The 144,179-nt window shown below is 34.6% G+C and overlaps 4 protein-coding genes and 4 non-coding genes across 8 annotated transcripts; 6 read left to right on the top strand and 2 right to left on the bottom strand.

Annotated features, from left to right (window-relative positions):
* Positions 1-25,265: 25,265 nt before the first annotated feature.
* Trnai-uau (transfer RNA isoleucine (anticodon UAU)) lies at positions 25,266-25,357 on the top strand. Its single transcript is given in 2 exon segments — positions 25,266-25,303; positions 25,322-25,357. It is a non-coding gene; the product is annotated as a tRNA-Ile (tRNA).
* Positions 25,358-29,840: 4,483 nt separating this feature from the next.
* On the top strand, positions 29,841-29,932 carry Trnai-uau (transfer RNA isoleucine (anticodon UAU)). The gene is given in 2 exon segments: positions 29,841-29,878; positions 29,897-29,932. It is a non-coding gene; the product is annotated as a tRNA-Ile (tRNA).
* Positions 29,933-30,817: 885 nt separating this feature from the next.
* Positions 30,818-30,909, top strand: Trnai-uau (transfer RNA isoleucine (anticodon UAU)). The gene is given in 2 exon segments: positions 30,818-30,855; positions 30,874-30,909. It is a non-coding gene; the product is annotated as a tRNA-Ile (tRNA).
* Positions 30,910-33,145: 2,236 nt separating this feature from the next.
* On the top strand, positions 33,146-33,237 carry Trnai-uau (transfer RNA isoleucine (anticodon UAU)). The gene is given in 2 exon segments: positions 33,146-33,183; positions 33,202-33,237. It is a non-coding gene; the product is annotated as a tRNA-Ile (tRNA).
* Positions 33,238-34,527: 1,290 nt separating this feature from the next.
* On the top strand, positions 34,528-73,108 carry LOC133321905 (uncharacterized; the record flags this gene model as incomplete). The annotated part of the gene is made up of 8 exons (XM_061530977.1): positions 34,528-34,891; positions 34,955-35,165; positions 36,163-36,995; positions 37,066-37,267; positions 37,336-37,609; positions 37,671-38,462; positions 45,892-46,106; positions 73,095-73,108. Coding segments are annotated over 7 exons (2,856 nt in total), but the record flags the coding sequence as incomplete, so codon positions are not given.
* On the bottom strand, positions 47,396-49,816 carry LOC133321904 (pyridoxine/pyridoxamine 5'-phosphate oxidase). Its single transcript, XM_061530976.1, has 4 exons — positions 49,802-49,816; positions 49,591-49,712; positions 49,133-49,531; positions 47,396-47,522 (listed from the first exon to the last, which is right to left on the bottom strand). Exons 1-4 carry the CDS (start codon positions 49,814-49,816, stop codon positions 47,396-47,398), a joined length of 663 nt encoding a protein of 220 aa, XP_061386960.1.
* LOC133321903 (uncharacterized) lies at positions 51,923-55,106 on the top strand. Its single transcript, XM_061530975.1, has 5 exons — positions 51,923-52,126; positions 53,970-54,316; positions 54,378-54,521; positions 54,583-54,941; positions 55,003-55,106. Exons 1-5 carry the CDS (start codon positions 51,923-51,925, stop codon positions 55,098-55,100), a joined length of 1,152 nt encoding a protein of 383 aa, XP_061386959.1. The 3' UTR covers positions 55,101-55,106.
* A 631-nt stretch (positions 73,109-73,739) lies between the features above and the next one.
* Positions 73,740-118,921, bottom strand: LOC133321902 (acetylcholine receptor subunit alpha-like). Its single transcript, XM_061530974.1, has 10 exons — positions 118,701-118,921; positions 118,135-118,315; positions 110,741-110,856; positions 93,030-93,198; positions 92,468-92,604; positions 76,422-76,568; positions 76,220-76,312; positions 75,589-75,972; positions 74,970-75,486; positions 73,740-73,946 (listed from the first exon to the last, which is right to left on the bottom strand). The coding sequence occupies exons 1-10, from the start codon at positions 118,835-118,837 to the stop codon at positions 73,746-73,748; spliced, it is 2,082 nt and encodes a 693-aa protein (XP_061386958.1). The 5' UTR covers positions 118,838-118,921; the 3' UTR covers positions 73,740-73,745.
* Between the last annotated feature and the right edge of the window lie 25,258 nt (positions 118,922-144,179).

Here is a 144,179-nt window from a genome sequence, read left to right as displayed (position 1 = left end):
CGTTTACGTCGTAGTCGTCTTCTTCTTATTTTCCAGCTTCTATGTACATACGTCATTATCGGCCACATGATCAGATCATTGTCGTTTTTTGTTGTTGTTGCTTTATTAACATTTTCCACAGTAGGCACACCAACCAACAAGTCCACTAAATATACCAGGCATTCGTCGTCGTGCCATGTAGCTGGCGGCATGGGATGAGTTTCGGCTTAATTGAAATTTGAATCTATAAACCAAAAAAAATAAAGCAGCATCAACAACAAAACCCGAAACCGAAAGGAGAAGTGATCGTCATGCACTTTCTTTTTCATTGACGTTGTTGCAGCATTTGGTGACCAGTAACAAAAACAAAAAAAAAATATGTATGAATGAATGGTTGGAGGTTGTTCGGGGTAAACTGCCTCCAATGACATCCAAAGCACCGAACAAAAAAACAAAAACAAGTTTATCTTTGTTGAAAGAAAAGAAATATCAACAATGACCGTAGATATAGAAAATGAAATTTATTTTATTGGCGTTGCCTGTCGACTGTAACACCAAAATGTTGCAAATGTCAAGGTCCCACCAAAAAAAGCAACAACTACAAGAAATCGACAACACTCTTGGCCATGCCATGGAAAAACTTGAAGTCGAATTTTCAGTTCATTGCTTTTTATTTCCATCAACAACGAAAAATTTGAATGCTGTTATTTTTTTTCAACTTTTCTTGGCCAAATAACGGAACCAAGCTTGCATGAAGTTGTGGAAAATAAATGGCAATGATCGCAACGTAGGTGATCTGCCCACAATACATCGATATATGTGAACATTCATACATATGAACATGTGTGCAGATGTTTTGTTTAAACGTTGTTGAGTATGTGGGCTTTTGTGTGTGTGGAAATTTTAAATTTTCATTTCACATATGAAAATTAATTGCAGATGTTCGAATGTTCGGGAGTTGTAAATTAGTAAATATTTTCATATTAACTGAATGTGACAGGCAGAGCACACAAAATATGTTAAAGTTTTTTCCAATAAGAGACGTTATTTTGGTAGAAAAAATATAGATGAAAATATTATATTGATAATGAAATATCGGGCAAATGGCCACGATGATCAGTCTTACACAACTCTATCCTTTTTATGAACATTTACATCGCAAATTGACTGTCCTATGTCAGTCAGTACATATGATTTTTGGATGGTAGCAGCAATATTGTTCTCATTTGTTCTTGATCCACGTACATGGGCATTGTCTCAAAAGTTTAAATTGGTCATAATTTTTCGTATTGCGGGTCGGAAAAAATTAGTTACGACGAACCAAAAATGCTTCAGTGTTGTTTTGGATGTGTATACGAAAAGTAACCAACGGGATATTCAACATTCATCCAATCTTTGGTGATCCTAATATTTTTACCTAGCCAAAAATGCCCACCGTAACAAGTTTGAAGATGGTATCCCTTTTTTAACTAAGCCTACATCGACTCCGAAGGTGGAAAATTTGGCATTTCACACCAGCGAGTCCGAAATAAAATCCTAACACCTATTTGCATGCCCTCTGCCGTATGGCTATATAAATGGGTAAATGGTAAATTGAATTTTAGGGGTCATGATCAAATTATTCGATACAATATACATGTGATAGTATCCTGGCTTCAAAATATTCTTCTGTTTTGGTGATCTATTTACTTACTTAGCTGACTCGAGACAGAACTTTTGTTCCATAAGCCGAGCTTAAAAAAGATTTCCAGTCGCCGTCTTGTGTGCATCCTTCCAATTTGAAATACTATGTTCCCAAATGTTGTCTTCCACTTGATTTTTCTATCTAATTCATGGTCTTCCCCTTCTGGGTGAAATATCAGCTGGCTCGCTTTTATATCCCTTTTGAGTGGAGGAGTCCTCATCCATTCTCACAACATGACCTAGCTACCGATGTCCCTGTATAGATGGTCGTGGTTCATTCGACATCAATATTCACCGTCGACGCATATCGGCCGTACATCGTTCGGAGTTTTTTTCTTCCCTGCTTGCACAAGGTGAGTTTGGTCTGGCAAGAGGTGGTCTTGTTTCTAGATTGTTTACTTTGACCAGCACTATTTTAAAACTGATGTCATTATTTTTAATTTTTGACGCTACCGAGGTATATAAAACCACTCACCACCTCGAAGCTGTAGTTTTCAAGTTCCACAGCTGGTCCGCGTCTACTGGACCTCTTGGGCTTTATTACCATCAGCATGGTCTTCTTGCAATTTACTGCCAGTCCCACTTTGACAGTCTCGTTATCTATTTGTTCAAAAGTTGACAGTAACCGTTCCCCATGTCGATGTCGGCCCATTTTATCGATGTCATGGGCGTAGGCGAGTATTATATTCAGTTTGGTGTACAGAGTTGCATTTCTGTTCACCATTGCATCTCGTATGTCATTTTCCAACTGGATGATAAAAAAAGTCACTCGACAAACTGTCACCTTGTCTGACTCTCGTTGAGTATTGAAGAGCTGCATGAAGTCCTTTCCGATTTTAGCAGGATGTTATAAAGGTCACACGATAAACTGTCACCTTCCTTGTCTGAATTCTCATTCAGCGTTGAAGGGCTCCGATAGGTACTTTCCCAATTTAACTATTGACCTTATGTCAGTTAAAGTTATCCTGTATAGCCGCTTTAATATTGCAGGAATGCAGCCATAGCTTTAAACGCTACTGAATTTGGATTTGGCGCAGTATAAAAATCTGATCTATGACGACTTTGCCAGATCGGAACCGGCATTGATATGATCCAATAATGTCATTGACCATTGACAGCACGGCGGATAGCACTTTATATGCGATGGGAAGGAAACTTATTCGTTTATAGTTGGTACACATCGCCTTGTCACCTTTTTTGAACATGAGACACAGAATGCTGAAGTTCCCATCATTGTACATGCATTCCTCTAGCCAAATTGTGCTAATTAGCTGATGCTTGCTTCTGATCAGCATCTGACCACCGGTCTTAAATAGCTCGGCTAGTAATCCATCGGCACCAGCTGCTTTATTATTCTTCAGCCGATTAATTGCTATCCTGGCCATCTTGGTTAGGTGGTATACAATCTATACCGTCATCTCTTATTGCTTCTGGGTATCTTCTCCACTGCCACTATTTAATACCAGAAGCTTAGCAAAATTCTCCTTCTAGATCTGCAGTACGCTATGTCACCAGTTTTCTACTTCATCTCTACAGGAGAATGTACCGGCAACAAAGCCTTCGGTTTGGTGTTTTACTCATTGGTAAAATATCCTGTCTTCATTCTGACTCCTGTACACCTCGTTTTTCTTACGCTCCCATTTTTCATGTTCTTTTGGGTGATAATGCGACAAAAATTTCTTCATGACGAGAATTCTTGTGAGATCTGCAAACCAAATCGAATTCATGTATTTTGTCGTTGGCTTCGGAGAAGACATGTTTTCTTTTTCCGTCGATTTCGACTGTCAAGGGTCCTAGTAACGCTGTAATGCATTGATGCTCAAAACTTCCCAAAATCATACGCTGGCATAAATGGTTAAAACGTACTCTCAATTGTTCTCTTGTCCGCAGTCATTTTGGTGATGAATTCTCACTTACACTCACCTACACTTACTCTCACTTAGTTATGCTCACCACTGGTCTAATGTCATTAGACAGTTTTAATTAGATTTGGCAGAACTCATTCTATTAGACGATGAGTGTACCCTTTCGAAAACTGTCCCTCATAATATGTGTTCAGAAAACTTTCCAAACATTTCATTGACCCGTTTTTATCTCAGTGTTACCGTTTAATATATGATCCATGATCTGACTTCGGTAAAAAACGCGTTTATATGAATATTTCATACTACAACTTCAAATCATTGTAAATCATATTTAAAAATTTCTCTTCGAAGGGAATACCATTTCTAAATTCTAAAAAAAAAAAATTCTTTGTCGCTCTTGAACAAAGGCTGTCATTTATTAGGGTTCTATTTACATATTTCGTTATCAAATCCGCAAATATTTTCATTCCAGTTTGCAACATAAAATATTACCTTTTGTATGAGGTTAGTAGTGGTGGTGGTGGAGGTGTTACAAAATTCCAAATAAATTAAATTCAAAATATTTTTTAACGCTGGGAGCTCTAGAAAATGCGCGTGGCATTATGAATGCCGTTGATGCCGACGATCTTGATGATAATCATCAACACAATGGGTATATTAGCCGGTTGGTGTGTTGTTTCTAAAAATTCGTTCATTGTTACGATTTCGGTTTCTATTTCTTTGGCGTAGAAAGAAAAGATTGGTGGTGGCAGTCAGTCAGCCACCACAACAAAAGGTTGTTTGCCGAGTGATAATATCTGAATTTTCTGGTAGTTATTGTTGTTGGAGGTTTGTTGGTGGCCAAATGGTATTAATGTCGTGGGGCGTTGAAACTTTTACTTTTTTGAATTTAAGATTTTTTTCTGGTTAACTATTCCATATTTTGTCGGTTTTGTTTTTTTTTAATTCCTATGGGAGGGAGTTATGGTGAATGTTAAATTCCATTTCATTTCGAAAATTAAACCACGGGAAATAAAGAGATAATCAAGTAAAAACCGCATAAGGAACTGTAACGACAGAGGTCTTATATTTTTGGCTTATTAACTACTTTAATTTTTTGTTGTAAACATTTACATTTGTTGCTATGTAACATCAATTTGTTTATTATGTTTATTATTTCATGCACTTTAAACAAAACCTCGCTGTGACGTCAACAAAAAACCAGGAAAAAAATGTTACCTCGCATCAATGAAATTTCAAAGTGTTTCGGTTTTATTGTTGTTGGAAGTGTTGAAATGAAAAACAACAACATCAAGAAAAAAACATTTGCACGAATTTTTGTATTTCAAGCCAAGTTCAACCATTTTGCCATCGTCGTCTGTCGGCTGGGCTATGGTAATCTAATCCATGAAATTGCCAAAGAAGTTTCAAGTGCATGCATGCCTGCCTGCCAGCTTGGTCGATTGTCAGGTTGGTTGCTTGCACTATGCCCGACAATTGTAAAGAAGACAGTGGCTTTTATTGTGGACTTTGTCTTTAATTACACTGTTTGTTTAATTACAAGCTTAAATGATTTGTTTCGGTAGCGATGTTGGCAGTGGTCGTGATCCGTGGGAATAAGTTTATGTATTATCTTATTTGTATGGCTAACGGAGAGGAGGGGTAGTTTATATGTGTCCAACATGTGAGGTCTGTATCAGCTCTCAAACTCTCTCTCTATTTCCGGACTCTTGGAAAGTTTGTAACAAAATTATAATTTACATTAAAGCTAGTGATCCCGTGGGAGTTGACTGGTCCTGTTCTTCATACATTAATGATACAGTCGATGTTCCCGAAAAAATTTTCCCCTTTTTTTACCAATTCCGTCGTTTCCCTGACAGTCGGTACAGGATTTTATGCCGGTCTGTATTTTAAAGAATTATCTATTATAAAGCTACTGATGTGAAAAACGCAGCGTATATGGCAACCCTGCAGACAGTAGCAACACGTAATGCGATGGAGAATTATCGGGAGAAACGGAGAGAGGAGAAACGTATTTTCACAAAAAAAAAAAGAATATAGAACAAGAATAACGAGAGCGTGAGCAAATCGAGATGTACAGGAGTCAGAATGAAGTCCGGAAATTTAACAATGAATAAAACACCAAACCGAAGGCTTTTGTGCAGGCACATCTTCCTGTAGAGATGAAGAAGGAAACCTGGTAACAGGTACAAACAGCGTGTAGAGGATCTGAAAGGATCATTTTGAAAAGCTTCTGGTATCGAATAGTGACGGTGAAGAAGATACCCCAGAACCCATTAAAGATGTTGATATAGAGTGTATACCACCTAGCCAAGATGAGGTCAGAATAGCAATTAATCGGATGAAGACCAATTAAGCAGCAGGAGTCGATGAGTTACCAGCCGAACTATTCAAGACTGGTGGTCAGATGCTGGTCAGGAGCATGCACCAGCTGATTAGTACAATTTGGCTAGAGGAATGCATGCCCAATGTTTGGAATCTCAGCATCCTGTGTTCCGTGCACAAAAAGGACACAAGACGATATGTGCCAACTTTAGAGGAATTAGTCGTCTTCCCATCGCATATAAAGTGCTATCCAGTGTTATCTGTGAACGGCTGGAAACACATCGATTCATTCCACCTATTCGTCGATTATAAAGCCGCATTCGACAGCCCTATCCGTTCAGAGGTATTTAAAGCCACGTCTGTGTTCGGCATTCCTGCAAAATTAATACGGCTATGCAGGATAAGTGGCACAAGGTCAGCAGTTAAAGTCGGAAAGGACATATCGGAGCCCTTCAATACCGAACGAGGATTCAGACAAGGTGACATTTTGTCGTGTAATCTTTTTAACATCCTGTTGAAATGGCACTCTGCATACCAAACAATACATGTTACTCGCCTACGCCCATGTCATCGATATAATGGGTCGAACATTGAAAAGGAGTCTACCAAAGTAGGTATGTCAGTAAACGGAGAAAAGACCAAGCTGATGGTATTAACGCGCAAGACGTCCAGTAGATTCGGACCAACTGTGGAAATTGGGAACTACAGCTTCGAGGTAGTCAAAGATTTTATATACCTTAGCCATAAATAAAACTAATGACATCAGATTTAAAGTTCGGAGAAGGATAGTGTTGGCCAACAGATGCTACTATGGACTAAGTAAGCAGTTGAGAAACAAGGCCTCCTCCAGCCAGAACAAAATCACACATTACAAGACGCTGATACTACTAGTGCTGTTATAGGGATCTGAAGCATGGGTACTTGCGCAATCAATTGAGGCAGCTCTTGGGGTGTTTGAGAGAAAAATTCTCCGACAAATCTACGGGCCGATTTGCGTCGACGGCGTATATCGGTATCAGACAATCTAGACACAAAATAATTCGTTTATTTTTTGAACAGTGTTCAAAAAGTGTTGCATAGAAGTCCTGCTCTCTATTTGCAAAAAAAAAAACTTTGTAGTCGATTTTCACAATCCTTCCTAGATACCCATTTTTTACCATTTAAGAAATTTTGTAATGCAAGAAATATATGATAATCGCCAGTCCGGATGCATTAAAACTTCCCAACCAAGGTCCCAAAGTTTCTGTCCAATCACCGTTGATGTGTGGCATAGTGTTGTCCTGATGAACACGACACCTCTCCTTTTGACAAATTCTGGCCGTTTTTGGTCAGTTGTTATCTTCAAACGGTCCAGTTGTTGACAGTAGAGATCAGAATTTAGCGTTTGGCCATATGGAAGCCACTCATAAAAAAAATTCCCTTCCAGTCCCACCAAACCTTCCTGGCCGTTAGTCCTGGTTTGGCCACCGTTTAAGGTGCTTCACCGCTCTTTGACCACGATCGTTTTCGCGCAGAGTTATCGTATGTGATCCAATTCTCATCTCCAGTCACCATCCGTTTAAGAAATGTGTCTATTTCATTCCGTTTGGCCAAGGCTTCGCAGATGGAAATTCGATCCATACTATTTTTTCAGTTAATTGGGGTGGCACCCAAACATTGAGCTTCTATTTTCGAAAAGGGCATTGAAAATGCTTCTAGGCCAAATTTTTCCCGACGCTCTGTGGTTTTTCTTAGACCCACAGTGGCCAGATTTAAATTCCATATAAGGGAAAAATAGGTTAGGTCCCAGTGTGAGAAAACGGCGGGGCATCGAAAATGCTTCTAGACCAACTTCTTCCCGACGCTCTGTGGCTTTTTTTAGATCCACAGTGGCCAGATTTAAATTTCATATAAGGGGAAAATAGGTGGGTTTAAAAAAAAACAACAGAGCGTCAAGAAAAATTTGGTCTCTCAAATGATAACTCAAAAACCATTAATCCAATCGGTTCCACATTTTAAGACGTTATACTGAGCCTACGTAGCTATCTTTTGAACTATCTCATCGGTTAAGATCTTTCCTATTTTCCAGCTTGGTTTTTGGGCGAAAATAGGCGATCTTCCAAAAAATATTTTTCATATGTCCGTCATTTTGCTAATTTGTTTCCTTTTTATGAAAAGAGTAAATTTTCTTTTAATACCGATGTAACCTCTTATTTACATCCCCTATATAAATTTCACTTTTTATCATTTTGATTTGCCATTGAGTATCGTCAGTCATCACCTTCAATATTATCAATTAATAAATACCAAAAGAATACCTCTTATTGGAAAAGAAATGTATATTTTCCTAGCTTAGAATTACCATTGAAAATTTTCTTTGCCAAGCACCTTCCTCACAGAGAGATATTTCATAATGTTCACAAAACACTTATTCATCCCACCCTCCTACAACAGTTCTACAAAATTTTTTTAATTAACCATAACACCATAAACATAAAATCTTAATATGTTAAATAAAAATTATAAACACGTAGTTACTAAATATCTACATGCATGCATACACACACATACACACGAGTAACATACATACATATTTAAAATTAAGTTTTTGTTTTTGTTTTAACCCAGATTTCATGTGACAATTTATGATTATGAAGATGATGACTTTGTTTTAAGTCTGAAAAAAATTCTTGTTCTCCGGCGAAACATTTTTGTTTGGCAGTTGCTTTTATGTTGTTGTTGTTGCTGTTTGAATTTTTAATTATATTAACGTGTGATTGCTAATTTAATTTACAAGTCATGTCTGGTCGGTCATATTGTTTTTTTTTTCTTTCTGACTTGATGAGGAAATGCCGTTATTCCCAGAACTTTAAAACCGACACAAAAACAAAATTATTAATTAATCTAGGTCTATTTATGTTGACAAAGATGTTTCTTTCACACTGAACTCATCTGAGGTATATAAATGGCGATGATGTTGTCGTAGGAAATTTCTGAATACATTTTTTAACAATAAATAATTAATCAGAGGTAAGCTTAATTATTTATTGTTATGTTGTTTATTATCTCTCTTTATATAGTATATAAATAAATAGAACTAATGGAAAATAAAAAAATATTTAGGAATCTGCAATATATATCGGAGAGAGTTTGAAGACCCCTGCAACTTTAATTTTATTGATAAATAAAACGTAATTTTGGTCCTCGCCTGAGAGATCTCCTATAGAGTAAAAAATCTTAAGTGAGGTATTATACAAAATGAAAGCCTTTTCAAGGTCTAGAAGATCTGTCAATGGTGTAATTAAGCAAGGAATACCATTTGCAAATTCTTCTGAACAAAAAATATACAAATTTTAGAAACTTTATATAGGCGTATGTTTTTTTTAACATGTTTTTGAAGGCTATTATAGGCGTAGTTTTTTTAATATTTTCTTGGTTAGTATTTTTTTTAATATCCCCAGGCGTAGTTTTTATACTCTCCACCATAGTATGGAGGGTATATTAATTTTGTCATTCCGTTTGTAACTCATCGAAATATTCTTTTCGGACTCTATGAAGTATATATATTCTTGATCAGGGTAAAATTCTAGGCATGTCCGTCCGTCCGTCTATTGTAATCACGCTATCTTCTGAAGGAATTGAGATAGGGTGCTGAAATTTTGCATAGGTTTGTCTTTTGTTTTCAGGCAGGTCAAGTTCGATATCGTTCCACGTTTAGGCATAGCTCCCATATGACAGTACCCCAATTTTCGATATTTTGGGGTTCCTGAGTGCGTTTTTCAAACGAATACGCTGAAATTTGGTACATTGAGTTCTTATTGGGTACTAAATGTCTCCACAAAAAATTATAAATATAGGTCCACTTTTTCTGGTAGCCCCCATATAACGGTACCTCCTAATTGTCAGGGTTTTGTTCGTATTTTTATACCGAATTGGCTGTAATTTAGTATTTTGATTTCTTAATAGGAACAAAATTTCTCGACAAAAAATTGTAAATATAGGTCCATTTTTCGGATAGCCCCCATATAAGGGTACCTCTAATTTTCGATATTTTGGTGTTCTTGAGCGCGTTTTTCAGCCGAATTCGCTGCAATTTGGTATTTTGTAGTCATATATGGTAACAAATCTCCCTACCAAAATTGTTTAATATTCGCCCCCTTTTTGGGGTCGTCCCCATATAACCCTCTTTTTATACTGCTCACCACACTATTGTACAGGGTATTATGTCTTTGTGCATATGTTTGTAACAGACAAAAGGAAACGAGACAGATACATGGTTCCTTTTGGGAATATGCATAGAATCACTTTCTGAGTCGATTTACGTATGTCCGTCTGTCCGTCCGTCTGATATAGCTCTTATATATATTTTCGTCGATTTTATGTAAATGGTGCACCAAGGTCCCTATATATCTTTCAATTTGCACGAAATTTGGCATATCGTACTGAATTAAGCCTAGAATGATGTGTGTTACGTTTCGAGAAAATCGGGTCAGATTTAGATACAGCTCACATATATATTTCCGTCCGATTTAAGCTAAATGAGGCACCATAGTCCCCATATATCTTTCGATCTGCACGAAATTTGGCATAGGGTACTGAATTATGTCCAGAATGATGTGTGCTAAGTTTCGTGAAAATCGGTTCAGATTTAGATATAGTTCCCATATATAATTTCGTCCGATTTTATGAATATGGTGCACCAATGTTCCTTTATATGCTTGCATTTGCACGAAATTTGACATAGCGTACTGAATTGGGTCTAGAATGTTGTATGTTACGTTTCGGAAAAATCGGTTCAAATTTCGATATAGCTCCCACATATACATATATATTCGTCCGATTTTACATAAATGATGCACCAAACTCTTAATGTTTGTCCGATTAACACGAAATTTTGCACAACGTATCATATTGAAACTTGAATAACGTTATTGCGTTTTGTTGAAATTGGTGCAGATGCAGGCATAGCCTCAATATGTATTTCGAACGGGTGTCTGAATGAGATTAAATTTATAACAGTGCGACGTACCGTTTTCCATAAATTTGTCCCATGGTACGCAGACGATTCTAAATCTGTCCGAATGGAATTAAATTTAGCAGGGGTTGCAGAAAGGCATGAGTATATTCCATCGAGTGCACATTGATATGCAATTGTACGGATACATATGTACAATGTACCAAAGTGGTGAAGGGTATCATATAGTTGGCCTAGTCCGACTTTACTACTTTCCTTACTGGTTTAAAAATATTTTTTGAGGTCCTACGATGGTTTTTGAGGATAGGCGTAGATTTTTTAAAAATATTTTTTGAGGTCCTACGATGGTTTTTGAGGATAGGCGTAGATTTTTTAAAAATATTTTTTGAGGTCCTACGATGGTTTTTGAGGATAGGCGAGATTTTTAAAAATATTTTTTGAGGACCTAACAAAGGTACCAAAGGCGTAGATTTTTTAAAAATATTTTTTGAGGACCTACGATGGTTTTTGAGGATAGGCGTAGATTTTTTAAAAATATTTTTTGAGGTCCTACGATGGTTTTTGAGGATAGGCGTAGATTTTTTAAAAATATTTTTTGAGGTCCTACGATGGTTTTTGAGGATAGGCGTAGATTTTTTAAAAATATTTTTTGAGGTCCTACGATGGTTTTTGAGGATAGGCGTAGATTTTTTAAAAATATTTTTTGAGGTCCTACGATGGTTTTTGAGGATAGGCGTAGATTTTTTAAAAATATTTTTTGAGGTCCTACGATGGTTTTTGAGGATAGGCGTAGATTTTTTAAAAATATTTTTTGAGGTCCTACGATGGTTTTTGAGGATAGGCGTAGATTTTTTAAAAATATTTTTTGAGGTCCTACGATGGTTTTTGAGGATAGGCGTAGATTTTTTAAAAATATTTTTTGAGGTCCTACGATGGTTTTTGAGGATGGTTTTTTTAAAAATTTTTTTGAGGTCCTAGGATAGGCGTAGATTTTTTAAAAATATTTTTTTCAAGGTTCACCAGTAGGCGTGGCCTTGAACATAGGCGTATATTTTTTAAAAATATTTTTTGAGGTCCTACGATTTTTTTTATATGGCGTAGATTTTTTAAAAATATTTTTTGAGGTAGGTCCTACGTGGTTTTTGAGGATAGGCGTAGATTTTTTAAAAATATTTTTTAGATGCGTGGATTTTTTACAAATATTTTTTTAGAGGCGTAGATTTTTTAAAAATATTTTTTGAGGTCCTATAGGATAGGCGTAGTCCGACTTTACTAGGCGTTTTTTAAAAAATATTTTTTGAGGTCCTACGATGGTTTTTGAGGATAGGCGTAGATTTTTTAAAAATATTTTTTGAGGTCCTACGATGGTTTTTGAGGATAGGCGTAGATTTTTTAAAAATATTTTTTGAGGTCCTACGATGGTTTTTGAGGATAGGCGTAGATTTTTTAAAAATATTTTTTAGAGGTCCTACGAGGTTTTTGAGGATAGGCGTAGATTTTTTAAAAATATTTTTTGTAGAGGTTTCGTAGATTTTTTAAAAATATTTTTTGAGGTCCTACAATGGTTTTTGAGGATAGGCGTAGATTTTTTAAAAATATTTTTTGAGGTCCTACGATGGTTTTTGAGGATAGGCGTAGATTTTTTAAAAATATTTGTAGAGGTTTTTGAGGATAGGCGTAGATTTTTTAAAAATATTTGTAGAGGTTTTTGAGGATAGGCGTAGATTTTTTAAAAATATTTGTAGAGGTTTTTGAGGATAGGCGTAGATTTTTTAAAAATATTTTTTGAAGTCCTACCAAAGGCGTGGATTTCTTAAAAATATTTTTTAAAGTCCTACCATAGGCGTAGTATTTTTTTAAATATTTTTTAACGTCCTACCATAGGCGTAGTTTTTTTAAATATTTTTTAACGTCCTACCATAGGCGTAGTTTTTTTAAATATTTTTTAACGTCCTACCATAGGCGTAGTTTTTTTAAACGTATTTTTTGATGTTATGTTATGTTATCACCTCTAATTAATTAATTAAGCCAATTTATGCACTTCACTAATAAAATGTCTCATTATCTTCATTTCTTGCAGAATAAAAAATCACAAAGTGATGGAAAAACTTCCGGTTCCGACAAATCACCAAAAACCATAAATAATAACAACAACAACAGTAGTACCGCTAATGGTAATATTTGCGGAAAACATTCATCCTCGTCGAGCAGTAAAACTAACTGGAAGGTAAGTTTCACCAAATGACGACACGACAACGCATCAACAGCTTATACATACATATGTATGTTTGAAGATATGTGTGGTAAATGTAGAGTGAAAACATGTTAACACATAATGTATATATATAGGTAGGTGCACACCCCCCCTCCATCAAATAGCGTGTCGGTGGGCGGAATAGTCTTTTTTTGTTAGTTGGTTTTGTTATGCCGCTGCTTGTCAATGTTAACACGCTTTTTTCATCAATCGATTTGTGGCAGCACCGCGTTTAAATGCGTGTGTGAAGCATGCAATATGTGCCACAACGCACTGGTTTTTAATTTTAGGTATTGCAGTTGAAATGGGGTTGCCCACAAAATTAAATTGGTCGGATTTTTCATTACTTTAGTAAATTTCTTCAATTAAATGGATCAATTATTTTTAGTGTGATTTTTTTATTTTGTATAAAAATTATATCTCAACCGCCAGCTCTATTATTTTCTTACACACGCATCCACGATACGGAAAATCCATTAATTTGTGTGAAGTAAATTAAAAATTATCTGTATGTTGCATAAATGATGAATCGAATATCGAGTAGCCAACCAGTCAGTCAGTGCGTCGTTGCAAATAAGGAAACCCAATTTTTTCTGTATTTTATTTAAACTTTATTTCGTTGCGTTTGTTCCATAAAAAATTGAAAAAGCAAAGAAGAAGAAAAAGAAAAGTAATGCGGAACTTTTTAGCAAAATTTATTCATTGCATTAATGCAATAATACGTTCATGTTCCAGTAACATTTGACCCATACCGAACCAAAAAAACAAAAAGTAAAACGGCGCGGAAGAAATGAACTGATAATTTATGAATACACTCATGGAAAACAAGTAAGTAAAAATAGGAACAGACTAGGGGTGTGAAAAGAATAAATAAGAACCCGCCATATGAAATGACTTACTAAAAGGCAACGCAGAGAACGAACTTATTGTTCCCATGCTTGCACAGCATTAGTATAGACTTTAACCATTAAGGAAAGTTGTAAAGTCGGCCGGGGCGACAATATGATACCCTTCACCACTTTGGGTATACCGTACATATGTATCCTTACAATTGCATGTCAATGTTCTCTCCAAGGAACAACATATGATAAATGTAATTTCATTCGGGCAGATTTAAAGTCATCTGCGTACCATGGAACAAATTTATGAAAAAAAAACAGTAAGGAAAGTAGTAAAGTCGGACGGGGCCGACTATATGATACCCTTCACCACTGTGGGTATATTAAACAGGACTATTAACATGAAATTGGATTAAATAAAATATGTGATATTTATATAAATCTGAATCTACCTAGATCTATCCATAAAGTATGTAAATCGACTTCAAACAAATATAAATAGGTCATCCGTTGCGCTATGTCTGTACTTCTAGAAAACGCAACTACGTAATTCTATGCTCAATTTTGTACGTTGTGCAAAAATTGATGTCAATCTGACTAACATGAGGAGTATGATGCCCAATTTACTTGAAATCGGGCGAAACTATATATCGAAGCTCTCTCCAAATATTAAGCGATTTCAAACAAACTTGTCACAGGTTAGGTTATACTAATTTCAGAACGTTTTGTTCCTATTGGCTCCTTGGTGCGTCAATTACTTAAAATCAATCTATAATAAAAGGGAGCTATATCTAAATCTGGACCGATTTTCACGAAACACGGCAGACATCACTCTAGGCTCAATTCAGTACGTTATGCCAAATTTCGTGCAAATCGAAATATATATAGCGACTTTGGTGCACCATTTACATGAAATCGGACGAAACTATATGTGGGAGCTATATAGAAATCTAAACCGATTTTCTCGAAACTCGGCAGACATCATTCCAGGCCCAATTAAGTACGTTATGCCAAATTTCGTGCAAATCGAAGTATATATAGGGACTTTGGTGCATCATTTACATGAAATCGGACGAAACTATATATGGCTATATCTAAATCTGGACCGATTTTCTCGAAACTGGGCAGACATCATTCTAGGCTCAATTCAGTATCTTATGCCAAATTTCGTGCAAATCGAAAGATATATAGGGACTTTGGTGCACCATTTACATGAAATCGGACGAAACTATATATGGGAGCTATATCTAAATCTGGACCAATTTTCTGGAAACTTGGCAGACATCATTCTAGACCTAAATGATTAGGCTGTACCAAATTTCGTGCAAATCGAAAGTTATATAGGGACCGTTTACATTAAATCGGATAAATATATATATGGGAGCTATATCTAAATTCGAATCAAAAATGCGACCTGTACTTTGTTTACAATTTAACATGGACAGACAGACGGACGGTCGGACATGCGTAAATATACTTAAAAAGTGATTCTATTCATATTCTCAAAATGAATCATGTGTCTATCTCGTTTCCTTTTGCCTGTTACAAACATATGCACAAATAAATAATACCCTGTACCACAGTGTGGTGAAGTGTATAAAAAATACTTTCTTCAAAAACTACGTCGTAGATTTTTTATAATATATTTTTCAGAACAACAAATATTTTTAAAACATACCATAGACGAGGATATTTTCAGAGTCGAACAGATTTTTTTTTTTTGAAATTCAAACCTTGGCTTAAATTTTAAAAAAAAATATTTTTTACCTCTTCCTTTGGCTTAGATTTTTTAAAAAATATGTTATTTAAAGCTTAACGTACAATGTCTACCATAAGCGTAGACTTTTGAATTTGTTCCACTTTCCATTTCAACTGACATTTAATTTCGAGTGAATTTGTAAAGATTAATTTCTTTAAATGTACCATGAATATGGGAAAATGTGGAAATGGAAAATCCATGATTTTGTAAGTGAAACAGCCAGTAGTTCAACTTAAAAAACAGTTCAGCTTACATAAATTTCATTTTCTTTGGCGCTATATTGAATCAATAGTTAATTGTGTGAAAAAGTTTGAATTAAAATTTCAAAATCCATGGAAGGGGAAATCGAGGTGATTCCATACATTGCACCTGCTACCAATTTCCAAACATTAATGAAGATCGAACATAGGGGATATCTGACCGTCCTTGTGGTACCTTTCATGAGTTCGGATTATCAACTTTAATCCAAAAATTGAACAGCCTAATATTATGTTCGAGGATGGGTATTATTGGTCCACTTCTTCACCTGATACATGGGTTGAACATTTTGAAATTTTATAATTATCCCATTTGATCTAAATCTTGGCCAAACTAATAATTTTACCAAACATAGATTATGTTTGAATATAAATTTAGCAGTAAACTTCTATTACTTCTCCCAAAAGGATTCAAATTTTAGAAAAATTGTAAATATGTTTTTTTAAGATTGAAATAAATTCCGAACTTTATTTAGTTGCCTAAGCAAAATTTATGATTTTCTTAACCTCCTGCAGCATTATAGCCTACGCAAATAATTCATAAATATTATTTAAGCATTACCGATCATAGAAGTCAATATTTGTGTGTGGTAGGCATTCCATTACCTTGCTAATATGACAAAATTCATTTGCATTTGCAGTTTGTGGGCCCCAATGCAAATTGTGGCTGCACTGCGCAGCACTAAATACTCATGTCAAAAAACTGTCAAATTTTATTTATGTTGTTTTACCTTGCAAACTACAATAACAACATGTGTTTGCATACAAAGGGGAAGAGTATAGAAAAGTTGAGAAGGGTTTTGAAAATCACAGCAATTTTTTAATAGGGAATTTTCTTTTGGCTAAGAAGACGAGATTAATTAACAATTTTCATAATAATTAATTTTTTGGTATTAAATAAAAATCTGTGAATAATGTGTACGAATTTCGTATTATAAAAAAATATTTTCTGATATTTTTTTTTACATTTATATACTGACATAATATCTTTTGCAGTATTGAAAAAATGATTTCCATTTACAAACCACATTCTTAAAATATCGAACATAATATTACAAAACAACTTGTTCGTAACACTTCGAGTTTCTTTTAAAGACTCGCATAAATCTTATCTCTCAGCTTATTACTGTGTGCTATACATAACAGACCTACTTATGATTATAAATACATCTGGACATACATATATACATATGTAAGTAGTTGTTGATGTTTACAAGATAATTTAACATTTCATTAAACAAGCTCCTAATTACAGTGAAATTAAAAGAACAAAATTCCCTCAAATTATTTTTTTATTCTTCTACAGCACAAAAAATATTCTGAAGATGGGAATAGATAGAGAATATTTTAGCGAACTTTTATAGAGAGAAAATATATTTTCTATTGATTTATAGAATATAAAATGGGTGGAAGATCTACTTCCGGTTATATACGGCAAGGCGATATTCTGTACATATATTTAGCAGGTAGAAACGTCATTAATTTCGACCTGTAAATATTAGGTTGGGGAAAAACATGCTTCGGAATGTCCGATTTGGACATTTGAATGCCCGATATGCACGGTTTTCTTGTATGATTTTTTACCATTTTAAAGGTACTTCATAATGCCTTTCTCATAGAAGTCCAACTCTCAATTTGCAAAAAAATCTGATAGTCGATTTTCACAATCCTACCTAGATACCAATTTTTTATCATTAAAAAAATTTTGCAATGCAAAAAAAAATGATAATCGCTTGATGCCAAGTCCGAACTGTATGGCGGATGCATTAAAACTTCCCAACCAAGCTCCCGAAGTTTCTGTTGAGTCACTGTAGGTGTGTGTGGCATAGCGTTGTCCTGATGGAACATGACACCTATCCTGTTGTCCAATTCTGGTCTGCTATCTTTAAAAGGTCCAGTTGTTGACAGTAGCGATCAGAATTTAGCGTTTGGCCATATGGAAGCAACACATCATAAATAATCCCCTTCCAGACCCACCAAATGCATAGCAGAACCTTGATGGCCGTTAGTCCTGGTTTGGACATCGTTTGAGATGCTTCGCCGCTCTTTGACCACGATTGTCTTCGCACAGGGTTATCGTATGTGATCAATTTCTCATTTCCATTCACCATACGTTTATGAAATGGTCTATCTCACTCCGTTTGGCAAAGGCTTCGCAGATGGAAATTCTATCCATCCATCCTATTTTTTCTGTTACCTGCGACCTGTACAGGATGTGTCTAAAGTGATGTTGGGTTTAGATGAGTGGGTTTGGCTGGGCAGTTGACACATGCCGAACAAATATTGTCCACCGTGCCCAGTATGAATTGAGGCGGCCAATCCTAGTTGTGCCAAGACCACTCTGGTTTGTCGTGGTAGCTGCTTTTCTTTTGCGGTTGTTCTCCGAGAATTGTATTCACTCTATGATCTTGAATTGCTTCCTCAACTGCATCCGTGTGAATACAATTCAATGCTGCTTGATAGGCCTGTTGTACCCCTTGACCTCTCTATCCAGATCATTAAGATATTTCCCGACATGCTTAGGAGGTGGGTTTCTATCCATAAGGTGATGGTTTGGACGGTTTCTTCAGTAACACCCAAGCAGATATTGCATCGTCAACATCCTATTATGTTGACGAACATGAAGGATCTTCGTCTACTCATGGAGTCGTGAGGAGACACCCCTTTGCAGTCGTCAGGGCGGCAATTTCACAGGATTGAAATTTTTCATTACTCTGCATCCGCGTGAATACAATTCAATCGGGTTGGTCTAAAGGTTCAATTTTGAAACATTGGATCTTTCTCTCCAGATCATGAAGATCTTTCCTTACATGTCTCGGTGGTGGGTGCCTTTGTATTAGGTGATAGTTTGGGTGGTTGCTTCTGTAACATCCAAACAGCTATTGCATCGACAACATCCTCGATCGACCTGCACCTTCAAAGGTAGCCAGTTATTGGTTGTAATTACGATTATTGGTTGCAATTTGGAATTTCTGGTGTGATTTCCAACAGACGTGACTATAAATTGAAGTTGCAATTTCCTTGTGGGTAAACAAAATTAAAAAGAAACAACATAATATTGGCCCATATTTTGACATAGCCTTCATATAAAGCTCCCAACCCATTCTGAGTCTATCGATGTTCCAAGGTTGAAGTAGCTGTAGTTTGAAATGTCAGGTTATTGCTCTTTACAAAAAATCGTCGCATACAACACTCAATACAGAACCATAAATTGACATTCAAAATACAGTCGAAAATGATTTCGACTGTATTTTGAATGTCGGCCTAATGGTGAAGAGTTTAGAAACTTAAGTCCGATCGAACTGAACGACTTGTTGGTCCATATTTTGACATAGCCCTTATATAAAGGTCCCGCCCCATTTTGAGTATATCGATGCTCCAAGGTCGAAGCGGCTGTAATTTGGAATGTCAATTATTGTTCGGTACGAAAAATCTTCGCATAACATTTTCTATATAGATCCCTATTTTGACATAGGTCTCATACAAAAATTGTGAAAATGATTTCGACTGTATTTTGAATCCCAACCTAATGGTGTAGGGTTTAGAAAGCAAAGTCCGATCGAACTGAACGACATGTTGTCTTGTTCTACCTTTATAAATTTCTTCTGGAAGTTATTAGTTGGCCTGTCTTCATTTTGTATACAATCGAAGTTAAATAATTCGAACCACAACTATGAAAAAACTTCGACTTATGAGGACTTCGAGTGATGATGCCACCACATGTGATTCAACTTAGAATAAATTAACCGAAGGATGTTCAAGCTATGGACTTTATGTTTATTGTCCATATCCATAAAATATGTAAAAAATATTTATTATTTTCTCCATTCCAAGCCACTGTGCATTCCACATATTACAACATCCGTTCATAACTTACACACACACACAAGAGAATGCTTTTTATCTGCAAATCAAAAAATAAAAAGTATTGCAACACTTTTTAACCACAAATTGGTTAATGCTCTTCATTTAATGGCGTTCATTTAATTGGCAGCTTGGTTTGGCCTTTAGCTCCACACTCAGCTACTTTCAAAGATCTACAAACATCTGCCCTTTGGTTTTCATTCATTGTGGTCGGACGCACACATCATCTCGAATACGTAGAGTCATAGTTCTTATTATCTGGGGTTTTTAATCAGAACATTAAGAAGCTGTAATAATTTTATTTGTTGTTGTTGTTGTTTTTTCTTCTGCTTCTTTCAGTAGTTGTTTCTTGTCATAACTGTTTGAGTTTGTCATATATAAGTATGATTTTGCGTAATAATATCCGACATTTGTTGGTACAACACATAAGGCATACGAACATGTATCTATCTATATGTATTGGAATATTACTTATTTTTGCCTAGGATAAAAAATAAGAAAAAAACCAAATCTAGTTCGAGTTCAACTGGTTTAGTCAACCACAGACTTGTGAGCGCAACAAATAACCCGACTGAGTACTACCATGTCAATTTTTTGTTCAGCCAATTACAACAAGAACTCTCATACTTGAATGGATGCCAAGCGCGTTCGAACGAATCTCAAAATGCACGTGTATATCTGTGAGTGGTGTTGTGTTGCGTCTCTTGAGCGCATTCGCCTGCGCGGATCAAATTAAATGGATTGATAAGTTGAACATGATCGTTTGCTGCTGGAGGTAACCTCATACTTCTGAAACAAATTCTTGTGAGTTGCGCGCATGCGCGTTACAGCAGAAGTGCTACTACATATGTACGCCTGTCTCTATGTCTGTCTGTCGCCGGTACGCCTGCCATGCATGGCAAAGTTTATTGATACTTTCTTAAAATCATGGCAAGGTCAAATGTTTTGATGTTGAGTTTGTTTTTTCATAATCGAATGACCTCGTCTCGTTTAGTAAAAAGATCGCCGTTGTATTTATGTGACAATGTTCGAAGTTTTGTTAAGTTCAATGGAACTCAGAATAGCTGAATTTAGTAAACGTTTGGGTGTAAAGAGCAGTAATAAGATCAGGAGTACGTCAAAAAGTTCGCATATCTGCGGAACAATGCAAATAAATCCTTAACCTTGACGAAAGCTTTCATAACGACATATCAGCTATAATGACGGTATCCAAAAAATTGTGTGCCCATTATTTGATATCGCCATTAAAGACTACATCGGATTAAGGGATACGAAGTCGAGCGTCACAACTAAATTCACCAAATAAAAAACAGCAAAATATTTTTTTACGGTGAAATGTCACCCTGCCAACGAGCATTAATCTGAAATTATTTGATCGATAATTTACGAGTAATGTATCAGTACAGCCAAAAGTACAGGAGATCGGTCAATATTTCGAAGGTCAAATCGATCAAAATCTTAAGTGAGTTCACCTCGGGGAAACCAGATTTGGTAGTATGCCAGGGTTAGAAATTGGAGCTGTTGACTTATAATCAGTCAAGAGGATGCAAATATCTCGAAATATTACCCAATCTGCCCATTATTGTGTGCCCATTATTTGATATCGCCATTAAAGACTACATCGGATTAAGGGATACGAAGTCGAGCGCAAAAGTGGACTTTTAGACTTTTCGATTTTTGCCTTTGACTAAAAAGACGACGTTCGATCTTTCGATTTTGTCAAAACTGTTCAAAATCGACTTTCGACTTTTACCGACTGATGCAAAATTGTTGTCAGCACATAACATAATGGCCTGGAATGTGTAATTTTTGGGTTTTGGGATATTAAACCAAGTATTTATAAAGAATTATTATAAAGATCAATAGTTGACTTCGAATTTTGGACTTTTCAATACAAAAAGTCGAAAGTCAATTTAATCATTGCGATGATTGCGACCAATTTCCCGGGTCCCTACCAATTTTTATATTCACCACGGTCCGGCAATATTTTTATAATCACATTTGGTTTCCTTCATATTCGTTTCGTTCGTTTCTGGTTCTAAGAAAATGTTTTCAATATAGGCGTGACATAAACCCAAGTATAGGTACGGACCTATTTTCACTACATTAATGGTCCTAAACGTATAAAAAAGGTTAGTTATTTGGTATTTGTCAAAGGTTCAAAAATTTCTGCTAGACAATCTCATATCGATCGATTTTAGATATTAACCGATGTGGTTGTAATTTGAAATTTGCAGGTTATAATAAGCGAACATACCTTCTTGAAGAAATTTTAAGAAATATATGCCTGATATTTGAAATAAGTTTCATATAGGTCCTTATATGTGGTTTATTCATATCTCGACTAGCTGAGTCGGTCTAGACATGGGTGTCCTACCGTCTGCCCGTTATAAGTTGTAAACATGATGCAGGCCACAGTTATGGGCCAATTTTCACGAACGACTGGTTCTAGCCAATGAAGACCCCTATTGTTTTTGGTAAAGATCGATCGATATTTAGGGGATGAAATGGGCCAAATACTTAATTTTTGTCGGTTTTTCTGGTCGCTCCAGAGGCCGCAATTATGGCCCGAACATAGCGAAGTTTTACATGGAGATCGGTCAATATTTAACGGGTCAAATGGACTCTGACTTTTCTGTGAAAAATTACAAAGGGCATAGACGCGAGATTTTGATAGTATATCCAAGAGGAGTAGTTGAAAGTGATCCCAATTTGGGAGTTATACGTAAATATTTAAAGGTGTCTATGTGTTAAGATATTGTTTAGTACAGTGAACTCTCGATAATATGAACACTCAAACTGACATTAAAATTAGCGGCAAATAAGCTGGTCAAATCGAAAATGTGAACAAATTCGAAAATATGAACTACCCCCACATTAATAGGTTTACATTATCGAGAGTTCACTGTTTTACTATTACCCCTCTAGAGGACGGAAATGTCCCGTTGATCGCATTGAAATTTTACGTGAAGATCCACTAGTGGTGAAGGATGACGCCTATAATTTTCGGTGATGTAGAGATTATATTTAGAGGTTGCAATGAACCGAAAACTTTATTTTAATCAGATTTTCCAGTCGCTCTAGAGGTCATTATTATATGCAAAACAACACATATTAGGTTGGGGAAAATCCTTTTTTTTTGGTGTAAATTGTTTACAACAGTTATGTTCGATTTTTAGCTCCAGGGCGATGTTATCGACATTTTCGACGAGCGGACTACCTATGCGAGGTGCATCTTTAACATCAAAAATTCCGGAACGGAATCTACGAAACCAAAATTGCACATAATTGGCTGTTGCAGTATCGGAACCATAAACACACTTAGCTTGCATTTTCGCCTTTGTCAAAGAAAAAAACTGGAAAATGTACCGAATTTTCTCTTTGTCACTTCGATTTTTGACACACTGTAACTCACAACTAAATTCACCAAATAAAAAACAGCAAAATATTTTTTTACGGCGAAATATCATCCTGCCAACGAGCATTAATCTGAAATTGTTTGATCGATAATTTACGAGTAATCTATCAGTACAGCCAAAAGTACAGGAGATCGATCAATATTCCGAAGGACAAATCAACCAAAACCTTAAGTGAGTTCACCTCGGGGAAACCAGATTTGGAAGTATGCTAGGGTTAGAAATTGGAGCTGTTGACCTATAATCAGTCAAGAGGATGCAAATATCTCGAAATATTACCCAATCTCGGAATATGGTTTCGCAGAAACATAGAGCTCGGAGGATGTTGTGTAGTGTATCATATGGTCGGTCCCGTCTTCGGAAAATAATGTTCAATAAAAGCTCATATTTCTACATACCCCCCTTTATAACTGCCCATGTATTTTGACGGTCGAAGTAAAGTGTCGGTAATTTGGCATTTCGGGAAGCGTCATCGCAGAAAAATTTGCCAACATAGGTCCGCATATTTGGCATAGACCACAAATATAGGCCAAGCCCATTTTCGATATTTTTTCTGGTTCTATGCACCTTTCCTAACCGAAGTAGCTCTAATTTGGTATTTTGGGTCCATAGTAAGTAAGTAATTTCTTTGGGGGGAAATACAACTCCCATATATTGATCTCTCCCTTATTTTAGGTATTGTGATGATTCATGGCGCATTTTCCTAATGAAGTGGCAGTAATTTCATATTCTAAGTCCCTTGTGAACAAAAGATTTAGGCAAAGTATATATCCTTATTTTGTTACGGGCTCCATATAAAAGTCCCGTCCAATTGTTGGTATTTTTATGGTTCTCTGAGATTTTTTCTACCGAAGTGTTTTCATGGTCCTACGCATATTTTCCATCCGAACTGCCTGTAAATAAGCATTTCGCGCTCTTCAAGTCTGAGGTTTTACATACCCCCCCATAAAAGATTAGACCTCAGTTTAGGTATTTTCATGGTCCTCTGCACATTTTTCAACCGATGTAAGTTGGAATTTCGGATTTATAGTTGGCATAAAACTTCTTGGGAAAATATGTATATGTATAGCCCTCAAATAAAGTCCGGTCGCATTCTAACTTTATCCATAGACCTCGGTGCATCTGGTGGAACTCCAGACATATTTCAATAGTTCAGAATTATATCATTAAGGAATCCATATACTTAGTAAAATGTACGACTGTAACCCTGATGTATATATCTAAAATAATTTTTAAATATTTTAAAATCCGCAATTCCAGATCTGACAGATGTATTAAAATATTTTTAATATCTAATTCAAACCTCTAATAGACCCTTAAACTCTAAGAATATTTAAAAATACTACAATTATACGCCCGAGGTATCTGTAAACATATTTAAAAATTCACAATTACAGCTCTGACAAATATCTTAAAATATGTATATTGAACGTAAAGAGCAAAGCTCTGATGGATGATGAGAGGCCTTTCAAAAAATATTCAAATTATATTATTTAAACATGTCTCAATTATAGCTCTGACGCACCTCTAACAATATTTTACATTACAGTCCTAAAAATTGTTTAAATATCCAGTCCTAACCCTTGATATACACTTAAAAATATTCAAATTAATTATGAAAAAGTCAAAGCCTATGGTTCATTACAATTTTGTTTGATTGTAAATTCTTCGATGACATATTTAAATATATCCGAATATCTAATTAATGAACTTTCTTCAATGATTCACATTATTAATTAATTATGAATGTGAATGACTGACTGAGTAAATGAATGAATGTGAATGAAACCAATCTGACCCAATTCCCAAGCTTTCCGATCTCCCCCCATTCATCAACATTAGAATCAACCACTTGTTGTTGCTGATTATTGCTGATGTTGTCGCTTCCTCACTTTTATTGTTTGTTTGTGTGTTGTTGTCATCGACGACGCGTCGTCGTCTTTTTTTGCAAAATCTAAAAATAAAACTTTTATGTGTTGTTGTTGTCGCTGCTACTGCGATTTTGTATTGTAGTTGTTGTTGTTGCTGTAGCATAGCTTTTTCTAAGCTTTTGGCAAAAATCTGTTAAGCGCTCCAGTGGCGCAATTGGTTAGCGCACGGTACTTATAATCAGTAACTTGTGAGCAATGCCGGGGTTGTGAGTTCGAGCCTCACCTGGAGCAGTTGGAGTTTTTTATTTGTGGAAAAAAAATATTCCTCGGATAGTCAAGTGAAAGATTTGATTTCATCTTCATCACACATAATGTACTTTCTTTCTAATGTAGAGCAAATAATTGAAAGATAACAGAATATAAAAGTTTGATAATCATAGATGATGATTAGCAAATATGCGATAGGTGGGGGAAGCCCCAAGTAAAGCGGGGCCGGGGGGACGGCAATTCAATAATGGTAAATAATATTGAGTCATCTAGAAAGTAATGTAAAGATAACAAATCGCATTTGTTGATGGGGGACTGTATACCAGATACGTGCGTACGGTGCCGTTGTTTGTGCATGTTCGATAAGAAATCGCAATGGATGATTTTCTGCAAACACCTGGAAGGTTTGTGTGACGAATTAGTTATAGAACAGCAGCTGTGCAATAAAAAATAGCACAGTACATATGAAAGCAATAACACAAATGCCCTAATCGGTCGCGCTCACCTGATGTCTTGGGGTATATATTTTCAAAAAATCGAAAATCGAACAGAACTGTTTTTCAAGATGATTTGTATACTCTAAGAAAACGCAGGTTGGAATATAACCCGAAAATGGTCTTGTCATTTCCACCTTTGACTACTTTGAAGAAGTTTTGTACTTACAAAGAGCCTGAAATGCAAATTTACAGTTAGTTCGGTTGGAAAATTGATTTAGGGTCATAAAAATGCTTAAAATATGCAAACCCTTTATATGTAGGCTGTGTCGAAACATTGACCCATATTTAAAATGTTATGCGATGAAAATGTTTAACCCATTATAAACCTAGAAAAATAAGTCACAAGGCTTTCTGCTTGAAAATGCGGATACAACCTTGAATGGGAGCATATGAATACGGATATGGAATTATGTGAAATGTGGGTTTCGTGCTTTGGTTTCCGTTCAGGAATTTTTGATGTTAAAGATGCACCACGCACAGGTAGGCCGGTCGTCAAAAATGTCGGCAAAATCGAAGAAATGATCGATGTTGACCGGCATGTTAGCAGTCGTAACATCGCACAGGAGCTAAAAAACGACCATTAAACAGTTTTAAACCATTTACTAAAAAAATATATAATAAAAATGGATTATTTTTCCGCAACCTAATATTATCCTCAATGCCAAATTGCAGTAACTTCGGATGTACTGTCCGTCAAAACAAGGACATATAATGATTTTTTTCTAAGAAGACTTTACTTTATGCCAAATTATAGCCACTTCGGAAAAGGGGAAATGCGAATAGCATAATGAAAAGACCCAAATGATTCGGGACCGTTTTATGAGGGCTATGCCAAAATATACACTGAATATTTAAAAATATTAAACTGTCGAAATATATTACATACTTACAAATATGAAGTACCTCTAAAATGTTTAAAATCCACGATAACAACTCTGATGGTCTTCTAACAACATTAAAAAATGTTTAAAATATTTTAAAATTCACAAGTCTGATGGACCTCCTAAGATGTTTTTAATATCCACCACCAAAATCTGATTGATCCTTAAAAATATTCAAATTAATTGACGATTACACCTCTGACAGACAGCCTGTAAAAATATTTAAAATCCACAATTAAAACTCTGAACGATCTCAAAAATATGTTAAATGTCCCTCTTTCAGATGGACCCTAAAAATTCAAGATTACCCTCTGATAGACCTCTAAAAATTCTAATAAAATCTCCAATCGATCACTAAAATATTTAAAATAAGCTCTAATTCTAATTAATGGATTTCTGATAAAATTCTAAAAATAATAGTTAATGTTTCGACGGAACTCTAAATAATAAAGATAAAAATATAAAATATTTAAAAAATCCACGAATATAGCATTGACGAATCTCTAAAAATGATTAATAATCGCTCCAGCGAAAAATTCTACGATTGTCGCTTTGATTATGATCTAAAAATCAACATCTACCCTCTGAGGTATCTTTAAAAATATTCAATTTTCTATATTTTTTGCTCTAATGGACCTGTAAAATATTTAAAAATTCAAGGGTTTCATCTCCGATGGTCCTTGTAATATACTTTTAAATTTCACGATTATAACTCTAATGCTCCTCCAAAAATATTTAAAAACCATGGATCTCTTAAAATATGTAAGAAACATTTTGTAAAAATATAGACTTAAAAATAATTAAAAATTCGTAAATTATATACAAAATTCACCTCTAATCTCTGATGGACCTCTAACAAATATAAAATCCACCTCTAACCTCTGGTGGGCCCTTTAAAATATTTCAAATAATTATACCTATAAGAGATTTGGAATATAAAATTTTAGATTAGATGCCAGGTCCACATTCATAGCTGCGATGGGGCTTAAGAAATGTTACTTGAAAAATCTACGTATGTATATATTTCAGATGGGCATCCACAAATATTATTTAAAAAAAACACGTCTGTAGCTCCGCTGGGTCTCTACAAATACATTTTCAGATCCCTGTTAATAGCTATGAGTAGTTTATTAAATATTATGGCCCCCAAAAATTTTATTTTAAAATTAAACTTTATAGATCTGATAGGTATTTCAAATGACGGTACAAATATCCACGTTTATAGCTTAGATGGACCTCTAAAAATATATTTTAAAACCCCACACTAAATCCATTATATCTAATTTTTCCCCATCTTTAAAGCTCTTTTAAGGGAACCCCCCCCCCCAATTCTCGATTTTTTATTTTTAAGATTTTAAATGGGCTGGTAAATGAATACCAATGCTTGTTAAGGTTTGTAACTTGGCACATATATATTTGAAGATTTAAAAAGGAAGAAAAATAATTTACAAAAATTTGTTGTTGTTTTTTTGGGTGCAAAGAAAAGTCCACATTTTCGATGGCGGGCATGATAACTCCTCACTGGAACATCGGAATCCGAAAATTCCAACTGTGTTAGAAAGAGGACTAAAATTAACAAAATGGTGGACCTTTGACCTTTATCTTAGTTCATACGAGAGCTATACACTCTCAGAGAAACGCTGCAAAATTTGGAACCGATTGGATTATTGGTTTTTGAGTTATCGTGCCCGCCAGCAACGTACATTTCGGGGGGGGCCCGGTAGTACAAAATCAAAAAATTCGCTGTTGCAAACATAAATTTACTGTGAAAAAAATTCATTTCGGGGGGGGGGGGGGGTTGGGTCCCGGGCCCCCCGGGCCGCCCCCCTGCGTACGTCCCTGGTGCCCGCCATTCACAAAAAAATGTTTAGAGTAAAACGCGTTTAAAGTTTGAGAAGCCCTTTAGCCGTCACTTAATGTTGATATAATAAATCGGATATATCTTCAAGACTTCTTGAGATTTTCACTTGAAATTTTGTAGAGACATTCCTTAATCAGTGTAGATTCGAATTATATCAACAAAAATTTTGACACCGAGAATGGGGGGTCCCCTTAAAGCTAAATATTAGTTTAAATAGGGTGAGCTTTGAGCTCTGACGAGGCTCGAAAAATATGATATAAATTAAAAGTTCTTTATGGATTTTCTAAAATGTTATCTGATGGGCCTCTATAAATACTATATTTCATTGGAAAATTCCAAATTATTGTTCTCAATTATGCCTCAAATTTATTATACAAGATTTATTCCGCATATTTTTTGTCAACCATAAAACTACCTCTTAGAATCTGTTCATAACAATAGTTATTCATTCAATTTGCGTAAGGAGAATGTGCGTAATTTAGAAATAAATCGAATACTTGACTGAGGTCATTGTAACGCTTATTTGGTTGGTAGATGGACGATGGATTTGTTGGCTTAAAGCCAACAATTAGTTCAGAACAAACTTCAAAACGGTTTGGTTTTGTTTGCTTCGGTTTGGGTGTCAATTAAAATTCGTAACAAGTTCTCTCGCAAGTGAGCAAGCAGTGTGATTGTTACTATTATGAATAAATTATTCATCAATATGCAGTGATTGTTAAAGCCATTGTTATACATACATAAATATATTCAGCACAAAATAATAAATAAACAATTTGGTTTGTTTGAACAGTAGAACCTAAAAAATAGGTCGCATGTTTTCTAATGGTTATTTATTTGCTGTAATATTTCCTTAATTTTTCATTATACTCGGATCTTGATTTAATATTCATTTATTTATTTAATTTATATTCGAAATCCTCATATTTTGGCCATTCTGTATTCACTTCCATTCTCCCCACAATACCCAACCCATTAAAACCACAATGGCAACGCCACAGACATAGCTTTATCACAATTTTGTTTCATTTTTCTCTCTTGCCACACAGCCACCCTCTTTCTGTTGTTATTGTTTCTGATAACATGCACGTTCTGTTTGTCATTTCATTCTCAACATGTTCGTCTTGGTTGTCGTTTCATTTCATTTTTGTTTCTCTTGTTTCATTTCCAATAAATACAATTTTGTTTTGATTCGCTGAAATGTTCTAGACGTGTTTGCATGTGTGTCGACACTACATTCATGTGCGATATTTGGCAGCGCCCCTCTTATAGCTCCTGTGGCGCAATTGGTTAGCGCACGGTACTTATAATCAGTAACTTGTGAGCAATGCCGGGGTTGTGAGTTCGAGCCTCACCTGGAGCAGTGGTTGTTTTTTGGTAGTTCGATTAATTTAATAAAAAATAAATAATATTTGTTAAAGTGCAAACTTCTGGATGATAGAATTTTGAGAATATTAAGCAATTCGAGAAGAAAGCTAAGTGTATGGGAGAAATATAATGTCTATACTATAGACTCTATAGCCGTACTGACATTTATATTACTCCTAGGATGTTTTGTATTGCAAATGGGGTATATCGATCCCAAATTATTTTGGTATTTCGAAGGTATTTGCCGAATTCTCTAACAGGAATTTTGACGATGACAAAATTAACAATACAGGTCGGGTGTTTACATAGGCCCCATCTGAAGGTCCTGTTGAATTTTCGATCTTTTGAGCAGGATTGGATCGATAATCCCCATTTTCGAACTTAATTTAAGTTTACAAAAATTATTAACATATGTGAAAGTTTGGAGATATCGTGCCCACCAGCCAGATCACAGATTCTAGTTTCAGCAAACTATATACACCTCATTACGTTTACATTTTAAATATAAATTGTTATAATTGCCACTATGATAATTGTCTAAAAATAATAATTTTCTCGAATATTTTTTTTTTAATTCTGAAGTGATTTCCCAATTATTTATCTACATTCACCCAAAAATAAATACCCTTTCCCCACAAACAGTGGTAACATTCAATATTTCTTTGTCAACTAACAACAGCACAACAAACTATTTTGCTGTTCACCATTATCTTGTTTCGTTTTCTTGCCAAATGGTTTCACTTCCACCGTTTCGCATCCATGTTCTTAATACAGCCCAGTGAGTGTGGCTGTATGTGTGCGTGTGTGTATTTGCACATCGCTATGTTTGCAGTTGGTTGGCTCTGTTTCATGTAGGCTATTTGACAGCAACTGGGCAAGCGCTCCAGTGGCGCAATTGGTTAGCGCACGGTACTTATAATCAGTAACTTGTGAGCAATGCCGGGGTTGTGAGTTCGAGCCTCACCTGGAGCAGTTGACTTTTTGCAAAATAATGTTTATATTATTTTTTATTTTTTTTTATTATTTTATAATAATTATAAAATCAGAAAATGTTAAAAAATAATATAAAAAAATACAATATATACAAAAATACAATAGAAAATGTTGTATAATAAAAAACTGTAAAAAATTAATTAGTTATAAATATAGAAGAAAAATAAACATTAAAAATTAATAAGCTAAACCAGAATGTTTTTGTTATAATTTTTGATTAAAAAATATATATTTTTTTAATGAACACATATATTATATAATTTTGATTAAAGATTTTTTTTAAATGAACGTTTTTTCATCTTTATTTACCTTGTAATTGAAGTCAAATTACAATTTAATGGCCAATTTATATATAATTACAAGAAATCCACCTTAAAATTTTATTTTAAGGTGGATTCCTTAAAATCCAATTTAAAATTTTATTTTAATATATTTTAAAATTTTATTTTAAAATAGTCGGTCGGGACCGAACATATGATACCCTACACAACTTCCACGAAAATCTAACTTTCTGTGTGAACTTGGGCAATATTCCCCGATGTTTGCATCCTCTTGACCGACAAGAGGTCAACAAATATTACTAAAATTCAGTAAAGCCCTTCTAATTACTTGTTCAGATTCCCTTCACCGTGGGTTGTGTTATAATGTTGGGCTTTCAACTGTGGCCTATAGATCGACTCGAAAAAAATACAAAAAATTACGTTTTCTGTCCACTTCATCCCAAAATTATTGTTTGATCATCACCGAAAATTATAGGCATTCTCCTTGACCATACCTGGATCCTCAAGGAAAATTTCAAAGCGATGAGCGCTATATTTCCGCCCCTCTATTGTGGTAATGTGTTACTACATAATATATGAATACGTAGGCACCTGTAAATATTTAAATTTAACTCCCACATCCGAGTACATACGACAATATAATTGGTATCAATTTAAAGGTCAACCACTCCTCTTGGATATACTATCAACTTCTCGGGGGTAACTTCTTCAAATTTTATAATTTTTCACACAAAAGTCAGGATCCATTTGATCCGCTAAATATTGACCGATCTTTATCAAAACAGGCATGCTTATTCTTTGGCCCGATCCCCTTCTCGAAGTAAAAATTTGTGAAGTTTGGGCCATAATTGCGGAGCGACCTCTGGAGCGACTAGAAAATCACACAAAAATAAAGTTTTTGGTAAATTACAACCCCTAATATTAACCGACCTTTTCAAAAAAAATAGGGGTCTTCATTGGGCAGAACCCATCCTACATGCAAAATTTCATGAAGATTGGTCCATAACTGTGGCCTGTATCGTGTTTACAAATTATAAGGGACAGACGGACGGACACACATGTCTAGATCCACTCAGCTATTCGAGATATGACGATTGGTATACTTAAAGGTGGGTCTAGGACCAATATTTCGCGGCGTTACAAACTCTTGTGGTTGCACAATGCTATAATACCCTGACAACATTGTTATGTAGGGTATAAAAATCTAGTCTTATAATGATAAAAATCCACGCCTTTTAATATTCATTTAAAATTATTGCAAATAAAGAACATCCCCTAAAAAACCACTCTAAAAGTTGAGATTGGCCTATACAAATCAATTTCAAAGAGATCAAATGAATCTCTAATAATATAATATTAAATAAAAACATTAATTTTTTTATTCTAAAACTAGCAGAACCGGCAAAAGTTGTTTTGCCCTATCAGAATTGCATCAATTTAGCACCTAATCTCTAATCGGGTAAAACGCAAAGAAACTATATAGCGCGCCATCTGTGGACGAACTTAAAATTAGACAGAAACACTCCTCACGCCCCATAGAGAAAATACATAACATTTTGTCAAAATCGGTGCAGTAGTTCCTGAGTTACGTTGCAAGAAAACAAAAAAAAACTAAATATTGCGCCATCTGTCGGATGAACTTCAAACTACACAGAAACACTCCTCACGCCCCATAGTGCCTGTACATACAATTTGGTCAACATCTGTGCAATTGTTTTTGAGTTTAGCAATCACGAATTTCCTATTCCTATTTTTTATTATTACTCGATTTATTTTTTTTTTATTTTCTTTTGACATTTTTTATTTCATTAATACGAACATAATTTTCATTCACAAAAAATACGAATTTCAAAATCCTTATTGTATTTAATCCTGGATTCAATTGAATTTCAAGGCCGATCACCGCTTAACATTTAGCTGCTGCTAAATCAACAGCTCCTGTGGCGCAATTGGTTAGCGCACGGTACTTATAATCAGTAACTTGTGAGCAATGCCGGGGTTGTGAGTTCGAGCCTCACCTGGAGCAGTGGTTGTTTTTTTGCAAATATTTTTTTATTTATTTTTTAAAAACATGAAATTAAACACCATCAATGATAATAATGCACACAAATTTGCATATAAATTCCAATTAACCCTTTCAAAATAATTACGAAGCTAACATAAAGACACATGGGTGTATTTTCACATGTGCTGCATGAACTTCGTGGAATTTGAGAAGGGTGGAATTTCTGTATATTATACATATATACATAAATATGTATTTATGTATGAAATTGGAATTCCTTCTTTCCATTGTGCGATGTGCTAATTTTCTATTGGGATTCACATGCATTATGCACCTCAGGTGTTCACTTCGCGCAACCACCACCAACCATCTTTCTCAATTGTGTCTTACACCATTTGCAAGATGACGATGATGTGATGGGTGCCAAAAAAGTGAAGTGTATGCAAATTGGTTTTTTTGAACATTTGTTGAATTGTCTGTCTTGAAATTATTAATGCAATTTTCAATGATGAATTAAAAAAAAAGAGAAGTAACAAAAGGCGATAGATAATCTAAAAAATTGTGAGTCTCCTATAACCTATAATTTATCTACAAAATGGCTAGTAAATACGCCCTATAATATTGATTGAAATCCTATTTAAAGCAATTAAAACATATTTAAAAAAATATGCCTTATTGAAAAAAAAATAAATTTAAAGAAATCCATTATTAATAAAAAAATATTTTTCAATAAAAAATATTTTTAAAAAATCCAATATTATTGACAAAAATATTTTTATAAAATCCTTGCCTTTCAGTCTGTTTTTAAAAACAATCCTAATTATTTTGCTTAATTTTTGTAATAAAAAAGCTTTTCAAAGAAAATTTGGGAAACCTATTTGAAATTCAACCTTGCATTGAAAATTATTTCGTTGCACTTGATACAATATCGTTACAATATTACTTGCATTCCGATGTTATGTAAATTAATAGCTACTTAATATTACCAAAAAGCCTACCTTGGCATGCAAACTATCAGGCATTAGAGCATTTCATGTTGTTCCAAAAGTTTTAATGGCCATGACTAAATGTCATGGATCATTAACAATCGATCATTAATTGGTAATTTCCGTTAGAAAATGAATTACATAATTATGAAAAAATTACGATATTAAAAAAATAATAGGCCTAAGAAATTATTAAAATTTTTTTTTATAAAATTTTCAATACTTTCACTTTTTTTGGGATGTGTTAATTTACCAATTTTCTTTTGATTCATTTCAGGGCATGCCTTCATCAAACGTCAGCTCACCACGTGAATCGTCATCGACACAGGGTGGCGGTGGCAGTGCATCACAAGCCTCAACGACAACCGTACCAAAAGTCTTTCACAATACCCGCTGTACCCGCCATCACAAGGCTCACAGTCATTCGCCAAATCGTAACGGTAATGGTATGGCCATCGGAGCAGATATTGCCCATCACACACTGAACGGTCACAGTCACAATGGTCACGGCCACATTCATCATCTACCCAGTGCCGGACATCGAAAGAAAACGGAATCCGTATTATCGACAGATTCGGATATACGTTTCACGCGTCGGAAATTGGGTGATAGTCAGAAATGTGGTTGTGCTGTGATTGCAGGATTTCTAGTCGCTCTCTTGGTGGCTGGGGTATTTGTTTATGTGGGATGTAAGTGAAAATAGGAATTTATTATGGAAACAGATTTTTCAATTTGTTTTTTATTATTTTCAGATACCTATTTCAAACCGGAACCATTGTCTGATCGAATTTTCCGTGGCAAATTCCAAATATTAAATGACAAATGGTCAATGGACTTGGCAAATCAAAATTCCCAGAGATTCCAGCAAAAGTCAAGGGATTATAGGGAGCGTATTAATCTATTGGTGAGGCGTTCGGATCTACGAGAGGCTTACGAGGGTAGTGAAATATTGGCTTTAGATGGGTAAGTACTTCATTTGGTGGGAGTTAATGTTTCTTAGATAAAAAAAATATTATCTATGTTACTGAGATAATCCCGATGCATTATCTCTACTATTCAGACATAAATAGGCATTTTTATCTACGCTTTTTATATGACAGATACACTATATATGTACTATAGATAATGTAAATAATTGTTTATGTTATATACGTACCATAGATAATTTTAGTATAAAGTAAATAAATTATCTATCACTAAGACAGTGTAGATATTATATCTAAAATATTTAGATAATATAGATACAACATTTGGGTTATTTAGATAACTCAGATACATTATTTATGTAATTTAGTTCACGTAGAAACTTTAGTCACTTATTAAGATAACGTAGATTAATGATCTACGTTATTTAGATGACGTATGTATATACATTATATACGTTATTTAGGTACCGTAGATACATTATCTACGTTATTTAGGTAATGTAGATACATTATCTACGTCATTTAGGTAATGTAGAGACATTATCTAAGTTATTTAGATAACGTAGATACATTATCTACATCATTTCGATAATGTAGATACCTTATCTAGGTTATTTAGATAACGTAGATGCATTATCTACGTTATTTAGGTAATGTAGATACATTATCTACGTTATTTAGATAATGTAGATACATTATCTAAGTTATTTAGGTAATGTAGAGACATTATCTAAGTTTTTTAGATTACGTAGATACATTATCTGCATCATTCAGATAACGTAAATACATTATCTACATCATATAGATAACGTAGATACATTATCTAGGTTATTTAGATAACGTAGACACATTATCTACATTATTTAGATGTTGTAGATGCATTATCTACGTTATTTAGATACATTATGTACGTTATATAGATACATAATCTACGTCATTTAGATAACCTAGATACATTATCTCCGATATTAAGATAACGTGAAAAATTAGATACTTTACCTGTGCCCATTTTAATCGTTTCCTGAATTTTTCAGTTTCGAGGATAAAAGTGATATTCTGGTCCATTTCAATATGGTCTTCGATCCCTATGCTGGCCTGGTGAATACCGCCGATCTTCTAGCCCTATTTGGTGAAGAGTTTAACAGTCCAAATCCCCGGTATTTTGCCAATATAACCGTCGATCCCCAGTCATTGATGATAAAAGAAGTTACGGGTCTAATTGAAGAGCCAATTATGTCCTCGTCCCCCTTGGGTGGTGATGATGAGACCACTGAGATTATAACCACCACTCCTCGGCAACCCAGACGTTGTGAACCTCTAAAATTGAACTATTGCCGGTCGATTGGTTACAACATTACCACTTATCCCAATCTGTTAGGACACACCTCCTTCGAAGAAGTCCAGGCCGATGTTATCGCATTTCGTGAATTGGTAGATGCCGAATGTTTCCGTGAGGCATTTGACTTCGTGTGCCGTCTGCTGCAACCGCCCTGTGAGGGACAAATAAATGTGGAACCCTCACCGGGTATTATGTGTCGGGAATATTGTGAACAGTTTATGCGAGGATGTGGCAATCGGTTGCCAAAACGGTTCCAGAAATATTTCGATTGTGAAAAATTCCCAGAATCGACGGGTATACAGTCGTGTCATCATAAGCCCCGCTGTGCCAGTGATATGCAAATGAATGCCCATAGTCCACGTTTGTGTGATGGTGTTGCCGATTGTCCAGATCTGTCAGATGAAAGGACCTGCTCCTTCTGTACGAGTAATTCATTGTATTGTGGTCGTGGTAGAGCCTGTGTGCCACGCAAGGCTCGATGTGATGGCAAGGCTGATTGTCCAGATGGTTCGGATGAAAAGGATTGTCGTAAGTTCGGGAAAAATAAATCTACTTCGAATTTTATAATTAAAAACAAAACTCTACTCTCTCTTTTCAGTGTCCATTGCCCCCTTGGCCTCAGAATTAATAGATCCTGAACCCGTGGTGCCTTATTTGCCAAGATTCCATCCTGAAGGTTATGCTGTGTTTTCGGAAAAGGGTTCCGTCGGCAAACTGTGTGCTGAAGGCTTAGAAGGTGATAGCAAATTGGTGGTTAGACAAACTGTGGCCGAATCTCTGTGTAAATCTTTGGGCTATGAGTAAGTCCGCATTTTGAAAATTATTTCAAATCGGAATTAAAAAAAAAAACAATCCTCTCCTTTTACAGATCTGTAGAAATTTTCGATGTGGTTACGGATACAGAAAACATCAATGATTATGTGAGGGTATTGGATCCGCATGCTCCTGAAATTTCCTTTGTTCGTACCCATTGTCCCCGCCGCCAAGTACTCTATGTAGGCTGTGGCGAGCTGCAGTGTGGCATACAATCGGTATTGACGGGCAAACAACACCTTACCCTACCCAAAATGTCTTCGCCTGGAGATTGGCCTTGGTTGGCGGCTTTGTATCGTGAGGATATTCATGTGTGCGATGGTACTTTGGTAAGGAATTACATTTCAAAAAACCCCGTATTTCTTAAAATCAAAATTTCCCACTCTTCAGATCTCCCCCGATTGGGTTCTCACCACTGAATCGTGTTTCCAAGGCCAGCCAAGAGCAACCTGGATGGCCGTTTTCGGTTCAGTACGTCTAGCATCCAAGGCTCCATGGACTCAACGTCGTCGAATAATTGGCATGATTAAGAGTCCCGTAGAAGGTTCCACCGCAGCTTTGATACGCCTCGAAACTCCTGTGGTGTTCTCGGATCATGTTCGTCCAATTTGCCTACCGGATGAACAACAACGTCGCCAAGAACAACAAATTCAACGACGTGCCTATGTTCCGAAAGCTGAACGCCTAGAGGGTAGAAGTGGTGAAGCCATAAAACTACTCGAACATGAGACCCAACAATATTTCGAATTACCCACAGTTACAACAAGCTCCGAATTGTCAGATTCTCAAGAAGACAATAACGATGAGGATGGTTCCTATGAAGCATCGGCATATAGAATGCCCCAGGCCGAATCATTAGTATCGGAAATTGAAGCAGCTGACTTTGATAGTTACCCTCTGCCAGAAAGTAATCCCCAAGTGCAATATTATGGTGTTAATCAAACGACTACCGCAACAACTCCGGTGGGTGTTGGTATGGGTCCTAAGGTTGTGGCGACATCAGCAGAACAACATCCCGAACAAATGTGGACAATGTGCAATACATTGGGTTGGTCACGGCAGCGTGATCATCTACAGCGAGTCCAGTTGAAAATCGGCGACATGGCGGCATGTGAAAATGTCTCAATCGCCACGGTGAATAGCATGTGCACGGAGGCGACATATCAGAAGCATGATTGCACGGTAAGTGGTGACACACGTGGTATTTGTTATATCCGGTTCGAGTTTGAAGTACTCGATGGAAGGCTTGAGTATTTGGTAGAAGAGGTTTTTCGATAAGAAGGTTTTTTCTTAAGTATTGAAGAGGCACAGCTGGAGAGAGTGGAAGGAACTGTATGGAGTAGGATATGATTAGAACTCCAATCGTTTCACTCCACGTGGTGACATACAAATTGTTGTTCCTCGCAGAAGTCAATTTTGATAATTATAAGAAAAAAGTAGAGTGGATATACGAGGACATAGCTGGAGATTATAAAACTGTTGGTAAGGAAATAGTTTATCCTCTGCGAACCCATAATTCCAGAAACAGTTCGAAAGTGGCAGTCATGTCACTATAACCCCACTGTTCCAGTGTTATGCAAATTAATGTCCATAGTCCACGTTTGTCAATGGTGTTGCCACTTGTCCAGATCTGTCAGATAAAACATACTGCACCAGCAGTAAAAAGTGTCGAAAATGGAGGCTATTCAAAAGGCGGACCTATATATTCTACTTTCATTACCAAACATGATAGTCGACATAGAATTTTACAGATTTTCCTTACATATATATTTGTTTGGATTCCCCGATGATTATTTCACATTTGTAGAGATTTTAGAAAAACAAATTGTACCCATTGTGGGCTCAAAGATCTAAATTATAGTCAAATTCGATTGAAAATTCACCCAAACACCTTAAAAATGTCAAAATTCCACCCTCTAACCAATTTACAAGCAATTCGATTGGAGAAAGAGAACTACAAGTACAGTCGAAATTTCATCTAATGATGTTTATGGGGTTGGCGGAATTGGTCACTATAAACGATATTAAATAAAGAAAATAATATTTTTTCCGGATTTATGGGTGATATGTCCTCCGACTGTATTATGAATTTCTTTCTAACCCTTCGTGCGCTTAAATTAATCCCTTCCAGATATAAAGCGAAGTTTTCATAAGGAAAACAGTTTAAGGTTCGAAAAATATTTTGATTTCTTATTTGACATAATTTCCATAATTTTACAAAATTGGCGCCCAACGTGAGAACCTTATGGTGTCTGTTTTGGGAATACTATGTTTTTATACACCCAGCCTTATGGCTAATTGGACCAAATCCGTTGTAGACAATTTGGAGTCGATATACAAATGTCCGTTCGTATGTCTGTTTGGTCGACTGGTGCGCAATTCTCCAACCGATTTAATCCAAATTTTGCACATCGTAATATTTCTTCCAAACTTAGTTAAAATTCGAAAATGTGGTCCATTGGTTCACTCCCAAAGAAAATTCTATTTTTCGATATTTATTTTTCGACTGTGTTATGAATTTCTTTATTACACTTCGTGCCCTTAAATTAATCCCCTCCAGGTATAATGCGATATAAGGAAAACAGTTTCATGTCCGAAAAATATTTTGATTCTGATTTCTTATTTGACATAATTTTCATTGTAACGTCCGCAATATTACAAAATTGGCGCCCAACGTGAGATCTTTATAGTGTCAGTTTTGGGAACACTATGTTTTCACTCCTTCGGGTACCTTTCCCTCAAAAATTCCTATATTAATAAAACCAATACCAGGCGAATGGAATGTCCGATTTGAACCAAATTTTGAACAACCTATTATCATTGCCAAGCCTAGATCAAGTCCGAAGATGGGACCCATTGGTCCCCTCGTTCAGGTACCACCCCCACAAAGGGTAAAAAGTTTATAAAACCAATATCAGGTGAACGGAATGTCCGATTTGAACAAAACTTTGCACAGCATAGATCAATTCCGAAGTTGGGACCCGTCGGCCCTCTTCTTCTGGTGCTTCCCCCACAATAATAAAGAAACCTGTGTGTAATTCCGAAGACCTTCGCAAACAAAGGCTGAGGATAAATATCTGTCGGCAACACCGACTGACACTTCTGTGTCGTTTTTGCTATGCCCCTCTGTCTGACTGTCTAAACTATGATAGAACCCGCAATATTTGTATATATGTATCTGTCCGAGTTTTGTTACTCCTATTAAAACTGAAACACCCAATATTTGGTTAGAAAATAGTTCTACCAAAATGTATCAATATTGGTCCACTTGTGAAGCTCAGAATTTCTGCGAGTTTGGGCACGTTTTTAACGAAAATGACTGTAATTTTGTATTTGAGATTCTCATTGGTTAGTACCAATCTACCTTTCATAAGGTATTTATATGGTACCAAGTTTCTGACTAACCCCAATATAACGCTACCCCCATTATTTGGTATTCCGTTTTTACACCCAATTGCCTCTAATTTGATATTTAGGGTTCTCATTGGGTGTCAAATCTTTCTACCAACTTTTTTCAATATTGATATAACAGCAGCTCCCAATTTTTGATATTTTGAGGATTTCGGCATGTTCCTGACCATATCCCGATTCTCTAACCTGGGAGTCTGCAGTTTGATATTTCCTTTTCATCTGGCAGTAACTTATTACGGCATACCGCACCCATAAGTCCCGATCTATTTTAGCTATTTTGTGTAGATCATACCAAATTTCGGTCCGGCCAGGTCAGCTTTATGACCCGAATGGGATGAAATTTTGTATCGCAGATACAGTGTACTAGATTGAAACGGAAAAAAACGTGTAGAAATCGGTTAAGATTTAGATATAGCTTCCATATATTATTCGCGAGATTTTATGTAAATGGTCCACTCAAAGACCATATACATATTGGTTCGATTTACACGAAATTTTGCATAGTCCATTGAATAGAGTCTAAAATGGTATATCCTGTTCTTGAACGACCGGAGATATCAATAGAAGACAAGTTTTTCAAGTACGGATTTTAATAACCTCCACCATAACTTTTCCAAAAGTTAGTCTAAATGATTCCTTACATTCAGTTATACTGAGTCTTCTTACTACTTAAGACCTGTAAAGTTATTTAGCCCACCAATTCGAAAAAAATATTTGTAAAGAATAAACTCAGTTGCAGAACCTACAACAATCTATTATATTTTTTTGTAAAAGCTGCAGGTTCGATTTACACAAAAATTTCAATAGTCTATTGAATAGTCCTAAATGACGTATCCTGCTCTTGCATGATCATGTTTTTTTTAAATCTTTCAAATACTTCAGTCGCCAACAAAAATAATGACGATGAAATCATTGTCGTCTTCCAGAAACTCAGATTATTAGAACAGCCAATTTTTTTAATTAGAGGGTTCTATTGAATACCTTACGAATAAAATAATACTTTTTACAGTGACGAGACGAAGATTCGATGATTAACTGAACATTAATGTAAACAACGGGAAGGGAATTCTAGAAGGCCCTTGTGGAAGTCTGAAGAACATGTGCAGACATTTAATACGTTTATAGAGCCTTAATCCTTAAGTCTTGAGATTTCTATCCATTAGCATGTAGGCGTTAATAAAACAGGTAGCCGGAGTATTCCTCATGGTTTAATACACTTGCTTGTTCTCGTAGTTCGCTATTAAATTTCCATTTAATCTCTGACCATGTTAAATCACTAAACAAACAGCCGGCAGGTAAAAAATAACACACACTTTGTTTCGTTTTCGATGTTTTATGAAATGTAAGGATTTCTTACAAAAATATATTTACATGTCTACATTTCACAGATATGATTTTGTTGTTGTTTGTTGTTTTTATCTCTAGGAGTATTGTACAGTTGAGTTTGTTGTTGGTATTTAAGACGAAATGATTAAATCTACAGGAACACTAGTTAATAATAATAATAATAAAAATAAAATACATAGTTGGCGTAGGACACACATTTCAAATCCTTATGGAACGTTTCACCACCCTCGTTGTAGTTGTTGTTGCTGTTTTCATGTGTTGTGATGAATTGTGGAACATTTTATAACGGTTTACAATGTTGCGTACATTATCCTGTTGGTGTGGGTTATCAGCACTTGTTGGATTTGTTTCTGGCCATTGACCAATGAAACAATTCTGTCGGCGCACGGGTGCAGCTTCGTTGTGAACATTTGTGGTTTCCTTTAATTTATTTGTCTTTTTGGATACCTGGAATGCTTGACGCTTTGGTTGATTGACTTCTTGGGGATTTTCTCGGGGTAATGGCAACAACATCGAGGCATCCAATCTAATGAAGAATAGTTTTTGTGGATTTGGGAATAGCAATATGAAGTATTCAAATATTTCCTTATCATATTTGGCACCATGTTCATCGTACAGCTGGATGGCGCTGCGTTGCAGGTGGGTCAAATCGAAGGTTTCCATAACTGAGGGGAGGGAAAAGAATTATTAATATTTTTTGTCAAACTCCATATGAACAGCAAATAACTTACCTTTATTGACCACATCTTCATAGGGTAATCCAGAATCACAAGTAATATTCCTGGTTAAACCTTTGTAGGAGACTTTTAGGGAATTTTTTGCTGTCATGTTGTTGATTGTTTATTTAAATTTATTTCGTTTTATTTATTTCTTTTTTCTGTTCTGTAAAGACAACTTCTGCTCTGCCTTCTGGCTTTGACGTTACTGTTTGATTGCTGTGGCAGAGGCTTCACTTTTATGTGGCTGGGTAAATTTCAAAGAGTACAAGCCGTTAGATGCTCATGCATTAACTCAAATGACTCATTCGAATGTTTATGTGCTATCTCTTTCCTCTTTAAATTCTCTGTTGTGTGTTTGTTTTTGTTCACAACGGAAGTCTGTGGCTCTCTTTCTCCCACTCTCTTTACTAAGGATATTGTTTTGTGTTTGGCGGCCGTTAAATGCAGTTCAACATATGATTCAAATTATCCTCTCTCGCTCTCCTCTTGTGGTAATATCACCCCTCCCTCTCTTGTTTTCTAGTTTTAGGTAATTTAAAATGCTTATCTGTTTTCTCTCTTTGAAACAAAACAAGACAGGATCTGTTTAGTAAAAAACAACCCCTAGTTTTGCGATAAGGAACATCTGCATTGAAAACTGAAATTAAAAACAAAAATAAGACACTGTTGATTCCCATCTAAACAATAGCGAATGCATTATCTGTGAAGGCATTACCGGCCAGACTAGGTAGAGCGGTAACAGCACGTTCTATAATGTCGGATATTTGCACCCTTCTCTTGTTTTATTTATTTCATTATTATTGTTGTTGTTTTGCATTCACAGGCTATCTTTAAGTTGTTTTGACAATAAATCATGCGAATTCATGCACAGGCATGTGTTTCTATTCCCTAAATTCAATTGAGTTGCTCTTTCATGTAAAACCGTTTTTTGTAGTCCAAGTTGTTGTTATTGTCGTGTGACACGTACAACAGTGGTACGTACCAATTTAGTTTTTAAATCATGCCAGGACAAATAATCACTTTCTCCGTTTGAGTTATTATTTCTATTAAGTAGTCAGCTGTAATAAATCATTACCTAGTCGAATGGATTTACTTTTGGCATCCTCTGAGAACAATTACCGCAACGCAGAAGGCGGTAAATTATTACAATTAAAATTGCTTTGACAATTTTAAATGGATCAATATTTTCTTAAGAAAATTACCAAAGGACTTTTTTAAAAACAACTGCTTAAAAATTTGTGAGGTCTGATGACCAGCTGGAAAAATGTGAAATTGCACAACAATTTTACAATTATTTTTCTTGTAAAATGCATTCTATCAATAGCAGACAAGGATACAGATTCAATAATAATGATAAAAAGGCGCAAAAGTCCCGGAGAATTTGCAAATCTGACAGATTATAATCTAATTTTATCAACTTTTATGAGAGAATGGCACACAAAAAGATGTAAAATTATCGTTAGAAATTTTCGCTGGTGTTCCTGTACCTAAATTCCCGTACCCACTTATAAGTGATTGATATAATTTACGATGATTTTGGACTAAGGAGGAAATGGCGCCCAATAGATAAATGACATTTATAATAATATGGCGCGGAAAGACTTTCACAAATTTTTCAATTACGGATTTTAATCCAACAAAACTGTTCCAAAATCAGATAAGCTAAATGATTTCTTAAAAATTCATAAAAACTTAACGTCTAGTACAAATAGTACATACAGTTATACTGTGTTTTCTTACTACATAAGAACTGCAATGTTATTTAGCCTACCGGAAAAATATTACCAAATTATAAGCTATGGATTAATTTAACAAGCAGCTCCCGTACCCGAAACACGGGGAATGTCAACTTATGATTGGCTGTTATGTTGATTTTGAATTCTAAAATAACGGCTGTAATTTGGCGTTTTGGAATCTGATATAAATTTCGAGATTTTGGAGGTTAAGAAACATGTTTGCAGAAAAATTTCGACATAGGTCCATGATTTGACATAGCCACATATAAAGGTAGCGCTTTATTTTCGGTATTTTGAAGGCTTTAACTGCATTCTCACACTGAAGTGGCTGTAAGTTGGCATTCCGGAATGTTGAAGGGTAATAAAAATCTCTGCAGAAATTTTTGGGTATATAAGCACGTTTTGGTATATCCCCAATATAAAGGTCTCGATCCATTTTTGGTATTTTTTTGATCTGGCCGCAATTTTCCACCGAATTTGCTGCAATTCGACATCCCCTGATCTTAGGGGGTGATAAACATCTATGCAGAAAAATGTCTACATACATAGGTCCATGTTTTGACATAGGCCCATATAAAGGTCCAGCTTTATTTTTCGATATTTTGAAGGCATTACCTGTATATTCCCGCCGAAGTGGCTGTAATTTGGCATTCCGGAATTTTTGAGGGTGTAAAAAATTGTCAGAAAAGAATTACGATTTTTGTAATGTTTTTCGATATTTTGGGGGTTTTAGCGACAGTTTGTGTAAAAAAATATAGTTGCAAAACATTGTCGATATACATATGTCCATTTTTGGTATTTTTGGTATTTTGGTCCGACTCATTTTTTCGTATATTAAAATTCCTAAGCCAGTTTTCCAAATAGATTGTCTCTATAAAGGTTCCGACCAATTTAAGTCCGGTCTTCCTCGTTCCTGTGGTGTTCAGGTCTGAAAGGCCTATACAAAAACATGCACCAATATGGATTATATGCGATAATATACATTCTATGAGCAACAAATTGGCGCCCAATGTGGGGTACACATTTGTAAACCCAAAATTGGATATTTATATATATATTTATAAAAATTGTTTATTTATCATATAAAATTTTTTGTATACATTTTAGAGAATTGTACTACTGAGACAAAACAATATCATCTTAATATTTTACATTAAATTTGATTTTTTCTAGATTTTTTAGCCAGCTCAACATGTTAAAAATTTAATAAACATTAGTGCTATTTAATTTTATTGAATGTCTACATATTGGGCACTTGGTGTTTAAAATGAAACCTTTATAACACACTTCATATTCCAATTAAGAAAATATTCATATTTCTGCCTTTGAATCACTGTACTTCAAACATTAAATATTATTTATTAATTTCCCCCCTCTCTCCATTTGGTTTCATTACAGCAAGAAGAATTTGCCGGAGCTCCAGTTCAGTGCCTAATACCGGGCACCAATCAATGGGCCTTAGTCGGTGTGTCATCGTGGAGAATAGCATGTGCTGCATCGGGCATTGAGAGACCGCGAATGTATGACAAAATAGCATCGAATGCTGCTTGGATAAGGGAAACAGTACATGCGTCATAGGTAAAGTGAGGGGGGTGTGTGTGCATGTATGTATGGTGTGCTTGGATGAGTGTGTGTAGCATGTGTGTAAAGAGGGTATGATTGAATGACTGTGTAAGAATAGTAAGCATGATCGTGCATGTTATCTAGGCTAAAAACAAAACAAAAAAGAATATGCCGCTAAACCACAGCAGCATTGTTGGTAGCACTTTGTAAATAGTAGCACTTTTTTCTCTCTCTCTGTCAGTCTCACAAGCTCTTTATTTGTTATTGGTAAACAGCAATTTCAGTTAATGGAACTAACTTGCATTTCATATAGCTACTTTCAACTTTTTGGTAACGTTTTAAACACTTTAAATTTAAAATTTAGATAAGTGTGTATGTATTAGCTTGAGTTTATTTTCGGTCGTATAAAAATGGGATTTAGAGGGTTAATCCAAAAAAATATATATTTTAAAGAAATTATGTTAAAAAAAATATTTTATTTTGTTCGTATTAAGAAGATGTTTATTGAATTACATACAGTCGTCCGGAGCTATGACACCGCCCGCATTAATTCAGATAAGTTTGGTTTTTAGTAGTCGGGATTTCTGAAGAAAATTCACATATCCCATTATGTTCATAGCCTAGAAGTTTTCTTCTACACTAGAATTTTATAATATTTTTATTCGACTTTAATCTATAAAAAATTAATTAATATTAATTATCATTTCAAAGTAGGCGTGAGTAATGATCATTAGTTGATTAGTGCTCAAAAAAATTAATTTATATATTTTTAAAATTAAAAAGGACAAATTTATAAATTATTATAAAAATTAAAAAAATAATGTAATTATATATTCTTAAAAAATATATTTTCTAAATTATTAAAACTAAATTTAAGAGTGGTATGCATGTGTTCTATGATTGAGACTGTGTGAGTGTATAAATCTGCATGTATCTATAATTTTCGGCTTCTATTTAAATTATCTTAATCTAAATTATATTTCAAAAAAATCCTTTTCCCCTAAAAAGTTGTTTTAATAATAAGTAAAATCTCCCTCTTCTTTAAAATTTTAGCGTAAGAAAAAAAAACAGCGAATAATTAATTCTATTTGCATATATAATATTTATTAATTTTTTTTATAAAATTACATTTTATTTGTAAAATGTATATTTTTTTTTATTAGTATGTAAGTTAACATTTTGATTTTTGTGTACACAATTGTTTTTATCCTTGTTTCCTTTGTAAAATGTTTATTTTTTTAAATTTAATAATAAAATGTGTTACGTCATATTAATAATAAAATTTAAATAAAACATAAATAATAAATATTTTATTTCATTCTTTGGTTCTTCTTTTTAATTAGGCATCGACATGATAGGCCTGCCATTCGCCATTATCCAATTGTTTATATTGCACACGATCGGCAATTGTGTCCGGTTCAGACATATAGAAATCCCAATATTTGGGTATTATTTTAAATGCCGTACTGAAAAAAAGAAGAAAATAATAATAATTTACACTGGAATTTTGTCCCAATCGGACAAACATTGGCAGTATGGTGTTCCATTTACATAAAGTCGGATAAACTATATGTGGGAGCTATATCTAAATCTAAACCGATAGCAACAAACCAGTACGCTCTGCAAAATTTTGTCTCAATCTAACTATATATGGGAGCTATATCAAAATCTGAACTGATTTTCTCCAATTTCAATAGGGTTCGTCCTTGGGGCAAATAAGAGACTTGTATCAAATTTCATCCTAATCGGATTATAAATGCGACCTGTTCTTTGTGTAGTGAAGGTTAGCTAAATCCAGAGCTTTTCAAAATAGTCCGATATTTTCATTCTTCTGTGTGTTATATTGAACCTTATTCAAATACGCACATATGTTTATATCTCCATGCCCCTATCATACACAGGCAACTTTTCCGGATCATATTTTCCCGAAGTGAAAATTTACATTTACCATAGTATAACATTTTTTTCATTTATCACATAAAATTCATCGGTTCATTTCATCCACTAAATATGGCCCGATCATCATCATCAAAACAGCCATACTTTCATCATATCCCCTCTCCTGTGTAAAATATCGTATTGTACCGGTCCCAATTGTGGCCTTCAATACCTATAGATGTCGACTTTGCGTTGAACCAAAATTACATATAAAATTTCGAAAGAGATCTTAAAATATCACTTTTTTGTTTGGACATACAAGATTTTTACCTCGAAGTATTTTACCCTCTGCCATTCCCAAATGTCAAATTACAATCTCTTCGAGTTGAAAATATTTTATATAGAACCGATAGCGAAGACAAAACTTAGGCTTAGGAAGGATTTTGTTTATGCTCTGTTACCCGATGTGCCAAATTATAACCACTTCTGACCTTCAAAATGTGTAAATGAGGCGGTACAGTTATTTACTGGAAAATATAGACCTATATGAACTTTTTCTTCATTATCGTTTTTATACTTAATTTCTATCCAAATGAACTCCTTGGAATTCTCACCGGTATGCGACGATTTCCCAACCAGAATAGGGAGTATTACATTAATTGCAAATAGTGGCGCAATTCACATGGCATAAAGCACGTTTACCACATTTCATATAATTTATATGAATATCCCTGGAGGTTATAGACTCTGAAATCTATATTTTAGGGTGATACAAATCATATGTGTCACAGAGTATTATCGACAACTTTCTATTTAAGTGTTGTCCAGTGAATACCCTAGCTTATGCACATAACTAATCGATTCTAGACGCCATCGGATGTACCCATAGGTTTTTATATCTGAAGCCTGTCACTTGGCCGCACTTCTGTATGCGTATCTGACCACCAAAATGCTGGACATTCCCTGGAGCTTCTTGTACCGGGAAAAACTTTCCTCGAAGCGCTGAATGGCGTTACTGATTGCTCACTATTCAGCTGGTTCCCCACTGCGTACGTCTATGTCCCCTAATATCCACATTTGTTAACATCAAGATATCTTAACATCGAGGAAATGTTATTTAGCCTGTATATATATATAACCTTTATAGGGATTATTTTTCAAATCATATAATAACATATTTACAAATTCTTTGACTTACTATGTTTTAGTTTGTTCCGGTTCCCTTTTCTCCTTTTCCATAATCGCCAATTCTTTCTGCAATTTTAAATCCAACTCCTCCACATTCCCAGGTTTACCACATTCACAAATATGGCTACGCAATTTTGCAAGCAGTGGTTCTTGTTGCCATAACACCCGCAAATAATCATCTTCCAATTCCACAGCTTCAGCACCAAACAAACGTATTTGCCATGCTTCCGGTTTCACTTCCTTCTCCTCTACCTTCTGGGCATTCGGATAAAAGTTAAATGTCATGGATATTTTAGGATTTTCTTTAAGATTTTGATATTTGCGAGAATTACGTTCCGTAACAAAACACAACCATGAATTATCGATTAAACCGCGATACATAACCGTGCGATTTAGTACACCAAATTCGCTAGGAGGAGAGAGGGTTTATTTGTTAATAATTATTGGTGTTGAGTGTTTCCTATGTACTTATCAATGGTGGCCAAATTCATGGGAAACATAGTTGGTGCCTTAACCCTTTCAAGTGTGTTCTTAAACATTTGTATGGGATTTGAGGGATAGTCTTTAATGCGAGCCAATCGTGGTAAATTCTATGTGGTGTTAATAATTCAATTAAGATTTCTGTTATATATATGAAAGTGAAATAATAGCAATTTTATAGAAATCTGGAATTACTCACCGTTATTTTGTCCATGTTGTTTAAAAAAGTGCTGTAAATAAATATATAAAAATGACTATTATTATTAAAACAAGTAAAAAATTCGTTAAATTCGGCCGAGTCAAACTTCTTATAACCTCCACCATGAGGATATGGATCGGCCGAAACAAACTTCTAATAATCTCCACCATGTGGATATGGATACCAGAAATTAAACGAAATACCAAACAACATACACTCAGCTTGTCCTAGGACATTGAAATTACCAAAACGGAAATCGACATTGATAATTTTTGGTAGTGAGATTGACACCCAATGAAAATCCAAAATATAAAATTACTGCTTATTTGACTGAAAAACGTACCTAAACTCTCCAAAATTCAGAAATTTGAGGTGTAACGGCATTTGAGGGCTACTTGAAAATTTTGACCAATATAAATTTTAATTAATTGTATACCAAATTAGTACACAAAACTAAATACCCAATTCGGTTAAAAATCGTGTCCAATATTTTTCCGAAATTTGACACCCAAATGCCTAAATACAGCCAATTCGTTTACAAAACGTGCCTAACGTCCCAAAAATTCGGAATATTGGGGTGTACCTTATATGGAAGCTATACCAAAACGTGCACCATTTGCAATACGAAACATACTAGAAGCATCCACAATATATAGAAAATATCGGATCTGTATCTTTAATATTGTTATTTAAACAGACAGGTACACAGACGGACACATTGTGGTGGGGGTATAATTAATATTTTATTTACAATACAATATTAATATTATCGGACAAAGCCGACCATATGATACCCTGGAGAACAATCACCAAATTTTCTGTGGAGTTAAATCCGAAGCCTTTCAAAATTATACGATATTTACTGTTAATGATTATCATGAACCATATTAAAATACGCGCACACTTTTACATCTCCCATATCTGTCCACTTACTTCAATTTAATGGATATTCGATTTATGATCAATTATTCCCACACACGCGCCATGGAAGAACATTTTTTCTTCAGCACAGAGAAGTCTCGGTTCATTTGATCCACTAAATATAGGTCAATCATCCTAGAAGTTGTACTTTCGTCATATCCCCTTCCCTGTGTACAATGTCGTATAGTAGGCGTCCCAATTGTAGCCTCTAGAGCGACAAGAAAATTATACAATAATAAAATGGTCCATTTCAATAGCTATAGGCCTCGCCTTTGGGCTGAACCGAGCTTATATGTAAAATTTCGAAGCAGGTTGGTCTACAGCTGTGGTCAATAATTTGATTTCAAGTTTTAATGGACGGACACACATAGCAAGATCATTTCAGCTATCAGTTTATCACCGCCTTAACACTTTCAGACCTAGTTTAAACAATTGTGAGATCTGACAATATTTAAGAGAAGGTAGAATAAATATGTAATTGGATCAGTTAATTAACAGATTTAGTATTGCTTTGTTATCTTTTTAGGACATAGAACATACAGATGAACTCAGAAAGAACTTATCGGGTGGGATCTGTTTCAATATTTAATACAAATACATCAGAAAAAAATTAATGTCCTCAATCTGAAATTGTAAAAGACCCTGTTTGTAACTATATAATATTTTTTCTTGCGATATATACCTTCTGGGGATATATACCTTAAAAATTCCATTGAGATTATTTATTGTCCCCTAATTTGTAATTATCCTATCGAACAAGTCTATAAATCCTATTTTAGATATGTCTAGAATCAAGTAATTCCTCCTGAAAAAACGCTTTATTAACACCTCTGATTAGTTGAAACTAAATTAGTCGGCGTTACAATATTACACGAAACAAACGACGTCAAGTTCAAACATTTACCGGCTCCGGTCAACCACTCTCTAATGCATTGACAGCTGATAGTTTTTTTAGTTGTTTTTATAAACACAAACAAAACAAATCGTGTGTTCGAACAACCAGCCAGTCAATAACTAAAAACAAATGAAGAAGAAATAGTTTCTAAATTTAATAACCTCCCCCCCCACTCAACAAAAAGGAAGGAACAGCAAAAAGGCTGCAATTTTTCGCAATAAATAAAATGTGTAAGACAACTCACTCTTGGAACCGACTGGAAACTTCACATTAAACAGAAGTGAAAAAAATTACAACAAAACACAATGAGTATTTTGGATATGCGATCCGGCAAACCCTCACTGGGTGAGGAAATTAGCAACTTCTTTTTGCCACTGAAATACCTCATCACGACAGACCGTTTTGATGCCTTTGTCGAGAATATCAATTTCAATTATTTGGCCAATGCAGTTTTCTGGATATTTTTGCTGTTTAGTTTCGGTTTTGTCGGGTTTCACAATTTATTTCAGGTAAGTTCGATTCTGTAAATCCTTGGCAATTATAAATAGATTTTACAGGGCATGTCAGTGCACAAAAAAACAAAAATACCTTTTTGATAGAAAATACCGGACTTATTGCACTTGATAACAGATGTAGAGCGATTCCATGTGTATTTTACGTTGAACGTTCGGCAAATGGTACACTGACAATGTTTTCCTTCGGGATTATATGGAAAAAACAAAACGTATCTATAGAATTGTTGGTGTTGTTGTTCTTTTATTGTTGGTTAAAAAGAAAACAAAGTCATATCTAATTGAATGGAACGCCGTTATGATTTAAATGCAATGGGTAGTTTTCATTGACGGAAATCAATATTAATTAGAGTCTTCAGGGGGAATGTATATTAGTTCTAAACGCAAGTTTAAGAATTTTAATTAATTTTATAAATTTCATTAGCTGTGAGATTGCAACGCCGTTGAAGTGTTGGCCCTCAACTTGGGGTCTGCACTTCTCCGGCAGCCGAGATTATTGTGAATGCTAATTGGTTTATGTCTACGATAGGTAGAATCTTTAGATGTTAAAAATGAATTGCCAACTAAGTCAATTTTTGAATTTATATTTGTACACTAAATTTAGTTTTCAAAATGTTGATAAGAGCCAAAAATAAATTTGACATGGAAAATAGGACAAAAATGTATGTAAAATATGCAAATTACACACTTAACGAAATTCCAACCTAAGGACCAATTATGAAAATATAAGCCTTTGATTCCCACATCGTTACCTTTTTTAATTCTACTCATATTTATCGGACCGGAATTTAAAATGTATAGTAAAAACCGGAAAGTTCCTCATTTCACTTATTTTTTTAAATAACCTAGCAAAGGCCTTCGATCCGTTAACCATGAAAATATTCGCAACAGCCAAATTGGTTTTCACGACTGGAAACTGTCTTATAATGCCAATGAACGTAATTGTCAATGGTAATTATATTCGAAAAGAATTCGAAAAGAATTCGAGACAGAGCCCTCCACACGTTGATCACCCTTATGGGTGACATTTTGTTTTGGGATACTCTTAACTGCCTTTTCCGGTGCATTCTTACTCGGGTTCGGCTTCGAGCTGGGCTTCGCGATTCTACCACTTTTGTGCGAGTAGTAAGATTCGGGAGGGAGATCTTGTCCATCTCGAGTTCACGATGGAGAGCGTGCGAATTGATTCTCTAGAATTTTCATTACGTATCTAATCTTACCTTTGATGAGGTGTACCTCCCTCTCCGAGATCAAATTCGTCCCACGAATTTGAAGACTATTTTTCATCAGACCTGACATGCTCATTTGCCAAAGGAATAGCCGGTTCGTCAACGTTTTTGTTTAGAATTAGTGCACTTGTAACAGGTACAGCTGCAGGTGCCAAGGCATCCACACCTAGAACAGCCGGATCACAATCGCTTGATCTCGACGACACGTGGCTTGTGATCTCACCAACGATTGCCACCGGTACTGGGTTATTAACTCCCTGCACCGTAACTTTATTCTTTTTACTTCTTTTACCCATCGAAGTTGATTTATTTAAGGACAATACCCCGATCCATTTTGGTCCACGGGGGGTCCGAAGATATGGATCTTTCCACGAAGTGCAGAGAAAAGTTGATGAACTGCATTTTTGTCTCCGCAAGTAAAAAGTAAATTTTTGTACACAAAACTGTTTATATTTTATTGAATCAATTTTATTTCAAAAGAATCTCCTTTGGGCATGTAGTATTAGGGTTGTATTAAGCCGGTTTAAGATTCATCTATGCCCTTGCTTCAAATAAGCAGATTAAATATTTATATTTCTATAATCCATTTGTAATCCATTTCCTTTTTCCAGGTCTTTTTAAAAACCTCGAATATAAAATACTATAAACGTAAACAATTTTCACGCTCAATATGGAATATAGCATTCTACGCAGCATGCACCCTGTTCCTATATATGTACAATGAATGGGTGATATTGCCACAGCTGTTAAAGAATCAAGGACGTTACTCTCTCTTCTATTCATCGGAAGATCATATCTTTTATAAATCTCAACAATGTGAAAAGTTTCAATTCTATTCACTGTTCATTATTACATTTTATTTACATGGTGCTATGTTGGATTTTAAGGAATCCGATTATTTGGAGTCGGCATCAAAGGCTCTCTATTTAATGGCATTGGTGGCCATCGATACATATAGGTAAGTAGTATTTATTTAAGTTTTTATTGTTTGTGCAATTTAATAATGTTTTTTATTTTAGATATGAAAACTATTTTGTTGGTGTTAATTTGATTCTGGGAATCTATAATATAATCAGCGAAATACTTAGTCTCTTGGCCTTACAAAATTCCAAGCGAAATATTTTGGTATATCAAATATTTTTGGGATTGCGCATTGCATCATGGTAAGTTAATATGACTTATAATAAGTTTTAAAATATTTAATGATTTATTCTCTTCTTCTAGGTCCCATGTCTTCATTAGTCTGCTACCCTTTAAATATTTAGTACCCACATTATTTGCCAAGAACTTTAAAATAAGTCTAAATGTTGTCATCTGGTTATGGTATGGCTTGAGTATTTGGAATTCCCCAGTTTTACAATATTTCTATCATCAAATTTACCACAATACACCAGCCGATTGTTCGGGTGAGGGATCAGCTGCGAAGTGTATTTTACTAAAAGATTCAAGTGAGCATCGCCATTTCAAGACCTTGAAAAAGGCCTATTTGGAAGTGAAATTGGCTCATGAAAAATTAAATAGCAGTAATATGGCAGCTACGGGAACTGAAAGTTCATCAACAAAAGCTTATCAGGCTATTAAATGTGAGTGGGTAAAATAGTATATGTATTGATTTTTAAATTAATTTCTTCATTATTTTTTTAGGTATTATGATTTTAAAACGTAAATTGAAGCGTATTCGCGAAGGACGTGGCAATGAGGTGGAAGATGACAATGATGATATGATAGTTACAGATTGTTAAGCCTACACTTTACAAGTTCTCAAAACACAACTATGTCTCCCTATACTGATACAGTGAAACACCACCAGCATCATTAGATACAGGACATTCTATGACTTTCTTCCCTGATGTTCCCATTTACATTTGGAAGTGTTCTGTGGTGTGAAGTTTCACTGTATTGCTACCACTATTTTATTACTATTTAATGCAAAGTATTGTATTAGTATATCTTATGAAAAATTTGCTTGTTGGTATATTAAACTCGTTATTCAAATTTTAACTCAATTATAAAGACACACACAATTTCCATGGCTCGATTATCTCTATATATACACACAAACACAAGTGATATGATAAGAAATAAAAAAACGTATTACAAGTTTATTGCGTCCTCCTTGAGATAAAACAAAATATATAGTTTTTCTTCAGTGAAAGAATCAAATGACTAACATAAAGCCACTAACTTAAGAAATCGATGTCTGTATATAGGTCCAGGTAATGACGATGATGGCATAAAATCAAACGCATAATGGCTTTTCTCAATTCTTTATGAACGAAGCCTATACAGGATGGTAACGTTTTGAATTTAGAAAGAAAAAAACCATAATTTTTTTTATTAAATCGCCTGAAGATTATGTGGAGGTCATATTTAGTAAAACTATAAAAATTGGAACAAATACATATGGTATGCCCCCTTAATTTTGACATGTTTGCTTGAGACAAAACATTTATTCAATAATTATGATGGAATTTTGAAAATTTTGGCGGATTTATTGTTTAAATATCCAGCTTAACATCATTTTTCATCGTTATTTATTGGTACACATAAAAACTACATTACTTCCCCTATTCAATAGTGAAAGTTTCATTCAAATACGTCCACTCATTGCCGAGTTATGGCCATTTGAATCTGACCATGTGTCAAAATGTAGCTGCTACACGATTCTGTTTGCCTAGTACCGCAAATTGAAAAACACAAGAAATTGCAATTCCACAAAAACAGAAAAGTGCCGTATGTGTTGCCAACTGGTTTTCTGTATTGTGTAGCGCCTAAAAGTATGCTCACAATCTCGCTAACTAACATGGAGATAAACGTTGCCGATGTGTTGCCAACTTGTTTTCTGCATTTTGTAACGCCTAAAAGTATGCTCATGTTCTTGCAAACTAACATGGAAACACCGAGTAAATAGGTTGGCAACACTCTGACATTTTTCTGTTTTGTATAATTGCAATTCCATCAGTTTTCGAATTTGCGGCACTAGGCAAACAGAATCGTGTAGCAGCTACATTTTGACACATGCTTAATTTCAAATGGCCATAACTCGGCAATGAATAGACGTATTTGAATGAAACTTTCACTATTGAATAGGGGAAGTAATGTAGTTTTTATGTGTATCAATAAATTATGGGAAGAAAATATTTGAAGTGGTATTTTTTTTAAATTTTTATTAAAATGACCACCACAAGTGGATTTCTTAAAGAAAAATTGTATGTGCTGATAGGTTGGATATTTTTTTAGAAATATGTTTTCCATTTTCAATGAAATTTTCACTACTGGGGGAAGTAGATTGGGAGAGTGATGTAGTTTTTATGCGTATTAATTAAGCCACACAACTCCAGAGATTTGTTCTTCCAAATCATACATTTCTTTTTAAGACTTAAGTACTTTATTAATAAATATAATTTTTATACCCTACACAACTATGTTGTCAGGGTATATGAGTTGTCTGGGTATATTAGTCCATTATAATTTGTAAACACGATACAGGCCGCAGTTATGGACCAATCTTCACGAAATTTTGCATGTAGGATGGGTTCTGCCCAATGAAGACCCTTATTGTTTTTGGTAAAGATCAGTTAATAATTAGGGGATGAAATGGAGAAGGGGATTGGGCCAAAGAATAAGCATGCCTGTTTTGATAAAGATCGATCAATATTTAGCGGGTCAAATGGACCCTAACTTTTGTGTGAAAAATGACAAAATTTGTATTCTATAGCGTATATATTTACTCCTGAATGACATAGAGTCGAGAAGTTCATAGTATATCCAAGAGGAGTGGTTGACCTTTAAATTGATACCAATTATATTGCCGTATGTACTCGGATGCGGGAGTTGCATTTAAATATTTACAGGTGCTTATGTACTCAGATATTATTTAGTAACACATTACCACACTCGAGGCGGAAATACAGCGCGGATCGCTTTGAAAATTTTCATGAGGATCCAGGAATGGTCAAGGATAACGCCTATAATTTTCGGTGATGATCAGATAATAATATTGGGATGAGGGGGACCGAAAACTTAATTTTTTGTGTTTTTTTTAGTCCATATATAGTCCACAATTGAAAGTCGAACATCATAACACAACCCACCATGAAGGGAATCTGGACAAGTAATTATAAGGGATTTACTGAATATTAGTAATATTTGTTGACCTCTAGTCGGTCAAGAGGGTGTAAATATAGCGAAATATTTTCCATGCTCAGAAAGTTAGATTTTCGTGGAAGTTGTGTAGGGTATCATATGGTCGGCCCCATCCGACTATACTGCTCCGCTCACTGGTTTAGAATTATTTTTAGAATGAAGCTAGGATAGTATAGAACAATATGCAATAAACAAATAAATTATTTAATAGAAATTCACTGAGATAACTGTAGGGTTCCAGCAGTGAACGGTGGGGTTTTTAAACGAAATTTTTATGTAACGATGGGTTGAAGATTTTGAAGGATTATTTATCCATGTTTCAATAGAGCAAAGATTATGTAAAGAATATATTTTCAACTGCTAATATATTTTTAAAGAATATTTTTTTCAAGTAGCAATCGAGCATGGAAAAATATGTCTTGGGGTACCGATCGTGGAGAAATTTTTAAAGAATACTATTTTGAAGTTCCTATAGCAAAGCGATTATATTTTTTCAATTACTAATCGCGAGGGGAAATATTGGTCCTAGACCCAATTTTTAATATGTCCATCTGTCCATTAAACAGTACAGGCCACAGTTATGGACCAATCATCACGAAATGTACATTCGGTTCGGTTTTTGTTAATGATTTTTTATTTTACTCACCGTCCGAAGAACACAATATGGGAACCCAAACTACTTACCTTAAAAAAATGTGCCTATTAGAAAAAAAAACAAACCCCTCTTCTTTTTTTGTTAGTAATTTTTCATTTTTGTTAAATTTATTAAATTCCTTTAAAGAAATAATAAATGTTTTTTTTGTTGTTTCTCTGTTAAATGTCATCATTTTGTTTTGTTGTTATTTCTTATCATTTGGTTGTTGTTCTTGTTTGTTTTGTTTTGAGTAAAAAATAAGTTTTGTTATGTGTTTTTTGTTTTATTATTTTTTTCTTTCTTTCTTGTTATGTTTCAATTAATTTTCTTTGTTGTTGTTGTTTTTTTATTTACAATTTAAATATAATATTTTTGGTTTTTTTATGTTTCTTCTTCTTCTTTTCTAATATTTCATTAACTTCATATTATTATTATTAATTTAACTTAACATGTTTTGTTTACTCTCATCATAATTCGATCGTTTGTTTTTCGTCGTTTAATATTTTTTTAATAATAATGTTTTTTGTTGTTATTATTATTTTCTATTAATTTCAAACATTCGTAAATTGTTGCGTTCTCCCTTGGTTTGGTTTTTTGGTTTCATTTCTTAGGGGTTGGTTTTATTTCCACTGGTTTCGAATTAAATTAAATTTGTTAATGTTACTAAAATACTAAATGTAAGTTAACTGTTTGTAATGGTTTCTTCTTCCTCCACATTTTTTCTCTTTTTTGACATTAGTTCATGTTTAAATTAATTAAGACATAGGCTAAAAAGTCCCATATCTCAATTTTTTGCAATTTTGACATTTTCAATTAATGTTAAATTAAATTTGAATTCAATTAAACCATAGCCAAATATGTATTTGAGGTCCAGAACTTTTAAATCTATGTCTTAATTTTTTTTTTGAATATTGTTTAGTATTATAAATTTATTATTTTTTTAATAATATCGTTGTTATTTTTATGTTTAGTCCCCAACCATGCTTTATTTTTGTTTTCTTTTTTTTAATTTTCTTTAATGTTTTATAGTTTTAATTTTTTGTGTCTTAACTATTTTTTTGTTTGTTTATAAATCATTTAGTTTTATTATTTTAATAATAATTTTTTTTACTTCATTACTTATTATTAAATATTAAACAGTGTTATTAATTTTCATTTACTTATTATTAAATATTAAATATTTTTTTTTGTTTTAATTTTTGGTATCTAATTATTTTTAATTATTATTAATGTTGTTTCATTTGTGTTTGTTACTTAAATTACGAGTATGTATATGATGTTATTTTTTTTTCTTCTTCTTTATTATTTTATTTCTTATTAATGCAATAGTTTGCTGTCCAAACACTTAGTTTCTAGAGTAACGTTAAAATATTAATTTATTTTTTTAATTCATTTATTTATCCTAAATTTGTATTAAATATTTGTTTTTTTTTTCAATTTTAATTTTTTTGTATTTTCTTTTAATTATTTTTTGTTTTGTTTTTACTTTTAGTTAATGTTAACAATCGTTTAGTCACAATTTGCTTTCACTTCTTCATTTTTTTTATTATTTTTTAATGTTCGTTTTAATGGTTAATGGCAAATTCGCTTAAAAAATTCATAGAACAAAATGTTAATCGTATTTCTTTAACAAGCACCGAATATGGGTGGTTCCATAGTTTTTAATAAATCGTCTGAAGGTTATGAGAAGGTACTATCAAGTAAAGTTCTATAAAAATTGGAACGAATATATATTATGCCCTTAATTTGAACAAGTTGGTTTGAGACAAAACAATTTATTTCATAATTCTGATTGAACTCTGAAATTTTTGACGGATATATTGTTTAAAACATTTATTTACAATTCTGAATTAAAATTGAAAAAATCCAGCTTAACATAATTTTTAATCGTTATTTATTGATACGGTCTGTACTAAAAAGCGGTCGGTACTCAAAAACACATTTTTTCATGCTCTTTTGCTACTTGATAAAAAATATTCTTTAAAAATATACGCTCTATTAGCAGTTGAAAATATATTCTTTAAATAATCCTTGCTCTATTGAAACTTGGATAAATAATCCTTAAAAATCTCCAAACTATCGTTATATAAAAATTTTTCCTTTAAAAAAAACCCACCCGTCACTGATAGAACCCTACCGTTAACTCAGTGAATTTCTATTAAATATTAAATATTTCTTTTGATTGTTGCATATTGTTCTAACCTATCCTAGCTTCATTCTAAAGCCAATTTGTATTCCAAAAAATATATTCATTATTGAAATACTTTAGCCTTTAAATGATATTTATGATTTGGAAGAACAAATCTCTGGCGATATGTGGGTTAATTAATACACCTAAAACCTACATTACTTCCCCTATTCAATTAGTGGAAATTTCATTGAAACTGGGAAAAACATTTCTAAAAAATATCCAAACTATCGGCACATACAATTTTACTTTAAGAAATCCACTTCTGGTGGTAATTTTAGTAACAATTAAAAAAATTTACCACTTCAAATATTTTCTTTCCATAATTTATTGATACACATAAAAACTACATTACTCCCCCAATCCAATAGTGAAAGTTTCATTCAAATACGTCCATTCATTGCCGAGTTATGGCCATTTGAATCTGACCATGTGTCAAAATGTAGCTGCTACACGATTCTGTTTGCCTAGTACCGCAAATTGAAAAACGCAAGAAATTGCAATACCATAAAAAGAGAAAAGTGCCGAATATGTTGCCAACTTGTTTTCTGCATTGTGCAACGCCTAAAAGTATGCTCATGATTTTGCAAACTAACATGGAAACACCAAGTAAACGGGTTGGCAGCACTTCTGATATTTTTCTGTTTTTTGGAATTGCAATTTCTTCGGTTTTCCCATTTGAGGTACTAGGCAAACAGAATCGTGTAGCAGTTACATTTTGACACATGGTCAGATTCAAATGGCCATAACTTGGCAATGAATGGACGTATTTGAACGAAACTTTCACTATTGGATTGGGGGAGTGATGTAGTTTTTATGTGTATCAAATAATTATGAGAAAAAAATATATGAAGTGCTAATTTTTTGAAATTTTTACTAAAATGACCAACATGAGTGGTTTTTTTTTAAAGAAAAATGTTATGTGCCGATGTGGATATTTTTTGGAAATATGTATCCCAGTTTTAATCAAATTTTCACAATTGGATTGGGGGAGTGATGTAGTTTTTATGTGTATTAATTAACCAACATTACGCCAGAGATTTGTTCTTCCATAACATAAATTTCTTTTTAAGACTAATTTATTAATAAATATAATTTTTGGAATAAAAATTAGTTTTAGAATGGCAATAGATTAGTATAGAACAATATGCAACATTCAAATAAAATATTTAATAGAAATTCATTGAGATAAAGGTAGGGTTATATCAGTGACGGGTTGATTTTTTAAAGTAAATTTTTATGTAACGATAGGTTGGAGATTTTTAAGGACTATTTATCCAAGTTTCAATAGAGCAAGGATTATTTAATGAATATATTTTCAACTGCTAATAAAGAGTTTATATTTTAAAGAAAATATTTTTTTTTCAATTACCAATAGAGCTTGAAAAAATATTTTTTTGAGTACCGATCGTGGGGAAATTTTTAAAGAATACTATTTTGAATTTCCTATAGCACAGCGATTATATTTTTTCAATTACTAATCGAGAGGGGAAATATTGGTCCTAGACCCAAATTTTTAATATGTTCGTCTGACCATTGAACAGTACATGCTACAATTATGGACCAATCACCACGAAATGTATATTCGGTTCGTCTCAGTGCAGATCCCTATGGTATTTGGTAATGATCGATTATTACTTACAGGATGAAGTACAAATAAAATCCATATTTTTTCTGTTCGCTCTATAGCATTGATGCTCAAAACTTCCCAAAAGGCTTACATTAGGGTAAATTATTAAAAACGTACTCTCATTTGTTCCCTTTTCCTCAGTCATTTTTCACCACACTCAAGTTCTCAGTTTAGGTCTGTACAATACTATTCTATAGACCGTAATAATGATCCGAACACTACGAAATCTTACACGGTGGAAGGGATCTGACTGAGGAACAAGTATAGATCTTTTCATGATAATTGGCCAATATTTAGCTGGAAATGGTAAAATTTGCATTCTATGACGTATATATTTACTCATCAAGGACATAGACCGGAGAGCTTGGCAGCATACACAAAGATTCTGATATTATTATTACCATTATCATACCATAGAGGGCGTAAATTTCGATTTTTGGATATACCTATTCAATAGATGGCGCTAACGACATATCGTCGGTGTTTTAGATTCTCCATAACTTTTGAATGCGTAACGATACAGAAAGAATTCAAAGATATATTGATGGCTCAGCACATCCTCTATCGTGGTATAATTATATATATTTATACCCTCAGCCTTTAGGCTAATAAGGGTTGCACACTTTGAAACGGTGAAAATGTGTCTCATCGAAATATTGGTTTTAGACCCCATGTTTCATTGGACCAAATCCGTTTCATAAAATTTGGATTCGATTTAGCCATGTCCGTCCGTCCCTCCGTCCGTGCGTTGTCCGTCTGTATGTATGGCTGGTACACGGTAATTCTCGAAGGCAAGAACCGATTTCATTCAAACTTTGCACATTTTAATATTTCGTCCAAACTTAGTTTAATTTCGAAGATGGAATATCGGTCCACATCTTCAGGTACCTCATCCACAAAATGCTCAAAATTGTGCTAAAAATTAATTTTATAATAACATACAAACGGACTATCCGATTTTAACGAAACTTTGTACAGCCTATTATCTTTACTATGCCTAGATCAACTTTGAAGATATGATCCACTGGTCCACTCTTTCTGGTACATCCCCCAAATTTTCAATATTTATAATACCAATATCAAGCTAATGGATTGTCCGTTTTGAACCAAACTTTGCACAACTTATTACATTTACCAAGCCTAGATCAAGTTTGAAGATGGGACCCATTGGTCCACTCTTTCCGGTACCTCCCCCACAAAATGGTCAAAATTGTGCTAAAAATTAATTTTATAATAACATGCCAACGGACTATCCGATTTTAATGAAACGTTGTACAACCTATTATCTTTACCAAGCCTAGATCAAGTAGGAAGTTGGGATCCATTGGTCAACTCCTTCTAGTACTGCCCCACAAATGGTCAAAATTTTTAATATTTGTAAATCCATATCAGGCGAATGGAATGTCCGTTATGAACCAAACTTTGCACAACCCATTATCTTTACCAATAATAGATCAAGTTTGAAGATGGGACACATTAGTCCACTCCTTCTGGAGCCTCCCTCCCAAATGGTCAACATTTTCAATATGATATGAACCAAAATTTGCACAACCCAGTATCTTCACGAAGTCTAGGTTAAGTCCAAAAATGGGACCCAGTAGTCTACTCCTTTCGGTGCCTCCCTCACAAATGGTCCATATTTTATAACATTTTATCAACATTAAATCCGAAACCTCTTCGATAAAAACAGATTTCTTATATAAAGCTAATAATATAATCTGTGTCTAATTCCGAAGACCTCCGCAAACCATAGGCTGGGGGTTTATATCTGTCGGTAACACCGACTGACACTTTTTTTACTTGTTAAAGCACATTTTTAGGATTTCATGTTTTTTAAATTTATTTTTGTTAAAACCTTTATGGAATCACCCAAATTTGCCATTGTTACTGTTATTATTATTTTGTTATGGGTCCACTTTTTTTCCTGACTATTTTTACATGAAAATGGATTTGTTAGGAAAGTAAATATGTTTAGTTTGTTGTAGTTGGGTTTCCTCATTTTTTTTATTTTTGGGAAGGCAGTGAACACAGTACTATGTGTGTGTGTGTTAGTGTCGTGTTTGTATGCATATTTGAGTGTGTGTTGTAAACGCTCCATCTGTCTTTGTCGAACGGAATTTTTATTTTTTTTTTTCAAAATTATTTCTGTGTGTGAGTTTATTAACAATTTTTTTATTTCAATAGAGATTGGGTTTTCTTAGATTTAAATAACTTTTTTTTTTTGAGTTTTTGTTTTTGCAATACAAGACAACATATTTGTTTTTCGTTATTGTATTAAACATTGTTTTTTGTGTGTGTGTTTTCCTGTTTGTTGGTTTCTTTTTATGCTTAGATTTTAATAAGTTTTTTTACTCAAGTTTTTTGTTTAATATTTCTAAAAACTAGTTTTGAGTTTCCTCGTTATTATTTTTTTCCTTAGGGGTTTTGTTTTGATCCGTATCTGTAGGTATTTTAGGTTTTCATGTTTTTTAAGGTTTTAGTAGGTAAGTATTTTTTGCTGTATTTATTAGTTTTAATTTTTTCCTCATACTGCTATTGTTTTTTGTTGTTGTTGTTTCTTAAAAACTATTAACTTTAGAACCAATTGCTTTAGTATTCATTTTTGTGTTCTCAAAATCTTTGCCAAAGGCAAAGATCTGACTATGTACAAAATTTGTTGTTTTTGTTTTTTTTTTCATCTTATAAGTAGGAAATTAAGAATAGTTAATTTGTAATAAGTAAGAAGATTAGTAACAATGGTGAGAGAAAGGGGTAGAGGTGGATTTTTGTGATAATGGTAAGGAGTTTTGGGGGGGTTGGGGAAAACATTTGGGTAAGATAACTAATCCAATTGCTTAATATTAATACTTAAATTACATTGTTTTGTTTTATTTGGATACATTTTGAAATAAATCATAAAATTAAATTAGTGTTACACACATTTGTTTTGTTTTGGCAGTTACATATTACAATTGTATGAATGTGTCTGTCTGTGTTTGAGTGCATGTATGTATATGTATGTATTAATTTATTACATTGACAATGTGATAAGAAAAGAAATCTATTGAAATTTCTAAAATGAAATTTAAACTTTAATTTAAATTCTCTCTCCTAATTACCCTCATGGCGTATACATATTGCCGTAACTCATACACCTCAATATGCCAGATAATAACATGGCCTAATAAGATAGTAAAACAATTAATTTCACAATAGTATTATTAAGAAATTGTAATTACATTTTAATGAATGGCAATGAATGATAGATGTGGGAGAATTTTTTGGGGAAATTATGGACAAGGCAAATTTAGAAGTGATTAGCCTACTAATTATAAAATGGAAGGGGGGAGGGAAGGTGTTGATACAGCACTATTACAGATATATATGGGAGTATATACCAAAAAAGTGATAAGAATATTTTTCAAGGATGTGAGGATATTTGAAAAATATATTTTTTGAAGCCCAAATAGGATCGTGTAATATAAAAAATATCCATAAGGATTATTCGAAGCTTGGGGTTTTAAAAATATTTTTCAAATGCCATGTAGCCTTGGATCATTTTAAATTTTGTTCAAAGGTCATTACAGCAATGGGTCTTTTAAACATATTTTTATACCCTTCACCACACAGTGGTACAGGGTATTATGTCTTTGTGAATATGTTTGTAACAGGCAAAAGGAAACGAGAAAGACACAGATTTGCTTTTGAAAATATGCATAGAATCAATTTCTAAGTCGATTTATGCATGCCCGTCCGTCCGTCTGTCCATGTTAAATTGTAAACAAAGTACAAATCGCATTTATGATCCGAATTGGATGAAATTTGGCACAGCTCATTTGTTTGGCCTAAGGACGAACCCTATTGAAATTGGGAAAAATCGGTTCAGATTTAGATATATCATATATATTTTCAAGGTAAGGTAAATGGTGCACCGAAGTCCTTATATATGTTTCGATTTACACGAAATTTGGCACAGCGTACTAAATTAAGTCTAGAATGATGTGTGCAGTTTCGTGAAAATCGGTTCAGATTTAGATATAGCTCCCATATATAGCTTCGCCCGATTTTAGGTAAATAGTCCACTAAAGTCCTTGGAAAATCAGTTCAGATTTAGATATAGCTCCCTTATATATCTTCGTCCGATTTAAGGTAAATTAGGTACCAAAGTCTCTGAAAGTTATTTGATTTGCACGAAATTTGTCATAGCGTACTGAATTAAGCCTAGAATGATGTTGCTAAGCTTCGTGAAAAGATCCATAGCTAGGCCGATTGACACAACGTACTGATGTAATATAAATTAGTCTCTGGCAAGTTTCCCTGAAATCGGTTCAAATATAGATATATAACAAAAACGCGTCGTCTGTTAGGATACATATGTAGAATATACCCAAAGCGGTGAAGGGTATCATATAGCCGGCCCAGTCCGACTTTACTACTTTCCTTACTGGCTTTTTAATTGTCAAAACAGGGGTGGAGTTTTAAATATATTTTATCAGGGGCCATAAAAAAACATGGATCTTTTAAGGAATATTTTTTCATGGCCCATAAGAGGCGTGGATTTTTTCAAAAAATTTTTTCAAGACGTTGATTTTTTAAAATATTTTTTCAAGGCCCATAACAGGCGTGGATTTTTTAAAAATATTTTTTCAAGACGTTGATTTTTTAAAATATTTTCTCAAGGCTCATAACAGGCGTGGATTTTTTAAAAATAAATTTCAAATTTCTTAAAAATATTTTTTCAAGGCCCATTACAGGCTTGGATTTTTTAAAATTTGTTCAATCCTATCATTAATATCGGATTATTATTAAAGATTTTTTAAGTCCTCTTATTCGTAAGATTGGAGTTTTTATTTTTGAAATATAATAATAAATAATATTTTTATATATAATAAATAATATTATTTAATAGAAATGCATTTGGTATGTACGATGGTATGTTCTAATAATTTTTTGCCCGCCCAAATAGTATTTCTTGTTTATTTCCCTTTATGTACCACATGTGGTATGAGTTATGTCAATATTAATACGCCATGTGTTTAATTATAAAAATAATTTAAATTCCATTAAATGTAATTAAATTTAAATAGTTCATTTATAAAATGTGACAATTTAAATTATTGCGGTTAAGTTTTGGCATGTGTTTAAGAAACGTAAAATATCAATGACACCCTTTCCACAGAAAATTTCATCAGTTTCGTATTTTTGAATATTTTCTTAAAACCTTAATTAGGAAGGAGAAAGAATAAATATATTCAACAAATTTGGCTACAATTTAGGGGAGTTGTATCCTACATTTTTATTCTTAAACCGTTGATAATTATTTTCTCTTCCCTTCAAGGTGTCTATGAATGATGTGAATACAAAAAAAGAAAAATATTTTGCGGCACATAAGGGTACCTTTTTCGAGCATGTAAACATGGTAATATTTTAAATATACCTCAAATTACTTAACTGTGTATTAGTTATATGGAATAATTATAAATATCTATTCCATGACTTTATACAAATTCAAAATGTAATTTATTGTTTAATCATATAAAATTTTATTGGTTAACATTCTTTCATTGCAGTAAATTTCGAAATAAACCACATTCAGTATATTCAACTATACATGTATGAATTTATTACATCAATCTATATTTGCTCTTGCAAGTTGAATTTGTTTTTAAAAAGAAAGCATTTGCCTTCAAGGCATAATTTCATCTAAAATTTGAACCATAACTAAGTTTCGAAATTTTCACCCACATTCTCCTTCTTGCATGTTTTCGAAGTAATTCAAATTTGATTAACATATTCATGTAGTTTTGTCGGATCGATAATTTTACTTATCGAAACTTATTTATTTCTATGTATGGTAATGTGGTACATTGTGTAGTATGAGTGATATCAATACGTATACGCGGGTGTAATTATGAAGAGAAAATTAAATGATTTGAAGTTTTGTTATTAAATTTCAAAAATTTGCAATGTAAATTTTACAAAAATTAAAATGAAAAAATACATATGAATTTTATGATAGCCTGTTAGTATCAAGAAACTAGGATGTTTAATCCTTTAGTCCATAAAGAGTATTCTTCTCTCTATTTTATCTAGGGCAAGAAGTCCCTTAGTCCTTAAAGAAATATGTTAGGATTTTAAGCTAAGATGTGTGCTTGTTGTTCAAAAATTATGATTAAAAAATTCAGGTTTGTCACTCCTTGAAAAATATTAAAAAAAAGTGTAGTAGCCTTAAAAATATTTTTTTAAATGGGCTTTTTATTAACCTTCAAAAAAAATAGTAGTATTTTAAGCTATATGATTGATTTTTTTAGCAAAAGGTGTATTTTAAGGAATGGGTTTAAAGGAACATCAGAAGTAAGCGCGAATTGTTTAAACAATACTTTTTGAAGGATAATATGAGCTTTAAAGGCGGATTTTGAAATATTTTATTAATATTTTTAAGAACCCTAAGTCATATATGAGTGATTTTTTTTTAATATGTTGCTATAATTAATAAATATTTTTAAAGATCCGCAGCTATATAAGCACTGATGACAAACATATATTTTAAGGGCGTTTTTTCATAATAGTTTTGAAGAACAATCTGAGCTATAAGCGACGATCTTTAAAGAATATGTTTGAAGTTTTATGGCCATAAGTGGACATTTGTTTAAAAATATTATGATAGCTCAGATTTTCGAAGGAATTTTTTATAAGTTTGATATGATAACCCTTTTTTCTTAAGTTTTTTTTTTTTTGAAGAACAATCTGAACCACAAGCCCCATTTGAACCATATGCGTGGATTTTTTAATTATAAGAATATTTGTCTGAGAACTATCCAATCCCAAATTTGAGATTTGGAAAAAATTTTTGTTATAATACTTCTAATGGAGCGTTTCTTAAATCCCATCCCAGGATAAAAATACCTCCCAGGGAATTTTTAAATAACAGCTTCCAATAAATAATGGATTTCTTAAGTAATATTTTGAAGGACTCAAGGCAGCAGGGCCTTAGTAAACATTTTTTCAAGGTCCTTTAAGCATAAAGAATATTTGTTTACGGACCTCCAAGCGTGGATTTATCAAAGAATCCTTTTTTCATGGACCTTCAATCACGACTTCGTTAGGGAATACCTTTTCAAGGACAACCAACGAGCATAAATCTCAAATTGTTTGATCGATTTCTTTTTACACAACCTAATATTTTGAAACACTTCAAGAATATTTTTTGAATGTCATCCAAGCATGAGTTCTTTATAGAATATTATTCCAAGGACCTCCAAGTGTGGATTTTTTAAAGAATATTTTTTAAGGACTTCCAACCAGGACATCCCTGCGGAATACTTTTTAATACACCTTTTCTAAGGATCTGTATTAAATTTTCAAGGATATTGTTTTATTAAGAATATATTTCCCAGGATCAAAATAACTCCAAGGGTGTTTTTGAATAATAGCTTTCAAAGAATAATGGATTCTTTAAATAATATTTTGGAGTCCTTCAAAATATTATTTAAGGAATTATTATTTAAGCAACAGTGCCTTAGAGAATATTTTTTCAAGGCCCTCCAAGCGTGAGTTCCTTATAGAATATTTTTTCAAGGACCTCCATTTCTTAAGGATTACTTTTGTCAAGGACATCCAATTAAGAGTTTTCAATGTATAATAAAACAATGTTGACTGTTTTTGAAAATATTTCTTCAAGAGATAATGAAACTCCATGCGAACATTTGCTGAAAATATTTTTATGAATTTATATATTCGTTGATTTAATTGGACTATTTTTCAGAAACCAGCCAATGCGTATTTTTTAGTATTTCCTTCAAGGACCTCCTAAAGAATATTTTTTTTCAAGGATCTTAGGAACATTTTTTTCTAGGATTTTCTCATTCTCATTAAAATTTGTTCTATAGCTTCGAAGGCTGGATTCTAAATGTGGATATCTTAAACAATATTTTTTCCAGGACCTCCATGTGTGGGTTTGCTAAAGAATATTTTTTCAAGGATCTCCAATCAATAATTCCTTGGGGAATATTTTTTCATAGAAATCCCAGCGTAGAATTCTTTAAACAAATTATTTCCGGAAGTTACAAGGGTTGGACTTCATTAAAAATCTTTTTTTCCAGAGTTTCGAAGGATGGACTTTTAGGAGATTCAACATAAATAATATTTTTTAGGAATATTTGCTTAATAATATTTTTAAGGGTTTATTAACTCAAGGTCATTTAAGCTATAATTCATTCTTATTGTGGACCACTGGAGCCACAGTCTTGGTTTTGTGAAGATTTTCATTTAGGGAGAATCCTTTATATATACACAAATTTATCGAATATTCTTCTAAATGCTGTCAATATCTTGTCTTATGTTTGAATATGTCGATGTTTTATGTATGATTTAATGATTTACAATTAATTATCTATGTGTGTGTGTGTTTGAATGAATATTTTTGGGGATTTTTGAAACTTTATTAACTTATCTTATACTATTAAAACTAATTATACTAAAATTGTTTTCCTCTTGAAGACATTTTTCTTAGTGTTTTTTTTTGGGTTTTCATTTATTTTTTTTCACTACATAATACATAACAATATACACACATACAATAATATATATAAAAATCATTATCTTACCTTTGTAGCGGCTTATTAAAGGGTATCATTTTTTGTTTGTTTGTTTTTTTTTTGGGTTTTCTTTTGTTGTTCTATTCGTAATAATAATCATTTGTCATCTTTGTTTTTTGTCATAGATTTCAATAATAATCATCACCATCATCATAATAAAAAATATAAATATTTTTCTTGTTAGTTTTTTTTATTTCTACAATTATCTGTACATTCCCATTGAGAATGACAGTTTGTGTGTGTGTGTGGTTAGTTGTAGTTGTTTTTATGGTAGTTGTGCTCCTTAGTTGTCGAATAGGTAGTTTTGGGTTGTTTTGTTTCCAATAAAATGCGAATTAGTTTTTTCTCTGGGAGGAAAAGGGAACATAGAGAGGGAAGAGGAGGCTGGTGATTTAAAAATGTTTTATACTTTTGAAGAGCTTTTATTGACATAAAACCTTTAGACGTTTCATACAGAACATTGCAGATATGTCTTCAGGACTTCTATACACATTGCATCTGCTATAGATCTTCTACTATTAGAAGACCAAATATCGCGGATATAATCAGTACTCCTCCTATTAAGCAGATATAGATATATTTGGTATCTGCGAATGAAATAAGCATTCGGGAACAGTCAGCAGATCTAAGGAAAGAGTATCGGAGAAAATGACCAAGAATATATCATACTTGGACGGCTAAGGTGAATATGGACGCCCCAAAGGTATCCTGAAAGATGATACCCTAACCTGTGCTTATCAACTTATTCCAACGGAGCGTGGTTGATACCTGATGTTATATTTTTAGTTATTAGGTCCTTACCATGGTATGAAGGATATGCCTTGATGGCAAGATGTCCTACACTTACTCGATGACATATGGATTCATCTCCGACTGAGGTAGGTGCGGTTGCCTCGACTACCTCTGTCCGTAGGCATAACAAAACGTGTCACTGATTCGGACACTGCTACTATGGGGTAAGAAACCACGAGTAGAAGCTTCAAAGCCCCGTTCGAAACCCCACTGCCGACTTCATTGGTCAAAAGATGCAAGATCAGATATGCACTCCTAAAAATTTTCAAGTCAATAACTGAGAAGGAATTCCTACAAATTAAGAAATACCTTAAAGTATATAGGAATTTCGAAGTAGTCTATCCGAACAAGGCATAGGAGAATTCTTAGTTGACAGCAGATTCCGTTGGGTTTATCAGCGATGGTTATTTTCTGTTGCTCACCTTGAGATCAAATTCTTCTCGACCATGGGAGATCATCAGATTTTACAATTTGGTAGGATCACACAGTATAGGGAGTTCAAGGTCTGGCGACTTAAGACCTGTTATAGTACTTCCGTATAGAAGAAGAAAATATTCCTGTGAATAGAAATTAAATACCCCTCACAGTCTGCGTCCATGAAGAGCATGAGATCGACCGAGGAATGGAAATCTGCTGCAAAGAAGCCGCCGTTACTGCGAACAGTTCGGCATCCCGTACCGTATGCGTCGGTAGAGGCAAAAATAATAGTGGCAAGACCACCAGTGGGAAAATGAAAATCGGAACATGGCTCCATAGAAACCTTCTCTGGCAAAGCCGAAACATTCTCAATGTACGATCCGCCATTTGTGCCCGATAACCAGAGAGGGGCGCTATTTGAAAAAAAAAAACAGATCCAAGACGATATTCCTCTGGATTAAGGCAGAGTTTACAGTTTGATAGGAATACCAGTATGGCGACTTAAGACCTTCTTAGGGAAAACCGAAAGTCGCATCAAGGCTTCATAGCCTGTACGTATCAGCTATAGGCATTGACAGCTACTCGTCCCTCAACTCAAGACCATTTTTGTAGATGGAGCCAGATCACCAAAGTTTACAATTTGGAAGTATCACTCAATTAAAGAGGGTAAAGGTCTGGTGACGTAAGACTTCCTATGGAAAGACAAAAGTTGGACCAAGGCTTCATAGGAACATTCTCAGTCAAATCCGAAAACTCTACTCTCCGGCTGAACAGAGTGTGGCTCTAATAGACAAAAAACAGATTAGGATGGGCGTATATAATACTCGACTGTCTTCCTTCCGATCGAGACAGATCATCGGAGTTTACCATTTGTTATAATCACCTCCTCTAGATTTATGGTATGTAGAATACCTCTTATGGGATTTTTGTCTTTTTAGAGGACCTCAATATAGAATATTTACTTCTGCAGAGGAGACCGCCTATATTTATTTTTCATATAAAAGACTTTTTGTAGTTCTATTGGTATACTGTATGTGGAGGACCTCCTATATCTCTTTTGCATATCTAAGACCTGTAAAATGCCTATTTTATATCGAGGAGCTCTTATAGCCCTTGTATACATAGATGACCTCCCGTAGGTATTCCATGCCCGTAGGTATTCCATGGTCTTCTGAAACCATATCAGCAGAAATCGGCTTAAATTACTTTTCTTTAATGGTGGACGAATAAGGGTGGGAAAAGGAAAAGAGGAAAGGGGAAAAATTTTAATGTTCACGATGTTTACAAATTTATACTTTTTAGTACCTCATATTAATATTGACACATACATATGCAGATCTGTATACATATAAGTATGTATGTGTGTGTTTGGGTGCAGTTCATAACATATGTATGTAAATTTTGTTTTGTTACATGTAAATCACCTATGTATAAATATGTATGTATTTTATTATTATATCTTAAAACAATGTTACTGTTATGGTTACTGTTGTTGCAATTTTCGCTTGTTGTTGTTTTGTTGCTTAATGTGGTTGTTAATATTAATTTTATGTTGTTGTTTTTGTTATCGTTTCTTGTTGTTGTTGCTGTTGTAATTATTATATCCCTTGTTATGAGTAGTAACGAAAGGTTTACCGCTTTTCCATTAGTTTTTGTTTGTCTGTGTGTTGTTTTACTGCCGAAAGAGCCATAAAGATCGAGAGAGAGAAAGACAGGGGGCAAAGAGAGATATTTTTGTGGTATGTGGAGACTGTATACAGGATGTGTGGCTGTTCGATTTCCTTGATTTGAAGTCTTAAAAATTATTATTTTTGTTTTTAATTTTTTATCTTCTTTTACTTTCGTTTTTTTTCTTGGGAGTAAAAGTGAAAGAAGAATCTCTAGCTTGTTTTTGTTTCCAGGTCGGGGTTCTCTTAATTTTTTCTCTGATTTTTTTTTTTGAATTTTTTCCTTATATTTCTGTTTGTTTGTGTATATTTTTTTCTTTTCCATTTTCATAAGTATTTACAACGCTGGTTTGGCAGCATTCGGCTTGGCTGTGGTCGATGCAATTTCAGATAATCTAACATCAATGGGTACGCGTGTGTCGTAGAGCGTGGGGGCCTGTAAAATAATACCAGCCGTGCCAACCACAACGGCAATTGTAAAAATCCATAAGAAAAGACGATCCAGTACCATGGCCACAAATTTCCAATCTTCTTTGACCTATTTTTTGTGTTGTTGGTGTTGTTGATGTTTTTCATGGTTTATTTAAAGGTCCATTGTCGACGATGTCATCATCCGCATCCGGTAATATCATTCGTGTGCAATACAATGCAGATGCCAGGAGAGAGATGACCAAAATAAAAATGAAAAGAAAGAAAAAGATAAAAAATGTATTATAAATAATGGTTTAATAAAATCTATTTGTAAAAAAAATTTAATCGTAATTTCTAAAAGCATCCTTAAACCTCCTACAACTCTTTAAGGCCATCAAGGCGGGGATTTTTTAAAGAATATTTTTTGGAGTTCTAGCAAAGGCGTGGATTTTTTAAAGAATGTTTTTTCAAGGTCTAACACAGGCGTAGAATTTTTAAGACTATTTTTTCAGGGTCTAACAAGGGCTTGGAATTTTTGAAGAATATTTTTTCAAGGTCCACTTTTAGACATTGATAGGTAGACTTTCTAAAGCAAATTCTCTTTACATATCCATCATTCATATCCTTGTGTCCTTTTCATCCTCACTTTTCCCATTGCAACATTCAATAATGGTTTCTCATGTTTCCATGCCTCTTACATCTAATACGACCACAGCAATTATTGTGTGGACAATGGTTCCCAGTCCCACCTGTACATCACCATACCCATCAAATCGAACAACTGACGAGATTCAATGCAAAAATTGAAATTATCAAAATTTGTAGTCAATTGACATGGAACATGTGGGACCTAGGGGCTAGGCATGCAGATGATTTGTGTTCGGAAGATTCGGTCACCTTTGAATGAGTGTCATATTTGACAATGAAGTAAACTGAGCACTTGTTGGAAAAAAGGTGATAAAAAGGCAATCATAGAGCTGTCAATGAGTACCAAAGTTAATAACAGAGATGGGGATTTTAGAAAGTCCAATGGAAATCTTTTTTATGGGAAGAAAACGAAAAACCAAAATTTTTATTTGGCTGAGAACGGCAGTGGTTCTATAGAGACCCTTCATTTTTTTTTTTAAATTTTATAGCTCCCAATACTCACCCTTGTACTCTCCTCTTCTTTACGCGTTTGATCCGCTATATAGGTAACACCCTTCATGGCCTTTGTCAGTTCGGGACATTTATGCCAACGATTTCTCAGCTGACTCTCCTTGGCCGCACAACAGTGCGGTCCACCCTCGCGCTGACATTCTGGCAGAACTTCCGCACGGGCAGTGGTTGGATTGGTCTGTACGGCAGCACTCTGCCGCTGTGCCGTCGATGATGCTGTGCCACCAGTTGCTGTCGCCGCTGCCGATTCACATGCCGCTCCCGTACCCAAACCCTGATGTATTTGCACCGTACCACTGACGCTGCAACACGAACCGGCCAGCGTCGAGGCGGTGGCCACCGAATTCACCGTGGTCGTCGATTTTATCACATTCGAATTTGTATTGCCTATCAGGTCACATGTCGTAGTTGACTGGTGCTGTTGATGCGGGTGCAGGGGAGCAGGCACTGGCGAAAAGTTCGCCGAACAAGTGGATTGTTGACGGTACAGATGATAGGGATGCGAATGTTGGGGCTGTTGTTGATGTAGGGTGGTGGTGGATGAGGATTTCGTGGCCGACTGGCCCATATGATAGAGGGGTTGATGATGGTGGGGCGGATGATGTATGGTACCGTAACCGCTATACTGCGAGGTGGACGACTCCACACAACCGAAGCCGTTCGTCTGCACCGATGTTGAGGTTTTCTGGCGAAATTTCGTTGGCGTCAGTGGATGATCGAGCAGTGAATCGCCCGTCTGCTGGTACTGACTGTGATGCAGGGTATCGATCAGCGAGCTGGTGGTCGATGTTTCCTGATTCACCGTACAGGGATATATAAAATTGCCGCTAATTGTTGAGGCGGCAGCTGGAACACATGTGGCACCAAAGCCGATGTTACCACTAGCAGCCAGGGCGCCTGGTCCACCAATTTCGTCCAATAGGTTAAGACTTTGTACTCGGTGTTGCAGGTGAGGCGAGGTGCTACGTGAAGTTTTATGCGGACTATGGTGTAGTCTAGGAGGGAATGGAGGGAGGAGGAAGAACAATTAAAAAATTAGTTTGAAGTCGCAGACTTTTTAAAAAGTAATTTTTCAAGAAAAATCATATTTTTTAAGAACTTCCAAAGGCGTGGATTTTTAAAAAAGTACTTCCGAAGGTATGAATTTAAAAAAATAAGTACTTCCAAAGGCGTGAATTTAAAAAAAAAATATTTTAAAGTACTTTCACAAACATTAAAGAACATTCAAGTGGAATGACTTACCGTGATAAGGCTACTGGTGGTGGCAGCGGTGGTATTTGATCCCTAAGTTCGAATCCATTGCATGTGCGTAGCATCAGTTGGCGTGATGTTTTACTGTCGGACCAGAGAGAGAGAAAACAGAAAAAAATTTAGTAAATAAAATTCCAACCACAGAAAAAAACTATATATGTATATGTAAATCGCAGTGCTATGCGTTACTTACATCATCTCACTTATGGGATAGAGCGGTCGTCGCATAACCAGAAACCGTGGCAGTTGATTGATAAACACTGTTCGCACCCACGGTGCCATAATGTGTGTTTGTGGTGAACGAAAATGTATATTTAGTACTACCACCGTCACACATATACTGTTCAAGTGCCACATAGACACACGTACACATATACACATAGTGATGGGGACAAGGTTCCAGGTAAGTAATGGTAACCAAAAACAGCAGGATATGCATCAAAAGGTGTAGAATCCACAGCCATATTCAGCGTTTGGTCCAGCGTGCATGCGATGCCATGCCATGCCATTTACACCATCGTTGTTACAAGTTGCAACATGTTTTATGCCATTGTTTTGGTTGAGTTGCATTCGCAAGCATTGAGCCAGCCAGTCAGCCAACCATTCAACCAGCCAGAGAGCGAGCCATCCAGCCGACCACAAAATCACCAAAACGAACCATCCGGGGAATTACAACAATACAACAGCATATGTTTTTATTATAGTTCAGTTTCAGATTCAGATCCAGGAATGTACAGGCACATGTATCGTCAAAAGGAGCAGGCAGCATCATATGGCAGGGCCAGCCAAAGAGGGGAATGCATAAAAAGAGAGAAGAAAGGAAAAATACAAAAATCAATTTCTTTTCTGTTCATCGACAACCATCACCTGCTGGGATGGTTGGGTTTGGTTTATTGTGTTCGGTTGCCCTGTGCGCTTTGTGGCCAAATAATTTGCACTTTACTTTGACTTTGGCGGAAGAGTAATGGGTTGGCCTTCAATAGCAGACACGTAATGAACATGGGCACAATGGGTTAATAAAGGAAATTACCAAGGACCATTACAGGCGTGGATTTTTTAAAGGATATTTTATCAAGGACCATTACAGGCGTGGATTTTTTAAAGGATATTTTATCAAGGACCATTACAGGCGTGGATTTTTTAAAGGATATTTTATCAAGGACCTTTGCTGGCATGAATTTTTGAAAGAGTATTTATACAGGACCTTTGCTGGCATGAATTTTTGAAAGAGTATTTATACAGGACCTTTGCAGGCATGGATTTTTGAAAGAATATTTTTTTCAAGGACCAACCAATAAAAGACCTTTATAAGATGTATTATTTTTAAATAATATTTTTACAGGACCTTTACAGGCATGGATTTTTTAAAGGATATTTTTTAAAAGGACCAACCAATACACTTACTTAGCTGGCTTGTTACAGAACGGTTGTTCCATAAGTCGAGCATAAAAAAGATTTCCTAGCGCGTCGGTCTTGTGTGCAAGTCCACCAATTTGGAAGACCACGTTCCAAGATGTTGTTTTCTACTCGGTCTTTCCATCTAATTCGTGGCCTTCCCCTTTTACGGGAACCATCAGTAGGCTCATTCTTATATGCCTTTGAGCTGGGCATTTTCATTAATCCAACCAAGGAGTGAATTTTTTAAAGAATATTGTTTAAGGACCTCTATAAGACGCTGTATTTTCAAATAATATTTTTACAGGACCTGTATTTTTACAGAACGTAGGCGTGGACTTTACAGAAAATATTTTTAAAGGACCAGTATAGGCGTGGACTTCACAAAGAATATTTTTCAAAGACCAGTATAGGCGTGGACTTTACAAAGAATATTTTTCAAGGATCAATATAGGCGAGGACTTTACAAAGAATATTTTTCAAGGACCAGTATAGGTGTGGAATTTACAAAGAATATTTTTCAAGGACCAGTATAAGTGTGGACTTAACAAAGAATATTTTTCAAGGACCGGTATAGGCGTGGACTTTACAAAGAATATTTTTCAAGGACCGGTATAGGCGTGGACTTTACAAAGAATATTTTTCAAGGACCAGTATAGGCGTGGAATTTACAAAGAATATTTTTTCAAGGACCAGTATAGGCGTGGACTTTACAATGAATATTTTTCAAGGACCAGTATAGGCGTGGACTTTACAAAGAATATTTTTTCAAGGACCATTACAGGCGTGGATTTTTTAAAGAATATTTTTCAAGGACCAGTATAGGCGTGGACTTTTCAAAGAATATTTTTTCAAGGACCAGTATAGGCGTGGACTTTACAAAGAATATTTTTTCAAGGACCAGTATAGGCGTGGACTTTACAAAGAATATTTTTCAAGGACCAGTATAAGTATAAGAACTTTACAATGAATATGTTTCAGGGACTTCTAAAGGCTTTAAAGGTTAGAAGTTTTCAAAGAATATTTTTTCAAGGACTTCCAAAGGCTTTAAAGGTTAGAAGTTTTCATAGAATATTTTTTCAAGGACTTCTAAAGGCTTTAAAGGTTAGACGTTTTCAAAGAATATTTTTTCAAGGATTACCAAAGGCTTTAAAGATTAGAAGTTTTCAAGGATTACCAAAGGCTTTAAAGGTTAGAAGATTTCAAAAATTTCAAAGGACCAAATGAGGCGTGATTTTTTAAAGAAAATTTAAAGAATTTTTTTAAGCTCTTTTTTAATTTGCATCCCATTGTGCACTGCTGACCTTTATGATAGCTATGCACAGAGCACCATAAAACAAGGCACAACACTTGTGAATATGCTTTTGAAAGCTTATGTTACTTTAAAATATGATGCGCTGACAATGTATTGACTGCCAAGTATTGGGGGTAGGAATAAGTTACTAAAATTTTTCTTTTACGGAATACAGCTATTACTGGTGTCCTATAAAAAGATCTCCAATAGAACGCATTGGATCACAGAAAGAATTCTTATACAACGCACTGGTTCATATTAAAAATAAAAAAATCGTTTTGGAAGATGAAGGGTTTATTTAAGCCAACACCCAATACAAAATCATTAATGCCATTCACAGAGTGTGGACGCAATCCTATCAAAGCATAAAATATGCAGCATACATATATCGACATGGAACCACATCACGTTTGTGGTTGAAAGATGATGCCGAGTTCATTCTTATGCACTTACATAAAAATCTGAGAATGGGGAAAACTATTTTTCGCACTCTGACATACAAGCCATCACTTGTCTTACAGGCAACAGCATTCACACTCACACACAGACAATGTGAAAAAAGTGTTGCCTTCTTGTTAAATTTTGTATGCAGATTTATATTTTTTTAATAAATAAATAAGGACACCCCCATGTGATTGTCTGTGTGCAATGAGAGATCAGGGCGATGAAAGAATATGTAAGAGTTAAGCTGTTAGGCATTGATGCGCACACACACACACCTATACCCACACTCAACTATAACTACAACGTGTCAGCAGAGAACACCTTCCAGCCATGGGCTCCGTTTAAATTATAGACTTCTTTACCGAGAGGTTAAATAATTAAATCATCATTTATCTAAATTGGCCACACTTCAACAACAAAACACTCTGCCTCGGGCTACAGGGCAACGAAATGCCAAAAGGCAACAAAAAACCTACAATATTCTGAAATGGAAGTAAATAAGAAATAAAGTAAAGTTTGGAGGGAGGTACAGAAAATTACAAAACAATGTTTAGTATTTTAAGCAACCCTCCCTCCCCCTCGATGCCCTTATTAGAGGGACCCCAACAAAAATTAAGTAAATTGTCGGAAGGTGTATGTGTTAAAGTAAATTTTTGCCGTTAAACTTTTTGGACGCGATTAAACATGCACATCTTCATTAAGCCATGCAACTTAAGTGGCGCTTAAACGTTTCGCCTAAATATGACTATCCATATTGCTACAGCTCATTTCCTTTTTGCCAGGGAAACAGAGCTGTGTTCGTCCGTCCGTCCGTTCCCATTACCGTTACTGGCTGTTGAAATTTTAATACAAAAAGTGAGCAAAACGAATAAGCAAATAAACGAATGGACGAACGGCTGTGCTACTGGCAGGAAGGATGTAAAGGATATGGTGGTGACACATTTTAAGGATAGCCAACATATCATCATAAATAATCATTGTAACTATTATCAAGATAATGATGATGATCATCAACTTCGTCGAGGTGAAATATTAGGGTTTGTGTGTACATTTTTAATTCGGGGAAATGACTAAAGGGATACCTTTTAAAATGGCCAGGTGTTAACTGGGATGTACATTAAAATGTGAAGCAATTTGCATGTTATACTCAATATTAATAAAAAATGAGGGCGATTAGACCTCAATTTTTAGGGAGAAAACAATAGAGTCTCTTTTGATAAAAAAGGGAGTTTCCATAGGAAAGCTAATCGGAATATCTTTTAATGCTTTTATAAGTGAATTGGGGATTTTTTTTATGGGGGATTTGAAGGTAGCAAAATCTCCACGGACGACTTGAAGTTTTGGGTTATTCACATTATAAGCTGAAGGCGGGTAATATTGCATAGACCAACTGAAGTAGGCGGTGTTTACAGAATAACTGATGGCTGGATCGACACCTATCACTTATTCGTCGACTATAAAACCGCATTCGACAGCCATATCTGTTCAGAGGTGTTTAAAGCCATGTCTGCGTTCGGTTTTCCTGCAAAATTAATACGGCTATGCAGGATAACTTTAAGAGGCACAAGGTCAGCAGTTAAAGTAGGAAAGGACTTATCGGAGCCCTTCAATACTGAACGAGGATTCAGACAAGGTGACAGTTTGTCGTGTGATCTTTTTAACATCCTGCTGGAAAAGGTCATACGAGACGTAAAGGTGAACAGAAATGGTACTCTAGACACCAAACAACACATGTTACTCGCCTACGCCGATGACAACGATGTAATGGGTCAAACATTGCGAGCGGTAACAGCCACCAGCCAACAGATTGAGAAGGAGTCTGCCAAAGGGGGTCTGGCAGTAAACGCGCACGACGTCCAGTAGACTCGGACCAGCTGTGGAACTTGAGAACTACAGCTTCGAGGTAGTTAAAGATGTTATATATACTTTGGTACCGCCATAAATAAAACGAATGATATCAGTTTTGAAATTCGGAGAAGGATTGTGTTGGTCATAGATGCTACTATGGTCTAAGTAAGCAGTTTAGAAACAAGGCCCCCTCCCCTCCCAGACCAAACTCACACTTTACAAGACGCTGATACTACCCGTGCTGTTATATGGATATGAAGTATGGGTACTTGCGCAAGCAGATGAGGTAGTTCTTGGGGTGTTTGAAAAAATCCTCTAAAAGATCTACGGGCCGATCTATGTCGACCGTGAATATCGGCGTCGACTGATCCACGAGCTTTCCAATTTATACACGGACATCGACATAGTAAGTCGAGCTGCAGCGACTACGGTGGCTAGGTCATGTTGTGCGAATGAATGAGAATGCCCCGGCTCAAAAGGCAAAAAGCCCGTAGAAGAGGAAGGCCACGAATTGGAGGAGATGAGCACATGACCGACGCGCTTGGAATCTTTTTTAAGGGCCAAAAAATTCGAATTATGGAATACAAAATTAGTTGTGAAATGTGGTTAGGATTACCGTATAATTCGAGATCCGGCCATAGAGATTTTACGGTATTGTGGTTCCATCCCATATTCGGTATTTTGAAGGTTTTAGGCGCATTTCCCACCAAAGTGGGTGTAATGTTGTGGCCATTCGAGCTCATCGAAGACATAATAAATTTGGCGATAGTGCCCCATTTTCGGTATAGAAAGGCTAATGTATGTTAATGCTGATGTATTTCCCATTGTCTAGAAACTCATACAAACCCTATTTTGTAGCCGTATCAAACTTAGTATCGTATCCAAGCAATGGAAATCAATTGGTACAATCTAACTCTTCAAATCTCTTTACAGCCTACGGAGCTTCGTACGCTTTATTCCATGAGAAGATTATAACGATAGTAATAGTCCTCCCGATATAGATCTTACATGATATGTCTGACCAACGAAGGTATGGACTCATTAAAATTGTTTTTTCATGGACCAACTAAGACGTGAACTTTTCAAAAAATATTTTCCCAAGGACCAACTAACGCATAAAACATATGTTTTCAAGGACCAACTAAGGTGTGAACCTTTTAAAAATATTGTTTCAGGGACCAATTAAGGCGTGGGCTTTTTAAAAAATAGTTTTTTGCAGAATATCTTTTCAAGAATATTTTCACAAGGACCGATACAGACGTGGACATTTCAAAGAACATGTTTTCAAATATCTCTGCAAAAAAATCTAATGAAGTTCCAAGGTCCTATTTGAAGGCATAGCCTAATTTTTGGTATTCTAAATGGTTTTGAAATTGAAATTGGCATTTCATGTTCTTGGAGGATGGGAAATATTTTGCAGCATGTTGCCCATAGTTATCCATATTTAGAGTTTTAGTTTTAGAGCATATATTTAATATATAGCTCATGGATATTCTTTGGAATTCATAAGTCAAGACACCACATATCAAAAGAAAAATCTAAAAAATTCAAATTTTTGGTAAAATTATGAGCTTTTCAATATAGAGAAGAGGGCAAAAATGTGTACAGTACTAATTTGTGTATATAGTCCAAATTATTTAATTATTAATCGAATTGTCCGATTTCTGTCATATAAATTATGATTCTTGTAAAAAAGAACACAGAGAACAATTTAAAATGTTTCTCTGTCGATTTAGCATTTGGTTTTTTTTTGACATTGGACTTTTATTTTTCATTCGGGTTAATAATTTTGAACTTCGAATTTCCGGTGAACATAGAAATATATTTGGGTTCATGTTTTTCCATAGCCCCCAAAAACTTTTTTTTGTATTTACTGTATGTCGATATTTGAACGATTATTTTCACATGACAGACCTATTTATCATCGAATGATTTAGACCCTAAAGTCGGCTTTGCCCATTCTTCGGTTTGAATTTTAATTCACAAACTATTTTTTCTATGAATTCTAAATATTGTGTCCAATAAAATGTGTATTCATTACCATTGTAATCTGATTCTAAATAAATAGAACGTCTAGTCGTATGATGAATACAATTAGACTGGCAAATAAATAATATTAATCATACGACATGTGATTGCCAGCAAGTGACTCATAAAATAAAGTGTCACTTATGTTATTATTGGATTTAGGTTTTATTTCATTTCAAAAGAAAAACAAAACAGAAAAATGTTAACTTATCCTCTTACATGAGCATCTCTCGCTTGCTCTCTCTCTCTCACCTTGCCACAGGTGACAGCGGCATGGCAATATCATCACCACAATAATGCTTCTGTCAACATAATAATACCGGCTAAACGAATTAGTTTAAATTGATGTTGAAATATTACCCAAGGGGGCAAAGTCACATAACAACAGCAGCAACAACAACAACGCTGATGTTAAGAGCCTTAGACGAATTGCCCTTCAGAAATACAAAAACAACAAAAGAGTAAAGAACAAACAAACGAAAGAAAACACACCTCTCGGTGTGTGTTACAAAAATTTACTTTATTTTGACATAATCTTTTAATGTTGTGACATTTCTTTGTTGTTGCTGCTGTTGTAAAACTCAAATTTTGTGGGTTTTCGTCTCTCTGCTTCTCATGCGGATTACACTTAATCTGTAGTTCAAACAAAAGGGAAAGAAGACGAGACAACATGAGTGAAGTTGGAAAAAAGGTAAACTAGGGTACAGCTACAAACTGTATTCATTGGCTAGAAACTCCTTTTTTTTGGGGGGTGGGGATTTATTCAAACCATAATCCGGACTAGACTATGATACATTTAGTCAACAATAACTTCAATAAGTTTCAAATATAAATATATACCGTCTGTGTAGCTTAGATATTTTTCTCATATGTTTTGTATACTACCCATGGGAATTAAACCAATTTCCATTTAAATTGTTTAATTTTGGAATATAGATGGGAATTTTAAAAGAGAAAGATGTTGCCCATGGCTAGTTCGGATCATAAATCCGAAAAATAATTTAATTAACTGACGAAACCAACTTGACCCATTCAGGACGATTAAAACTTCCGACTATAAAGCCGCATTCGACAGCTCTATACGTTCAGAGATGTTTAAAGCCATGTTCACGTTCGGCATTCCTGTAAAATTAATACGGCTATGCAGGATAACTTTAAGTGGCACAAGGTCAGCCCTTCAATACCGAACGAGGATTCAGACAAGGTGACAATTTGTCGTGTGATCTTTTTAACATCGTGCTGGAAAATGTCATACGAGACGCAAAGGTGAACAGCAACAACACATGTTACTCGCCTATGCCCATGGCATCGATATAATGGGTCGAACATTGCGATCGGTAACAGACACCTTTGAACAAATTGAAGGAGTCTGCCGAGTGGGTCTGGCAGTAAACTGCGAGAAGACCAAGCTGATGGTATCAACGCGCAAGACGTCCTGCAGACTCGGACCAACCAACTTGAGAACTACAGCTTCGAGGTAGTTAAAGATTTTATATACCTTGGTACCGCCATAAATAAAACGAATGACATCAGTTATGAAATTCGGGGAAGGATTGTGATGGCCAACAGATGCTACTATGGTCTAAGTAAGCAGGTTGGAAACAAGGCCACCTCCCGCCAGACCATACTCACACTTTACCAGGCGCTGATACTACCCATGCTACCCGTGCGCAAGCAGATGAGGCAGCTCTTGGAGTGTTTGAAAGTGAAATTCTCCGAAGGATCTACGAGCCTATCTACGCTGACGGTGAATATAAGCGTCAAATGAACCACGAACTCTACAATGTATACGCGGACATCGACATAGTCAGTCGTATTGAGCTGCAGCGACTACGGTGGCTAGCGAATGTTGAGCGAATGAATGAGAATGCCCCAATTCAAAAGGCATATAAAAGCGTGTCTACTGATGGTTCCCGTAGAAGGGGAATGCCACGAATTATATGGAAAACCAAGTAGAAAACAACATATTGGAACGTGGCCTTTCAAATTGGAGGAGATGCGCACAAGACCGACGCGCTTGGAAATCTTTTTTTAAGCTCAGCTTATGAAACAGCCGTTCTGAAACAAGCCAGTTAAGTAAGTAAGTATCGGCGGATGGGGATGGCTGAGCGGCAGTTAGGTTAATAAATTATCAAACACGTCGTGTATTCCTTGCTTGTGACCTTGAAGTGCATGAATTTTATCCGCAAACGCTTAAAAATACATGTTAAGCAAAATTTTCTCATCTGATACTCGAAAAGCCGAACTGTTATTGTAGGGAAGCTTCAGTTTGCTTCTGTTTGTGTGGTTCGTGATCTGCAGGGGTCATTGCCCCTTACTATTTTGAAAATAAGACTGGCCCTAAAAAAATATTTTTTAGAAAGTTCGCGCCTTAGTTTGCCCATGAAAAAATGTTTTAAAAAGTGCACGCCTTAGTTGGTCCTTGGAATAATATTTTTTCAAAAGCCCATGTCTTAGTTGGCACTTGCAAAAATATATTTTTTTAGTGTCCACGCCTTAATTTGTCCCTGAAATAATTGTTTTTAAAAAATCCACGCCTTAGTTCGTTCTTGAAAAAATATTCATTAAAAGTCCACTCCTGTTATAGACCTTCTTCCTAGATATTAGTCTGAGGATGGTAATATCTATTGCCAGACGTAGTATCGTAATGAAAATATTCGAAGCCTAAAAATCACTACCCCCGTGTCTATTGTTAATAACATATTCACTATCTTCCCCTCTCCCACCATCCCACATCTGTCAACATAAATATTTCCAAGTTCTTCCAGCAAATAAACTTTAAGTGGCTTAAAACATCCAGTGATTCATTCATTCCTCCAAGAGAGGTAGTCGGAGGTAAATAACAATGTAAAGGTACCAACAGTTTTATGGCCTCTTTACCAGCAGTAGCAGCACCACCATTTAGGACAACAATGAATTTTATGCTTTAGTTTTTTTTAAGGTGAACGTGTCATTTTATGGACTCCAAACGAAGTAGGAGGCATAGAGCAGAAAACAGGTGTTAAATTTAATAGCAAACATCAAACATTATAAAGCACCAAAAAAAGAAGAAAAAACAGCAGTTGGTAATGCGGATCTGTAAGGTCCTTTCATGACTGCATTTAGGCCAGACAAATGTGTCAATTATTTTTATGGATTCTTGTCGTTTTACAACAATTTAGTTTTTTCGTGTGGTCACTCAAAATGAAAACGAAATTGGTAAATTGTGTCTGCAAAAAGAGAATCGTATTAGTCGCTTCTCAAAGAGAATGCGAAAATTAGCTGACATCCTGATTCCGCTGTAATGAAACAACCATAGATTTTTGTTACTACCATACCCATAACCCACCCAGAATCGTTTGCCTGGTTCTTTCACCGCCTAATTGCTTAAACACAACATTACGCTGAATATCGCGCTGCTTATGCTGCCTGGCTGGCTGCGTGAGCTCGGCTGTGCTGTGATGTGGTAGTAATCATTATTGTCGTCGGAATCTGTGGTTGACTTAATTGCTCTGTACACAGACCATTAACTTGATATTTGACACATTAACGCTCATTTCATTCAATCATTGAGGAATGCATGCCAACACACACACACGGATATATCTGTATGGTTGGGTGTTGAAGGGGAATGGTTATTCTGTCTATACACTTTGGGTTTGTTTGGTGGCATTAGGCAAATGTTGGTTTAGATACATTGATTTAATTATATATTTTGATATGAGAGTTAAAAAATATTGAAGAGGAGGTGTCAGAATGCTGCCATATTTTTCAATATATACTTAAACATTTTATTATTATTTTTATTACTTGGAATTGATATGATATTCAATATTTATTTCTATGTTCACCCTAATGTTCAAATATGAATAAAAACATTTTCCAATTAATTACCTATCAAGGGTGAACTATTTTTTACAACGCTTGATATAATAAAAGGATTTGAATGTATAATTTCTATATTAACAAATAGTAAAATATAATTGACATAAATTAAATGGTAAATAGTTTGTGAAATATAGTTTTCATAAATTCGATAATTATTTACAAAACCTAAATTGATGCAATTCTGATACTGCAAAACAACTTTTGCCGGGTCTGCTATATGGTATCGATTGAGTATTAATCACATTAACCGACTTTCGACTTTAGCATCTCAATCATTGTATTACCACTAGCATCATCTATAAGTCATATTTTGCTATCGATCACAGGGCGACATCTACATTTCATAAGAATAATTAATAGTAGTATGAACTTAACTAAAGTACGGCATCTCTACTTCGCTAACATGGTTATCGACAATATCCTTATATGGTTAGTGTATTCATGTCGAAAATTATATCTCCTAATATGAACGTTGGCACATATCGGACATTACGGTAACTACTTAAAACTGTATTAGCTGCATTCCAATATATACTCTACTAGTTGTAAATGAGTAAATTTTCCAAAAGAATAAATCATTATACTTTTTTATACATTTCAAAGTCAAAATTTTTCATTTGGTAAATTATGCTCTGATCTTCTTTAGTGTTGTTTTTAATTATTATTTGCATTCTCCCTTAGCGTTTTTAACGCCACGAAACATTAGATCTAGACACACCTTCTACCTAGTGTACAGATCGTTCGGATTTTGGTATCGATCACAGGCCGACATCTGTATTTCATAAGAATAAATAACAATACTTCGCCAACTTTATTATCAACAATATCCACATATGGTTTGTGCAGTCGCTATCTACAACAGGTCGATAACTATATTTCCTAATATAAACAGTGCCACATATCGGTCATTACGTTAGCTATTTTAAACTGTATTATTTGTATTCTCATATATATCCTACTAGTTTATAATGAGTTCCTGTGAATGCTATTAAATCTTTATAATTTTATATATTGATGGAACATTTCAAAGTCAAACTTTTTAATATGTGGATTTTGTCCAGATCTTCTTTAATGTTTTTTTAATTATTTTTTTATATCCCTAAAATTTTGTAACGTTACGAATATTGGATTGGGACTCACTTTGTAACATGTATATCTATCGTTCTTGGGATCAAATTGATCGAAATCTTTATTTTTAAACTGTTTTCTGGCGGTGATCCGTAATCCGAATATTTCGAAATTGTACGAAGGCTACGAAGTAGTGCATAGGCCACTACTAACTTTTGTTCATACGTAATCTGAAATTCCCAGCGGAAAAGTTAGAAATTTATTAAGCATAAATGTACATAGTGCGGTTTGGTTTGGAATGAACTCGTTAACATTTGCGTGCGATCATTCTTTGCAAGTTTTGACGTGGGTTTTCAGGATAAGAGGACATCGATCGACATAGTGAAATATCGACGAAAAATATTGTAGTGCCACAGAATATTCATGCCGTTGGGGCATTTGTAATGGAAGATCGTGAGATAGAGGCACCCTGCGGTATTTCTTCCACCAGCATACACTCAATTTGGGATAAGTAAATCGACTTTCAACTAAATTTTAAGCGACTTTTTGTATTGAGAAGAGTAAAAGTCAAAGTCGACTTTTGATCTTTGAGAAAATCGCAAAGTCGACTTTCGAAGCCGTAATTTCCCAAAAATTACAGATTCCAGAACTTTATTTGATCTATTGACAACAATTCTTCTAAAAAAGTCGATTTAACTTTCGTCGGTAAAATTCGAAAATCGATTTTGAATAAATTTGACGAAATCGAAAGATCGAAAAGTCGACATTTTGGTCAAATTCAAAATTCGAAAAGTCTGAAAGTCGAATTTTTGGTCAGAAGCAAAATCAAAAAGTCGACTTTTGCTCTCGATATAAATATTGCATGATAACATGGCCGTAAGAAAGGTTTGTTCTCTTTGGATTGCAATTTCAAAATTTCTCAAAAAGGTTCGCGCCGATTGTTTTCTTTTTAATAGATTTTTATAAGATCGTTACGGGCGTCGAATAATGGAATTATGCACAACATAAGGTACCGTGTGGGTCTTCCAAGACGATGATCCGCGAACTAATGTAAATGATTCAACCGCAATTTTGAGTCGAATAAGGCAATTACATGGCATAGCCATGTCTATGTGAATATGTACAGTGGCTCCATCGAATAATCGGACAAGTGGTTGTCAGATATAATAACGCTATACATTTCAAAAAAATTGTTTAAATGTGTAGTTTTTTCGCTTTTATTTACACATTACTTACTTATATTTCTGAACAATACAAAAAACAACAACTTTCCTAGTGATAACAGTAAATTTCGCCAGAAAAACAAAATTAACTCAATTTATTGTGCTCAACGCAAAATCGGACAATGCAAAGTATCAATGTCAAAAAACGCAAAAAATCGAGAAATTAATATTTAGTTGCATATTCTTTGTTGTCCAGAACGGCCTGTAAACGCTTCGGTATTGATTTGACCAAATTCTGGCATACCTCCGGCTCTATGGAGTTCCACGATTTCAGTAAAGCCTCCTTAAGCTGTACCAAGGAGTTACATTTTTTTCATACACTCTTCTAGCTAATTCTTCGCAAAGATGCTCAATTACGTTAAGGTCTGGGCTCTGTGCAGGTGTTTGTATAAGTTTGGGACAGTTATGGATCAACCAAAGCTTTGCAACACCTGATGTGTGCTTGGGATCGTTGTCTTGATAAAAGGCAAAGTTGTTCGCGATTTGTTTTAAAATGTTGAGGTAGACAAATTTGTCCATTTTACCATCAATAAAATGCAAATTGTATATTCCCGCACTCGACATGCAGACCCAAACCATAACAGAACCTCATCCGTGCTTAACAGTGGCTTTTGTATTCTTATGATTAAATTCAGCATTTGGCTTACGCCACACATACATCTTTCCATCTGATCCGTGCGAATTAAATTTGCTTTCGTCAGTAAACAGATCCTTAATATAATGGAAACTATCAATAGAAATGTATTTTATGATGATCTATCATCAAATTACCTGCTTCCAAAAGTCTTCTAATTTTAGTAAATACTCCTTGGCATATTTTATTCTACTGTTTTTATTTTTAAGGCTTATAAATGCTTTTTTTCTTGCAACTCTTCCATAATAATCATATTTATGTAATGTATTGCGAATAGTATTTAGGCACACATCTTTTCAAGTGCGAGTTTTTAAATTTATTTTAAGTTCTTTTGCGCTTTTAAATGGATATTGTTTTATTTCTTTTAATATCGAACGCTCTTCTCGCTCATTCAATATCTTCCATTGACCTTCTCTGCTTTTATTGGTCAATCTGAACTCATCACGGAACCTCTTTATAATGTCGTGGACAGTATATTTATTCATTCCAACCAATACGGCAATTTCTCTTACTGTTTTACCTTCATAATTCAATTTATCTATTAATTGTCTGATTTCCACACTGAATTTTTTCCCTTTTGGAGCCATTTAAATTTATTTTTATTTAGTTTTACCACTTTCTTGATCTAAATGCAATTTACAAATGAATACGACAAACAAAATACAGATTTGAAGTTCATATTTGCATAATAACGGGACTTTTAACATTGATACTTTGTTTTGTCCGATTTTGCGTTGAACACAATAAATTGAGTTAATTTTGTTTTTCTGACAAAATTTACTTTTATCACTAGGAAAGTTGTTGCTTTTTGTATTGTTCAGAAATATAAGTAAGTAATGTGTAAATAAAAGCGAAAAAAAACTACACATTTAGACATTTTTTTGAAATGTATAGCATTACTATATCTGACAAACACTTGTCCGATTATTCGATGGAGCCACTGTATATGTCAAGAATAAACATTGTTCCATATTGGGTTCGAAAAAATACAAGAATTCTTGCTGAGACCCTCAGGAGCGAAGACTTTTTGGCATACAAGGTTGAATACACAGTTGAGAGATGATTAATGACTCTTTTAGGGTCCGATTTGGATAGTACTGTTCTGAACAACGTTTATTTACTGTAAAACTCCGCTAATGACACACAAACAACGAAACCATTGTTCTTTTATGTGAAAAGTTTCAAACCATATAGGGCTAAAGATTTAGCACCGTGCTGCTTCTTCCTTTGAGATTACGTGAAAGATACGTCTTCCTTCAAAGAAAGTTTTCAATCTAGGTTAATTTTGTTATGTAGCTTCCAGGTCCTTACGGGTCACGCCAAATTTTGCGTATTTTTGATTTTGGAGACGAATTTCCAACCCCAGTGGATATAATTAGGCTTTCCGGATTCTTCGATGTGGAAACATATATTTACGGACCATTTTTATACATCATTATGTTTTGACCTATCCATATATAAAGGCTCCATCATATGTTGGTATTTTGAAAGTTTGTCCACGTTTTGAGATTAATCCCTAAGTAAAAGCCCTGTCCAATTTTAGGTATATTGATAATCCTAAACGATTTTCTGCGTTTGAATCCCAGCGGAAAAAATAATTTTTGGTGTCTTTCGAATATTTATAAAAAGGAGGCTTGAAAATGAAAATGAAATCAAACCGAAGCCCCCTGACATTTAATTGGAATGATAGTGTATAGCGCCTCCCAGAGGAAAATTACAATACTAAATGGGCAATAACCGCAACTACTGTACAAAATTCAAGGAGTCATTGTTTCTAGGTAACGATAGATGGCACCCCATCACCTAGGCCAGCCTACAGCAGACACATCATCTATTTAGGAATATTAACAAAGATTAACGAAACCAGCAGAAGACCGAATCAGAAGTATCAAGGGGAAATAAAAGTTAATTTTCTAACCGAAAGTGGGTACAAATTCATTCGTTGAAAATTTTCAGGTTCATATTTTTAAATATTACCCATTGACCGTAAATAGATCCTAGCCGAATTCTTTTAAAGGTCTTAAATCTATAAGTAGTAGGATAAATATAATCTGACTAGGCAGTATATAATATTGGTCCTTTTTTAGATAACTTTCAAAAAAGGGTCGCGAATGATTTTGAATAATTTCAATTCGTAGCTAATGATGAAGGGTTTACGAAGTTCACCTTGGCTGTATATAACAATGCGATTATTGATTTTAAATACATTTACTTTCAAATAAATTTGGATTTCAATATTTCCACTATTATCTCAAAATATACAGAATATCTCATATACTGCATATTGATTAAAACTTATCACATTTATGGATTAATGTGTGTTTATGGAACACTCATATAAATATTCAAGTATGTCTGTGTCTCTTAATAACACGAACAGAAAACAAAAACCAAACCAAAACGAAACGAAACGAAAAAAACGAATCTCTTTGACTTACCTGAATGTGTCGAGTATCATTGTAAAAAGTACAAATTTCCCTAAAAGCGGCACAACTAACGATGTTGGCGGAATAATTTCCGCCAGCAGCAAGAAGAACACAGTCAACGACAGTAAAATGGATATGCTTAATGAGACCTACAAAAAACGAAGAACAAAAAAAGAAAGAAAAAGAGAGTGGGAGAGAATGAGAAAAAGAACGGAAACAACATTATCAGTTAGTAATGCAGAAAGACACACACACAGACAGACACAAAATATAGTCAGTCACGACAAAGCAACTAATGCAAATCAAGTCCTTCGAGAGTAGGACAAGACTCGCAGTCGGGTTCGAGATAGACATAACCGTATTTTTTGGTGTCGTCATCAGCATCAGCATCACCAGCATCAGTATCATCTTCATGATTTGTGTTCAAACATAAATATTTATGACAGAGAACAAAAAAAGCAGCAGCAATTTGTATGTGAGTATGTGTGGCAAATTGCAGTGGCTGGTAGTAAGGGAAATCTGTAATGTGTGAGACTGTGTGTGTGCGGGTTTGTGCTTTGAATAATTTACTTACTTTTTCACCACTATCTGATGGCAGATAAAATACTAAAATCGTTAAAAAACTGATTCCCATACACGGTATAATGAGATTAACTGTATAGAACAGCGTTTTACGGCGCATTGTGATATTAAACGTGATATCCAAGTACGGCTCATCGCAGCACGTATAGAATTTTTCATTTCTGAAAAGACAAAAGAAGAAGAAGAAAAGAACGGGTAAAATAAATGGGGTTATATATGAGATATGAACAGACAATAAATAAATTAATCAAAATGTCTTTGCAAAAGGAAAATTCGAAAATTTTCAAAAAAAAAGTAGTGTATCATCAACATCAATCGCATCGGCGAGGTCAATCATTAATAGTTGCCATTGAAATCATTGGTACTTCACAAAGGATAATGAAGTAAGGACGAACGACCGAACAGAAAAACCAAAATAAACAAAACACTTACATTGTGAATTGAAATCAAATGATTTATTGAATACTGTTTTCCTTTCAAAACATTCACGAAGTGGAGAAGAAAAATTATCTCATACAAAGAGCATCAAGGATAATATTTTTTTATTATTAAGAAAACCCATCAATTACGCGAAATTTATTTTATTCTTCATTTTCAAGTATCCTTCTGGTGAGTCTTCATACATTTTTCTTTGATGGCATGTAATAAGGATATGATAATCTCATAAGGATATATTCAGTTTGAAGCAATCAGATTTACATAGAAATATTATACAAAAAAATGAAGTATTCGACTTGTTTATGGCGAATTATCATAAGTAAGACATGATAGATATCAATAGATATATATATATATATATATATAATTTTATAAATTTATCATCGATAATTTAATACTCAAAGGACTTCGTAAATTGCATACAACAGTGATATATAATAAAACCAGTAACGAAAGTAGTAAAATCGGACTGGGCCGACTATATGATACCGTTCACCACTTTGGGGATATTCTGCATATGTATCCTAACAGACGTCGCCTTTCCTAAGGCGATTATTTGGTGTACAGTCAACATGAATAGGTCGAAATTATATATGGAAGCTAATCTGAATCAATTTCAGAGAAACTTGCTAGATATTAATTTTTATTAATTTATATACATGTACGGGTCAGTATGGGCCTTTAGTGTACCATTTACTTAAAATCGGACGAAAATACATATATAAAAGGTATATGTACATCTGAACCAATTTCAAGAAAACTTGACACACGAAAAGTTATAGTAACAGTACATTGTACAAAATTGTGTGCAGATCGGCCAATCTTTAGGTCTTTAGTGCACAATTTAAATTAAATCAGTCGAAAATATATATTGAAGCTATATATAAATCTCAACAGATTTTCACGAAACTTAGCACGCATCATTCTGGACCTAATTCAGTACCCTATGCCAAATTTCGTGCAAATCGAAAGATATATAGGCACTTTGGAGCCCCATTTACCATAGATCGGACGAAAATATATATGGGAGCTATATATAAATCTGACCCGATTTTCTCGAAACTTAGCACACATCATTCTGGACATAATTCAGTACTCTGTGCCAAATTTCGTGCAAATCCAAGGATATATAGGGACTTTGGTACACCTTGTACATAAAATCGGATGAAAATATATATGGGGGCTATATCTAAATCTGAACCGATTTTCCCGAAACTTAACACACATCACTCTAGACTTAATTTAGTACGCTATGGCAAATTTCGTGCAAATCGAATGACATATAGGCAATTTGGTACACTATTAACCTAAAATCGGACGAAAATATATATGGGAGCTATATCTAAATCTGAACCGATTTTCATGAAATTTAACAAACATCGTTGTACACTTAATTCTGTACTCTATGCCATATTTCGTGCAAATCGAAAAATATATAGGGACTTTGGTGCACCATTTACCTAAAATCGAACGAAAATATATATGGGAGCTATATCTAAATCTGAACCGATTTCCACGAAATCTAACACACATCGTTGTAGACTTAATTCAGTACGCTATGCCAAATTTCGTGCAAATCGAAGGATATAAAAGGTCTTTGGTGCACTATTTACCTGAAATCGGACGAAAAAATATATGGGAGATATATCTAAATCTGAACCGATTTTCCTGAAATTTAACACACATTGTTCTACACTTAATTCAGTACGCTATGCCAAATTTCGTGCAAATCGAATGATATATATGTACTTTCGTGCACCATTTACCTTAAATTGGACGAAAATATATGTGGGAGCTATATCTAAATCTGAACCGATTTTCACGAAACATAGCACACATCATTCTAGGCTTAATTCAGTACGCTGTGTCTTTATTTCGTCCAAATCGAAAGATATAAATCGGACGAAAATATATATGGGAGCTATATCTTAATCTAAACCCATTTTCACGAAATTTAACACGCATCATTCTATACATAATTCAGTGCGCTATGCCAAATTTCGTGCAAATCGAAATATATATAGGGACTTTGGTACACCATTTTCCTTAAATCGGACGAAAATATATATGGGAGCTATATCTAAATCTGAACTGATTTTTTCCAATTTCAATAGGGTTCGTCCTTGAGCCAAACATATGAATGAATCTTTAAAAAATCCACGCCTTTGGTAGTCCTTGAAAAATGAATCTTTAAAAAATCCACGCCTTTGGTAGTCCTTGAAAAATGAATCTTTAAAAAATCCACGCCTTTGGTAGTCCTTGAAAAAGTATTTTTTTAAAAACCTTGGTCCTTGAACAAATATGATAGGTCATTGCAAAAATATTCCGTAAACAATCCACGCCCATATTAGTCCTTCAAATAATACTCCTTAAAAATCCACACTTTTATTAGTCCTTCAAATAATATTCCTTAAAAAATCCACAACTTAGTTGGTCCCTAATAATAATTCGATAACGAATCACACGCCTGTAAAAATCCTAGAAATGAAATGATTTGAAAAATCCGCATTTAATTCTCATATACTTCAGAAAATATTTTTTATTTTATTTTAGCTGCGGTCCATAAATCCTATAATGAATATTACTTTTATAAATGCAGTTTATTTTGTTGATATAACATTGTTTAAAAATTATGTTATCAACACACATCGACACTAAATATGAAATTATTTTGAGTATTTTCAAAAATTATTCTAAACATTTTAAATGTGATTGCTGCGCTGCTGCCAACCCCATGGAATTCTCATAAATATTTGATGCATTTATTTTAACGGTATAACAAATTCAAATTTTGTTAGCGGCATATTGCCAACACCCAATTACCACCTCTACATCTCTCGTCCTCCCATTCCACCACCCACCCATAAGCCTACTTCGGTTGAATTAGAAAAATTGTTCAAATGTCACGACATGACATGGCACACACATACACATTCGTAAAATGCATCGAATTCCTTCGGAAGTGCATCATAATTTTATGAAAATGTTGCCAATGTTGATGATGATGTTGTTTATTGTGTATGTTTGGGTGTGTGTGTGTGTTTGTGCAAAATGCCAAACGTAAAAAAATACTTTTGTGCTTCTACCGGATGTTTTGTTCCTAATTGAATTAGGCGGAAATGAACATCCGTCCGTTCGCTTTTAATCAAAGTGAAACAAGCTGCCAGTTGTTTGTGTAGCTCTGCTCTGCCCTACAATTACGAATAAAAAAAAAACTTAAATCTGCCGCTGCTGTTTAGTTTTAACTCTGGGCGGACCTGCCATGCCATGTCTACTTTAATTCTATCTATCAGTGAAATGCTCTTCGGTACACTTATGAAACTAAAACATTAATCACCAGAGATGAGCTCTCTTCTATTTTATGATTTATGGCTTTGTACAAGTTTTTGTTCTCTGTTGTTGTTGTTGTTGTTGTTTTATTTTCGCATTCTTTATCAGTTACCCCTTGCTGCTGGGGATTTCTTGTTTTTCGTGTTTTTTCTGTTCTCGGGTCAAACCCAACACAATATAGATATATAACTACAAAATAAAGAGTGATGGAAAATATACAATTTATACACACAAACACATGCATGTATGTGTGTGTGCGTAGCATGAGAATTTCATTAAAAACTGATATGGTAGATTATGTTCATATGGATCATGACATTTGTGAGTGGTACCGGATATAAATGATAGATCACATATTACAATTAAAAAAAAAAAAATAAATGGAGATTTTGAAAAATATTTTTACAAGGACAAAACGAAGTGGATTTTTAAAGAAAATTTTTTGATGAACCTAGGATTTTTAAAAGAATATTTTTTCAAGCGGATTTTTCAATGAATATTTTTTTCAAGGACTTCCAAAGGGGTGGATTTTATAAATATTGTTTTTTAAAGACGTAGATTTGTATACCCTTCACCACACTGTGGTACAGGGTATTATGTCTTTGTGCATATCGACGCAACCGAACCATAGTATGCTAAGTCTGAAAAGTGAGTTTTTCAGTAGAAGCTCTCAACGTAGTTTCATAGTTTCATATATCTTACGGGCCATGCTAAGTACATTTTTGCTTATAACTTTGGTTTGGATTGGCCGATGGCTACCAAAATTTCAGAGAATATAAATTAAGGACCGTAGTATCTAAAAACGTAAAGAACTTTAAAACATGCTAAGTCGACTTAGCATACTATGGTTCGGAGGCGTCGATATGTTTGCAACAGGCAAAAGGAAATGATCCTTTTGAGAATATGCATAGAATCACTTTCTGAGTCGATTTACGCATGTCCGTCCGTCTGTCCGTCCATGTATTTTTGTGAACAAAGTACAGGTCGCATTTATGATCCGATTTGGATGAAATTTGGCACAAGTCACTTATTTGGTCCAAGGGCGAACTCTATTGAAATTGGAAAAATCGGTTCAGATTTAGATATAGCTCTCATATACATTTTCGTCCGATTTAATGTAAATGGTGCACCAAAGTCCCTATATATCTCTCTACTTGCACGAAATTTCGCACAGTGTAATGAATAAGGTCCAGAAAGATGTGTGCCAAGGTTCGAGAAAATCGGTTTAGATTTAGATATAGCTGCCATATATATTTTCGTCCGATTTAAGGTAAATGGTGCACCAAAGTCCCTATATATCTTTCGATTTGCACGAAATTTGGCACAGCGTAATGAATTAGGTCAAGTATAATGTGTGTTAAGTTTCCCGGAAATCGGTTTAGATTTAGATATAGCTCCATGTATATTTTCGTCCAATTTAATGTAAATGGCGCACCAAAGTCCTCATATATCTTTCGAATTGCACGAAATTTGGCACAGCGTAATGAATTAGGTCTAGAATGATGTGTGTTAAGTTTCCCGAAAATCGGTTTAGATTTAGATATAGCTCCCATACATATTTTCGTCCGATTTTAGGTAAATGGTGCACCAAAGTCCCTATACATCCTTCGAGTTGCAAGAAATCTGGCATTGCGTACTGAATTATGTCTAGAACGATGTGTGTTAAAATTCGTGAAAATCGGTTCAGGTTTAGATATAGCTCCCATGTATACTTTTATCCGATTTGCACGAAATTTGGATTTATAAGTAAATTGTATTTCGGTTTAGATTTCGATATTTTGCTTTAAATTAATTTCATAATTGTGTTCCATTGTAAGAAACCACTCTATATCTGACCAAAAATTTAGTATAGGTTGCAAAATGACATGTTTAATTTCATGTTAATGGTCCTTCAAAAATGCGACGTCTGTTAGGATTCCATCTGATGAATATACCTAAAGTGGTGAAGGGTATCATATAGACGGCCCCGTCCGACTTTACTACATTCCTTACTGGTTTAAATATATATACGTGGATTTTTATTGAATCTTTTTTAAGGACAATTTTTTATTTTTCTTTTTCTTTTGCATTTATTAATATTTTTTCTATCAAGGCTGCATCCTAGGATTTGTATTTAATTTCCATAAATATTTGAATAATTTATTTGGAAACCTAATCTCCTTCCTAAAAATCCAAAACTAAAACATAACAATTTACCGTTATGGACATGTTGAAAATCTCTTTTAATGGACTAATCTACACAATTTGTTCTCCTTCCTCCCACTGCAGTATTTGCATTAGAGGTTTTGTTTTGTTTTTCAGTGGTTAACTAGGAAAATATTTGTTGTTGTGTTTATGTTTTCCATTTGAAAATTTATAATTATTTTGTGAGTTTTTAGCTTAACAGTAAATTACATTTCACAGAAACTTTTAACAAATTGAATAACTTTTAGTTTTAGTAAAAGTTTTCCACTTTAAAGAGAAACGAAAACAGAAAAAAATCACATGTGGATATTGGGGTGTAGTGAAATGGTACGGGGAGAAATATGTTGACCTAAATGAGGAAGAGATGAAAATAATTTGCATTACCTGAGGGGATATGGGACATATGTCAATTAAGGTTCAGAATTTGTATATGAAGTTATGCGAAATTTGTACCCACTCTAATATCTGCATATGTATATGTGTGGCTTCGTGCTGCTGCTGCTATATTTGCTCATATTTTTATGTGTGTTCACACTTTTCAATGTTGTTTTTGTTATTGTGTACCATATCCTTACAAGATGCTAAATGTAGGTCACATTGTTAACATCAAAAGAATGAAGGAAGGAATGTGGCAAACAAACAAAACAACAACACCACCAACAACAAAAAGACAGAAGGAAGCTGCAGCAGCACCACTCCTAGTTGATAGAAGATATTGAGAGGGGAACAATGTGAACGGAAAACAAAAAAACCCAACAGCAACATAACGAAGTAGAAACCATTCTAAGTGCCCCAAGGGTTCCAGCGACAGCTGAGCCAGCAACGACGACGTCTCCGTCGTCCTCAACATATTGCCAATAAAACGCATCGAAATACAAAACCTGCCAAAGCTATGTCCTAGACCTTGTAAAAAAAGGGCCAACCAGAAATCTTATGAGGAACAGAAAAACGAAGCATCGAATCGAACATGGGTATGCTTGTGGCAGCAGCCATATCGAATATCTCAATAATTTAGGTGGGGTAGGGTTGCCAATGCCAGGCGTTTGTGGCACCCATTGCGTGCATGTTTTGTTTAAAGAATATATTTAAGGATATTCCGAATGTGGATTTTTAAGAATAATTTTTGAGGACCAAAATAAGGAATGGGTTTTTAAAAAAATATTTTTCCAGTCCTTAACAAGGCGTGGATTTTTTAAAGAATATTTTTTCAGGATCCTTTAAGGCGTGGATTTTTTTAAAGAATATTTTTTCAGGGTCCTTTTAAGGCGTGGATTTGTTAAAGAATATTTTTTCAGGGTCCTTTTAAGGCGTGGATTTTTTAAAGAATATTTTTTCAGGGTTCTTTTAAGACGTGGATTTTTTAAAGAATATATTTCAGGGTCCTTTAATGGCGTGGATTTTTTAAAGAATATATTTCAGGGTCCTTTTAAGGCGTGGATTTTTTAAAGAATATTTTTTCAGGATCCTTTAAGGGGTGGATTTTTTTAAGAATATTTTTTCAGGGTCCTTTTAAGGTGTGGATTTTTTAAAGAATATTTTTTCAGGGTCCTTTTAAGGCGTGGATTTTTTAAAGAATATTTTTTCAGGGTCCACATTTGGTCTAGGTTTTTTAAACAATATTTTTCAGGGTCCACCTTTTTCATAGATTTTTTAAAGAATATTTTTTCAGAGTCCTTTTAAGGCGTGGATTTTTTAAAGAAATTTTATTCAAGGCATAACACAAGGCGTGGATTTTTTAAAGAATATTTTTTCAAGGCATAACACAAGGCGTGGATTTTTTAAAGAATATTTTTTCAAGGCATAACACAAGGCGTGGATTTTTTAAAGAATATTTTTTCAAGGCATAACACAAGGCGTGGATTTTTTAAAGAATATTTTTTCAAGGCATAACACAAGGCGTGGATTTTTTAAAGAATATTTTTTCAAGGCATAACACAAGGCGTGGATTTTTTAAAGAATATTTTTTCAAGGCATAACACAAGGCGTGGATTTTTTAAAGAATATTTTTTCAAGGCATAACACAAGGCGTGGATTTTTTAAAGAATATTTTTTCAAGGCATAACACAAGGCGTGGATTTTTTAAAGAATATTTTTTCAAGGCATAACACAAGGCGTGGATTTTTTAAAGAATATTTTTTCAAGGCCTAACACAAGGCGTGGATTTTTTAAAGAATATTTTTTCAAGGCATAACACAAGGCGTGGATTTTTTAAAGAATATTTTTTAAGGGTCCTTTTAAGGCGTGGATTTTTTAAAGAATATTTTTTCAGGGTCCTTTTAAGGCGTGGATTTTTTAAAGAATATTTTTTCAGGGTCCTTTTAAGGCGTGGATTTTTTAAAGAATATTTTTTCAGGGTCCTTTTAAGGCGTGGATTTTTTAAAGAATATTTTTTCAGGGTCCTTTTAAGGCGTGGATTTTTTAAAGAATATTTTTTCAGGGTCCTTTTAAGGCGTGGATTTTTTAAAGAATATTTTTTCAGGGTCCTTTTAAGGCGTGGATTTTTTAATGAATATTTTTTCAGGGTCCTTTTAAGGCGTGGATTTTTTAAAGAATATTTTTTCAAGGCATAACACAAGGCGTGGATTTTTTAAAGAATATTTTTTCAAGGCATAACACAAGGCGTGGATTTTTTAAAGAATATTTTTTCAAGGCATAACACAAGGCGTGGATTTTTTAAAGAATATTTTTTCAAGGCATAACACAAGGCGTGGATTTTTTAAAGAATATTTTTTCAAGGCATAACACAAGGCGTGGATTTTTTAAAGAATATTTTTTAAGGGTCCTTTTAAGGCGTGGATTTTTTAAAGAATATTTTTTCAGGGTCCTTTTAAGGCGTGGATTTTTTAAAGAATATTTTTTCAGGGTCCTTTTAAGGCGTGGATTTTTTAAAGAATATTTTTTCAGGGTCCTTTTAAGGCGTGGATTTTTTAATGAATATTTTTTCAGGGTCCTTTTAAGGCGTGGATTTTTTAAAGAATATTTTTTCAAGGCATAACACAAGGCGTGGATTTTTTAAAGAATATTTTTTCAAGGCATAACACAAGGCGTGGATTTTTTAAAGAATATTTTTTCAAGGCATAACACAAGGCGTGGATTTTTTAAAGAATATTTTTTCAAGGCATAACACAAGGCGTGGATTTTTTAAAGAATATTTTTTCGAGGCATAACACAAGGCGTGGATTTTTTAAAGAATATTTTTTCAAGGCATAACACAAGGCGTGGATTTTTTAAAGAAAATTTTTTCAGGGTCCAACATCAATACAAGGCGTGGATATTTAAAGAATATTTTTTCAGGGTCCTTTAAGGCGTGGATTTTTAAAGAATATTTTTCAGGGTCCTTTAAGGCGTGGATATTTTAAAGAATATTTTTTTCAAGGACCAATACAAGGCGTGGATATTTTAAAGAATATTTTTTTTCAAGGACCAATACAAGGCGTGGATATTTTAAAGAATATTTTTTTCAAGGACCAATACAAGGCGTGGATATTTTAAAGAATATTTTTTTCAAGGACCAATACAAGACGTGGATATTTTAAATAATATTTTTTTCAAGGACCAATACAAGGCGTGGATATTTTAAAGAATATTTTTTTCAAGGACCAATACAAGGCGTGGATATTTTAAAGAATATTTTTTTCAAGGACCAATACAAGGCGTGGATATTTTAAACTATATTTTTTCAAGGCCTTAATACGTTTTGAACGTCCCATGAATACGGCAACCCTATTTAAATATGTGTTTTTAATATCATTGTGTATGTATCGGTGGGTGGGTGTCGATGTGGAAAGGTTTCGAAAATAATTTATTTGCAAATAATAATAAATAAATCAAAAACGTATGACCACGTCCACGAACCTTGGAGGGGGAAAGCCCGAAGTGAACACCAGAAAAAAACCTGGGACAAAAAATATCCCCAACACATTTGTTGGGGGCAAGTTAAAGCAACCTTTGTCAAAACGAAGACGTGGGAAAAGATGAAGGGCGAAACAAAAAACTGTCCAAATATAAGTCAAGTCAATAAGAGAACGATTGGGGCCAGTCGGGCCAACCAACCAGCATGGTGTTGTCTTCAAACTGGTAAACATAGAAGGGCCAAACGAACGAACGAACAACAGAACATTGTCAGCCACTCATATTTCAATAAGTTTGGCCTCCATGCTGACTAAAAAAAACGGCTAACGAAAAGTAGGAGAAATTAAAGAAAAAAACTGCCAACTGAATTAGCAGCAGAGAACACTTGAAATCAAAGGCAAGTTGAAAGGCTAACAAGATGACTTTTTGTTTGACAGCTAAAAAAAGGGAAAGAGTGGAGAACAAAAAAATAGTTTAGAAATTTTAGCTGTTAGGCAGATGTCATTAGAAAGTTTGGGTGCAAGAGGAGAGAGGGGTTTTGTAAAGGAGAAAAGTTGAGGTGCCTATTGAACCATTAGTCTCCAAAGTAATAAATCTATTTAGCCAAGCCATGTATGCCTGGTCATAGACGATGTTATCAGTCTGTCTGCTTCTCTCCCGTTGTAGCCATACCAACATTGGCGGTTGTGTTATGGCCTTTTGTGTCTGGCATAAATGTCTTAAATAAGATTTACGTTGCTTTTCGTGGCACCAGCACCACCTCTACAAAGGACTTTCAGAAAAGGAGTATACATCCTTTACACTTGTACCGATTCGCTTCGATATGCTTTTCCCGCCAGGTATTTGAACTTTGAAACAATGTACCGTGAAGAGGATAATCTGCTTGGTATTTGAACTCAACAATAACAACAGCAATAACATGGCATGGAGGATACTTCAATAAATCATAAATATATTTAATCCTTTTGTAATCTAATCTCGAGGGTGGGGGAGGGCGACGTCGAACAACAGACAACAAAGAGCACAGCAGAAGCGCAATGTTTGGAATCACAGCTGTAGCGTTTAAATCGCAAATCAAATATAAAATGTTGAAATGTCAAAAGCAAAATCAGAGAAGAGGAGGTGTGGAGAAGGGAGGGAATTTACATTTCAATTACAAAAATTGAAATTTAATTGGAAAATTGAGTTTTAGCTTGTTTTGAGCTATCAATCAGGTTTTGGAATAAATATTGATAGCCACACATAGAGCAGGACATGTACGAAATTGAAATTTTAATACAAAGGGAAGATATTCAATTAATTATTATTCGGAAAAAATATTTTTCAACGCCAATTAACGGATATTTAAATTTTTTGAATACAGACCTGCGTTTATTTAAGAATACTTTGTAAAGGACTACTTTAGGTATGGATTTTTTAAAGAATATTTTTAGGGACCCATAAGAGGCATGCATTTTGTAAAAAACATATTTTTTCACTATCTCTAAGGGGCATGTATTTTTTAAAAACATAGATTTTAGGGCCTCTTAGTGAAGTGGATTTTTTTTTTAAATATTTTTCGGGGACTTCCACAGGCTTGGATTATTTAAAAAATAGTTCCATAGTCGTGGATTTTTTTAAGAATAAAATCTTTAACTACCTCGAAGCTGTAGTTCTCAAGTTCCTATGTTGGTCCGAGTCTACTGGACGTCTTGCGCGTTGATACCATCAGCTTTGGTCTTCTCGCCGTTTACTGCCAGACCCACCTTGGCAGACTCCTTCTCAATTTGTTCAAAGGTGGCTGTTACATCGATGTCATCGGCGTAGGCGAGTAACATGTGTTGTTTGGTGTACAGAGTGCCATTTCTGTTCACTTTTGCCTCTCGTACGACCTTTTCCAGCAGGGTGTTAAAAACATCTCACGACAAACTGTCACCTTGTCTAAATCCTCATTATATTGAAGGGCTCCGATAGGTCCTTTCCGAATTTAAATGCTGACCTTGTGCTACTTCAAGTTATCCTGCATAGACGTATTAATTTTGCAGGAATGGCTTTATACACCTCTAAACGGATAGGGCTGTCGAATGCGGCTTTATTGTCGACGAATAGGTGGTATGTGTCGATGTGTTTTTCGTGGGTCTTTTCCAGGATTTGGCGCGAAGTGAAAATCTGGTCAATGGTGGATTTGCCAGTTCTGAAGCCGCATTGGTATGGTCCAATAATGTAATTGTCCATTGGCTTCAGTCGTTCACACAGCACGCTGGATAGCACTTTATATGCGATGGGAAGGAGACTTAATCCTCTATAGTTGGCATATATCGTCTAGCCTCCTTTTCGTTCACGGCACACAAGATGCTGAGGTTCCAATTATAGGGCATGTACTCCTCCCGCCAAATTGTACTAATCAGCTGGTGCATTCTCCTGACCAGCATCTGACTACAGGTATTGAATAGTTAAGTTGAGCGGAGTAGGCCTCGGCTACCTATTGTGTTTGCAGCTTCTCGACGTCGAGTTTCCGTGTTGTTAAGACGAGTGCGAACCTTGGCTGCTACAAAGTAGTGGTCCGAATCGATATTCGCACCTCGTACCGATCGAACTTCTAATACACTGGATGAATGCCTTCCGTCTATCACAACATGAACAATTTGGTTTCTCGTTGCTTTATCAGGAGAAATCCAGGTAACCTTGTGTATATCGAGATGCTTGAATCTGGTGCTGCTAACTACCATGTTTTTTGCTGCCGCGAAGTCAATCAACCTCATACCGTTGTCGGATGTTTCATGAAGGCTGAATTTTCCGACGGTGGGGCCAAATATATTTTCCCTTCCGATTTTTGCATTAAAATCTCCTAGGAGAATATTAATGTCATGGCCAGGGCAGCGATAATACTCTGTTTCTAGGCGCTCGTAAAATATGTCTTTGGTCTGCTTATCTTTGTCTTCGGTCGGATCATGGACGCAAAAAAGACTGATGTAGAAGAACTTGTGCACGTGCGTCCAAGTGCAGATTCGCAGATCGTGATCCTTTATGCGCTTGGGGGGTCGTCAAGATTAGGCGGGTTTGGTTTTCTTTTTTTTTTTTGCTTTTTTATAGTAGGAGGGGTTTTACGAGTGTGGGTAACTAACCCGACTCCTCAATCCATTTTTTATAGTTCTTATGGGTGAACACGCGGCAGTTACAGGTCCTTGAAAAAAATCCCCGAGGTACATTGGTACCGCCATAAATAAAACGAATGACATCAGTTTTGAAAATCGGAGAAGGATAGTGTTGGCCATCAGATGCTGCTATGGTCTAAGTCCTTGACCAAACTAACACTTTTCAAAACGCTGATACTACCCGTGCTGTTATATGGATCTGAAGCATGGGTACTTGCACAAGCAGATGAAGCAGCTCTTGGGGTGTTTGAAAGAAAAATTCTCCGAAAGATCTACGGGCCGAAGAAATATTTTTCAAGGGCCAACTGAGGCGTGGATTTATTAAAGAATATTTTTCAAGGGCCAACTGAGGCGTGGATTTATTAAAGAATATTTTTCAAGGGCCAACTGAGGCGTGGATTTATTAAAGAATATTTTTCAAGGGCCAACTGAGGCGTGGATTTATTAAGAAATATTTTTCAAACTGAGGCGTGGATTTATTAAAGAATATTTTTCAAGGGCCAACTGAGGCGTGGATTTATTAAAGAATATTTTTCAAGGGCCAACTGAGGCGTGGATTTATTAAAGAATATTTTTCAAGGGCCAACTGAGGCGTGGATTTATTAAAGAATATTTTTCAAGGGCCAACTGAGGCGTGGATTTATTAAAGAATATTTTTCAAGGGCCAACTGAGGCGTGGATTTATTAAAGAATATTTTTCAAGGGCCAATTGAGGCGTGGATTTATTAAAGAATATTTTTCAAGGGCCAACTGAGGCGTGGATTTATTAAAGAATATTTTTCAAGGGCCAATTGAGGCGGGGATTTATTAAAGAATATTTTTCAAGGGCCAACTGAGGCGTGGATTTATTAAAGAATATTTTTCAAGGGCCAACTGAGGCGTGGATTTATTAAAGAATATTTTTCAAGGGCCAACTGAGGCGTGGATTTATTAAAGAATATTTTTCAAGGGCCAACTGAGGCGTGGATTTATTAAAGAATATTTTTCAAGGGCCAACTGAGGCGTGGATTTATTAAAGAATATTTTTCAAGGGCCAACTGAGGCGTGGATTTATTAAAGAATATTTTTCAAGGGCCAACTGAGGCGTGGATTTATTAAAGAATATTTTTTTAAGGGCCAACTGAGGCGTGGATTTATTAAATAATATTTTTCAAGGGCCAACTGAGCGTGGATTTATTAATTTATATTTTTCAAGGGCCAACTGAGGCGTGGATTTATTAAAGAATATTTTTCAAGGGCCAAGCATTTAGGCGTGGATTTATAGCTGAAGAATATTTTTCAAAATTTAGGCGTGGATTTATTAAAAATCTGACAACATTTTGTTTAGATTAATATTGCATTGCATTGAATTTATGCAAGGAAATAAATTATCCATAAAAAATATTTTTCAGGGCCAAATATTGGATTTATTAACATATTTTTCAAGGGCCATCTGAGGCGTGGATTTATTAAAGAATATTTTTATATCCAACTGAGCTTTGATTTTTATTAAAGAATATTTTGTGTGGCCAACTGATGGTGGATTTATTACCACCATATTTTCAACCAACAAAGGCGTGGATTTATTAAAGAATATTTTTGAAGGGCCATCTGATGCGTGGATTTATTAAAGAATATTTTTCAAGGGCCAACTGAGGCGTGGATTTATTAAAGAATATTTTTCAAGGGCAAGGGCCAACTTAGGCGTGGATTTATTAAATCTATTTTTCAAGGGCCAACTGAGGCGTCTCTTTATTAGGAAATGCAATCTTTGTTTTTATAGCTTAATGTTTATATCATTAAATCAATATTTTTGCAAGGGCCAACTGCTAGGCGTGGATTTATTAAAGCCCCCATTTTTCATTAGGGCAACGAGGTATCGTGGATTTATTGAAAATTTTTTCAATGATAATAATAAAAATGCCAACCCTGCAGCCGTGGATTTTCTTTTGAATTTTTTCAAGGGCCAACTAGGCGTGGATTTATTAAAGAATATTTTTCAAGGGCCAACTGAGGCGTGGATTTGTTAAAGAATATTTTTCAAGGCGTGGATTTATTAAAGAATATTTTTCAAGGGCCAACTGAGGCATGGATTTATTATAAAATATTTTTCAAGGGCCAAGTGAGGCGTGGATTTATTAAAGAATATTTTTCAAGGGCCAAACATAAGGCGATAGATTTATTACACATCGAATATTTTTCAAGGGCCAACTGAGGATTTATTAAAGACAACGGCATTTATTACAACAAAAAATGTATTTTTCAGTTCAACTGAGTGTTTTTTAAAGTTTTTCAATTTCTTTTCGTGGATTTAAAAATCGAAAGAAATTTTTAAATATTAACTGAGGCGTGGATTTTTTTTCAAAAACCACTTGAGGTGAATTCTATTTAGGGGATATTTGTGTGGAATTTTTAAAGGACCAACTGAGGCGTGGATTTATTAAAGAATATTTTTCAAATAAATGAGGTGTGGATCTTTTTAAAGAATTTTTTTTTTCAAGGACCAACTGAGACGTAGATTTTTTAAAGAATATTTTTCCAATACAAACTGAGGCGTGGATTTTTTTGAAAAATATTTTTCCAACGCAAACTGAGGCTTGGATTTTTATACCCTTTACCACACTGTGGTACAGGGTATTATGTCTTTGTGCATATGTTTGTAACAGGCAAAAGGAAACGAGATACACATATGGTTCCTTTTGAGAATAAGCATAGAATCACTTTCAAAGTCGATTTATGCATGTCCGTCCGTGTTAAATTGTAAATAATGTACAGGTCGCATTTATGACGCGAATTGGATGAAAGTTGGCATAGGTCACTTATTTGGTCCAAGAACGAACCCTATTGAAATTGGAAAAATTCGGTTCAGATTTAAATGTTGCTCCCATATATAGCTTCGTCCGATTTTCAGTAAATGGTGCACCAATGTCCCTATATATCATTCGATTTGCTCGAACTTTGGCACAGCGTACTGAATTAAGTCTAGAATGATGTGTGCTGAGTTTCGTGAAAATCGGTCCAGATTTAGTTATAGCTCCATATATATTTTCGTCCGATTTTATGAAAATGGTGCATCAATGTCCCTATACATCATTCGATTTGCTCGAAATTTGGCATAGCGTAGAATGATGTGCGATAAGCTTCGTGATAATCGTTCCAGATTTAGATATAGCTCTCATATATATTTCGTCAGTGAAAATCGGTTCAATGAAATGAAATTTAGCATAGGTTCTAGGAAGGCATAAAGATCATATATTTTAGTTCGTTCACTTTAATGTTAGGAGACATATTTAGAATATACCCAAAGTGGTGAAGGGTATTATATAGTCCGACTTTACTACTTTCCTTACTGGTTTAAAGAATATTTTTTTTAACAACCAAATGAGGCATTGATTTTTTAAAGAATAATTTTTCAACGCAAACTGAGGAGTGGACCAACTGCATTTTCATCAAAGTCGTCGAGTATTTTCTTCAAGGACAAGGAAACTCTCTTTGAGGAATATGAGAACTTTTCCAGAACCAAGATACCTCTTTGGGGCTGCACAAAGGGTATTATAGCTTTGTGCAGCCCCAAGAGTTTGTAACGCCGCGAAATATTGGTCCTAGACCCAGCTTTAAGTATACCGATCGTCATATCTCGCTGAGTCGATTTTCTGGTCGCTCCAGAGGCCGCAATTATGACCCAAACATCGCGATTTTTTACATGGAGAAGGGGATCGGGCCAAAGAATAAGCATGCCTGTTTCGATAAAGATCGGTCAATATTTAGCGGGTCAAATGGATCCTTACTTTTATGTGAAAAATTACTCCTGAAGGACATGGACCCGATAAATTGATGGTACATCCAAGAGGAGTGGTTGACCTTTAAATTGATACCAATATTGTCGTATGTATTCGGATGTGGGAGTTACACTTACATATTTACAGGTGCTTATGTATTCATATATTATTTATTAACACATTACCACACTAGAGGGCGGAAATATAGCACTGATCGCTTTTAAATTTTCCATGAGGATCCAGGTATGGTCAAGGACAACGGCTATAATTTTCGGTGATGATCAGATAATCATTTTGCGATGAATTGGACCAAAAACTTATTTTTGTTGTGTTTTTTTCGAGTCGATCTATAGGCCGCAATTGAAAGTCGAACACAAACCACCGTGAAGGCAATCTGGATAAGTAATTAGAAGGGTTGTACTGAATATTAGTAATATTTGGAATATATGTCAGTGTAAGGAAGAGGTGCTGTTGCAACAGGGTGCAACTATCACGAAATATTGCCCAGGCTCGGAATAAAAATCCGCAGAATGTTAGAGATCCGTGATAGTTGTGTAGGGTATCGTATGGTCGGCCCCGTCCGACTATACTGCACCACTCACTGGTTTTTATTAATTTTAATTTTTAAATAGTCCAATTTTAATGTTTCTAAAACACGACAACTCTATTTTACTTTAATCTTCATCTGGCTGATTCTCTCCAGTATAATCGACCAACATACATTTAGATGTAGCATCTACGACGACAGCAGCAACAACTTCAGATGTTTGTCGATTTGTTACATTACATACTACGTACATACAAATTGAATGCCATAGGCAAGAACATCGATCGATCGATGGATAGATAGATAGTCAACTCATTTGAAGCGTTTTATAAGACCAATTCATTGTAATTTCAGACGAGTATTGGCAATTGTATATTTGTTTTTAAATTAAATTTTAAATTTGTGAATTTCATTTAATTGAATTTTGGATTAATAATTGCGGTTAGCATTTCACACTTACCTTACAGCAGGTACTTCTAATATATCCCATTCTACAGATGTATAAAATTCGGATAGATCCACACCAACATCGACGACATTGGTGCCATTTAATTCATCAATGTGTCGTAAATCAACCTGAAATGGACAAAGAGAGAAATTAATAAGCAATCGCGATAATTAAATATTGAAAATATGTAATGAAAATCAGTTGACTTAATTTGTTCTATGGGCACATGGGGCGTATTATTACATTTAAAACGCACCATGTGAGATATTACTTATACGCATAGGTGTATACAATATGAACTCGAAGTAGAAAGAAAATTTCGGATGTCTACAAAATCTTAAATATAAATTAAAATTTTATCAATTAAATTTCTTATGAATAAATAAATAATCTTAATCAATACAGCAATACTTCCATTCAGGCCTCTATCACATTTTTTGAAAACCGCAAACCATAGGCTGGAGGTATACGTATACCGGCAACCTCGACAGCTTTCTAGTATTAAAATAACCTTCCAATGAAAACAACTTAACCTTATATCGATTTTCCAACACTTTTGCTTATTTTCCAAAGAAACAACACCAAACTAATTAGTTCGGTTGTTTTATTGTTCGATATCATCTATCGGCCGCCTTCTTTAATTACCAAACGAATATCAATGAAACACTTATGAGTGAACACTCACTCATTCGTTCATTCCTTTTTCATTACTCACGCCCAAAATGTTGTTCACTACAAAATTAATCACGTTTTATTTTTTGTTATAAAGACCCCGAGAGTGAGATAAAGAGAGGGGTAACTCTGAAGGGGGGGCCATACCATAAAATTGCCACTTCATGGCCGGTCGTTGAGTATTTGTATTGTAAAAAGAAATTAACTGCTGGCCAGTAGCTGGCAGATTGTTAACAATGCTTGAGGTTATTTGTTTTCGATGGCTAATAAAAATGGTAATAAACAATAACTGTGAGCACACTTGCACTCAAACACACACCCAGAGAGGGTGCGGAAGAATGAGCAGCATTACACAGTTAATGATTTGGTTGTGGTGGTGTTGGTGTTGGCCAAGCAACGACGCCTCTTCAAGGATACTTGAATGGCATAACTGCAGAAAAATAAATTGCACACATACACAGACCAACAAACACATTCACAACAACAATGTTGCTTATAATATTTTTCGTAATTGGAATGTTTTTGCTTTTTGTTTTTTGCTTTTGCAGCTAGCAGCTATTTAACACCCATATGTTGGTCATTTAAATTAAGTGAAACAAATGAGATGTTGCGTTGTTGTTGTCATTTATTTAATATTTGTGAAATAAAATACATAATTGTAATTGTACAATAACAACAACAAGTAGATAATGGTAATTGAGGGGCGGATAAATGCAAGTCAATATTTTTTGTGGGAAATGTATTTATGAAGGAAATTAAAACTAGGGTATTGAATAGTTTGATATAATGTGTACTTGGGAGCGTATGAGTAGTGATGAAAGTCATACGATCTCTAGTACCAAAGAAATTTATTGTATTTTTAATCTTTTTATGAGATGTTTCTAAATGTGTTCACCTGGAGCAGTGTATAAAATTGATAGGTAGATTGAGATGTTAAAGACCTTGAATCCAAACACATAACCCGGATAGGGACATCAGAGAAAACAATTATGTGATCATTGTCGGGCTACCTTTTAGTAATTATAAAACTCTAATGAAATCTCAGAAAATTGTTTCATTCTTATTCTTATAGTGTTTGAGGTTCCGTAATGTATTAGTTATCAGGATTTAAAATTTAAATCTTACGAGATTTCCAATATGACAAATACATATTTCCAACATTTAATCAAGGTTAAAACATACCGATCATTGCAAGGATTTGTGACTATACAACACATATCATTTCATGCAGTCAAAAACTAATTAAGTCAGCCAGTTCAAAAACTTTGTTGTTCCCCGGAGCTCCGCTTTAATGAACAGCTTATGATTCGTAGTATTTGTGAAATATGCCTTGCTGGTAGACCTCCGTCTGAATAACCATATTCTAGTCTTGTAGGGGGACTAAATTTTTGTTTTTTATTATACCCTTCACTACACTGTGGTACAGGGTATTATGTCTTTGTGCATATGTTTGTAACAGGCAAAAATCGAGATAGACGCATGATTCCTTTTGAGAATATGCATAGAATCACTTTCTAAGTCGATTTATGCATGTCCGTCCGTCCGTCTGTCCATGTTTAATTGTAAACAAAGTTCAGGTCGCATTTATCCGAATTGGATGAAATTTGGCACATCTCATTTGTTTGGCCCAAGGACGAACCCTATTAAAATTGGGAAAAATCGGTTCAAATTTAGATATAGCTCCCATATATATTTTCGTCCGATTTAAAATAATTGTCCCTATATATCTTTCGATTTGCACGAAATTTGGCACAACGTACTATATTAAGTCTAGAATGATATGTGCAAGGTTTCGTGAAAATCGGTTCAGATTTTCCCCACATATAGCTTCGCCCGATTTTAGGTAAATAGTCCACTAAAGTCCTTGGAAATCTTTTGATTTGAACGGAATTTGGCGCAGCGTAATGAATAAGGTCCAGAATGATGTTTGCCAAGTTTCGTGAAAATCGGTTCAGATTTAGATATAGCTCCCATATGTATTTTCATCCGATTTAAAGTAATTAGTGCACCAAAGTCCATATATATCTTAGGATTTGCACGAATTTTGGCATAGTGTACTGAATTAAGTCTAGAATGATGTGTGCAAAGTTTCGTGAAAATCGGTTTATATTTAGATATAGCTCGCATATATACCTTCGCCCGATTTTAGGTAAATAGTCCACTAAAGTCCCTGGAAATATTTTGATGTGCACGAAATTTGGCACAGAGTTATGAATAAGATCGAGAATAATGTTTGCCAAGTTTCGTGAAAATCGGTTCAGATTTAAATATGTATTTATGTATTTTCATCCGATTTAAAGAAATTGGTGCACCAAAGACCCTATATATTTTTCGATTTGCACGAATTTTGGTATAGCGTACTGAATTATGTCTAGAATGATGTGTTAAGCTTTGTGAAAAGATCCATAGCTAGGCCGATTGACACAACGAACTGATGTTATATAAATTAATCTCTGGCAAGTTTCCCTGATATCGGTTCAGATATAGATTTATAACAAAACGCGTCGTCTGTTAGGATACATATGTAAAATATACCTAAAGTGGTGAAGGGTATCACATAGTCGACCCAGCCCGACTTTACTTCTTTCCTTACTGTTTATTATTGATCGCTTTTTGGTGATCTATTTATAGACATATATGAAACCTTAAATAGCACATTGAACTTGGAACTGTTTTCAATTTTTCGGAAGTTTTTTTTAATGTTAAATTCCATTACATTTAGTGAACATATTATTATTAGAACTAATGCATAAAAACGTGTTATTACTGCTTGAGGACTGCTTGTTATTACTGCTTGAGGTGTTGCGAACGGAATGAGAAGCGGATCATAAGGTAGAGGGTATAACGAGTAACAGTTAGTCGCTGTTGCAGCTGTAGTATATCCTCAAACTATGACATATGTAATATAAACTTATCCTGACTATTGTATTTAATTGTAGTTTATGGAGGTCTACGGAACCACGGATTCCCCATTCGCTTCATACGAAATTTCCTACCTCCTAACTTGATTTCTTTTGGGATATGTCGTATGTTAAAACTTTCCAATTTTTGATCGCGGGTTTAAAAATCAAAATACATTATTTCAGTCACAATTGCACTCTAGACTTCATAAATTATAAAATCGTAGGTTCATATTAATTGAATGTCAGAAAGTGTCTGAATTCAATGTCAATTTTCTTAGCCTTTTTTTTTGGAAATATATACATCCACTAAAATTCAGAGCCAAATCCGTTGTAAACATTTCCGTAACTTCTAAAGCAAATATCTTACGAAAATAACATCAGGTTCCACCTTTCAGTTGCACTTTCTTGGTTTTCCTGCATAACTACAAAAAATTTGTTAACTTCTTAAATATTTTTGCATTTTCTAACTTCTTTACTACGACAAGGTATGATAATGGCATAAAACAGAATTCTAAGTTTCCCTTTAGAAGTTAATGTTTTTGTTGTGTTTTTCTGGTTTCCCTTATCAACATAAAAAGCCTGGACTGATGGACAAGAAAAACATGGTTTCCTTTTTTAATGGCCAACATCTGGAATCTGTGTGAGAGACTAAACAAGGCAACTACCAAAAACACGGCGAAGAAGAAAACAGCCAACTAAAATCACCGCAACTAACTAAAACGCCTGGTGTACAGAAAAGTAACTAACCGACTACGCCATTCGGCCAGGCTGCCAGCCAGTCAGGCAGCGAACATAAACTAAACACTTAAAGATGATGTTTAACAAAAACGGAAATTGTTACTGTGAGCAATGAAGGAAATTAGTTTAATAAACTATTTCCTAGGATACCTCGGCTGCATGGCTGGCTGTTTACAACCGCCAGAGTAGACATGATACTGCTATGAGTCTTCCTCTCTTCCTCCCTTTACTGACTAAAGGTGGGCGATGTTTGTTCGTTTATTTGTGTGGGTAGGTAATGATATGGTTGTAAAGGTAAGCACAACAAAATACAAACACATCAACAAACATTATCGTATTTTGTTACACCTTTTTTTCAAAGGTAACGAATAAAAAACTATCTTCTGTCCTCTCATTCCATTCGCACCCATCTTCTTCGTACTCTTCTTAAATTCTTTCTAAAGCAATTACATTTTTAAACCCCTACTTAAAAACCTTTTCATATCAAATGATGTATGGCAATTCATGTTGACTGCCACCTCCGCCAACACCACAACCAATACCCAAGGATCCGACACGTGTGTATGGGATTTCTATGGTCGATGTGTGTGCGGGTGTTTGAGTATGTGAAATTAATTTCATTTAGCAAATATATTTGTATGAGCGACTTGTATTAGTTTCATGTGGTTGTGTATACATTCACATCACACACACATGCATACATATATACATTTATCCTACATCTCAAGGTATATAGAAGTAATAAAGTTGTAGATTACATTGAAGTGTTCACTTTGTCGTGGAGAGTTATTGATCCATTTAAGCTGGAATCGTGATGGTCTGCAAACATTTCATTGTGGAGGACACAAAAGGAACAGTGGTTCGATTGATGGTAATTGAAAAAAATTAATAAAAAAATACTTATTCAGGCCACATAACAAAGTAGATTATCCACAGACATCCATATTCAATCAAGCTTTATTGTAGAAGATTTCCTATAGAAATTCATATTCAGCCAGGCTGAATAGAAGATTTGCTATAGAAATCCATAGTCAGCCATGCTGAATAGGAGAATTGTTATAGAAATCATTAGTCAGCCAGGCTAAATAGAAGATTTCCTATAGAAATCATTATTCAGCCAGGCTGAATAGAAGATTTCCTATAGCAATCATTATTCAGCCAAGTTGAATAGAAGATTTCATATAGAAATCATTATTCGGCCAGGCTGAATAGAAGATTGCCTATAGAAATCATTATTCAGCCAGGCTGAGTACAAGATTTTCCACAGCAATCATTTTTCAGACAGGCTGAATAAAAAATTTCCGATATAAATCGATATTCAGCCAGGTTGAATAAAAGATTTACTATATAAATCCATATTCAGCCAGGCTGAATAAAAGTTTTCCTATTGGAAACTCTATTCAGCCAGGATGAATGAAAGTTTTCCTATAGAAAACTTTATTCAGCCAGGCTGAATAAAAGTTTTCCTATAGAAAACTCTATTCAGCCAGGCTGAATAAAATATTTCCTATAGAAATCATTATTCAGCCAGGCTGTATATAATATTTCCTATAGAAATCATTATTCAGCCAGGCAGAATAGAATATTTCCTATAGAAAGCCTTACTTAACCAGGCAGAAGAGAAGATTTCCTATAGAAATCATTATTCAGCCAGGCTGAATAAAAGATTTCCTACAGAAATCATTATTTAGCCAGGCTGAATAGAAGATTTCCTATAGAAATCATTATTCAGCCAGGCTGAATAGAAGATTTCCTTTAGAAATAATTATTCAACCAGTCTGAATAGAAGATTTCCCATAGAAAGGATTATTCAGCCAGACTGAATAGAAGATTTCCTATAGAAATCATTATTCAACCAGGCTGAATAGAAAAAATCCTATAGGAATTCATATTCAGCCAGGCTGAATAGAAACATTTCTATAGGAATCCATATTCAGCCAGGCTGAATAGAAGAATTCCTATCGAAATCCGTATTCAGCCGACTGAATAGAGGAATCCCTATCGAAATCCTTATTCAGCCGGGCTGAATAGGTGAATTCCTATAAAAATCCTTATCCAGCCTGGTTGAATAGAAGATTTTCTACAGAAATCCTCCAATGGAAATCCATATTCAGCCAGAATGAATGGAAGATATTTCTATAGAAATACATATTACATATTCATTCGAAAACTCTTATACAGCCTGGCTGAATAGAGTTTGCCATTGGAAAACTCTTATACAGCCTGGCTGAATAGAGTTTGCCATTGGAAAACTCTTATACAGCCTGGCTGAATAGAGTTTGCCATTGGAAAACTGGTATACAGCCTGACTGAATATAGTCTGGCATTGGAAAACTCTTATACAGCCTGACTGAATTTAGTCTGGCATTGGAAAACTCTTATACAGTCTGGCTGAATGGAGTTTGTCATTGGAAAACTCTTATGCAGCCTGACTGAATAGAGTTTGCCATTGTAAAACTCGTATACAGCTCGGCTGGATATAGTCTGGCATGGAAAACTTATACAGCCTGGCTGAATTGAGGTTGTGATTGGAAAACTCTTGTACAGCCTGGCTGAATAGAGTTTGTCATTGGAAAACTCTTATACAGCCTGGCTGGAAAAGTCTTATACAGCCGGGCTGAAAAGATGTTGCCATTGTAAAATTCTTATACAGCCGGGCTGAATATGGTTTTCCATTGGAAAACTCTTATACAACGGAACTGAATATATTTTGCCATTGGAAAATTCTTATACAACGGAACTGAATAGATTTTGCCATTGGAAAACTCTTATATCGCTTGGCTGAACAGAGTTTGCCATTGGAAAATTCTTATACAACGGAACTGAATAGATTTTGCCATTGTAAAATTCTTATACAGTCGGGCTGAATATGGTTTGCCAATATAAATACTGATTTAATTGGGAAATCTTCTATTCAGCCCAGATGAAGTGATTTCTACAGAAAATCTTCAATTCAGCCTGGAAACCACTGTTTTTTGTTACCACATCTTCCCTCTTTTTGCAAAATAGTGTGAATGGCCACCATAACTTTCTCAAGTGTTTCATTTTTAACCAGACAAAAACAGCACAAAGCAATAGCCAGCTTCAACTCACCTGGAATCCGTCATATGTCCAACTGCCAAATTTCATGACACAAGTTTGTTCATCGAAGGGAAAATATTCGACATCAATTTCACATGAACTTTTGTATATAGCAGGTGGTCGCCACTCAACACGTCCCGTATAGTTGAGTGTTGCCTTGGTGGCCAAAGTTACTTCGAAATTACCATCAGCACTGGATGGGGGTGGCGGGCGGTCAGGCAGACAGGAACAGAGCAACGTTCGATGAAGAGGAGTTTCAGATGAAAATCATTACAAGCAGCGAACCACACAGCATCAAAATGAGAAGAAAAACGTGAAAAAAACAAGATGAAACAAGTTAGTTGTCGTTGTTGTTATTGGTTTTGTTGTTGCTGTTGTTGGGTTAACACAATAATTGGAAAAGTTTTTAGAGTCATGAAATGAATGAATGAACAAATATGTGTCTTTGTATGTATTTATGTGTGTAATGCACTATTTAGATTGTTTGAAGTGATGGCGGTGGTTGTGATGGTTGTGTGATTGAGGTTTGATGAGGACAAACAAACATTCGGTATGAAAAGCAGAGTGGCATGACTTACTTGTTGTAGAGGACAATATCCGGTCGCCATATATGATCGCTGGGCACATGTAACATTTCAACGCCCCCATACTCCTTGGGCTCCCACTGCAGTTTGTAGTCGTACCAGGACTGTTCCACCCACAAGTTCGTTGTCATGATTTGATTCTTCAAATTGACATCAATCAGCTGCGATAATTTCAGTTTAATGCGTACCGTTAGAGCGTCCGTTACATTGACCACGGGTCGTACCAATTTATTATAGTTACTAAGGAGATCGTCGTACAGACGTTTTGCATCGGGATTCGATGTGCTGCCTGAAGAAAAAGAAACGAAGAGAAAAAATTAGACACAAATGCCGAAATATAATAAAAATGTTCTTTCTCTCATAAAAAAGTCATAAATAAATGATTGTAGATTATGTTGTGTATATGTATCGGTCTGTCTGTCTCTAGATTCATCTGATCCATTCATCTGTCTGGTTGTTTGTCCGTTTGTTGTTGGCCATAAATTTATTTGAATTTTTATTACAACCATTTAAAGATGTAATTTATGTTGTTATCGTCATTTCAAATGAAAACTGCAGTTGGCCTTTAAAAGGCGGCAACAGACACATCAGTATCGGTCCATCACCACCACAATCATGGCCAACGTGGTTGTGTGTGTGTTTAATTTTGGCCACTGCAAAGGCTTGGCGGTATACCGAGCAACCAACCAACCATTCGACGGAAGTTAAAATCGATATGAAAACAAGACTGAAATAAATGAATGAATTCTGATGTTCAACAAATGATGGCAATAAAAAATTAAATTTTATGTTTGCAACGATTGAATTTAATTGTCATAAAACGTATGATCATTAATTTTTTATTATAAAAAGAAAAACAACAACGAACAATAAAAAATAAATTGTCGCACATTAATTAACAGCGAAGGAGAGTTAAATAATTAATTTCGGCTATGAAAAATATTTAAATTAAAAAATATTCAGGTGTATAAGAGTTACTTCCATAGCAAACTCACATAAACTCAGCTGTATAAGAGTTTTCTGAGAAGAAATATTCGGACAGACTATATAAGTGTTTTTTCTCAGCGATTTCATAACGGAAACCCTATTCAGCCCTGGTGTATAAGAGTTTTCACATAACGAACTCTATTCTATCAGGCTGTATACGAGGATTTAAAAAACAAACTCTTTTCATCCAAACTTTAAAAATTTTTTCAGATGACTAACTTACAGTCTGTATAAGACTTTTCCAATAATGAACTCTATTCTGCAGGCGGCGTAAGAGTTTACCAATGACAAATTCTATTCAACCGTGCAGTATAAGAGTTTCCTAATGACAAACTCAATTCAGCTAAGCTGTATACAAATTTTCCAGTCAACCAGGCTGAATAAAAATACCTTGAAAAGTAGTCTATAAAAATCCACGCCTGAAAGAGATCCTGAAAAACTAGCCTTTAAAAATCCACGCCAGAAAGAGATCCTGAAAAAGTAGTCTTTAAAAATCCACGCCAGAAAGAGATCCTGAAAAACGAGTCCTTAAAAAAATCACGCCTGAAAGAGATACTGAAAAAAAGTCTTAAAAAAATCATCGCCAAAAGGAGATCCTGAAAAACTAGTCTTTAAAAAATCTACGCCTGAAAAAGATACCGAAAAACTAGTCTTTAAAAAATCCACGCTTAAAAAAGATCCTGAAAAGTAGTCTTTAAAAAATCCACGTCTGAAAGAGATACTGAAAATCGAGTCTTTAAAAAATCCACGCCTGAAAGAGATACTAAAAAGCCAGTCTTTAAAAATCCACATCCTTGAAACAATTTTCTTTGCAAAAATCCACGCCTTCTTTGGTCCTTGAAACAATTTTCTTTGCAAAAATCCACGCCTTCTTTGGTCCTTGAAACAATTTTCTTTGAAAAATCCACGCCTATTTTTGGTCCTTGAAAAAATTTTCTTTGAAAAATCCACGCCTATTTTTGGTCCTTGAAAATTTTTTCTTTGAAAAATCCACGCCGATTTTTGGTCCTTGAAAAAATTTTATTTGAAAAATCCACGCCTATTTTTGGTCCTTGAAAAATTTTTCTTTGAAAAATCTACGCCTATTTTTGGTCCTTGAAAAAATTTTCTTTTATCTTTTATCTAATCTTTAAAAATGCCACGCCTTTGGTAGCCCTTGAATTTTTTTTTTAAAATTAATCTTAAAAATTGCCACGCCTTTTGTAGCCCTTAAAAATATCTTTAAAAAATCCTCGCCTTCGGTAGTCCTTGAAAAATTAATCTTTAAAAAATTAAAAATATTCTTTAAAAAATCCACGCCCTAAATGGTCCTTGAAAAAATATTCGTTAAAAAATCCACGCCCTAAATGGTCCTTGAAGAAATATTCGTTAAAAAATCCACGCCCTAAATGGTCCTTGAAAAAATAGTCTTTAAAAAATCCACGCCTTAATGATCCTTGAAAAAATATTCTTTAAAAAATCCACGCCTTAATGATCCTTGAAAAAACATTCTTTAAAAAATCCACGCCTTAAATAGTCCTTAAAAAAATAGTCTTTAAAAAAATCCACGCCTTAATGATCCTTGAAAAAATATTCTTTAAAAAATCCACGGTATTGAAAAATATTCTTTAAAAAATCCACCCCTCTATTATTATTAATATTTTGTGGTATTATTTTCGGTGAACTTCCTTTTCGCCTTGACTTCATTATGGCCCAAATCAATTTTTCATTAAATCATAAATAAATATTTGATTTGCATTCACATTCATACAAATATCAGATAATAGATATTTTTCTTTTGTTGTCAAGACAATAATTTTTAGGCCCATAACTCTGTCGATAAAGGCCGAGCGAGGACAAGATATGAGAGTGGAATGAATAATGATTTGATTGATTCTTTCTAATGCAAAAATATTTAAATTAATATACCCGGATGGGCGAACCAAGAGGGTGGGGTGCTGGAGGTTGCCAAAACTTTGTATTTTTTGTCCTCAGTGATGGGTATTAATTGTGTTTACTTTGTCAAATCATAAATCTCCATTTACCTTCCTCTCCATCAAAAATTTCTTAAAAGGAAATCAAACAAAGGAGGAACAATAAAGGCGACCATTTGGCCACACAGTTTATTACATAGACAATGGTTATGATTTGTGTGGCATTAGAGAGGATGAAGACTGAGAGAGGGGAGCAATGGAGGGCGAGGGAGTAAGACAGATAAGTCAAACTGTTTATTGATAAATGCTAAAAGTTTATTATTTGCCATTTGGCCATTTTGTATAAATAATTACTGGAATAACAATAACAAATTAGCCGAACAATAACGACCTTGGTCGATACATTGGTTCTTGGTTTGGTTGTCATGCCTTAAAAGCCAATAAACAAATATTTGGGGGAAGATAAATAAAAATCAATAATGTGAAATAAAATTGTGTGATGTGTATTGTGCTATGTGAATCGTAATAATAAATAGGTTTGTAGAATTTGTAAATTTTATTAGTTAATGATGTATGGGTAATTATTGTAAAATTATGAGAATATTAATAAGATTTAAAAGTGTGGATTAATGTCGATGTGGTAGGCAATTAAATGTGGCTTTTTAATACAGATTTTATTTTAAAATTAATTGGTCATTAATGTTAAATGAATACTAGAGATTGTAGGATTAGGAGTTGGATAAGAAAAAAACATATTTTCTTGGTTGAATGTACAATAACGAAATGAGTAGAAAACAAGTAAAAACGTCATCAAATCGGCCGGGTTGAACTTTGTATTCCTCTCACCATGAGGTGGGCATTTAAAATGCCCGTAATCGTTCGGGACCATTATAAATGACAGCTATGTCCTGGTTAATTTTTTGTGTAAAGATTTTTCACCCAAGTAAAACTAAAGTAAAACCAGTACGGTTAAACACGCCCATAATCCCAAAAATACCGAATGATTGGGTATGGTTATATAGGGACTATCTTTAAAAGTAATATTTGGTAAGAGCATTTCCTAAAAAATTCTGGATTATAGTCAAAATGCCCCAATTTGAAGGGTACCGTTATATAGGGGCCTTTGTAAAAATTTGACCTATATTTATAGTTTTCGGTATAAAGATCTGCTACCCAATGACAAAATACTAAATTATAATATATATTTTGTTATTTTAAATAATAAAGGACCTACGGGACCAATTAAATTTGAAATATAGGTCAATATTTTGGTATAGATCTCATACAACAATTTCGAACCATTTTCAGTATTTTACAGATCATTGACGAAAGCCTCCCATCAGAATATGTTTAAGTTGTCTTTGTTTAGACAAAGTTCTCTGATCAGAATCTCTATTACCCTTATGTATTTCCATGTATTTTATAATCAAATTTTTTATAAATCGGTTCCGAACCCACTAAAACCTCCATATATATTAAGCAATATATGTTCTATAAACAAACGATTTTTGGCCAGTTGACGGAATTGAGTGCTCATTAAGGTGAAAGGTACTCATGTGTACGAAAAGTACTATATGGTACTATATTTGGTAAAAATTTAATTTTGGGATTCAAATCGAGCTGCATTCCAGAAATTTGAAATTAACATTACCGTCGGAGTGTAGGATTGGGACATGTACGTAGTTTTGGAAATTTTTTACTGATGTGTACGAAAAGTACTAAATTGGTACAATTTATATTTGGGCGAACCGATAGAGCGGGAACAATGAAATTTTGAATCAGGATCATTGTAGGGGTGTAGGATTAGGGCCAGGATTCTGTCTAAGAAATTAGTACTTATGTGTACAAAATGGTACTAAATTTGGTATAAATTGAATTTTAGGTCAACCAAAAGAGCTAGAATCATGAAATTTGGAGTCAGGATCACTGTTGAGGTGTAATATTGAGATATGTAGGAGTTTTAGAAATTTGTACTAATGTGCACTAAATTTGGTACAATTTGAATTGTGGGTGAAGCGATAGAGTTGAAATTTTTGGTTTAGGATCACTGTGGAGGTGTAGGTTTGGGGTATGTAAGAAGTTTTGGAAATTGGTAATACTGTGTACTAAATTTGGTACAATTTGATTTGTGGCTGAACCAATAGTGTTGGAATCCTGAAACTTAAATTTGGGATCACTGTGGGAGTTAAGTAGGAGGTTTTGGTAATTGGTACTACTGTGTACTAAATTTTGTACAATTTGAATTGTGGGTGAACCGATAGAGTTTGAATCCTGAAACTAAGATTTAGGAGCATTGTCGGGGTGAAGGTTTGATTTAAGTAGCAAGTTTTAGAAATTCATACTGCTGTGTACTAAATTTGGTACAACTTAAATTGTGGGTGAACCAATAGAGCAGGAATCCAGAAATTTGAACTTGGAATCATTTGAACTTGGAATCATCCTGCTTACCCCGATGCAGGATGTTTTGTTGGATGGTTGAGGATGGTAGTTGGGGAAATAATGTGTGCTAAATGGAACTAAATTTTGTTAAATTTGGATTTGGGTGAACATTTAGAGCTCGAATCATGAAATTTGGTACTAAATGGTACTCAATTTTATTTATGGTCGATATTAATGTGTGGAATGTTTTTTCTGACATATGCAGTTTTCTGTGAAAATAAAATAATATGTTAATACATGTTTACATATTTCCTACATTCGCTAACGAAGTTGCGGGCATAAGCTAGTATATTTTAAAAAATATTCCTCATTCAATTTGATTGAAGGTAAACAAAGTGTGAATCTGTCTCTTCATGAACTTTAGAGTTACTAGACAAAAATGTATCACCTATAGCGAATTTACGTTTGGAATATTCTCGCCATTGGTTTTCAGTCCCGTAAGGAAAATTCCACCCCATGAGCTTAAGTATTTGACACTAAGTAATTATTTAGTTGGCCGCCCTGAATTCGGTTCCTTAATTACTGGTTTATTTTCAGCACTGATACATTTCTGAACAATTTTCTTTTACGAGAAAACGTTCGTAGATTATATTAGGTGTGACGGTTTGTTACCTCATCTAATCATCCACACCTTCCCTATTTCGTGCTTAGTTTTCTTAACAAATTCCGCCAGATTAACACAAATAAAATATTTGTATTAATCTGGCTGAAAAAAAAGAAAGAAAAAAATCATAAAAACAATGCAAATACATTAGGTCCACTTCTGTAAATAAATAAACTAAAAACATTGTGTAAATATTTATTATTCATTACAGGAAGGCAACAAATAAATATAAATTCGATTTGATCAGGAATATATTTGCGGGCTGAACAAAAAAATAAAATAAATAACAATCTATGAAGATATGAAGGTGGATCGGAAAAATGGCTAACTTAGAAGGCAAAAAATAATGTGTAATTTCTTAAGGAATCACATACACATAGGTGTGGATTTTTATGATTAATTTCACTGTACGACAAAATCGAGGTCATGGTTTGGGGGGACAACATTTTCAAATGGGGATGAAGGACCTTGGTCAGTATGTGAAAACCCCAAGAGGAAAAATTTGCCATAGTTCAAATTTCGGAGATATGAGAAATACGTAAAAAAAGAACCGGTTTACTAAATTTTTGAACCGGATATTTATTGAATAAAATGGATGATAACCGGTTCAATAGATTTTGCATATGCTAAAAAGTTATTTGGAAGGAAAAAAGAACCAGTTTTTGCAAAATAGTCAGGCTGAATCACAGTTTGTTGTTTTTATGAAACAACTGGTTTTCTAAATTTTTGAACCGGATATTCAGAGAATGAACCGGTTTCAATACCTTAAATGGGTATCATTAGAAAGATAGGAAATCCTCCTTCTATTATTAAAACTATTTCAATATAAAACCAGTAAGGAAAGTAGTAAAGTCGGACTGGGCCGACTATATGAAACCCTTCACCACTTTGGGTACATTCTACCTATGTATCCTAACAGACGAATATATATATAGGAGGTGTATGTCAATATATATAGGAGGTGTATGTAAATCTGAACCGATTTTCACGAAACTTAACAAACGTCATTCTCGAGTTAAATCAGTACGCTATATCAAAATTCGTGCAAATCGAAAGATATATATGGTCTTTGGTGCACCAATTACCTTAAATCGGACGAAAATATATATATGAACCGATTTTCACGAAACTTACCACACATGCTCTAAGACTTAATTCAGTACGCTATGCCAAAATTCGTGCAAATCGAATGATTTTCAAGAACTTTGGTGCACCATTTACCGAAAATCGGGCGAAACTATATATGCGAGCTATATATAAATCTGAACCGATTTTCACCAAACTTAGCATACGTTATTCTTGACTTAATTCAGTACGCTATACCAAAATTCGTGCAAATCGAATGATTTTCAGGGACTTTGGTCCACCATTTACCTAAAATCGGGCGAAACTATATATGGGAGCTATATCTAAATCTAACCGATCTCCGCGAAACGTAGCACACATCATTCTGGACTTAATTCAGTAGGTTATATCAAATTTAACATCAACAGACGGACGGACAGACGGATAGACGGACATGCATAAATCGACTCAGAAAGTGATTCTATGCATATTCTCAAAAGGAACCATGGGTCTATCTCGATTCCTTATGCCTGTTACAAACATATGCACAAAGACATAATACCCAGTACCACAGTGTGGTGAAGGGTATAAATATATTTTTTCAGTTCCTCCCTAATATCTCCACAACAAATATTTAATTCAGCTTAAATTCTTGCACATTTTCCAAAACTGTGTATATAAATGTAAATATGTGTGTATGACGGTTATACAAATACTTGAATAATACAATTAAACTACACCATTTACACAGTAATAGCCCTCAGGTGTTTGTATAACAACAACAATTCAACGAGTCGGTCACAAAACAAATTATTCAAATTTAGGCGTTGAAGCAACAACAAACGAATAAAAACATACACATCAAATAATGGCAACAAATTTAAAGAATCACAACAACAAATTTGGTGGATATGGTTTAATGAAACATGAAAAACAAAATATTACAGGAGAAAAAAAATCATAAAAATGGAAATGCCTGCAGAAGCAGTAATCCGAAGCGGAGGTGGGAGGTGGTTTGCTATAGCCACACCACAACCACCACATCCACCATCGGCATTAATATTTATTTTTTTCCTGGAATTTATTTGGCCTATAAACACTACTAGCTGTGCTGTTTCCACTTCTCCTCCTCCACACACCTACGCCAACAGCAACGACCACCACAACATTTAAAGGACAGACAAAAAAAAGCCTTGCAAAGCTTGCCAATCCCATTGCTTTTTTTACAAAGCAAGTGAGTGAGTGAAGTGAGGAGCATTCACACTTCTCATTGTAGCTTGGGTACTTTTTTATGGATTTCTCTTTCCTAGCTTTTCGTTATGGGCTGTTTGGTTTTTTTATTATTATTTGCTAGGTTGTCGTTATTGCCTTTGTGGTTGGTGGCGGTTGCGATTCTTCAAAGCCCGAACGGAGGACCTTGATAATATTCTATGTGGCACAGATTTGTAGTTAGAGGGGCATTATCATGTTACTTGCTAAATGCTCGCAGTAAAAACGTAATGAATGGTAAATTGTTTTGGATTGGTTTGTATGTTCTGTAGTTCTGTGTTATTGTTGTAGTCGATTGTGGAAATAGAGTCCGAAGGATATGTTAAGGCTGGAGTAGAAAAAATCTTGAAATTTCTTAAACAATGGCAAAAATTAAGTAAATTGCGGCATCTGAATAGTAAAATCGAAGCCAAATGATACATATTTGCGACCATAGAATATTAAATTTGGAAAATTAATGCAGTTGTTTTGCTCCCATATTATATAAGCTTAATTTGATTTAAATCAAGGCAAGGATAATTCGACTATAAATCATAGACTATGTTAATAATCTACTGTATTCACATGCGTTCCTAAATTATATTCCCTTGACATATCTTGCAAACCATTGTGTAGGTTTCTTCATGTTATATAATTTACTGAATTTTAAAATAGTACGTAGATTTTTTTTTAAATTTGTTGCTAAGTCTAAAGACGAACAAGGTCGAGAAAATGTGAGTCCCTATGAAATGAACGGCATTTTGGAATTTTTCAAGAAACATGATAATGTAGGACCAAGTTTTGGCACAAGGTCCTTGACATCATTTTCTGATTTTTTTAAACAAATTTTGCCATATTAACAAATATAATAAAAACGTTGCTTTTCTCAACAAAAAATCTCACAGCAGAACGAATACATTAGGTACGCTTTTGTAAATAAATAAATAAACTAAAACCAGTGAGCGGAGCAGTATAGTCGGACGGGGCCGACCATATGATACCCTACATAACTTCCACGAAAATCTAACTTTCTGTGGCCCTAATTCTGAACTATGGTAATATTTCGCGATATTTGCAACCTTTTCAGTAAAGCTTTTCTAAGTACTTGTCCAGATTCCCTTCAACGTGTGTTGTGTTGTGATGTTCGGCTTTCAATTGTGGCCTATAGATCGATTCGAAAAAAACACTACATATTAAGTTTTCGGTCCACTTCATCCAAATATTAATATCTGATGATCATCGAAAATTATAGGCGTTCTCATTGACCATATCTGGATCCTCATGGAAAACTTCAAAGCGAGCAGGGCTATATTTCCGCCCTCCAGTGTGTTAATGGGTTACTAAATAATATCAACGTACGTAAGCACTTGTAAATATTTAAATTTAACTCCCACATCTGAGTACATACGACAATATAATTGATATCAATTGAAAGGTCAACCACTCCTCTTGGATATACTATCAACATCTCGAGTCAATGTCCTTCAGGAGTAAATATATGCGCCATAGAAATTTAGTAATTTTTCACACAAAAGTCAGTGTCCATTTGACCCGCTAAATACTGACCGATCTTTATCGAAACAGGCATACTTATTCTTTGGTCCGATCCCTTTCTCCATGTCAAAATTTGCGATGTTTGGGCCATAATTGCGGCCTCTGTAGTGACCAGAAAATCAGACAAAAATTAAGGTTTTGGTCCATTTCAACCCCTAACCAATCTTTACCAAAAACAATATGGGTCTTCATTGGCCAGAACCCATCCTACATGCAAAATTTCGTGAAGATTGGTCCATAACTGTGGCCTGTATCGTATTTACAATTTATAATGGACAGACGGGCAGACGGACGGACACACATGTCTATATCGACTCAGCTAGTCGAGATATGACGATCGGTATACTTAAAGGTTGGTCTAGGACCAATATTTCGTGGCGTTACAAACTTTTGGGGCTGCACAAAGCTATAATACCCTGACAACATAGTTGTGTAGGGTATAAACATTGTGTAAATACATATTATTCATTACAGAAAGCCAAAATAAATATAAATTCGGAATAATTAGGACTTTATTTCGAGATAAAAACATTAAATAAATAAAAATCTACGAAGAAGGTTAATGTGGGTATGGGCGTTATGCATCCTAGATTTTTATTAAATGGGTTTTCGGAACAGTCTCTAAATACCTATACCGTTTAATTTAAGGAAGTCCTCATCACATTTTCTAAATTATTAATTAAATTTATGCTTTAAGGGAACCCCCCACCATTCTCGGTGTCAATTTTTTTTGATTTAATTCTAGAATGTCCCTACAAAATTTCAAGTGAAAATCTCAAGAACTCTTGAAGATATAGCCGATTTAATGTGTCAGCATCAAGTGGCGGCAAGAGTGATTCTCAAACTTTAAACGCATTTTTCTCGAGCAGAATGGCGGGCATGATAACTCAAAAACTAATAATCCAATCGGTTCGAAATTTTGACACGTTTCTCTGGGAGTGTATAGCTCTCGTATGAACTAGGATAAAGCCAATCGGTGAAGACACCGTTAGCATTTTCAGATTCCGATGTTCCAGTGAGGAGCTATCATGCCCGCCATCCAAAATAATGACATTTCCTTGATCACAAAAAACAACAACAAACCAATTTCACTCCGGCTTCAATCTCCATATAAAAATTGTCGATTAACGGTATTACTCAGTGGGTTTTTCCAAATCCGTTTCCTGGTTTAGTGGCGTATTTTCACCCACATTTTGTCAATATTGTAAAGGCCAATCTAGGTGCTAGAATTATACTAGAGCACATACACTTTTAATAAAGGGTACAATCTTCGTTATACCGACGGATTTACATCCTTAGTCTAAGGTGTTTGGAGGTCTACAGAATTATGATTGTTTGTGTGGGAGCTCCAATCGATCATATCCGATACTCATATGAAATTAAAAAAAATTGTATTATTTGACTTTTTGTGGGGGAGTTAACAGAAGAAGTGGGTCTCATATTCGTTTACAATGTAGAGTTGATATAAATATAACGATGTGCCAAGTTTAAATCAAATCGGATGCCATAGGATTTACACATTTTAAAAATGCCGACCTTTCGCTGCAAAGTTCTAGAAGGATTCATAGATGTGTTCTATTCATACCCTTCACCACACTGTGCTACAGGGTATTATGCCTTTGTGCGATGTTTCTAACAGGCAAAACGAAACGAGATAGACACATTTTTTTTTAAGAATATCACAGAGTACAGGTCACATTTATTATCCGAATTGGATGAAATTTGGGAAATTTTGCATAGCTCATTTATTTGGCCCCAGGACTAACCTATTGAGAAAAAATTGGTTCAGATTTAGATATAGCTCCCATATATTCGTCCGATTTAATGTAAATGGTGCACCAAAGTCCCTGTATATCTTTCGATTTGCACGAAATTTGGCATTGTGGACTGAATAAAGCCTAGAATGATGTGTGTTAAGTTTCATAAAAATCGGTTCAGATTTAGATATAACTCCGATATATAATATCCTCCGATTTAATGTAAATGGTACACCAAAGCCTCTATATATCTTTCGATTTGCACAAAATTTTGCATAGCATACTAAATTGAGTATATAATGATGTGTGCTAAGATTCGTGAAAATCGGTTCAGATTTCGACATAGCTCTCATATATATTTTCGTCCGATTTAATGTAAATGGTGCACCAAAATCCCTTTATACATAGCGTCATAGTGTCTACAATGATGTGTGTTCAGTTTCGTAAAAATATAGATTTTCGTCCGATTTTATGTAAATGGTGCACCAACTGCGGCATACCAAATAGCCTGTATCAAGTTTACTTTAAATCGATTTCCATAAATTTGTACCATTGTACTAAAACGACTCTAAATCTGCTAAATGAAAGGCATACAGAAAGGCATATGTATGTCCCTCTGATGGAACATTAACATGAAATTGTTAGGATACATATGTACAATATACCCAAATTGTGAAGGGTATCATATAGTTGGCCCGGCCCGACTTTCCTTACTGGAAAATAGTAAAGAGATTACATTTCTGGAGCAAAATTAAATGCAGAATTTTTTTGTAGAACATTCCGTCCTTCTAACTTGATTCGTTGTATATTATTTTCGCCCAAAATTTATTGAACCGGATTCCTATTATCACAAGCTGCGATTTTTCATCCTTGCAAACTTCTACAAAAATGTTGGTGTTAGGGCGGGGTCCTCAAAGACAAAAAAATCGATATTTTAACGTTTAATATATATAGGAGCTACACCCAAAGATCGACCAATATTTATACCTTTTGGAAGAAAATATGAACCAAAACTATCAAATTTGACACAAATGGGATAAAACACGTGCAAAAATCCCTAAAATACCGAAACTTAGGATTAGTAACAAAATATGTGCAGAGTTCTATCTTAAGGGGACCTCTTATTCTCGGTTTTAAAAAACTTAATTTCGACTTTCTGTTAAATTCGAAATTACACTAATTGACGAATGTCCTTATAACATTTAAATAAAAATCACAATAACTCTTGAAGATATAGCCGATTTGCTGTGTCAGCATCAAGTTTCTAAATCAGTTTAATTTCGTAAGTCCATGATTTTGTTATTATTTGTGCGATGTTTATAACCCTAGTTCATGCCAGAGTCAGATATCAACTCTTTTAAATGCCATTGGAATTTTTGGAATGGAACGTTCAGATGATCGGAAATCATGCTCGTTAATTACTAAACAACATGAAACTAATGTCATTTCATTTTCTTATACTTTAAGTCTTCGAGTGCTTATATACGAAGTAACACGTCTGAAACATCCATCCTACTTTCAAAATATCATATACAATGGCTCCGTCCTATTTTACGTCTCTTAATTTTCTTTCATATTTTCCATTTTAAATGTCTGTTTCGAAATGGGATCATTTCTCAAAATTAATGAAATTTTTTTAGGCAATTTTCTTATATTGTGGACATTTTTTGTTTAAATTCGATATTGCATTTGTTTATTTATTATTACAACATTAGTTGTTGTTTGTTAAATAATTGTTTAATTAAATCATATGCCACCATGGATTCCTCTACATATATGGATTAAAAACCATCATACGCCACTATGGGCCACTTAATTTTTTAAAACATAATACTGGAATTGTTGTGGATTTTTTCAGCATTATTTGCAAATAATATTTCTAAAGCTTTATATTTTATGATTTATAATAATTATAATTTAATGATTTCTACCTTCTAACTGTATTTCATAAAAAATATTGTTAGTTTTGTTTTTTAGATCATCCTTTCGCAGCCAAATCTTTTGTTTTCAATGTTCTATGTGTTATATTTTCAATTAAATCGTTATCTATATTTTCGTAATTTTCAAAAGCCATACAAATAATCCAATTATTCACACTTGTGGCTGACATTAAAAATAACATCAACTCATTAGCGCTTTGTAAGGCCTTTCGCTAAGTGCAATCCTTATAACACAACAAATATAAATATAAAAAAAAATCGAAAAACAGAAAAATCATCACCATGCCTCAAAAGCAAATTTGTTGATGATTCGTTTTTCTCCTCCACACTGAACAGCTTTCTATACATATACATTTTTTCAATTTATGTTTGGCCATAAAATTGCAATAAAATAAAATACGAAATTTGTTTGCCAGTAGTGCCGCCCGCCACCAATTGCTCTGTGTTCGTTGGTTTTTTTTTTTTGTTGCTAGATTTTCAACAATTTACTTTGTGGTCACTATAATCCTTGTAACATTTAAATTTAAATGCTGTGGTCTTTCGGCTCTGTCAGCGTATCATCCCCGTTTAGCCTCGACTAAAGCCTAGCAACCGAAAAAAATGAAGCGAAAAAAATACTGAAAACGAAAAACGCTGCCTGCCAGAAATGAAAGTGAAAAACTGCATTTTGATATTTCAGAGTATTAAATGTGTGTATGGGTGTATTTGTTTGTATTATGGGCGGGGGTGTATGTATGTTGGTGTTTTTATTTCTAGGCTGTATTTAGCCAGTGATGATCTGTATGTTTGTGTTCGTGCCTATACGTAACCACAGCATAAAACGTCAGCAGCATCATTTGTGGCAGCGGCAGCGCAAGGCTTCCTTTTTGTACAGGACATGAAATGAATTAAATTTAAGATGAAAGTTAACGCCTAGGGAAGCAGCGTTTTTTCATCGTCACGTGGGCGTTGGCAGCCGTGTTGTTGGTTTCTTTGGTTAAATTGCAATTGTGAATTGTATTCAACTCAACGCAATCAAAATTAAGCATGCACTTAAGTAGGCATTCATTCAGTAGTGGAGTAAGAAATCCATTTGGCATGGTTCTATTCAGGTGTGGATTTTTTAAAGAATATTTTTCCAAGGACCTTTTCAGGCGTGGATTTTTTAAAGAATATTTTTTTCAAGGACCTTTTCAGGCGTGGATTTTTTAAAGAATATTTTTTTAAAATACCTTTTCAGGCGTGGATTTTTTAAAGAATATCTTTTAAAGGACCTTTTCAGGCGTGGATTTTTTAAAGAATATTTTTTTCAAGGACCTTTTCAGGCGTGGATTTTTTAAAGAATATTTTTTCAAGGACCTTTTCAGGCGTAGATTTTTTAAAGAATATTTTATTCAAGGACCTTTTCAGGCGTGGATATTTTTAAATAATATTTGTTTTCAAGGACCTTTTCTGGTGTGGATTTTTTAAAGAATTTTTTTCAAGGACCTTTTCAGGCGTGGATTTTTTAAAGAATATTTTTTTTCAAGGACCTTTTCAGGCGTGGATTCTTTAAAGAATATTTTTTTTCAAGGACCTTTTCTGGTGTGGATTTTTTAAAGAATACTTTTTCAAGGACCAAAAAATGGCGTGGATTTTTTAAAGAATATTTTTTCAAGGACCAAAAATTTCCGTGGATTTTTTAAAGAATATTTTTTCAAGAATCTTTTCAGGCGTGGATTTTTTAAAGAATATTTTTTCAAGAACCTTTTCAGGCGTGGATTTTTTAAAGCTTATTTTTCTCAAGGACCTTTTCAGGCGTGGATTTTTTAAAGAATATTTTTTCAAGAACCTTTTCAGGCGTGGATTTTTTAAAGAATATTTTTTCAAGTCGTGGATATTTTAAGATTTTTTTCCAAGGACCAAAACAAGTCTTCGATGTTTTAAGATTTTTTTCCAAAGTCTAGAATCAAGGCGTGGATTTTTAAGGACCATTGTAGGCCGGAATTTTTCCAGGACGATTAAAGGCGTGGATTTTAAAAAAATATATATTTTTTCCAGAACGATTAAAGGCGTGGATTTTTTTAAAAAAATATTTTTTCCAGTTCCTATGGCATGCGTGTATTTCTTAATTTTTTTTTTTTAATCATACCCCAATACTCACACAGATAAGTGAATGTACTTCCATTTATTATAACTACGCCAGCATTAATGTGCGTGTGAGTTGGTATGGTTGTAAATTAATTGTTGTACACAGATAACACACATATTAATATAATTTTTGTATTTTTTTTTCCTCCAAGCCGTGTATCATTCACTTAATGGTTGTCACATGAGAAGATTTCTTACATCCACTCACACGCACACACACACGTATGTCAAAACACATAAAAACCATTGTTTGAATTCTCAGCCAAGTTACACCCACCGCCATAACAATAATTCATAGGTACATCTACTAAATTTATAATTATTATGACACCTGAGAACAAAAAACGTGAAAATTGTCGCACACATACCCACCCACGCACACACACACACTTACATGCACACACGGAAGTAAAACACAATTTTTGTTTACTTTTTGGATTTTTATCTTGACGATATTGTGTCGGGTTTCCCCTTTCACATTGTTTTGAGGCATTGTGTCAAACGAGAATGGAGAACCGACGATAGAGTTATTTCGAAAGGTCAAAACAGTGTTTCACACACATTTGAATCGGGGTATTGTTGTTGTTGTAGTTTTTCTGTCGCAACAGGGAAGAGGATGTGCACGTCGAAGCATTATTATGGCTTTACTACAACAAGGATTCGTCTCCTCTTAATGAGTACATTAAACTGTACTCATTATGTGTGTGTGTGGCAATGTGTGTTTGAAGAGTAGCTCGGTTTGTTGTGCTGGGGTTTTTTGCTGTCTCCTTGTTAAGTATGTGAATGTAGGTTTATTTTTTAATTCAGTCTACAAGTAAGCAAATATTTTCAGGTTAAACAAAGCGTTTTGGTTTTTACATATGGAGAGAGTTGCCATACCATTCAAGGATTTATTAGGGATATTTTTTAGGACTAACAAGGATTTAAGATTTTATTTATTTAAAAATATTTCTTTCTATGATTACCAAGGCGTGTATTTATTTAAGAATACTTATTTTGCTTAACAATAATTTTTTCCACAAATATTTTTGTCTGAAAAATAATTCCTTAAAAAATCCACGCCTGGTTTCGTCTCTGAAAAATATTCCTTAAACCAGTGAGCGGAGCAGTATAGTAGTCGACCATATGACACCCTACACAGCTTCCACGAAAATCTAACTTTCTGTGGCACTACATTCTGAGTTATGGTAATATTTCGCGATATTTGCACCCTCTTGACCGACTAGAGGTCTACAAATATTGCTAACATTCAGCACAGTACTTCTAATTACTTGTCCAGATTACTTGTTCGGCTTTCAACTGTGGCCTATTGATCGACTCGAAAAAAACTGTGGCCTATAGATCGACTCGAAAAAATGAAGTTTTCGGTCCACTTCATCCCAATATTATTCATCTTCATCTGATCATCACCGAAAATTATAGGCGTTGTCCTTGACCATACCTGGATCCTCATGGAAAATTTCTAAGCCATCAGTGCTATATTTCTGCCCTCTACTGTGGTAATGGGTTACTAAATAATATCTGAATACATAAGCACCTATAAAAATCCCACATACGACAATAAAATTGGTATCAATTTAATGGTCAACCACTCCTCTTGGTTATAATATCAACCTCTCGGGTCTATGTCCTTCAGGGCTAAATATATACGCCATAAAATACAAAATTTGTATTTTTTCACACAAAAGTCAGGGTTCATTTGACCAGCTAAATATTGACAAACAGGCATGCTTTTTCTTTGCCTGGGGATCCCCTTCTCCTTGTAAAAATTCGCGATGTTTGGACCATAATTGTGGCCTCTGGAGCGACCAAAAAACAGAGAAAATTTAAACGATCTTTACCAAAAACAATAGGTCTTCATCGGCCAGAACCCATCCTACATGCTAAATTTCGTGAAGATTGGTCCATAATTGTAGCCTGTATCGTGTTTACAAATTATAATGGACAGGCGGACGGACGGATGGACACACATGTCTAGATCGACTCAGCTAGTCGAGATATGATGATCGGTATTCTTAAAGGTGGGTCTAAGAACAATATTTCGCGGCGTTACGAACTCTTGGGCCTGCACAAAGCTATAATACCCTAACAAAATAGTTGTGTAGGGTATAAAAATCGATGCCTGTTTTAGTCTCTGAAAAAATATTCCTTAAAACAAGCCACAACTGTTTTAGTCTCTGAAAAAATATTCCTTTAAAAACCCAAGCTGGTTTTAGTACCTAAAAAATGTTTTTTTTTTTGAAAAATATTCCTTTGAAAAAATATTACTTAAAACAATCCGCACCTGTTTTAGCCCCTGAAAAAATATTCTTTAAAAAATCCACGCCTGTTTTAGTCTCTGAAAAAATATTCTTTAAAAAATCAACGCCTCTATTGGTCCCTGAAAAAAATATTCTTTAAAAACATTCACGTCTGTATTGGCCCCTGAAAAAATATTCTTCTAAAACATTAGTCTCTGAAAATTATTCTTTAAAAACAATCCACACCTGTTTTAGTCTCTGAAAAAATATTCTTTAAAAAATCCATGCCTTCTTATTGGATGCTTGAAAAAAATATTCTTTAAAAAAATCAAATATTGGTCCCTGAAAAAATATCCATGCCGCTAATGGTCCTTAAAAATATATGCTTTAACAAAATTCCACGATCCTGAGTTACCTCCTTATTTTCTCATTATCTTTTCCACGCCTCTAATGGTCCTTGAAAAAATAAGCTTTAAAAATCCACGCCTCTAATGGTCCTTGAAAAAATATGCTTTAAAAATCCCGCCTCTAATGGTCCTCGGAATAATATGCTTTAAAAAATCCACGCCTCTAATGGTTCTTAAAAAAATATTCTCTAAAAAATCTACACCTGATTTTGGTCCTTAAAAATATATGCTTTAACAAAATTCCACGATCCTGAGTTACCTCCTTATTTTCTCATTATCTTTATTTTGTTTTCACAAACAAACACCACATTTTCCCTTTTAACCCAGAATTAGCCAAACAGATAATTAATTTCAAGTAGCCTCTGTCTGGCACACCACCAGCATTACTGCTTAAATAAAAGTAACTAAAAATCCTCTGTTTATGTGCTGGCTCCACCACTACAGGCAAAGTGTGAAGAAGCAATGTAAAAAAAAAAAAACTGGAAAAGGAGCACAAGGACAAAGAGCAAGATAACTAGTTAATGGAAGTAAATCGCATCTGGTCCTGGCAACTCTGGCCTAAAGTGCACTCAATGTTATTATAATTATAACATTTTTGTGAAGAGGTCACACGCACGCATACACTTAGCACCACCACCAGCAGCAGTAGCAGCACTTGTGGAAACTTGCACTTCACACACACACACACTCGCATACAAACTCATTAAGAGTTAAAGTACACACACATACATTTAATTAAAACTGTAAATGTTCTTATTGTTGATATTTACATATCAACAAAAACAACAACAATATTTGTTTTTTTATTTTTTGTTTTGCTTTTTTAATTTTTTCATATAGAGAAGAAGTTAGGCCTTTGCTAGCAGCAGGATAAAACAACAGTGGAATTAACAGAACACAAACACACACACAGTAATATTCCCTATAGTTTTGTCGGACCCTTCAACACTCCGCCCATTGTGAACAGAAATTTTCTTGCTAAGGATACTTGCCGATTATTTCCATCTTCTTCCTCTTCAAAAAAAGTTACAATTTTCAAGATTAACTTTGAATAAAAATTCCCCACTCCATGTTCAATGTAGAGGAATAGAAGTCCCCGGAAAAAAATATGGCAATATTTCTGTTTCTATTTTTTTAAAGGTCATTTGCTGCAGCACTTCAAGAGATGAGTCCTTTTAATGCCAGCAAAAGGAAAACTGTTTCGTTCAACTTGAAACTTATTTACCGAATTTTCTTTAGTCAGACTTTTAACCTTAGCAAAATGGTTTTTCAAACAAGAAGACGAAGAAGAAAAATGAGAAAAAAAATCAAAATTCCTTGGTAGCCACCATTGGTGGTAGCTAAAAGTGATAAAGCCAAGATACAAGTAGCGTAACATAGAAAAATTCGAAAGAAAAAAAAAAACTTCTACGAAGAAAAAAATTCCACTTCTTTTCTTTTAGTTTCGTTTTTTTTTCTTTCCTCATGAAGGCGACCAAAATTTATCGGTTAAATAATGGTAATCAAACAATGCAAGAACGAAGACGGAGCAGAGAAAACCTAGAAGTTTTCTTTCTTCTCTCCCTGGTTTGCCACGCTAAGATACCAACTTCTAAATGCAATATGGACCAACGCCAAACTTTCCACGGCCACGGAAGGCTTACCAAACAGCAGGAGCCAAGTCAAGGCAAACTAGTTTTGATAAACATGAATGGAAAATGGAAAAAGAAGGCAAGAGAAAAAAACCAAGAAGAAAGTTTTTTCCCACCATAATCTTTGTTGGGTCTAAAAGTGAAACTCTATGTTCTGGGCAAACGGTGGTATTTGCTTTAAATCTATTTAAGGAAAATTGAGAAAAAAATTATATAAAAAAGAACACACTTCTGAAGTTGCCCGAATAATATTTAAAAATAATTTTAAAGGTGTTAAGAAATATTTTTTAATATTTTAAAACTGTGGTTATTTTAGAGAATATTTTTTAAGGGATATTACAGGTATGGATTAATTAAATGAAAGAAGTAGGATAAGTATGGGTATTTGGTTAAAATCATATCAAATTAGTTCGTGCTATATGTTACTAGAGGGCGCCGATTGGTACTTTGTTGTCGATCAAAATTCACCACTCTTAGTACGTGTCTACACTACAAACCAGCAGCGTCATCTAGCGGCAAATTCAACATAATTTTAATCTTTTAAGGGCTTGGATCGTTAAAAAAATATTTCAGCGATTTTTGAAATAATTTTTAGAAATTCCAATAAGCCAGATTTGTATACCCTACACAACTATGTTGTCAGGGTATTATAGCTTTGTGCAGCCCCAAGAGTTTGTAACGCCGAGAAATATTGGTCTTAGACCCACCTTTAAGTATATCTCGACTAGCTGAGTCGATCTAGACATGTGTGTCCGTCCGTCAATTATAATTTGTAAACACAATACATGCCACAGTTATAGACCAATCTTCGCGAAATTTTGCATGTAGGATGGGTTCTGGTTCTGTTTATAGTATATATCGGTTAATATTTAGGGTATGAAATGGACCAAACACTTTTTTTGTCGGATTTTCGGGTCGCTCCAGAGGCCGCAATTATCACCCAAACATCGCGAATTTTTACATGGAGAAGGGGATCGGGCCAAAGAATAAGCATGCCTGTTTTGATAGAGATCGGTCAATATTTAGCGGGTCAAATGGACCCTTACTTTTGTGAGAAAAATAACAAAATTGGTATTCTAGTGCGTATATATTTACTCCTGAAGGACATAGACCCAATAAATTGATCGTATATTCAAGAGGAGTGGTGGACTTTAAATTGATACCAATTTTATTGTCGTATGTACTCGGATGTGGGATTTACACTAAAATATTTACAGGTGCTTACATACTCAGATATTATTTAGTAACCCATTACCAGACTAGAGGGCGGAAATGTAGCGCTCATCGCTTTGAAATTTTCCATAAGTATCCAGGTATGGTCAGGGACAACGCCTATCGTTTTCGGTGATGATCAGATAATAATATTGGCATAAAGTGGACCGAAACCTTATTTTTTTTGTTTTTTTTTTTTTGAGTCGACATACTGGCACACAATTGAATGCCGAAGTATAAAGTATATTCTTACAGGGTCTTCCATAGCCATGGACTTTTTATAGAATCTTTTTTCAGGGTCTTCCAAAGTCGTGGACTTTTTAAAGAATATTTTTTCAGGGTCTTCCAAAGTCGTCGACTTTTTAAAGAATATTTTTTCAGGGTCTTCCATAGGCGTGGACTTTTTAAGAATATTTTTCTGGGATTGTTTTCATGAACTTCCTAGATGCGTGGATTATTTTAAAGACTTTTTCAGGAACTTCCTAGAGGCGTGGATTCTTTTAAAAAAATTTTTTTCAGGAATTTCCAAGAGGCGTGGATTTTTTTAAAAATTTTTTTCAGGAACTTATTAGAGGCGTGGATTTTTTAAAGATTTTTTCATGAACTTCCTAGAGGCGTGGATTTTTTAAAGATTTTTTCATGAACTTCCTAGAGGCGTGGATTCTTTTAAAGATTTTTTAGAAACTTCTTTCTTAAATTAAATAACTTTTTAAGGGACTTCCTAGAGGCGTGGATTTCTTAAATAACTTTTTCAGTGACTTCCTAGCGGCGTGGATTTCTTAAATAACTTTTTAAGGGACTTCCTAGCGGCTTGGATTTCTTGATTAACTTTTTCAGGGACTTCCTAGAGGCGTGGATTTGTTAAACTTTTTCAGGGACATCCTAGAGGCGTGGATTTGTTAAACGTTTTCATGGACTTCCTAGAGGCACGGTTTTTTTAAAGATTTTTTTTTTTCATGGACTTCGTAGAGGCTTGGATTTTTATTAAGTTTTTTTTTCATGGAGTTCCTTGGATTATTTAAAGATTTTTTCAGGGAGTTCCTAGGATTTTTTAAAGATTTTTTTCAGGGATTTCCTAGATGCGTGTATTTGTTTAAAGATTTTTTAATGGATTTTTTAAATATTTTTTCAGGGTCTGTTAGAGGCGTGGATTTCTTAAATAATATTTTTCAGGGTTTCTTAGAGGCTTGGATTTTTTAAATAATATTTTCTTTCCCGGACACTTCAGATACTTTCAAAAGTTGTGTTTAAATGCAGTTAAGCACTGAGCCCATTGGCAGCGGGGTTCCAAGGCGGTCAGTTAGGCTAACAAAGTAATATTCCACCTTCGAATTGAGTAGCCACGGAAGCATGGAAAAATAACGTTACAGGATAAAACGGTTACACGTTATAAAATAATAACCATAATAATGTGTCTATGTTTGTGTTGGTCAAAGGTTAACAACTAACTGAGGGCGGTGGGAGGATACGTTGTATGACTAGCTATAAGAAGGGTTTGTTATGATAACAATAATGCGCTATGTTAAAACAAACAAATACTACTAAATATTTAAGAGTTTGTTTGTTTATTTTCTTCTTTCCTTTGTTGTTACCCCCAAGGTATCCTCATCATAGCCGGTGGTTGAGACTCTTTCTCTCTGTCGAATTACCGTAAAAAGAGTTCATGCATGACCTTAACAGGAAATTGTTATTACTTTGCGGTTGGGGTTTTTTGTCGTTGTTTCCCCCTTTTTTTAGGAAGGGGTAAAGATATTAAAACAAGTGGCCAATTTAAAGCCAATACTCTACCGCCACCACCATCACGACAACAATCATGGCCAAGAAGCCATCTTGGCTATACTACCTGCCGTTGTAAAGTGTTTGAAGATAAAAAGCAGAATAACTTTTACATTTATGTTGCGTTACATTAAAGAACCAATTGTGTGGCTGGCTCTTCAATTGGCTAACAAAAAGTTAGTCACGAGCCATTGTCCATTGGGAAAAAGGTAAGGCATGCTGTGTGTGGCGCTGTGTCGAGGCCCTGGTGGTCTTATGTACTCACATTATCGCCTTTCAATGGAATCATGTTTATTGAACATTTTTGGTATTTTACTTTGAATGGTGATGGTGGTGGTGTGGGGTATGTTTCTTATTATTTATTTATGTCCGCAACCCAGTAAAAAGGATATCTTCGATTCACTTAGCTTAAGTAAAACATATGATTATGGCTTGTGGATCAACATAAGTGACCCTGGTATCAATTCATTATTTATGGCTAAAAATACTTTGGTTGATTGTTGTTGTTGCTGTTGTTACCAAACTTATTGAGATTTAATTTGTTGCTTTGGTTTGATTTTGTTTTTTTGGCCACAACATCATAACTCATCATGGGAGGTAAGTTTTTGCCACAGGCTAAGGGTAAAACTTTTCTATTAATAGAATTTCTGTGGTTTATTTCAAGTTGAAAAGTTTAATCTGAAGTTAACGATTTAATTGTGAGAGAGTTGGTATTTAGATTTAAAGCTCAGAGGGTTTTTGTTTTTCTTGTGTTTATAAAATATTTAAACTTTTCTAATCATGGAAGAGGTAATGGGCTCTTGTGGTCATCATAGAGAACAGACTTTATACAAAGGATCATAAAAGGCTTATTAAGGTGAAAGTTTCAAGTAAGTGGAATTTACTTATTATTCATCAGGATGGAAAATAAAGGACTTTCTGCAGGATATTTTCGAATGAGTGGATCAACTATGGTGTGGATTTTTTAATTCTTTTTCTCAAGGACCAACACCCGATAATATTTTTGACAAATATATAAGCGTGGAATATTTTTTTAGGGTCTATAACAGGCGTGGATTTTTTTAAAGAATATTTTTTCAGGGTCTATTGCTGGTGTGGATTTTTTAATATTATTTTTTCAGGGCCTATTACTGGCGTGGATTTTTAAATATTATTTTTTCACGACCTACACCCTACTTACTTACTTAGCTGGCTTGTTACAGCCGAGCCGGTTGTTCCATAAGCCGAGCTTAAAAAAAAGACTTCCAAGCGCGTCGATCTTGTGCGCAAATCCACCAATTTGGAAGACCACGTTCCAAGATGTTGTTTTCTAATTGATCTTTCCATCTAATTCGTGGCCTTCCCCTTCTACGGGAACCATAGCTTTTATATGGTTCGTTTTTATATGCCTTTTGAGCTGGGACATTCTCAGTCATTCGCAGAATATGGCCTAGCCATCGTAGTCGCTGCAGCTCACTAACTGACTATGTCGATGTCCGCGTATAAATTGTAAAGCTCGTGGTTCATTCGAATCCGATATTAACCGTCGACGCAGATCGGCCCGTAGATCTTTCGGATAACTTTTTTTTCTCAACAATCCAAGAGCTGCTTCATCTACTTGCGTAAGTATCCATGCTTCAGATCCATATAACAGCACGGGTAGTATCAGCGTCTTGTAAAGTGTGAGTTTGGTCTGTCGGGAGGTGACCTTGTTTCTAAACTGCTTACTTAGACCATAGTAGTATGTGTTGGCCATCACAATCCTTCTCCGAATTTTAAAACTGATGTCATTCGTTTCGTTTATGGCAGAACCAAGGTATATAAAATCTTTAAGTACCACGAAGCTGTAGTTCTCAAGTTCCACAGATGGTCCGAGTCTACTGGACGTCCTGCACGTTGCTACCATCTGCTTGGTCTTCTCGCCGTTTACTGCCAGACCCACTTTGGAAGACTGCTTCTCAATTTGTTCAAAGGTGGCTGTTACCGCACGCAATGTTCGACACATTATATCGATGTCATCGGCGTAAGCGAGTAACATATGTTGTTTGGTGTACAGAGTGCCAGTTCTGTTCACCTTTGTGTTCTGTCACCTGGCCTGAATCCTCGTTCGGTATTGAAAGGACTCCGATAGGTCCTTTCCGACTTTAACTGTTGACCTTGTGCCACTTAAAGTTATCCTGCATAGCCGTATTAATTTTGCAGAAATGCCGAACGTAGACATAGCTTTATACACCTCTGAACGGATAGGGCTGTCACATGCGGCTTTATAGTTGCTGAATAGGTGGTATGTGTCTATGTGTTTTTCGTAGGTCTTTTCCAGGATTTAGCGCAGAGTGAAAATCTGGTCAATGGTGGTTTTGCCAAGTCTAAAGCCGCATTGGTATGGTCTCTTTTTTGTGCATGGGACACAGGGTGCTGAGGTTCCAATCATTGGGCATGTATTCTTCTAGCCAAATTGTACTAATCAGCTGGTGCATGCTCCTTACCAGTCTTGAATAGTTTGGCTTGTAACCCATCAGCACCTGCTGGTTTATTATTTTCAGCCGATTGATTGCTATTCTGACCGTCATCTATTATTAATTCTGGGGTATCCTCTTCACCGCTACTATTTG

The sequence above is a fragment of the Musca vetustissima genome, unplaced genomic scaffold (genome assembly GCF_032173495.1).
Source record: "Musca vetustissima isolate MV318-11 ecotype Yass unplaced genomic scaffold, APGP_CSIRO_Mvet_v1 utg46116, whole genome shotgun sequence".
Lineage (NCBI taxonomy): Eukaryota > Metazoa > Arthropoda > Insecta > Diptera > Muscidae > Musca > Musca vetustissima.
The sequence above is the reverse complement of the archived record's forward strand: the minus strand, read 5'-3'. Positions and strand labels throughout refer to the sequence as shown.

What these genes read in the sequence shown, in the direction of transcription:
- LOC133321904 (XM_061530976.1), bottom strand. An exon ending in AATTTGGCCACCATTGATAA is followed by an intron (nt 49,532 to 49,590) that starts GTACATAGGAAA and finishes CTCTCCTCCTAG; the next exon opens with CGAATTTGGTGTACTAAATC. An exon ending in CCGGAACAAACTAAAACATA is followed by an intron (nt 47,523 to 49,132) that starts GTAAGTCAAAGA and finishes TCTTTTTTTCAG; the next exon opens with TACGGCATTTAAAATAATAC.
- LOC133321903 (XM_061530975.1), top strand. Translation starts at nt 51,923, where the DNA reads ATGAGTATTTTGGATATGCGATCCGGCAAACCCTCACTGGGTGAGGAA. An exon ending in GGTTTCACAATTTATTTCAG is followed by an intron (nt 52,127 to 53,969) that starts GTAAGTTCGATT and finishes TCCTTTTTCCAG; the next exon opens with GTCTTTTTAAAAACCTCGAA. An exon ending in GTGGCCATCGATACATATAG is followed by an intron (nt 54,317 to 54,377) that starts GTAAGTAGTATT and finishes TTTTTATTTTAG; the next exon opens with ATATGAAAACTATTTTGTTG.
- LOC133321902 (XM_061530974.1), bottom strand. Translation starts at nt 118,837, where the DNA reads ATGACAACGAACTTGTGGGTGGAACAGTCCTGGTACGACTACAAACTG. An exon ending in GGACATATGACGGATTCCAG is followed by an intron (nt 110,857 to 118,134) that starts GTGAGTTGAAGC and finishes TGTCCATTTCAG; the next exon opens with GTTGATTTACGACACATTGA. An exon ending in CCACCAGTAGCCTTATCACG is followed by an intron (nt 75,973 to 76,219) that starts GTAAGTCATTCC and finishes ATTCCCTCCTAG; the next exon opens with ACTACACCATAGTCCGCATA.